This window comes from Scyliorhinus canicula, chromosome 4, assembly GCF_902713615.1.
Source record: "Scyliorhinus canicula chromosome 4, sScyCan1.1, whole genome shotgun sequence".
NCBI lineage: Eukaryota > Metazoa > Chordata > Chondrichthyes > Carcharhiniformes > Scyliorhinidae > Scyliorhinus > Scyliorhinus canicula.
The window spans coordinates 38,516,825-38,636,217 of NC_052149.1; the positions used below are offsets into that span (position 1 = coordinate 38,516,825).

A 119,393-nucleotide genomic window follows, 5' to 3' on the forward strand; every position below is an offset into this window, starting at 1 on the left:
AGAAATGACAGAATCGTCATTCCACTAACGCTCAGGTCAGATATGCTCCGCAGGATTCAAGGGGGACATCTTATAGAACATAGAACAGTACAGCACAGAACAGGCCCTTCGGCCCTCGATGTTGTGCCGAGCAATGATCACCCTACTTAAACCCACGTAACCCGTATACCCGTAACCCAACAATCGCTCCATTAACCTTACACTACGGGCAATTTAGCATGGCCAATCCACCTAACCCGCACATCTTTGGACTGTGGGAGGAAACCGGAGCACCCGGAGGAAACCCACGCACACACGGGGAGGACGTGCAGACTCCACACAGACAGTGACCCAGCCGGGAATCGAACCTGGGACCCTGGAGCTGTGAAGCATTGATGCTAACCACCATGCTACCGTGAGGCCCCTAATCGATCTTGGAATCGAAAAATACAAAAGAAGAGCAAGGCAATCCGTGTATTGACCTGGGATCAATGAGGACATTACAAACATGATACTCACATGTGACACATGTCAAAAACATCAACCGGCACAATGCAAGGAGCCACTCCAGCTGCATGAGATGACTACGTCAGCGTGGATCAAAGTTGGCATAGATTTATTTCATTCCATGGAACAAAACTATGCTCTTATCATTGACTAGTACTCCAACTTTCCAGAAATAATGAAACTCCCGGACTCCCTTCTGCATCTGTTATCAAAGCCTGCAAGGAACCATTCACGTGGCATGGTATTCCACAAACAGTCATGTCCGATAACGTCCTTGCTTCGCGAACTGGGAGTGGACGGAATTCTCCAATTAATTCAACTTTAACCATGTGACAATGGCAAAGTAGAGAAAGGTGTACACATTATCAAACAACTCATAAGCAAGGCCACTGACTCCGACATACACTTGGCTCTATTATCATACAGATCATCACCATTAAGCTCAGGGCTATCACCAGCTCAAATGCTCTTCAATCGAGGTGTGAGAACAACACTACCAGCATTACACTTCAGCAATCCGGATCACTCACAAGTGCTTGACAAACTACGACACCAACGTCACAAACAAAAGCAGCACTATGATCAGCATACAAACCGCTTCAACCATTAGCAGTCAATGGCATGGTTCGACTGCGACACCCAGGTGGAAGATGGTCCAATGAGGCAGCAGTGATACGACAAGCAGTGCCACGATCTTACATTGTAAAGTCCGACGAAGGTGTGCTGTTCAGACGCAATCGATGAGACCTGCTAAAGGTTCCACTTCCTGAACCTGTCTTTCTGACGTTAAATCTACATGACTCACTTAGTCAACAACACCTGACACCATCAGCCGGTGAACAGACAGACATTAAAACCTCAGTGTCTCCATGCGCACTCAGGAGATCAACTCGAATCAGATGTAAACCCAACCGTCTGAACCTGTGAACTTTGGACTGATGCTCTCATTGATTTCTGTAATACATTTGCACACAACACCAACTATGTTTGTTCCATTTTATTAAGAACACTGAAACTATGTAACAAAACAAAAAGGGGGGAGGATGTAGTGATGGGGATGTAGGATGTAGTGATTTATATGTGTATGTACATAAGGGGTTAATGGGAAATCGGATGATCAGTAGAGGGCAGCACTGGTGGGTATAAAAGCCAGGCGCAAGCAGCTCTCTCCCTCTCTAGGTGATTAGATTATGACAAGAGCAGGAGCATAGATTTAGCTAAGGGTGAATAGTGTGGTCAGACATAGCTACTGTATATAAACTTTGTAACCTTTCTACTGGTATTTATCTTAAAGTAAGGACTCACGCAGCTGTTAATTCTGTTGCTCAATAAACCTTTCAATACCTCTGGACGACTTTGAGCCTTCTTCATCAAGGTACAGAAAGCCTCTTCAACAACTGGATTGAGTAACGCATGTTACACATAGTACTGCTACCAAACACACTCCAGTAAGGTAACAAAAGATGGGCCACCAGAGACAGACTGTGGAATAGCTTCAGCACGCAAAGTTTGCCCGAAGTTCAGTTTTCCGACAACAGAACAGCATTCACCAGCCAGGAGGTTGCGTCGTTCATGACTGCAAACAGCATCCAGCATGTACGTACTGCCCCATACCACCAGCCTCAAACGGGTTGGCCGAACAAATGGTCCAAACCTTTAAACGGGCCATGAAAAAGATGCTTGCAGGATCCTGGGAGATGCGGTTGGCGCATTTTCTTTTCAGTTACCACACAATGCCGCATGCCACGACCGGGCTCGCGCCAGCGGAAATGGTCATGGGACAACAACTCAGGGCTCGCCTTAGTCGGATCCTCCCCATCATTGGGGCGTGGGTCCGTCAATGCCTGGACGACTCCAGAAGGAACTCACACCGGGACCCAAAGTTACGTACCTTCCAACGGGCGACTGGGTCTACTTTCAAAATTTCAGGGCGGGAGCCACATGGAACCCTGGCCTGGTCGACCGCCCAACAGGACCAGTATCCTACATGGTCCGGACCCAGACAAATGAAGCATACTACTACCTGGACCATATGCATCGACCGGATCAAGTGGCACCCTAGCAAAATCCGGAGACCTCACTCAGGATCTGGGCGTCGTCCCCCGTGCAGCCAAGGGGGATCTCTGAGGTGCCGCCGAGGTCAGACCCCCCACTCGCTATACCCGCCGGCCAGCGGAGTTCTGGAAGCCAACGTAAACGCCGCACTCACAGGTCCATTCAGCAACAACGCCGACGGTGATACTGGATTTGACCTGGAGACCAGGCCAGTGCCAATTGCACCATTAACCGACCGGACAATCCCAAATTCGTCGCTCTTGGCAGAAACGATGGTCGCCGGTGCGCTATAGGCCTCCCAGATCGGCTATGCCGCCTCTGGACCCCCATCCGAAACAACCGGCACCTGGGAGCAGGTTGGGGACGAGGCCTCTGAGGGGAGTGGAAATGAGAGTTATTGTACTGTGGAACATCAGAATAAATCTTGTTGTATCTTGTCCTTCTGACTGCGTGTGGAGTCCTTGCCTCGGGTTACAACACCAGACAAGGTACTTCTGAAAAATATGCAGAAGCCATCTCCATTGGAGACAAAGGGACATAATAGCCATTTTATCGAGAGATCTCCTGTGTAATGCCCAGATGGTTTTTATGGATTTGCCTTCCACTTGCAATAGGTTAAGAAACAGCTGAAAGCTGCCCCAGGTTGTCTATCAGTTTGTGTTCTGTGAGATATGCTGGAAGTTTGACACAAAAGTAAAAGCCAGCAACCACACTAAAAGTACCCCCGAAAATCGTCATTTTTGCAGGTATATTCTCGATCTCTGTCTGACTATAGATGTCAGCAAAAGATTGCAGCTGAAAGGAGAACCAGGTAACTTTTCTGCCAAACTATAGAACACTGGGATCGCAAAAGCGACTATTCGCCTGTTGGAGTCAATTGGACTGGATATCCAATCACAACAACCACAACACTCAATCATCCAATTCTCACGAGCCAAGTTCCATATACCTTTTCTAATATTTACTTACTTAGCACTCAATTCTCCCATCTAAAATGGATGAATGTACATGCAGGTGTTTTACTTTTTTCTTGCCTTTAGTCATTAATAAACTCACTCTATCTTTAGCTCAAGAAAGCATGGTTAAACTGGCTCCTTTCTAAACATAACTGTTTGTGTCTGAGGAAAGGGTATCCATGAACATGGGTCATTTCTAGATTACATTTTGTTGCGACCAGCGGAGGGGGCTGAATAAAGGCAGGGAGCCAGTTCATTCCCTCTCAACTGGGATTTGTAACAATTTGGGGGTGTCCCAGGAAGATGGTGACAAATTGAGGGGTCTTGCCCAGATCAAAAACTTTGGAGAATCTCACCTGGGGCGGATCATAACAGATTGGGGGCTCGTCATCCAGGATTGTTCCCACAGAACAAATTAGAATGGGGAAAGTAAATTGTTCTTTGGAACTGATTCTAGGAAATTGTAAAAAGACCTTCTGGAGTCTGTACTGTTGAACTGTGATGAAACAATGTCCGCTTTTGATGCCTGTACTTTTCTAGTAGAACCAGAAAATTTCACTTTTGAGGATTTAAAAGTACTGTACCTCGAACAATTGAAAGAGACAGTGAGGCATTTAGGATTAAAACAGGCTTGAGTCCAGGCTCAATCCAGTCCTAGAGCTGGATGTTTAATAAGGCTCGGGGAGTCCAGAGTAAGCAAAGGTAAACAACATTTATTTTACAACAATTATATACATGAGTACAAGTAGAACCTCACCAGGTACTCTCTCCTGGTGGTCGGCTCCGGACTGGCCGATATTTTATACAAGGGCTGTACTCCTCAAGGAGCACGGAGAAAACAATCATCCCCACACCATATATCCCATGCAGTTATTACAGGATGTACCCCTCAAAGCCCCTCTATGCGGCCTCCAGGACCAGTTTTCAAAATCCTGGTCAAACAAGTAAGTTTGAATGGAAGCTCCTCTACGGCGCTGCTCCTCCATTCTGTTGCTCGTTATGCTTTCCCTTAATTTGCTCTGTTTTAATTACCTTTGCTCAAGAGTCGCCAGGTATCTTTCTGATACCACCACAGGGTTCAAAGCCGAATATTGATCAATGACTCGATATACCAGTTAGTAAGTTTGAAATCAATGCACATTTATTTACACACACAGTCAATTATTACTCATGCACAAACTCTACTCACTAAACTACAACTACTACTAAAATCCTATACTTAGCTTCGAGTGGCCCACTCAGCCAGAGGAACAATGGTCGTTGTCCGGTTCTGATACTGCTGGCTTTGAACTGGTATAGAATAGTAGCTAGGAGCGCCTATCTCGTAGCGTGCGTTGATCTTAGGCTTACTTGGCTGGTGCTTGGCGGGCCTCTCGTCGCTGAGAGCCAAATGCCAAGGTGAAGATGGAGAAATAAGAGAGCGAACTGACCTCGGGGACTCTGCTTTATACCCCAAGGGGTTTCGCGCCCTTCTGGGCGGACCCTGGACTTGGTCCCAATTAATTGAACCATGTCCCAATCGTTTGTATCGATTCTCTCCAATAACTGGTCGTTCCCCGATCGCTGGGCGGGCTCTAGGTAACCGTTGCCCTGCCTTTGTTTTAGCCTCCACTGGCGCCGGGGAGTCTGTCCTGGTACCGATTGTTTCAATGTTTATTTTTGTCCCCGGAGATAGCTCATTACTATGCTAATGGCTTGTAGTTTCAGTTCTGTCTGGGTTCTGCAAGTTCCAATCCACAGGAAACCTTGTACCTGCTTGTTTTTCTAGTGCTGTCCATTTTTCCCTGCACTCTTTGCGAGTATCCATTTTGGAATCGGGACGTGGCCACCCCAGGTGGCTACAATTCACAGGCCATTTCTTTCCCACGTTTGTGAAGAGAAACAATCTGTGATTGGAGGAGCAGTGACCACCAGTAGCAGTGCGTTTGGTGCCCCAGGGGTCAGGGGTCAAGGGTTTTGGAGCTGGCCAACGGGGCCTGGGATGTGAAGGCCAGTGAGCAAGGCCAAGGGAACAACGATGTTAGGGTAAAGGGCACAGGGAGCAGAGGTGCCAGGGTACAGGGGCCGATGTGCAAGGCTCAGGCATCCGGAAGTCCGAATCTAGGCATCCAGAGCAAAGCTCAGGCATGCAGGAGCAGGGCCCAGTGACTGAGTGACTGGAGATTGTGGGAGAGAGAGATTGTGAAGGTGGGGGGAGAAAGAGAGAGAGTGTGTGAAGGAGGATAGAGACTGTGGGCAGGGAGTAGAGAGTGAGAATGAGTTAGAGAGTGTGAGGCACTTAAAACAGAAGTCGCTTCCGAAAACCTCCATGAAATAATTCTCCTTGACAAATACAGAATCCATACCCTTTCCAATAAGCCATGATGTGGAGATGCAGGCGTTGGACTGTGGTGAGCACAGTAAGAAGTCTTACAACACCAGGTTAAAGTCCAACAGGTTTGTTTCAAACACTAGCTTTCGGAGCACTGCTCCTTCCTCAGGTGAATGAAGAGTTATGTTCCAGAAACATATATAGACAAATTCAAAGATGCCAGGCAATGCTTAGAATGCGAGCATTATCAGGCGATTAAGTCGTTACAGATCCAGAGATAGGGGTAACCCCAGGTTAAAGAGGTGTGAATTGTCTCAAGCCAGGACAGTTGGTAGGATTTTGCAAGCCCAGGCTAGATGGTGAATGTAATGAGACATGAATCCCAGGTCCCGGTTGAGGCCGCACTCATGTGTGCGGAACTTGGCTATAAGTTTCTGCTCGGTGATTCTGTGTTGTCACGTGTCCTGAAGGCCGCCTTGGAGAACGCTTACCCGGAGATCAGAGGCTGAATGCCCTTGACTGCTGAAGTGTTCTCCGACTGGAAGGGAACATTCCTGCCTGGTGATTGTCGTGCGATGTCCGATCATTCGTTGTTGCAGCGTCTGCACGGTCTCGCCAATGTACCACGCTTCAGGACATCCTTCCCTGCGGCGTATGAGGTAGACAACGTTGGCCGAGTCGCACGAGTATGTCCCACGTACCTGGTGGGTGGTGTTCTCACGTGTAATGGTGGTATCCATGTCAATGATCTGGCATGTCTTGCAGAGATTGCCATAGCAGGGTTGTGTGGGGTTGTGGTCACTGTTCTGAAGGCTGGGTAGTTTGCTGCAAACAATAGTTTGTTTGAGGTTGCGCAGTTGTTTGAAGGCAAGTAGTGGGGGTGTGGGGATGCCCTTGGCAAGAAGTTCATCTTCATTGATGACGTGTTGAAGGCTGCGAAGAAGATGGCGTAGTTTTTCCGCTCCGGGAATGTACTGGACGACGAAGGATACTCTGTCGGTTGTGTCCCGTGTTTGTCTTCTGAGGAGGTTGGTGCGGTTGGAACTGTCGATCGATGAGTCGAGCGCTATATCCCGTTCGTACGAGGGCACCTTTCAGCATCTTTAGATGTCTGTTACGCTGTTGCAGCAATGCCGTCGTCATGGGGGAATGCTGGTGTAGAGTGCCAAGACATTCATTGTGACGAGGAAGGTTCCTAGTTCAACTGGTCCATGGTTGCTGAGTTTCTGTAGGAAGTCCGTCATGTCGCGACAGAAGCTGGTCGTACCTTGTACGATGGGTTTCAAGATACCCTCGATGTGGCCAGAGAGGTTGTCACACAGGGTCCCATTGCCTGAAACGATAGGACAGCCTGGTGTGTTGGTCTTGTGTATTTTCGGGAGGCAGTAGAGATATCCAATGCGGGGAGTACGTGGGATGAGAGCACGTAGGGTGCTCTGAAGGTCTGGATCCAAGGTCTTGATCAGTCTGTTGAGTTGGCGGATGTGTTCCTTGGTCGGATCTGCGGGTAATTGTCTGTAGTGTTCCTGGTTGTTGAGCTGTCGGTGTACGTCTTTGCAGTAGTCCGTTCTATTCAATATGACGGTGGCCCCTCCTTTGTTTGCTGGTTTGATGACGATGTTGCGGTTGGTCTTGAGAGCGCGGATGGCGTTGCGTTGTGCTTGGGTGACGTTCGGGGCTGTCTTGTGAATGTGACTGATGAATCTGGCATTGACGCGACTCCTGACGGCTTGAGCATACATGTCGAGTCTAGGGCAGCGGCCTTCCGCAGGAGTCCAATTCAACTCTTTTCTCTTCGGTTGCTGCACCGCAGATCTCTCGATCTGCTGTTCCGGTTCATTAGTAGTCTCCTTGGGTTTGCTGTTGGCCTCTTGGAGCCTCATTCGCCTGATGAATTCCTCTGTGTCTGCCGCGAGGCTGATGGGGTCCATTTTGGTGGTGGTGCAGAAATTGAACCCTCTGCTGAGGACTTTGATTTCGTCTGGTTGAAGGGTGTAGTCCGACAAGTTGACAATAGATTTCCCTGTCTTGTTTTCTACTGTGGTACCGGGGGTGGCTTGGTTGCTGCTGGTGGTGATGTGTTTCTCAAGCTTCCGTTCTTGGTGTGGATATAGGTGGCATAGTATCGTTATCTCATCTGTTTGGCGGTGTTCCGCAGCTAGTCTGCTGCGTCCTGAGCGCAAGTTGAGAATATGGCCTCTATCTTGGTTTCCAGGTCGAGTCGTCTGCTGTAGAGCTGGTGTACGAGGTGGTTGAGGAGTGTGAGAGAGGTGAGATGGCAGAGTCTCTCAGCGTAGTCTGTGTTGTAGGTCGACTTGAGTGGGTTTGTGATCTGTAGCCCTTTCGGGATCTTGTCTGCTTTCTTGCATCTTTGTAGAAACTTAATGTCAGTGTCTATATGCGTGATCTTCCTGGAGATCCTCTCCACTTTGAGCCGGCAGTTTGAGGTGTCAATAGTAGCCATGCTGTGGAGATGCCGGCGTTGGACTGGGGTGAGCACAGTAAGAAGTCTTACAACACAAGGTTAAAGTCCAACAGGTTTGTTTCAAACACTAGCTTTCTGAGCACTGTGCCTTCCTCAGGTGAATCATCTGAATCACGGCGAAGAATCACTGAAACGACTACACAATGACATCAATAAGTTCCATCCCACCATCAGACTTACCATGGACTACTCTCCAAAATCAGTTGCATTCTTGGACACACTAGTCTCCATCAAGGACGGTTACCTCAGCACTTCGCTTTACCGCAAGCCCACGGATAACCTCACGATGCTCCACTTCTCCAGCTTCCACCCTAAACACATTAAAGAAGCCATCCCCTATGGACAAGCCCTCCGTATACACAGGATCTGCTCAGACGAGGAGGAGCGTAACAAACATCTACAGACGCTGAAAGATGCCATCATATGAACGGGATATGGCGCTCGACTCATCGATCGACAGTTCAAACGCGCCACAATAAAAAAAACCGCACCGACCTCCTCAGGAGACAAACACGGGGCACAACCGACAGCGTACCCTTCGTCGTCCAGTACTTTTCCAGAGCGGAGAAACTACGACATCTTCTTCGCAGCCTTCAACACGTCATCGATGAAGATGAACATCTTGCCAAGGTCATCCCCACACCCAGTCAAGATGGCCTGTTCCCTTGTTGGCTCCTCTATGTATTGGTCCAGAAAACCATCCCGTATACGTTCCAGAAAATCCTCCTCTATTGTGTTGTGACTAATTTGACTCACACAATCTATATGCAGATTAAAGTCACCCATAATCAAAGGTGCTCCTTTATCATATGCATCTCTGATTTCCTGTCAAATGCTATTCCCAACATTACTACTGCTATTTTGTAGTCTGTACACCACCCCTACGAATATTGGGCGTGATTCTCCGATCCTACGACAGAGTCCCCTCGCCGTCGTGAACGCCTTCGAGTTTCACAACGGCGCGAAACGGCCCCGATCGATTCAGGCCCCGGAAATGGGCTAGGAGCGGGGCCGCGAGGAACACGGGGGGCGTGGCGCGAAAGCAGCGTCGTCAGCGCGCGACGCCCAAATGACGCCGCGCAGCGTCTTAAAGGGAGCGATTCGCGCACGGAAGGACACAGGAGGAGAAGAAGGAGGAGAGGTGGTTGAGCCCCGAAGAGCCGCCCCGAGGTTCCAGGACACGGACCTGGACACCTTCCTCGATGAGGTGGAGCTACGTAGGGCCATCCTCTGCCCAAGGTGTGGGCATCGCCAGCCGTCTAGCACAGGTCGACGCGCCTGGCGTGAGGTTGGCACCGCAGTGAGTGCTGGGGGCACACCCCCGGTCCAGGGAGCAGTGCAGAAAGAAGCTACACGACCTCACTAGGGCTGCCAGTGTAAGTGCCACGAGGGTGCCCCCGGGTCACAACCAACCCCATGTCCCTCATCAACCCCCCCACCACCCCCCTCTCCTCCCACCGGGCACGAGGGGGCGGGGGGGGGGGGCGAGGGGGAGGGTTGGGGGGTGAACAACGTTGTGCTCGACCCACATGAGCACCGCGACCCCCTGGAGAGATGCCATGGTGTGGCTCCAACTGTCCCCCCACCCAGCATTAATGTAGCCTATATCTGAACGCCCTGATGATACCCGCCTACTTGTGATGCTCTATCCATGCCCCCCCCCCCCACAACAGGACAAGACAGCTCACAACAACTGTGAGCGTATGAGAACCGGAGGGGGTTCACCTGTGCTGCACCCCCTAACCATGTACGAGCAGAGGGCACTGGACCTCGCTGGGGGATCCGCCACCCGGGAGGTCGCGCAATGCGAGGTTGGAGACGCAGAGGCAAGTGCAACAACCCTGCATGCCCCCCCCCCTCCCCCAGCCCGTCATCGCCCCCTTACACTCTGGACACTGCACCCACGGTCCCCTTCCTCCCTCACACCCTGGCCATTGCACACCCCCATCCCCTCCCCCTCACACTCTGGCCACTGCACCCCCCATCCCCTCCCCCCTCACACTCTCGCCACTGCACCCCCCATCCCCTCCCCCCTCACACTCTGGCCACTGCAGCCCCGATCCCCTCACACCCTGGCCATTGCACACCCCCATCCCCTCCCCCCTCACACTCTGGCCACTGCACCCCCGATCCGCTCCCCCCTCACACTCTGGCCACTGCACCCCCGATCCCCTCCCCCCTCACACTCTGGCCACTGCACCCCCCATCCCCTCCCCCCTCACACTCTGGCCACTGCACCCCCGATCCCCTCCCGCCTTACACTCTGGCCACTGCACCCCCCATCCCCTCCCCCCTCACACTCTGGCCACTGCACCCCCCCCCATCCCCTGCCCCATCACACTCTGGCCACTGCACCCCCCCCCCCCTCCCCTCCCCCCTCACACTCTGGCCACTGCACCCCCAATCCCCTCCCCCCTCACACCCTGGCCACTGCACCCCCCCCCATCCCCTCCCCCCTCACACTCTGGCCACTGTACCCCCGATCCCCTCACCCCTCACACTCTGGCCACTGCACCCCCGATCCCCTCACTCTGGCCACTGCACCCCCCATCCCCTCCCCCCTCACACTCTGGCCACTGCACCCCCGATCCCCTCCCCTCACACTCTGGCCACTGCACCCCCGATCCCCTCCCCCTCACACTCTGGCCACTGCACCCCCCATCCCCTCCCCCCTCACACTCTGGCCACTGCACCCCCATCCCCTCCCCCCTCACATTCTGGCCACTGCACCCCCCATCCCCTCCCCCCTCACACTCTGGCCACTGCACCCCCCATCCCTTCCCCCCTCACACTCTGGTCACTGCAACCCCCATCCCCTCCCCCCTCACACTCTGGCCACTGTACCTCCGATCCGCTTCCCCCTTCACACCCTGGCCACTGCACCCCGTATCCCCTCCCCCTCACACTCTGGCCACTGTACCCCCGATCCCCTTCCCCTCACACTCTGGCCACTGTACCCCCCATCCTCTCCCCCCTCACACTCTGTCCCCACCACCACCGTACACCCAGCGTGTCTAACGAACCCCGTATCATTGTGTTCCCCAGGGTCAGCCGCCAAACGTCCAGGGTCGTCTCGGCCAAGACACAGCCGACCATCTGCAACGTCAACCACACCCAGAGACGCATACCAGACGATGGCAGGAGGTCGGCCAGGAAGGCCATCCTCTCATTCCGGGATTCTGGAGGGAAACGCACAGAGGACGGACAGAGACAATACTGAGGCCCAAAGGACGGACAGTGACGATAGTGATGGCTGTGCATTGCCCGAAGGTAGGTCCATGAGCCACGACAGTGATGGGGTCAGGACGGGGACAGTGGATGTTGACGCACAGAGGACGGACACAGTCGGCGCAGTCACCTGGAGCGGAACATGACATGGGCCGCGTGCGCCCTGCGTCGGGCCATGAGGGGGGCGAGGACACACCGGACTTCCTAACAGACGATGACCTAGAGCTTGCAGCACTGCTGTCTCCCACACCATCCACCATCCCAGAGACACTCACCTCGGTTGGGCAAATAAGTGATGAGGCTCCTGGGTCACGGTCTGGTGTGCACCACACAGCCAAGCCAGTACAGCAGGTGGAGGTCGGAGCAGCCGAGGGCCTGGACGGTCGGAGGGCTGCCCAGGCCCAGCATCCAGCTGGCTCCCAGACGTTTCCCGGGTTCCTGAATTTACTTGACCCACCCGGACACCCAATGCATTTGGAAACCCAGGGACACAATGACAGGATGAGGGCCATCTTCCAGCAGCTGCAGACACAGGTGGAGGAGTCCATCCACGTCCAGGAGCAGGGAGTGGTGCCGCTCATCGCAGCCACCCAGGCCGACACCGCACAGGTGCGGTCCACGGTGGAGGCAATGGGTGAAACGGTTTCGGCCATTGGTCAGGTTCTGCAAGGCGTTGGGCTTCACGTGCACATATCATCCATGGCCCAGGAGGGGGCTGCCCTCTCACAGGCATCCATGCGCCAGAGCTAAAATAACATTGCCGCCGCGCTCTGGGCCCTGGCCGACTCTCACCGGGCCATGGCCCGGTCCCAGCAGGCCATGGCACAGTCCCAGCAGTCAGTCGTGGAGGGCATCGACCGCCTGATGCACGTGCTGGATGGCGTAGCGCACTCACAGGTTGAGGTCGCACAGCCCCTGGCAGGAATGTCGCCCTCCCTGGGCTCCGTCTCTGCAAATATTCGGACCCTGGTTGATACCGCTGCAGGCCTCCAGGACTGGCAGCGCCAGGTGTCGGAGGTGCGACGGGGCATGTCTCCGATCGCACCTCCGTCCCATGGTGAGGCCCGGGGGCCACCAGCCTCTCCGGGGAAGAGGAGGTTCTGGGGCCCGTCCCATTAACTCCATCACGGGGCGTCCCTGGACACTTGGCCTCCACCCGTTCCGTCCCTGGCACATCTGGTGGGCAGTGGGCCGAGCAGGGTGGCACTACGTCATCCAGCACGCCCGCCGAGCAGCCTGGCCCACCAAGGCCGGGTCGCCCCAGGAAACGCGTGCCGATGGGGAGCCATGTCGCAGGGCATGATTCTCAGCAGTCGCCTCCACTCCTGCTGTATCATCTGGGGAGACACCTAGACGTAGTGGTAGGACCCGTAAGGCAAAGAAGTTACACACATAGTAAGTTGGCATGGGTGCAGGGCACAGTTTAGTTGTTGGAGCTAGGGCATCTGTATGTTCATTTCACAATTAAACTCACTGTTTCACCTAACTTGTAAGACTCTGTGCTATGTCCGGTGCCATGGGGCTCGTGAGGGTGACCGAGTGTCATTGGGGTTGACGAGCGGTTCAACATCGGTGCCAGGTGTGCTGTCCCCCCCCCCCCCCCCCCCCCCCCACAGTAGGACACCGTAGTCCCCGGCACTCCGACGGCAGCTACCCAACACGGGCATGAGATGGAGTGTCCGTGACGAATACAGTGACCACCGAGGTGGAGGGTTCAGCTATTGCCATGAGTCAGACTTTGTCTAATGAATCTGAGCTCACAGCTCATCGCGGATCGGGCTGTCATCATTCAACATGGCACTGATCACACCCGCTTACACAATCATCAATGTAGTGCAATCCCGTAGTGCCGCAGTGGTAAGGTGATGCGAAACTGGCGCAGTGTGCGCTGTGCGGGGGTGCGGTGGGGGCTGTGTGGTGCCCATGTGCACTCCTGGCGATGCAAGTCGTAGTGTTCAGCAAACCCCTCCCACGCGGTGCGTGAACCTTGCAGCCACCAACGCGTTGGGTGCCCGCTGTCCTCAACGGTGCTGTCGTGAGCCTCCTGGACATAACCAGCACCCGGGTCGTGTCTGTGCCCGGCGCCCCTCGCCCCACCCTGCTGCATGCCATCCTCCTCCACCTCCTCCTCCTCTTCGTTTGCGTTAGCTCCGCTGCCATCGGGTTCTCCCTCCGACTCTTCCACCAGGGCATCTCCCCTCTGCGTGGCAATGTTGTGCAGCGCACAGCATACCACAACAATGCGACCGACCCTGTCGGGCCGGTACTGCAGGGCCCCTCAGGAGCGGTCCAGGCATCTGAATCTCATCTTCAGCAAGCCGAAGCACTGCTCCACCACACTCCTGGTTGCTGCATGGGCCTCGTTGTATAGGCTCTCCGCGTTGGACTGAGGCCTCTGTATTGACATCATCAGCCATGACCTCAACGGATAGCCCCTGTCGCCCAGCAACCAGCCCCTCAGCCGGAGGGGGGGGGGTCCCTCGAACATTGCAGGGATAAACGTCTGTGCCAGAATGTAGGTGTCATGCACACTCCCGGGGTACTGTGCGCACACGTGCATGATCCTCATGTGGGGGTGTCGCAGACCACCTGGATGTTCATGGAGTATGCGCCCTTCCTGTTCATGAACACTTCCGTTTTCTGCAGGCGGGCGCATGGGGACGTGCACACCATCGATTACACCCTGGACCATCAGTATCCCGGCCACCTTGGCGGATCCACGTGCCCGTGTATCCTGCTTTGGTTGGTTCTCGGTGAATTTAATGTGATAGCAAACAAGGCATCGGTCACGGCCCGGATGCACCTGTGGGCCGATGCCTGTGAGATCGCAGATAGGTCCCCGCTCGACGCCTGGAAGGAACCAGTAGCGTAGACGTTTAGGGCCACCGTCACCTTGATGGACACTGGTATAGCGTGTCCTCCTCCCGTTCCACATGGTGCGAGGTGCGCCACGAGGTGGCATGTTTGTGCGACCGTCTCCCTGCTGAACCGTAGTCTCCTCCTGCAGGTGATGTCCAGTAGGGCCTCGATCGACATTCGGTCACGGTACACCCTAGGCGTTGATGGTCACCTGTGGCGCCCTGGCTCCACCATCAGTGGCTCCTCCTCCCCCCCCCCTCCCCCGCCCCCCCATGCACTTCGATATCAGTGCCCGCATCCTGTGCCTTCCTCACCGTTTGGGGGTCAATTCCCCTCGGCATCCCCCTGGACATACCGGACATGAGCGCCTGCGGCCTGCGCGGTGATGACGGGCCACTCCGCGGCCATCCCCTCTGCTGCAGCAGCAGCCCCTGCATCTGCATCCAATGTGGGCTGTTGCAGCCGACGCTGCCGGATGGCCAACTGCAGTGCAGCGGCTCCAACCACTGCAGTGAATATCGCTGTCTGGTTGGCATACAGGGTGATCTACAGAAGGGTGGTGGGGGGCAGAGAAATGACATGTTACATGGAGGTTCTTTGACACCTCGGCAGCCGGGTGTCATGGAATACCTGTGTGCCCCGGTGGCCTGGTCACGCTGCAGACATGCAGCCAGCCTAACCCCTGGTCACTGTCTGCGTCCAATGGCCAGTTAACACCGTCCTCCTCACCGGTGTGCCAGTCGCCTCTGCCCATCAGCCAGTCGGTAACCTGCGGGCGTGTCCTCGTCACCGTCCTGCCATGGCAGGGCGGCTAACATGTGGCATCCATGGATAGACGACCCCCTCCACTCCCTCCCCCCCTCCTAACTCCCTCCCCCCTCCATTCCCTCCCTCCCCCTCCACTCCCTCCCTCCCACCTCCATTCCCTCCCTTCCCCTCCACTCCCTCCCACCTCGTCACTGTCCTGCCATGGCAGGGCGGCTAACATGTGGCATCCATGGATAGACGACCCCCTCCACTCCCTCCCCCCTCCATTCCCTCCCTCCCCCTCCCTCCCCCTCCCTCCCCCACCCCCCCTCCCACCCCACCCCCCCCCCCCACCCACCCCCCCCCTCCCTTCCCCCCCCCTCCCCTCCCCTCTCCTCCCCTCCCCCGGCCGCAGCATTCCCGACTGGCTGACGACTGTATTTAGCAGGTGTGAATGGCAACGGCGTGAACTGGGGTCACGCCGTCGGGACTTCTGCCCATCCGGGCTGGAGAATAGCGGGGTACCGGAGAATCGCCATTTTGGGTGTCTCGGGCGATTCTCCGGCTTCACGTGCGGAACCCGCGGGACCGATTTCGGCAGTTGGGAGAATTGCGGGAGCGCATCGGACCGGCGTTGCGTGGAAAACTGCCGCAGCCGGCGATTCTCCCAACCGGCGCGGCCTCGGAGAATCACGGCCATTTTTTGCCCATGGTGTTTCTTAACTCGGCCCATACAGATTCCACATCGTCTGTGCTAAGGGGCTGGTTTAGCTCACTCAGCTAAATCGCTGGCTTTTAAAGCAGACCAAGCAGGCCAGCAGCACGGTTCAATTCCTGTACCAGCCTCCCTGGACAGGTGCTGGAATGTGGCGGCTAGGGGCTTTTCACAGTAACTTCATTGAAGCCTACTCGTGACAATAAGTGATTTTCATTTTCATTTCATTAATATCTTTCCTCAATATTGTATCAATATTTTCTTTAATCAACTCCACCACCTTTTCCTTTCTGTCTGTCCTTCCTAAAAACTGAAACGCCCTCAATGTTCAGTCTCCATCATCCCTGGTCACCTTGTCTCCGTAATCCCAACTATATCATACCCCTTTACATCTATCTGCATCAGCATCCACAGTGATGGCTGCCATGGGTTTTCTAAATGAGAACTCAGCTCCCATTTCCCGCCTTCTGTGGCACAAATTCAGTCTGGGGCAAAATAAAAATCAAAATAGAAAATTCATTATAAATACAAATTCTTCTTTAATTAATCAATTACATTTTGGGCCACACAGTAGCATTGTGGATAGCACAATTGCTTCACAGCTCCAGGGTCCCAGGTTCGATTCCGGCTTGGGTCACTGTCTGCACATCCTCCCTGTGTGTGCGTGGGTTTCCTCCGGGTGCTCCGGTTTCCTCCCACAGTCCAAAGATGTGCGGGTTAGGTGGATTGGCCATGATAAAATTGCCCTTAGTGTCCAAAATTGCCCTTAGTGTTGGGTGGGGTTACTGAGTTATGGGGATAGGGTGGAGGTGTTGACCTTGGGTAGGGGGTCGGGTGCTCTTTGCAAGAGCTGGTGCAGACTCGATGGGCCGAATGGCCTCCTTCTGCACTGTAAATTCTATGAAACATAATTAATTCATTCTTGCATAAAATTGTAAAAGTGCATTTCAAACATAATGTATTCCACTGCATGCTTTTTACAATGTTAACCTTCACCTTGACCTCAGCAACTCCACAAATACAGAATGATGCCAAGGTCTCCTCTCAGGGGGGGTCAGTATTTGCTATAAAGAGCGCTCTTAAAGGGACCGCACCGGCTTCAGACACACCTCACGGGAACAGAAGTGCACCTTCTGCAAAACTGCCGAGCATTGCACCCTCCCCTTTAAATATGCCTTTATGGGGTTCCCATTAAGATGGGCGGGTTTAATGACGGCACTGTCACGCATGCTCCGTCTCTTTGGCTCGCCGCGCGCTGTTTTGAAAGTTTGTTCAGTTTGGCTGCTCGCTGCTGCCGACTGGTTTGTGCGAGTTTAACTCGGTCATTGCGAAAGAATGGCGCAACAGTTCGGGAGACTGAAAGTGGGGCTGATTGTTAAAATTCAACGTAGCAATGGTAAGGAATCAGCTTATTTTCAACCGAAGGAATATGACCATTGCAAAGCTAAACGGACTGTTCGTTTTTAAGCTGAGTTGACCGTCCTTCGTTACTATATCAGAATGGTGCTTTGCTGGTGGGGGTGGGAACTGTTTCTCATTTTTGGCGGGGTGCGGAAAAAGTAATTGATGTATTTATTTCTTTAAAAAGCGGTGTGGAGGATGTTACAGCGCACATGCGCGCTGAAGTCGTGGGTTTTTTTTTGAATTGCCCGCGCGTTGCGGACGTCACTGAACTGAGTCACGCCCGAATCTGAAAGCCCGGCGCTGATTGGATACCTAGTGCATTGTGACGTCGATGCCGGCAGGCGATTGGGCAGCGGTTGCCCACTGATTGACTCACGGCCGGTTTGAATCTGCGTGTCCAGAATAACGTGTGGCTGATGATGATAGCTGGAAAACTTGTTTTCCCCTCTCTCCCCCGTGATACTTGACCATTGAATTCATTAAAATCCGATAAAGTAAATTAGATTAGTGTTAACTAGAAGATACTCCGGAAAATACTGGCGATAAAAGCAAAATGCCTAGCATAGGTTATTTCCTACATTGCAACACTGACCACGCTTCCATCAGTTGTGAAGCACTTTTGAGACTTTTGGTGGTGAAAACCGTGTTGTAAATGCAATTAATTATTTTGGTGTGTAAATGGGCTACTTTTTTTCAGATGTATTTGGAATTCCTGCATCTTGGTATCATGTTGCCATTCGATAATATGATGGTTGATCTTTTTTTAAAAAATATTTTATAAAGGCATTTATAAATAAATATCAATCACAACCAAAACTATAATCAAAAGATAATAAACAGGAGATCAATTGTGGCTTAATAAGTAACCAACATTTCTCCCCCCCCCCTTCATCCTCTCTGCCTCTTAACTGTCCTGGACATGCCAAGCACTGCCAATTCTGGACTCAGAGCCACCCTCAGTACCTCTGACATCATGTCAGCGAACCCCTGCCAAAATCCCTCCTGTTGGCAAGCACAAAACATGTGAACATGATTTGTGGGCCCCCCTGCACACTGCCCACACCTATCCTCCACCCCCTCAAAGAACCTACTTGTTCTACCCATTGTCATGTGTGCTATGGGGCATCCTCCCAGTCCATCAATTCCTTTATATATCTCTGACACCCTGCCCTCTCCAACCTCTGTTTCCGACAGCACCTTGTCCTGCAACCCCAGGGGTGGCAGTTCAGGAAAGGACGGCACCTGTTTTCTCACATAATTCTGCACCTGTAAGTATCGGACCCTGTTTCCGCTGGGCAACTTGTACTCCTCTACCAGTCCTTCCAAGCTCGGGAAGCTGCCTCCACAAATAAATCCCTGAACCTCTTATTCACTGCCAATCATGAAACCCCAGTCGACTGTCCGTGTGGAGTTTGCACATTCTCCCCGTGTCTGCGTGGGTTTCGCCCCCACAACCCAAAAATGTGCAGAGTAGGTGGATTGGCCACGCTAAATTGCCCCTTAATTGGAAAAAATAATTGGGTAATCTAAATTTATAAAAAAAAAAAAAAAAAATGAAACCTCAGTCGAGTGCCCCTGGAACAAACCTGTATATCATGGCTGATCTGATTGTAACCTCAATCCCACAATTCTGCCTATCCCCGATAACGAGCACGGTAGCATGGTGGTTAGCATAAATGCTTCACAGCTCCAGGGTCCCATGTTCGATTCTGGGTGGGTCACTGTCTGCGGAGTCTGCACGTCCTCCCTGTGTGTGCGTGGGTTTCCTCCGGGTGCTCCGGTTTCCTCCCACAGTCCAAAGATGTGCAGGTTAGGTGGATTGGCCATGCTAAATTGCCCGTAGTGTCCTAAAAAGTAAGGTTAAGGGGGGGGGGGGGTTGTTGGGTTACGGGTATAGGGTGGATACGTGGGTTTGAGTAGGGTGATCATTGCTCGGCACAACATTGAAGGCCGAAGGGCCTGTTCTGTGCTGTACTGTTCTATGTTCTAACCTTCCACCCCTTGTTAATCAACAATCTACCTAGTTCTGTCTTGAAAATATTCGAAGACTCTGCTTCCACTGCCTTTTGAGGAAGAGTTCCAGAGAATCACAGCCCTTAGAAAAGAAATTCTCTTAAACTCGACGACCACTTATTCTTAAATGGTGACCCCTATTTCTACATTCTCCAGAAAGAGGCAACATCCAGTCCACATCCACCCTCCAGGACCCTAAAAGGTTTCAATCAAGGCACCCTTTACTATTCTAAACTCTGGGTACAAACCTAACCTCTCCAACCTTTTCTTGCAAGACACTCCACCTGCTCCTGGTATTAGTATGGTAAACCTTCTCTGAACTGCTTCTAATGCATTTACATTGTTCCTTTAAATAAGGTGACCAATACTGTACTCAATGCTCCAGATGTGGTCTCACCAATGCTCTTTACAACAGAAGCATAACCTCCTTGCTTTTGTAATCCGTTCTCGCAATTAATTATATTTCTATTGGCTTTTCTAATTATTTGCCACTAGGCTTTTGTACTTAATGCATTAGGACACCCAAATCCCTCTGCATCTCAGAGCTTTGCGATCTCTCCACATTTGAATTGTATGAATTTTTTATTCTTCCTGCCAAAATCGACAATTACACATGTGCCAGATTTTATCCAGTCACTTAACCTCTTGTCCCTTTGTAGCCTCTTTAAAAATGTTTTCTTTAATTTAGCCCTTGTCTGGGAGAGGAATAAGCTTTCATGGGATCTTAGTGATTGCATAGAAAGAAACCACTCGGCCCATTGTATTTGCACTGGCTAAAAAGGAGCGCCCCCCCCCCCCCCCCCCCCCCCCCCCCAGCCTAATCCCACTTTCAACATTTAATCCGTGGCCTTCAGGTTACAGCATTTGAGGTGCATATTCAGACACCTTTTTAGATGAGTTGAGGGATTCTTCCTCTACTGTCCTGTCAGGCAGTGAATTGAAGACCGCTACCACCCTCCAGGTGAAAAAATATTTCCTTCATCTCCCTTCTAATCTTTCTGCCAATCATTTTAAATCTACGACCCCCCCCCCCCCCCCCCCACACAGTCGCTCACCTCTTTGGTAATGTAAAAAAGTCCTACCCATCCACTCTTTCCTGGCCCCCACAATTTTGTACATCTCAACTACATCTCTTCAGCTTCTTTTTCAAGGCAAACACCCCCAGCCTATTCAGTCTTTCATCATAGCTGCATTTTCCAGTCCAGGCGAAATCCTCCTAAATCTTTGAACCTCCTCCAAAGCAATTGCATCCTTCTTATTGGACACGGCATGTGGAATGTTGAAATTAATCACATGGGATAATGTTTCACACAGTTAACATCTGAGTTGCCTTCAACTTGAAAGGGTTGGATCTTGATTTGGGCTAATAATTTTGGTGATTGAAAGTTGACACGGCAGTGTGGATAAGAGATGGCCAGGTAAATAGAAGTGACGGTTGAGTTATTTTTTTAAGCTTTGTTATGGGCCAGGGTTTAGAGAACCCCAAAGTGTATCATGGAATTCACCTGACCCACAACTTTTAATAGATTGTCGTATGGGGAGCACATGGCCCACTCTACAGGTGTGGTACAGCAGAAATGGAAAAGTATTTTTTTAAAGCAAAACAATGTTTATTCTATGAACTCAAGTTAACCTTTTTAAAACATACAGTGGACATCTTAGCAACCATTAATTCAAATGCAACCCCCAAAGAATACAACACTAAGTAATCCTTAATAACTTCCCAAACAACATCCAGAAGACAATCCGTACTGAGAAAAAGCACGGTTAATGTTTCGAGTCCTTGGAGGCAAAGTGGTCACTGAGCCGGGGGAGATGAGTACGGTATTTGAGGCTTTTTATTGGAAATTGTACAGGTCGGAGCCCCCAGCGAGGGATGAGGGTATGAGGCAGTTTCTGGATGGATTGGAATTCCAATGGGTGAGGAGGGAAAGTTGCAAGGCTTGATACTCCGATTGGGCTGAGGAAGGTAATGAGGTGTGTGGAGTCAATGCAGTCGGGGAAGGCCCCGGGCCCAGACAGGTTCCCGGCAAAGTTTTATCAGCAGTTTGGTTTGGAATTGGGCCCCTTAATATCTGAGATGTATAATGAATTAGTGCGGAAGGGAAAGCTTCCATCCACGTTGTCTCAGGCTTCCATTTTGTTCATTTTTTTTTTTTAAAAGGGACCAGGTCCCGGAGCAATGTGGATCGTAACCGCGCAATATCACTGTTGAATGTGGATTCAAAAGTATTGACGAAGCTGCTGGCAATGCATATAGATGACTGTGTGCCCAGAGTGATTGGGGAGGGCCAGACTGAGTTTGTGAATTGTTGGCTAATGTCTGGAGGTTACTAAATGTGATAATGATCCCCCCGGGAGGCTAGGAAACGGAGGTAATAGTGTCAGTGGATGGGGAAAAGGTGTTTGACCGGGTCAAGTGGCGTATCTATTCGAGGTGCTGGGATGGTTTGGGTTTGGACAAGGATTTGTAGATTGGGTTAGGTTGCTGCTCAAGGCAAGTGGCAGGACTAATAACTTTAGTTTCGGGTATTTTAGGTTACACTGGGGGATGAGACAGGGGAGTCCGCTCTCCCCACTGCTCTTCACTTTAGCGATTGAGCATTTGACTATGGCACTTAGGACTTTGGGGGAGTGGGGGATGTTGTGTTTGGTCTTCTATACCTTGCAAAAAGGACTCTACCAAACACCTTGATTCAAACCAGGATCTTTATTGAATCACGTGGGAAGGTAGCGATCTGTTACAGAGCAAATTATCATGGAGTTTCTTTGTACTCCTCTGGAACTACACCAAGCACAACTGTTAACTTGCTACCATTTCCTAAAACCATCTGGTGATGGCCGGATGTGTCTCTACTTATACGGGAGTCCTTGGTCACATGACTACGGTCTTGAAACCACATGGTGTGTCTGCACCACCACCTGCTGGTTGGAGGTCTCATACCATCTGTCTGATATTGCCTGCAGGCCTATCACCACAGAGGGTTATTACAGGGAGGGGTAGGGGGTGGGGATGGAGCATCGAGCCTCCCTGCATGCAGACAATCTTCCTGCTGTATATTTCAAACCCAGTGGAGAGGTTTGATTGGATATTGGGGGTGTTTAGTTTGTTTTTGGGGGATAAAGTCAACATGGCGGTGGGTGAGGTATTTCTGATCAATGTGTGGGGCCATGGTTGCCCTTTCAAATGGTGGGGGTGAGCTTTTGATGGCTGGGAATACAGATGGAGCAGAGCTGGACCCAGCTGCACAGGTTAAATTTGGCGAATGTGGTGGAGGGAATAAAGGATGATTTTTAAGAGTTGGGATGTGTTGTCGTTAGCTAGGAGTGTCCAAAAGTAAAGATGACTGTGTTGTCAACATTTTTATTCATCTTCTGGAACTTCCCAGTCTTCGCCCAAATCCCGGTCAGAAAGGTTAATAAAATTATCTGAGTGTCGGTGGATTAGGTGACCTCTGACTAGAAGGATGTACTTGGGAGGGAGAGAGATAGATGGAGGGGGCATTAGCGTCATTGAACTTGCAGAACTATTTCTGGTCAACAAACGTTGCAACATTTCAGAAGTGGGCGGTGGAGGAGAGGATGGTGTGGGGACCATCCATTCATGGAGGAGGCCACATGTAGAGGGTCGCGGTTGAGGGCGGTATTGCTGCCTTAGCCAGGTGCTCCATGAGCCCTGTAGTGGTATCAGTGTTGAGGGTGTGGAACCACTAGAAGGCATGTCAATATGGGCACTGATTTGTGGCAAGTGAAGGTTTGTCCAGGATGGACTGGACTCTAAATTCAGGGTGTGGGAGCAGGTGGGAATAGAATATCTCCAGGGATCTGTTTATAGGGGGGAGGTTTGGGAGTTGGAGGTGAAGCACCAGTTGCCAAAGGGCAATGGGTTTCACTAGCTGCAATTTTTTGAGAAAGGAGGTGGCCTCATTCCCGGAGTTGCCACCCCTGACGCTACAAAAGTTCTGTCGGAGGACGAGATGGGAAGAGTAATGTTTCGAACATATATTGGGGAGCTAATGGGGGGGGGGGGGGGGGTGGAAAGAGGGCAATCTTCAGTGGAGGAGGTAAGACAGAAGTCTGAAGAGGAGCTAGGAGGGTTGTTGAAGTTGGGGTATGGAGCTCTGCGAAGGGTAAACTCATCCTAGTCATGTGTGAGACTGAGCGTCTAGTTTAAAGTGCATAGGGTGCACATGATGGTGTCTTGGATGACTTGGCTCTTTCCCAGAGCAAAGGATATATGTGAGAGGTGTGCAGGGGGACCGGCATGTTGACATGTTCTGGGCATGTCCGAAGCTGGTGGGTTTTTGAAAACAAAAAATGTCTTCAGTTTCCAGGGGTAAAGCTGGCTCCAAGCCCGTGGGTGGCAATATTTGGAGTTGCAGATAATCTGGGGAGTGCAGTGGGGGAGAGGCTGTTGTGTTGGCCTTTGCCTCCCTGATAGCCCTGGGGCAGATATTGCTTGAATGACGAGACGCTGAGCCACCTAAAGCAGGTGTTTGGGTGAGCAATCTGACGGAGTTGCTGCACCTCACAAAAATAAAGTTTGCTGTTAGAGGTGCGGAAGAGGGGTTCCTCTTGAAGTGGAGGCCATTGCCTTTAAGGAGTAGTAAAGCAGTGGGAGGGGGGTTGGGTGAAGGGACTGGGCTAGGATGAGAGGATGGGCGGGGGGGGGGGGGAGGATTGTTGGGATGAGGTTACTGTTTCCGAGTATTGATGTTGCTGTTTTCTTTCTGTTATATTTGAAAATGCCTCTAATAAAAATATATTTTTTTAAACGTTTGAGTTGAGTTTTTTAAAAAAGTGCAACCAGTTTGGAGGTCTCTTTCAGTCATCCAACATCTTGGATTCATTAACTTTTATCTTTGGCTATGTCATATTCAGAGAAGTATGGACATGCATTTACAAATTGACCTTAATGGAATTAATCATCTTCCACTTTTTCATCATAAGGGTGCATTGGTCCAGGTTCTAGACAGTATGGCAGTTCTTGAAGCACCTTGTGTGAGGACCTGTGACTGGAGCAGTGAGCATGAGCAACAATCTGTGATTTGAGGAGTGGTCCTTGCCGATACTGTGTTTTCCCCATTTATCAAGAGTGACTTATCTCTCGTTATTCACCTACTGTTGGTGTAGTTTGAACATTGATCGGTATAACTGTCCCAGTGTCTCCAGGACGTCAGCGGAACCACCACCATCGGCTGAACCGACGTCACCTCCTCCACTGTGGTGGTCTGCCAGAACGTCACGGGCCACAAAAAGACTGATCGAATCGATCTAAATTTCAACAGCTCCATGGACTTTGTTGGGACTTTGTGTAATATTGCTTATTGTCTGTCTGGGCCAGTGGAAAGCCGCCAAATTTAATAAAATAAAGGAGAGAAAATTTTTGTCCTCCCGGCTGCTACTCATATCACCAGTTCTCTCTGCCCTCACCTGCCCCGGCTCTCGTTGATCCCCCCGGCTTCTTTCTCCGCAAGGGGTGAATGTGGTGATATGATTTGCATAGCTGCCTGCCATTGGTGCAGAACACCGGCTTACCATTGGTCCTGGTCGGTCATGTGCCTCCCGACCGATTGGTTGAGACTAGTCATATGACTGCTCTCCGATTGGTTGAGGCTGAGTTAACCACGCCTTCTTACCGAAGTATTAAATAGTCGAAGCGCCCGGCGGTCGTCCATTTTATTGTAGACAACCGCAGGGCTAAGTTCTAGCTTATTAAAGCCTAACTTTTGTAAAGCAACTCGTCTCTCGTGCAATTGATGGCTCATCAATTTAATAAGCTAGATTTTTGAAGATGGAGTTCCGGATCAAGCCCGAATGCCTCCGCAACAGCCCGCAAACTCCGAACTCTGCAGAACTTTTTCAACATTGGCTGACATGTCTCGAAGGATACCTGGAATCTGCAACCAGCCCCCCACCATGGCACAGAAGCTGCACATCCTCCACTCCAGCGTGGGTATCGAAGCCTATGCGATAATCAAGGAGGAGAAAGATTACGATGCAGCCATACTAAAGCTGAATGGACAATTCCTTAAACCAGTCAACAGGGTATTCGCCCGACATCTGCTGGCCACCAGACAACAGCTCACTGGTGAGTCACTAAACCAATTTTACCAGGCCCTCGCTATCCTGGGGAGGAATTGCTCCTGCCTCGCAGTTTCAGCTACGGAGCACATGGAACTACTGATCAGAGACGCTTACGTGGCTGGGATGCAGTCCCCCGCTATCCGCCAGCGGATGCTGGAGAGAGACGACCTCAGCTTAACTGAGGCACGGACTCTCTCCACCTCCCTGGAGGTCGCCGATCAAAACGCCCGCGCCTATGTCCCCAGCGGCGCGGCACCATCCTGGGCCTCCTGGCACGCTTCCCCACCGCCATCCGCCGCTCCCGACCTCCCTCAGGCCTGCGCCGCGGGACGCCCCAACAAGTCCACGGGGCCCCGCTGCTACTTTTTGAGGGTTCGCAAAACACCCTCGCCTGCGCTGCACAGCCCGCTCCGCACTCTGTAAGAGCTGCGGGAAGAAAGGCCACTTCTCCACTGTCTGCCAGGCCAAAACGGTCGCAGCGGTTCCTCTGGACGCCACACAACACTCTTTCCCCCCCCCCCCCGGGTACCGTGCGCCCGGCCTGTGCGCCTCACTCTCTCCTCCGGGTCCCCTCCTGAGCGCCGCACAACTGTTTCTCCCCGCCCCTGCGCCCGGCCTGCGCGCCTCTCTCTCTCCTCTGGGCCCTCACGGTCACCTCCTAGATGCCGCACAACTCTCTTTCTTTCCCCCCCTGCGCCCGACCTGCGTGCCTCTCTCTCCCCTCTGGGCCCTCCCGGTCCCCTCCTAGACGCCGCGCAACTCTCTCCCCCGGGCCCCCGCGCCTCTCTCTCTCCTCCGGGGGCCCCTCCTGCGCACCGCGCTCCTCTCAGCTCGCCTCGCCTGGCCTGCGCGCCTTGCTGCCCCCGCGCTCAGCCGCTCCAATCGGCCAGCCGGCACCGCTAACCCCACCCCCAGCAACCACGAGGGCCCGACGGACGGCGCCATCTTTGGGCGCCGACTCCACGTGCGGGTCCTGGGTGCCGCCATCTTGGGACCCGACTCCACGTGCGGGTCCTGGGCGCCGCCATCTTGGGGCCCCGACTCCACGTGCAGGTCCTGGGCGCCGCCATCTTGGGATCCCGACTCCACGTGCGGATCCTGGGGGGCACCACCTTCCGGGACTGGCACGCAAGGTTCTTCCAGCATCTGCTCGGACGACGAAGACGAATACGGATTTTCTCCACGGCTCGCAGCCATTCAGCTCGACCAGTCACGTCCACGCACGCTCGCCAAAACGACGACGCTCATCTACCTCAACAGCCACGAGACGGGCTGCCTGCTGAACTCCGGGAGCACGGAAAGCTTTGTTCACCCTGCCACGGTAAGACGCTGCGCGCTCCCTGTCCATCCTGTAAAACACAATCGGGTTAGCCTCCGGTTCGCACTCCATCCACATCACCGGGTGCTGCATCGCAGACCTCACGGTCCAAGGGAAGGTTTTTAAAAATTATAAACTCCTTGTCCTCCCTGACCTTTGTGCACCTGCACTCCTAGGACTGGACTTCCAATGCAACCTGCAGAGCTTGACCTTCCAATTCGGCGGCCCTATACCCACCTTCACTGTCTGCAGCCTTGCGTCCCTCAAAGTGGACCCCCCCTCCTTATTTGCTAATCTCGCCCCCGATTGCAAACCCGTCGCGACACGGAGCAGACGGTACAGCGCCCAGGACCGGTCCTTCATCAGGTCCGAGGTCCAGAGGCTGCTGACGGAAGGGGTCATCGAGGCCAGCAAGAGTCCCTGGCGAGCCCAAGTCCTGGTGGTCCGGACTGGGGAGAAAAACCGGATGGTCATTGACTATAGTCAGACCATCAACCGGTTTACGCAACTGGACGCGTATCCTCTTCCCCCGTATTTCCGCCATGGTAAACGATATCGCGAAATACAAGGTCTTCTCCACTGTGGACCTTAAGTCCGCTTACCACCAGCTCCCCCTCCGCGCGAGTGACCGCAAATACACTGCGTTTGAGGCAGATGGGCGCCTCTACCACTTCTTCCTTAGGGTTCCATTTGGTGTCACAAATGGGGTCTCGGTCTTCCAACGGGTGATGGACCGAATGGTCGACAAGTACGGATTACGGGCTACCTTCCCGTATCTTGATAATGTCACCATCTGTGGCCACGATCAGCAGGACCATGACGCCAACCTCCAGAAATTCCTCCAAACCGCAAAACTCCTTAACCTCGCATACAATAAGGATAAGTGCGTGTTTAGCACTGACCGTCTAGCCATCCTTGGCTACGTAGTGCGTAAAGGAGTGATCGGCCCCGACCCCAAACGCCCCCTAATGGAACTCCCTCTCCCCAATACCCTTAAATCCCTCAAACGCTGCCTGGGTTTCTTCGCATACTACGCCCAATGGGTTCCCAACTACGCTGACAAGGCCCGTCCCCTCATTCAAACCACGACCTTCCCGCCGTCGACAGAGGCCTGCCAGGCCTTTAGCCGCATCAAAGCGGACATCGCAAAGGCCACGATGGGCGCCATCGACTAGTCCCTCCCCTTCCAGGTCAAGAGCGACGCATCAGAAGTTGCTCTGGCGGCCACCCTGAACCAAGCGGGCAGACCCGTGGCCTTCTTCTCCAGGCTTCCGAACTCCGCCACCCCTCTGTGGAAAAGGAAGCCCAGGCCATAGTCGAAGCGGTGCGACATTGGAGGCACTATTTGGCCGGCAGGAGGTTGACCCTCCTCACAGACCAACGGTCAGTAGCCTTCATGTTTGATAATGCACAAAGGGGCAAGATCAAGAATGACAAGATCTTACGGTGGCGGATCGAGTTGTCCACGTACAACTATGAGATCTTGTATCGTCCTGGGAAGCTCAATGAGCCTCCTGATGCCCTGTCCCGCGGTACCTGTGCCAGCGTGCAGATAGACCGCCTCCGCTCCCTCCACGCGGACCTCTGCCATCCAGGAGTGACCCGCCTCTACCATTTCATTAAGGCCCGCAACCTGCCTTTCTCCATCGCGGAAGTCAGCACAGTAACCCGTGACTGCCACATCTGCGCCGAGTGCAAACCGCACTTCTACCGCCCCGAGCGCGCACACCTGATCAAAGCATCCCGCCCCTTCGAACGTCTCAGCATTGACTTCAAGGGCCCCTTCCCTCTAACAACCGCAACATTTACTTCCTGGTGGTAATTGACGAATTCTCCCACTTCCCCTTCGCCATTCCCTGCCCCGACATGACCACATCGGCCGTCATTAAGGCTCTCCTCTCAATCTTCTCCCTGTTCGGCTACCCCGCATACATACACAGCTATCGTGGGTCCTCCTTTATGAGCGACGAGCTGCGTCAATTCTTGCTCAACAGGGGCATTGCCTCTAGCAGGACGACCAGCTATAACCCCCGGGGTAACGGACAGGTCGAGCGGGAGAATGGTACCATCTGGAAGACCATTCTACTGGCCCTCTGGTCCAGAGATCTCCCTATTTCCCGATGGCAAGAGGTTATCCCCGATGCCCTACATTCTATCCGCTCACTCCTCTGTACCGCAACAAATCAGACACCTCATGAACGTCGTCTTGTTTTCCCCAGGAAGTCGTCCTCCGGATCCCCCCTCCCGACGTGGCTGGTCACCCCCAGACCCATCTTGCTCCGGAAGCATGTACGGGTGCACAAGTCCGACCCGTTGGTGGAACAAGTCCAGTTACTCCACGCTAACCCACAGTATGAGTACGTGGAGTACCCCGACGGTCGGCAGGACCTGGCACCCGCCGGCGTGCGGCCTTTCTTCCCCCCCCCCCCCCCCCCCCCCTCCTTTGTTTTTTTCCTCCCAGCGCCCCACTCGGGTCACCCCTTCCCCATCCATGGCGTCTCCACAGCCAGCTCGGGTGACGGAGACTATTCAAGGACCATCACTCCAGGACGTCAGCGGAACCACCACCATCGGCTGAACCGACGTCACCTCCTCCACTGCGGTGGTCTGCCAGAACGTCACGGGCCACAAAAAGACTGATCGAATCGATCTAAATTTCAACAGCTCCATGGACTTTGTTGGGACTTTGTGTAATATTGCTTATTGTCTGGGCCAGTGGAAAGCCGCCAAATTTAATAAAATAAAGGAGAGAAAATTTTTGTCCTCCCGGCTGCTACTCATATCACCAGTTCTCTCTGCCCGCCCCCGCCCCGGCTATCGTTGATCCCCCCCGGCTTCTTTCTCCGCAAGGGGTAAATGTGGTGATATGATTTGCATAGCTGCCTGCCATTGGTGCAGAACACCGGCTTACCATTGGTCCTGGTCGGTCATGTGCCTCCCGACCGATTGGTTGAGACTAGTCATATGACTGCTCTCCGATTGGTTGAGAGGCTGAGTTAACCACGCCTTCTTACCGAAGTATTAAATAGTCGAAGCGCCTGGCGGTCGTCCATTTTATTGTAGACAACCGCAGGGCTAAGTTCTAGCTTATTAAAGCTTAACTTTTGTAAAGCAACTCGTCTCTCGTGCAATTGATGGCTCATCACCCAGTCATTAACATTTTTATATTAAATTGAAGATTAAAAATCAACTTTTATAATAAACTGAACATTTGAGTCTTTTCTAGTTTGTATTCACAAGTATCACCTGAGTGGTGGTACGCTGTCTCTTCACCTCATGGATTTGGTATTCATTTGCTGTGAGTTGTCATGCTGTACTGACTATATCCATGTTGCTGATGTTGATACCTTTTGTTAATGCTATAGATGCTCCGTCTTCAAAGCATCTAACTCGGCTTGTTTATATTTGTGTGATCTTTCTTGCCTCAGATCAAAGAGTGCTTTTTGATCACTTAATCATAAGAGTGTACTCGGCCTTGTGATGCCTCCTATGTCTCGTGGTTTACTGCGATCAGCTACAACTGTTCACAACTGCTGAACTCTAGGTAGCAGGGCCATCTGTTTGCTGTTAATATTTCTACTTTGTGTCTCTCTGATTTTGGTGATGGCTGGCTGTTTAATCTCCGTCCCACCATATGCCATCAGCATGTTGCTACATCTCTCAAAGCATCATTCTTTGGATGCTTGTTTTCTTTCAAGCTTTCAGGAAAGATCTTCGTATAGTGTGACTGGGGTAATGGAATGTTGTGCTGGTATAAAGTTTCAGATTTGTGGTTTTGGACTTTGTTTCCCACTTTCTCGCTGATCTGACTGGCTGTGTAAATTTATATTCTCCAAGATCTGCCACATCCATGCATTTTGTGCAGTTGTATGATTCTTGTGTTTATTGTGTCCTCAAACTCTTCATCTTCCAGGATATGGATATTTTGCTTTTCTTTTCTCTGTTGTTGTGCCTCTGATAATTTGTTTAATCATCTTTCTTTATTCTGCTCATCTTTTTCCAGTGACTTTCCACAGCTCAGCAGTTTGACCTGCATACAGAGCATTTTTTTCTACCTATGAACCTAACATCCATAGCTTTTGAGCATCTTCTGTTTCTCCATGGTGTATATTTTTTTATTGCCGTTTCACTCCATGCACCTTGCTGCCTTTTCGTTGAAGATTAGTTGTTTGTGTAATCAGCATCTTCATCTGTTAGCTCATGGCTTCATGTGCTCTGGCAGTATCTGCAGCCTGAGGTGTTATTAGGTTGTCCTGTCCAATTGGACCTGGCACCTCCTGTGTGTGAACTGTGTTTATGTTTGCTGGTTACATTTCTCAATGTCTTCCAGGCTCAATACTTCCTACCTCGCATGAAATTCAGATCAGTGAATCTTACGGCTTGACTTTGGTTCGATGATCTAAATTTCTCACTTATCTGGGTTTTTGCCACACTCGCCACTGAATGCCAAGTCACACTTCATTAAAATTTCTGAAATGCCTCCACAGCATTTATCATGGGCAGCAACTGGGCATTCCTTGCAGCAGCAATTAGTGTGTGTGTGTGTTCCTAACTTTTTGGAATGATATACGGTCATGATCATTAAAATCTGCTTGGGGGCAGCACGGTGGCACAGTGGTTAGCACTGCTGCCTCATGGCACCAAGGTCCCAGGTTCAACCCCGGTTCGGGTCACTATCCGTGTGAAGTTTACAAATTCTCCCCGTGTTTGATTGGGTTTCGCCCCCACCATCCAAAGATGTGCAGGGTAGGTGGATTGGCCACACTAAAAATTGCCCCATAATTGGAAAAAATGACTTGGGTAGTCTTAAATTAATCTTTTTAAATTTTAAATCTGCTTGGGTTGCAGTCAAATGAATTGTTGTGAGCTTTGTTTCTTCTAATATTGTACCTAAAACTGGAAACATGGAAACCCGTGGGGCTTTTCACAGTAACTTCATTGAAGCGTACTTGTGACAATAAGGTATTATTATCCCAGTGCACTGCTTTTCTGAGGGAAATTGGATCATGTAACAGCAAGGCTGAATGTTCTAGAGAATGAGTCTTTTTTTTAACCAAAACCAGTGTTAGTTTTGACCTCCTGAGACAGCCTTCTTTGAGGCAAAAAAGGAAACCGCCTTCTTCGAGGCAAAGAAGGCTATGTCCAAAGTGGTGGGGATGAGGGTGGAGCCAAGCCTGAAAGTGGCAGTCTTCAGTGTATCAGACCAGCTAAATCTCTCCATGGGGAGGAGGGTGGACAGCCTTGCCTCCCTGATCGCCCACTGTAGAATCCTGCTCTGCAGACGGTCAGCAGTGTCACCTAAAGCTACAGACCGGCATCGGAATTTCTCCAAATGGAGAAAATCAAATTTGCCATCCAGGAGTCGGAAGATGGCTTCCTCAGAACATGGGAACCATCACCCAACTGTTCCAGGACCTGTTTGTGGCCAACGAGCATGCAAAAAAAATAATCAGTGGCAGTGACATGAGAAAAGAGCGAGATGGTGGGGGGGGGGGGGGGGGGGGGGGGGAACAGTGCAAGAGGGGTAGTCAAACACAGCTGAAAAGAAAGGGGAGCTGCAGAGAGGGGGAAAGGGGGGCAGGGAAGAAGGAAGGACAGGGGCAAAGAATTATAGAGGGGAGGCAAGACGAAGGAACGCAAACTGGAAGGAGAGCACGGGAAACGACCACAATAAACACTTCAGGACAATAGAGAGTAAGGAAGGAACGAAAGACGGCAGAGGCAAACACAACAGCGAAAATCGACCAGAAGAAGCAAGCAAGTAACATCAGGGGTGCTATCCAGGCACCCCACCCACCCTGTTTTGTTTTACTTATTCTGTAAGTATTTCTTCTTTTTTTAGAAACCGAAAAGGCCTCCCCTCCCCATGACAAGTATAACGTAATTGTCTTTCCGTTGCCATACACCTCCCCAGATTTTACTTTCCCACCCCTTTTTTATGTAGTGTTTTTGTTATCTCTTTTTGGTTTCTCTTATGTGTACATCTGTAAATATACCATGTATTTAAAAAATAAATATTCTTTTCAAAGTTTTGACCTCTTGATTCCAGAACCTAATTGTTGCTTCACTGAAGTGGTAAACTTGTTTTGAAGACTTCACCTGCTGAGATGCAGCTTGTACATCCTATTTGTTTGGGGACTTTAACCTGAAATGATAGTTGAGCTGTTTTATGATGTCACAATATCTTGCTTGTGATGGCATGAAGATTATGTGGGCTGTGTTGTCGGTCTGCATTTCTCACCCATCATCTAGCAAAGGCAAGCTCAATGTGTCTCCTTGGAATAGCTAAAGTGCTTTTGAAATCTTGGTAAGTAGTTCTCTAGAATGTCAAGTGAAGATGGTAAACTTTCAATGTCAAGATTGACAAATTTTAGTTAAAAATTCACTGATATTCAGATGCAGATATAGATATTATGTATCCTGTGGGTTGTGTTGCTGATGCAAAGCTCTCCGAAATAGGATATTCGATCAATATTTGTTACCAAATGTATGTAAACTTGAGTTTTAGTTGCATATGTATATATTGGAATAAGATTAAAAGCCTCATAGATTGCAGCTCGATTGAAGTCTTTATACATAGAAAACATCTATCACTTTTCAAAAGAAATATTGTTTTTAGTTGACAACTCTGGAACTCCAGGGACAGAGGATAGTCAGGGGGCAATCTGTGCTTGGAACCAGAGGACATTGCTAGGGTGTTGGACGAGTACTTCACATCTGCCTTTGAATTGTGATCCAGATTTTACTGCACATCTGTAGCAAAAGTCCTGCCAAGCAGTTCTATTCATCAATTTGTTGTTGCCCATAGCGAATGTGTATTTGTGGATAAGTTCATGTTTTTATGATGTTGCAGTGTGCATCTTAGAAACAGCCCACTCGTTTCAATTGCATACTTAAAGGCACCTTTTATAACCTGCACCTTGAGAAATAAATCAAAGAACATGTGAGAATGCCATTGGGAGAGGTGGCATTTTTATTTGATGTTGGGACAAGAGGTGTATTTAGCTTTTCCCCTGTAGCTCTTTTTAATTCACTTGGTTTATTTATTCACAGGGATGATACAAGATGCAAGTATAACTGAATTGTTTCCCGATAAATCTTCCGTAAGAGCCGAGTGGCTAGAAGACACCTTATGTAAGGCCAAGGAGGTAAGGGGATCTTCCCTTAGAAATGCGTATTTTGAGCTGCATTCTATTGAAAGATTGTGATAGTCTGGTCCATTTTTTTCTGAATAAATATCAAATTCTTGCTGTTTGATTTGAATCCCTGTTATGATATTAGAATGGAATGTTATTAGAATGGAAGTTGTCTGTCATTTGACTATTTGTGCTGGCGTTGCAGACCAACCTCTGGCCAAAGTTTCAGTCTGCTATTGAAACAGTCAAGCATTCCGCCCCCCCACTCTCCAAATACTCTCTCTTTGTAGAAAAAAAAGAGACCATACGGTGAAGTACGAACTGGAGTTGGGTTATTCTGGTTTGATTCTATATACACATAGATAAATGGCCACAACCGAGTGCTATTGCACTCCTCTAACCTTAATGAAGGGACATACTGTCATATGTGTTTCTTTTTAATTTATTTCCCAATCCAGCTAAGCACTGGTTTCCCATGGAGGATACCTTTTGTGACCCAAACATTCAGAACTTTGGGAAGGATCGGAGTGTGAGGACAGGTTTTTAATCCAACAAAGACTGATTTTTGACCTTCAGTTCAATTTTCTACTTCATTAAACATGCCTGTCTGACTCTAACTCTAGTTTCGGGCACCACTTGTGTTGAGTAACTATTAGTGCACTACTCTTCGTGGCTGCGTTAGTTTCCTCCGGGTGCTCCAGTTTCCTCCCAGAAATCCTGAAAGATGTGCGGTTAGGTAATTTGGATATTCTTCCTCGGTGTACCCAAACAGGTGCCAGATTGTGGCGACTAGAAGTAGCTTCATTGCAATATTAATGTAAGCCGACTTGTGACAAAGATTTTTTTTTAAACTATTCGCTTTACCCTACTATCCAATTCATCAGACTCATTTAATTCTTCCCAATTCTCTCTTCACCTCTGATGGTAATACATGATCTATATGTGATATGTTTGGTACTCTGGATCCGTGGAGACTGAGTTTACCTCAGCAGTAACACATACAGGCTACCAACACTTGAAATAGTACAACACTATTTTATTAAGCTAGAAACTGTTGAACATACTTTCACTGTGGGTCGACACTATGTTAGATCAAACTAAAGACCTATGCCTATCCTAGCCAGTCTATGCACTCAGTACATGGTGAAGATCTGTGCTGCAAGCTGTGAGCTCTGTCCTTCTAAGATGCTGCATCCCGAATGAGCGGGAAAACTGATGCCTTCTGTCTTTATAGTGAGTGTGCTCTAACTGGTGATTGGCTGCGGTGTTGTGTGCATTGATTGGTCTTGCTGTGTGTCAATCAGTGTGTGTCTGCACCATGATATACTGGTGTGTATATTATGACTATGTACAAACCTTATCTTTTTACGACCAATCATTTTGACCAATGTGCGAGAACCAGATTTTCACAACTTCTGGTGATCACTTCAGCTGCTTATGTTGATATTTTACTTTTCTGGTTCAACTTTACCCTTATCATGCCACTTTTCATTTGGTTCATTTGTCTTCTGTTAACTGCCAAATGTGGCTTTGGCGATGAAAACCTTGGTCTAAGCAGTCTTCTACGAAACAATCAAGCTGGCATTCTGCTGGTACAGGTTGAAAATCCCTTATCCAAAATTCTTGGGTGTGTGTATCCGATTTCAGAATATACTGCACGTGTGGTGCGTGTTGGGACCTGCGTATGTGCAGCGTATTCAAGTGCAGATCTCTGTTTTCAGGATTTCAGATAAGGGATGCTCAACTTGTAGTAACAACAAATGAGCATGCTTAATAATTTGTACTGTCTCTCCATTTAAAGTAGGGTTATTTGGTGGAATTCTAGTTGTCGGACACCATTTCCTCTGGGAACCCATAAGTAGCAAACCATCTATGACTTCGCTAGTTCAATTCGTCTGAACTCCCGCAATCCATTTCTATTTTTTTATTTTATTTTTTAAATTTAGAGTACCCAATTATTTTTTTCCAATTAAGAGGCAATTTGGTGTGGCCAAACATGTACATCTTTGGGTTGTGGGGTTGAAACCCACACAGACTCGAGGAGACTGTGCAAAGTCCGCACAGACAGTGACCCGGGGCTGGGATTGAACCGGGTCCTTGGCGCCGTAGGCAGCAGTGCTAATCACTGCATCACCATGCCGGCCCCTCAATCCATTTCCAATGACTGTCTCAATGAATTGCGACCTTCAAGTTCTGCAAATCTATGTACAGCAGTAGCCACGCTCTAACTGGTCATTTCCATGGTTGTAAAGGAACCAACGGTAACTTCTTTCCACTACTTGAGATAGAAGACACAGTTGTACACAGTGAAACAATGTAGAGTATGTTCCCTGCTGCCAAAGATAGCTTCTTCCTAGACTTTGTCAAGCTCATTCCTCCTAGGTGTTGATCATGAAGGTCACCTTGAAACTGTGATCAGTATTTTGTTAAGGAATTACAACTCTGACTCCTCACATTCTTGCACATTTATATGAAAAACAAATGGCCTGATTTTGAAATCCAGTACCACTGGCCACGCATATGAGATCTACATCCTTGCCAATACAATACAAAGTCCCTGCAAGTTTTATCGTCTAATGTCATCTGTTGTGACTGGCAAGTCAGGAAAAGTACATCTTCCCTGTTGGGCTCTACCCCCTGAGGGGATGGCAATCTAGATAACATACTGGTATTATAATAATCTTCTGGTCATTTGTACTTAATGTCATACTGATACGCAGACAAATTCAGAGCTCCTCTCTGCATTTGGGTTGCAGTTAGTGAGAACAAGAGACTTGGCTTATGATCCATTTTGATTGTGGGGGGAAAAAATGCCAATCTTCTTACTCCAAAAATAAAGACGCATTTTACTCCGCACTGGAAATTCCTGGCAGATAGTACACTAGAATGCTGACACCATCGTGGGTGTTTGGCAGGTTTTTATTGTGGTATTACAGGAGTCCTGATGTCAAAATTAAATTTTCACTCATCTCTTCTTTCAAATTCTGAAACTTCTTTCATTTTGCCAGTGCTTCTCTGCATATAACACATGGGCTTTGCCTCCTTATTTGCATTGTCATAATTGATAAAACCAGACCTCAAGAAATCATCTTTCTGCTTCTTCAGTTTTTTTTTTCCAGGGTTGTTAACCTGAGGCCCTGCCGCTCTACCCTGCCCTGAACTCTCCTGGGCAACCATCTCCAGATTCTGTGGTGAGATCCTCGAATAGGTGAACTGCCTATTTAAGTATCTGACCATTTCTTGCTTCATTGGTCTTCACAGTTCACTTGCCTTGATTGCCAGCAGCTGCAAAATCAAAGCAACTCTGCTCCGTTCTTTGGTGCCGAATATCCTTGGGTGGTGCTTCTTGTCAATTCACGTGACCTATTCTGCTGCTTCTGCATGGAAGACTGCACAAGCAGCCAAATCTTTATCTGCATTTAAAAGGTGGCAGCAGCCTCAATTCTCCATGTAAAAGCTGATGGTGGCTGTTCGGCCCTTCACCTGCGATTGGGACCACCCCGGGAACATGATGACAATCATGCCATCTTTCGTTTATGAATTTTGTTTCTATGCAAAAAAAAAAAAGCTCACTCCAATTCTGCTAATCAGCTTCTCCCCAACGAGGCTGGTTTTTCTCACCCATCACTCTTTTGGTAATTTTGCACATTCGTTCTTGTACATGACTGGAACCGACACTTCGCATTTGGGGGGGATTTCTCTCCTCTAACTTCTAATTTCTTCAGTTGATGCTGACATCTTTTTGATGGTGTGGTGATTTCTGGAATTGTGCTAACAGATGCACTGTGTTGACCTGTATATTTACCAGAGCTCCATCTAACCCTACGTGGGCTATAATGCCTTGCAAGTTTCCTTGTGCTTTGGATTTTATGGGTTTCGACCAATCCCTTGTCGACCATCTGCAGTGACCACTGTTTCTTCCAGCCAGTGTTTTCTCTGCTCACATTTGCTCAATATCCTGTGGCAAAATTAGCCCACCTTCACAAATGGACAATTCTGTGCCCAGTGTTGGCTTAAGTGCTGGTATTAGGGCCTTCTGCATACTGAGCTACAGCTTATCTAATTCAGCAAAGCACTGTCAGTGGTTAACTTTCTCTCATGCTGCCATGTCCATGGACAATTCTGTTTGGCAAGCTATGTCAAAAGTTAACTTTTGATAATGTCAGAAACTTGCTGTGAATGCACACTGGTCATGCAAAGCCCTTCAATTCTCAAAATTACAATGGATGGACAGCTTTTGCAAAATCACTATGATCTCTCCAATGTCCTCGGGCAACTAATTCCAAACTAATAGGCTTTCAGCGATCTCCAATGGCTTGGGGCTAGTGCTGCTAAAGATTACAACAGATGTGACTTCTGGTTTTACACTGGCAAATAAATTCTTGTGCTTCAGTCAGAAATATCCACCCGGTTTCTTTTTTTTGCCCATTGCCTGGTTAACGGGTTAAGTTTTATCAGGAAAGTCAAGAATATTAAGCAGTGAAATACATCTACCCACTCCACACATGCTAGAAGACATTAGACTATCCCTGTTGATGCAACTATCTTCAAAGGTCAGTCCACCCATGTGTACAAACAACCTTTCGACTAAGAGTGGATTTTTGACGCTATTCCTCAGTAAAAAGCTCCAGTTCTGCTACGCTAGGAGCTTCTCGTGGGACAAAAGAAATAAGGCAGGAGTCGGCCATTCAGCATTTTGAGCCTGCTCCACCACTCAAATAGATCACAACTGATCATCTACCTCTGCCATTTTTCCACACATCCATTTGATGGCATTAGTATCCATAAACCTTATCGCTTTCTGCCTTTTAATTTGCTCAATGATCGTAACTAGCCCCCTTGATTAGAGAATTCCAAAGATGCCCCTCACCCCTTGATTAGAGAATTCCAAAGATGCCCCTCACCTCTGTCTTTAAATGGCCTTCCCTGGTTCTAGACTCACTCGCCAGGGGAAACATCCTTTTCATATTGTTATTTAAAATATTTTTATTCTCCATAGTTTCTTCATTTTCACTTTACAAAAACAACCCCAACAATAAATAGAGACAATTTCTCTCCCTCTTTCCCCCCCCCCCCCTCCCCCCCCCCCCCCCCCCCCCAGCAGTCAACAGTAACCAACTCACAAAAGTGCATAACGAGCTGTACACCAAAACAGCACGGTAGCACAGTGGTTAACACTGTTGCTTCACAACTCCAGGGTCCCAGGTTCAATTCCCGTCTTTGGTCAATGTCTGTGCAGAGTCTGCACTCTCTCCCTGTGTCTGTGGGTTTCTTCCGGGTACTCCAGTTTTGTCCCACAGTCCAAAGAACATAAGAACTAGGAGCAGGAGTAGGCCATCTGACCCCTCGAGCCTGCTCAGCCATTCAATTAGATCATGGCTGATCTTTTGTGGACTCAGCTCCACTTTCCGGCCCGAACACCATAACCCTTAATCCCTTTATTCTTCAAAAAACTATCTATCTTTACCTTAAAAACATGTAATGAAGGAGCCTCAACTGCTTCACTGGGCAAGGAATTCCATAGATTCACAACTCTTTGGGTGAAGAAGTTCCTCCTAAACTCAGTCCTAAATCTACTTCCCCTTATTTTGAGGCTATGTCCCCTAGTTCTGCTTTCACCCGCCAGTGGAAACAACCTGCCTGCATCTATCCTATCTATTCCCTTCATAGTTTTCAATGTTTCTATAAGATCCCCCCTCATCCTTCTAAATTCCAACGAGTACAGTCCCAGTCTACTCAACCTCTCCTCATAATCCAACCCCTTCAGCTCTGGGATTAACCTAGTGAATCTCCTCTGCACACCCTCCAGCGCCAGTACGTCCTTTCTCAAGTAAGGAGACCAAAACTGAACACAATACTCCAGGTGTGGCCTCACTAACACCGTATACAATTGCAACATAACCTCCCTAGTCTTAAACTCCGTCCCTCTAGCAATGAAGGACAAAATTCCATTTGCCTTCTTAATCACCTGTTGCACCTGTAAACCAACCTTCTGTGACTCATGCACTAGCACACCCAAGTCTCTCTGCACAGCGGCATGCTTTAGTATTTTATCGTTTAAATAATAATCCCGTTTGCTGTTATTTCTACCAAAATGGATAACCTCACATTTGTCAACATTGTATTCCATCTGCCAGACCCTAGCCCATTCACTTAACCTATCCAAATCGCTCTGCAGACTTCCAGTATCCTCTGCACTTTTTGCTTTACCACCATCTTAGTGTCATCTGCAAACTTGGACACATTGCCCTTGGTCCCCAACTCCAAATCATCTATGTAAATTGTGAACAATTGTGGGCCCAACACGGATCCCTGAGGGACACCACTAGCTACTGATTGCCAACCAGAGAAACACCCATTAATCCCAACTCTTTGCTTTCTATTAATTAACCAATCCTCTATCCATGCTACTACTTTACCCTTAATGCCATGCATCTTTATCTTATGCAGCAACCTTTTGTGTGGCACCTTGTCAAAGGCTTTCTGGAAATCCAGATATACCACATCCATTGGCTCCCCGTTATCTACTGCACTGGTAATGTCCTCAAAAAATTCCACTAAATTAGTTAGGCATGACCTGCCCTTTATGAACCCATGCTGCGTCTGCCCAATGGGACAATTTCTATCCAGATGCCTCGCTATTTCTTCCTTGATGATCGATTCCAGCATCTTCCCTACTACCGAAGTTAAACTCACTGGCCTATAATTTCCTGCTTTCTGCCTACCTCCTTTTCTTTTTTATAAATTTTTTTTATTGAGTTTTCATATTTTATATATGACAAATTACAAGTTATTAGAGAGAGAGAGAAAAAAAAAAGGAAAACACAAATTTAACATGAATATTTACAGGTAAGCATCTTCATAACAATAATTGTGGCCGCCCCCTTTAGCCAGCATACATATTTTACATTCCCCAATATGGCCGAGGCACATGTTTATAGGCATTTATTTATAGTTTGGTTTTGGGCCTTGGCTTGCCATCAAACCCCCATACCGAGCCCCGATTCCCGTCCATTTTCCCCTGGTTCTTGGCCACCCGACTATTCTTCCTCATGTACGTTGGCCACAAACAGGTCCCGGAACAGTTGCATGAATGGCTCCCACGTTCTGTGGAAGCCGTCGTCCGACCCTCTGATGGCGAATTTGATTTTCTCCATTTGGAGAGATTCCGAGAGGTCGGACAGCCAGTCTGCAGCTCTGGGTGGTGCTGCTGACCGCCAGCCAAACAGGATTCTACGGCGGGCAATCAGGCAGGCAAAGGCAAGGGCGTCCGCCCTCCTCCCCAGGTATAGATCTGGCTGGTCTGAAACCCCGAAGACCGCCACTATCGGGCATGGCTCCACCCTCACCCCCACCACTTTGGACATAGCCTCGAAGAAGGCTGTCCAGTACTCCACAAGTCTGGGGCAAGACCAGAACATGTGGGCGTGGTTGGCCGGGCCTCTCTGGCACCGCTCACATTTGTCCTCCACCTCCGGGAAGAACCTACTCATACGGTTTCTCGTTAAGTGGGCTCTATGTACCACTTTTAGTTGCGTCAGGCTGAGCCTTGCGCACGTGGCGGTGGAGTTGACCCTATGCAGTGCTGCGCTCCAGAGTCCCCACCCTATCTCCATCCCCAGGTCGTCCTCCCATTTCCTTCTTGTTGCGTCCAGTACGGTGTCGTCCCTATCTACCAGTCGGTCATACATGTCACTACAGTTCCCTTTCTCTAGGATACTTGCGTCCAGTAGGTCTTCCAATAGTGTCTGTCGTGGCGGTTGTGGGTACGTCCTTGTCTCCTTTCGTAGGAAGTTTTTGAGCTGCAGGTACCGTAGCTCGTTCCCCCCAGCTAGCTGAAATTTCTCTGTCAGTTCGTCCAGTGTTGCGATCCTGTCGTCCGTGTATAGGTCCCTGACTGTCGGTGTCCCCCCGTCCTGCCTCCACCTTTTGAAGGTGGCGTCGGTCAGTGCTGGTTTGAATCTATGGTTGTTGCAGATGGGAGCCTTGTCCGACATTTTGTACAGGCCAAATTGCTGCCGCAGTTGGTTCCAGGATTGGAGGGTGGCTGTCACCACTGGGCTGGTGGAGTGTTTTTTGGGTGGGGATGGGAGTGCTGCCGTGGCGAGGGCCCGGAGGGAGGTTCCCATGCAGGAGGCCTCCTCCGCACGCACCCACTCGGCTTCTGGCTCCTGGATCCATCCCCTTACTCGCTCGGCTGTTGCCGCCCAGTGGTAGAATTGTAGATTCGGGAGGGCTAGCCCCCCCCTGGATTTTGTTTTTTGTATGACCTTCTTTGGGATCCTAGCATTTTTACCCCCCCATACGAACGCCATGATATGTTTGTCCAGCGCTTTGTAAAAGGCCTTGGGGATGTAGATCGGAATGGATCTAAACAGGAAAAGGAACCTGGGCAGTACGTTCATTTTGATCGTCTGGACTCTCCCCGCGAGGGAGAGCGGGAGTGTGTTCCATCTTTGCAGGTCCTTTTTAACTTCCTCCGTCAGGCTGGTGAGGTTCCATTTGTGGATCCCTTTCCAGTCATGGGCTATTTCGATCCCCAGGTAGCGGAATTTATTTCGGGCTTGTTTGAACGGCAGCCCCTTTAGTGCTGCCCCCCCCCCCCCCACCCCCCCCCCCCCCCCCCCTTGCGGGTGTACTGGGAAGATCTCACTTTTGCTCATGTTGAGTTTGTAGCCCGAGAAGGCTCCAAACTCTTTCAGGAGCGCTATGATTCCGTCCATGCTGCTTTGTGGGTCCGAGATATAGAGGAGCAGATCATCCGCATAGAGTGAGACTCTGTGCTCTCTACCTCCCCTTCGGATCCCCCTCCAATTTTTTGCTGCCCTGAGCGCGATTGCTAGCGGTTCGATTGCTAGTGCGAACAGCAGTGGGGACAGTGGGCATCCTTGTCTGGTGCCCCTGTGCAGCTGGAATTATTGGGACCTACCTCCTTTTTTAAACAGTGGTGTCACGTTTGCTAATTTCCAATCCACCGGGACCACCCCAGAGTCTAGTGAATTTCGGTAAATTATCACTAGTGCATCTGCAATTTCCCTAGCCATCTCTTTTAGCACTCTGGGATGCATTCCATCAGGGCCAGGAGACTTGTCTATCTTTAGCCCCATTAGCTTGCCCATCACTACCTCCTTAGTGATATAATACTCTCAAGGTCCTCACCTGTCATAGCCTCATTTCTATCAGTCGCTGGCATGTTATTTGTGTCTTCCACTGTGAAGACCGACCCAAAAAACCTGTTCAGTTCCTCAGCCATTTCCTCATTTCCCATTATTAAAACTCCCTTCTCATCCTCTAAAGGACCAATATTTACCTTAGCCACTCTTTTTTGTTTTATATATTTGTAAAAACTTTTACTGTCTGTTTTTATATTCTGAGCAAGTTTACTCTCATACTCTATCTTACTCTTTATAGCTTTTTTAGTAGCTTTCTGTTGCCCCCTAAAGATTTCCCAGTCCTCTAATCTCCCAGCAATCTTTGCCACTTTATATGCTTTTTCCTTCAATTTGATACTCTCCCTTATTTCCTTAGATATCCACGGTCGGTTTTCCCTCTTTCTACCGTCCTTCCTTTTTGTTGGTATAAACCTTTGCTGAGCACTGTGAAAAATCACTTGGAAGGTTCTCCACTGTTCCTCAACTGTTCCACCATAAAGTCTTTGCTCCCAGTCTACCTTAGCTAGTTCTTCTCTCATCCCCTTGTAATCTCCTTTGTTTAAACACAAAACACTAGTATTTGATTTTACTTTCTCACCCTCCATCTGTATTTTAAATTCCACCATATTGTGATCGCTCCTTCCGAGAGGATCCCTAACTATGAGATCATGAATCAATCCTGTCTCATTACACAGGACCAGATCTAGGACCGCTTGTTCCCTCGTAGGTACCATTACATACTGTTCTAGGAAACTATTGCGGATACATTCTATAAACTCCTCCTCAAGGTTGCCTTGACCGACCTGGTTAAACCAATCGACATGTAGATTAAAATCCCCCATGATAACTGCTGTACCATTTCTACATGCATCAGTTATTTCTTTGTTTATTGCCTGCCCCACCATAACGTTACTATTTGGTGGCCGATAGACTACTCCTATCAGTGACTTTTTCGCCTTACTATTCCTGATTTCCACCCAAATGGATTCAACCTTATCCTCCATAGCACCGATGTCATCCCTAACTATTGCCCGGATGTCATCCTTAAATAACAGAGCAACACCACCTCCCTTACCATCCACTCTGTCCTTCCGAATAGTTTGATACCCTCTGATATTTAACTCCCAGTCGTGACCATCCTTTAACCATGTTTCAGTAATGGCCACTAAATCATAGTCATTTACGATGATTTGTGCCATCAACTCATTTACTTTATTCCGAATACTACGAGCATTCAGGTAAAGTACACTTGTGTTGTGTTTTTTATGTGTGCAGTTAGGTGGATTGGCCATGTTAAATTGCCCTTGTAAAAATATTAGGTGGCTTTACTGGGATAGGGTGGAGGTGTGAGCATAAAGGGACCAGTGCAGACTCGATGGGCCAAATGGCCTCCTTCTGCACTGTGAATTCTATGAATTGTAGAAACCCTCCTTCGCCCCACCCCCAAAGCTCACACTTCACCTTCTCTGGGGTCAAATACTCCCCCCTCCCGCCATGCCGAGGCACAGTGTGGAGAGGCTGACCCAACGGGACCCTTTTACGAGCGATCAGTGAGGTGAAGGCTAAAACATTGGCTCCCGTCTGCAACTCAGGCTGGTCCGAATATGGCTTCCAAGGGACAATATGCAAGAACCCCAAGATTGTGCTGAATACCATCCTCCACAACATTTCCATTTTTGGACAGGACCAAACATATGAATGTGGTTCGCCTTTCTCTTTCTCTTTCTCCTTCCCCCCCCCCCAAGGTCCTCCTCCCACTTTGCCTTAATCCCCTCCATAGACACCCTATCCTCCAGGATAGATTGTCGAAACAACCCCTCCTCTCCAGCCCTCTGCTGACAGTGCTGGCGCTTTCAGGAAGGTCGGAAAACCTTTCTTGCAAAATCCGGAACATGAGGTGCCTAAACCTTTCTCCTGCGCCAACCCATATTTGTCTCCCAACTTCTCCAGGTTAGCAAATTGCCCACCAGAAACAAATCCTTAATTTCCTTGATCCCCTTCTTATCCCATCTCCAAAACCTTGCTTCTATCCTCCCCGGTTCAAACCCATTGCTCCCCCAACCCAGATCCCAGCTTAAAAGACAGGCAGGCACTTTAAATAAAAACAAGAATCACAGCAAAACATTCATTTTAACTGCCTGCCCCGCCAATGTCAGAGGGAGGTTACCCGCCTGAACAGATCAGCCTTCCCACCAAACTAGTAAAATTATATTTTCTGAGCCCTTCCCAATCCCAGGCCACCTGCACCCCTAAGTAACTAAAGGGGGTTGCTGGCAAACAGAATGGCAGTCCTCCACTCCCGGCTGGAAGACCCTCTCTCTTGCCTAAATTCAATTTATACCCTGATGTCCCAAATCTCCGGAGAAGCTCCAATGTACTTGCCACAGATGTGCTTGGTTCCGGGATATACAATAGCAGGTCATCCGTGTATAAGGACACCTTATACTCCAACAAACCCCCCCCCCCCTTCCCCTTTACTATCCCCTTCCACAGTTCCGAGCTCCTTAGCACGATGGCCAAGGGCTCTATACCCAATGCAAACAACAGGGGGTACATAGAGCACCCCTGCCTCGTACCTGGTGCACTGCAAAGTACCCAGAGTTCATGCTGTTAGTGCAAACACTCTGCATCAGTTCCTTGTACAACAGCCGCACCACGCCACCAGCCTTGACCCAATTCCAAATCTCTCCAATATCGTCATTAAACCCCACTCTACGTCAATCAAACGTCTTCTCTGTATCCAGTGCCACCACCACTCCGTCTCCTTTCCCTCTGCCAGAGAGACAGGACCACATTCCGTAATCTCCATGTTCGAGAACCGCTGCCTTCACAAACCCTGTATGATCCTTCACAAACCCTGTATGATCCTTCCCAATCACCTTTGAAGACATCGCTCCAGCCTTGATGCCACACCTTTGCTAATATCTTGGCATCTACATTCAATAGGGATAGGGACCTATATGACCCCTACTCCACTGGATTCTTATCCTTTAGCAGCAGCAAAATCAAAGCCTACCCATTGTCTGCTGCAGGACATCCCTGTCTATCGCATCCTCAAACATTCCCACCACAACCTTCAGAGCCAGCAAAACGGTCAACTGCAAAAATGTCCCCCGTGCAGTTAACCCCACATTCCTCGATCACCTTCTCAATCTTATCGCAAAAGCTCTGAACTCACCAGCAACCCCACGTCCATTCTCCACCCCGGCTTCTGGACCATCCCCTTCTCCAGCACCACATCAATCCAATGGGGAGCATGGTCCAAAATCACTATATTGCTGAGTACTCGGACCTCCTTACTCCAGCCAATAGCACCTTCCCCACCATGGGGGGAAAAAAGTCTATCCTGGAGTGCACCTTGTGTTGTGGGGAGAAAAATGAATGCTCCCGTTCCCTTGGGTGTAAGCCCCCCCCCCCCCCCATTAACACGTGGGTCCCCCCATTAACACGTGGGTCCCCCCATTAACACGTGGGTCCCCCCATTAACACGTGGGTCCCCCCATTAACACGTGGGTATCCAAATCAGGAATGGTACCCAACAACCTCTTCACAAACCCATGTCATCCCATTTGCTGTCATAAACACTCACCATTGCCACTAACCTCCAGTATAGTGCCCCTGTCATTATTACGTACCTGATCCCCTGGCCTGCATCTGAAGCCTCGCCCTCTTGCGCCTCGCCCTCTTGCGCCCCCCCCCCCCCCCCCAATACCACAACCACCGGAGCTCTGCTATCGAACCCCGAGTGGAAAACCTGCCTCACCTGGTCCTTCACCCTCTGTTGGGTCTCCTGTAACTTCATTACGTCTGCCTTTAAATTCTTTAGTGTGCTCAGTCGGCCTCGTGCCCTCCATCCCATCAGGCAGGCTTACAATTCGTACATTCTGCTGCCTCAACCTGTTCTCCAGGTCCTCCACCTTGGCTCCAAGTCCTTTGTTGGCCTCCACCACCCTTCCCAGCTCCTTGTCCATCGAGGTTAACTGTTCACTGTGCTGCTCCAGAGCTTCCTCTACCTCTTACAACTTCTCTGCTTGCTCTACCTCTTCGACATTGCCACCTTCACTGGGGCAATCGCCTCCTGCACCAACTCCTTCATAACAGCCATCGTCTTTTTCCGCAGCACCTTCACGTGCTGAGCAAACTGCCTCTAATTCCCCAACCATCCCCTCGGTCAGTTTCCACTGCGTGAGGTGTGTGGCTCCACCCAGCAATCTAGCTTCCGCCATCTTTCCTGCTGCCGGGCTGACCTGTTCACTCGACAGCGAACGTTCTCTCGCCCCCTTCTTCCCAGCAGCTTTCTTCTGGGTCTTGGACATTCCCCACCTTCCTTATGCTTTTAGCACCAGCTTGTTCAAAAAACTGCCCCTGAAGCCGGGCATTAAACTCTTAAAAACAGCTTCAAGCAGGAGCCCCCCAACGTGCAACTTCATCGGCGTGCCCCCACTGAAAGTCCATCCTTTCCATATATACCCAATCACTTTAAGAATAAGTTTCAATGAAATCACACCTCATTCTTTTGAAACTATAGGCCCAGTTTCCTCAACCTCTCCACTAACTCAAGGACTCGGTTAGTTAACCGCACACGTTTATGGAAAGTACATCCTTCGTTGATTCCATGTGTGGTCAAGGCTGTATACAATTGCAGCAAAACCACTTTGCACCTGAACTCAAATCCCCTTTTGCAAGGCAAACATAGCTTTTGCCTTCCTAACTGCTTGCTAGCTATTAGTGATTCATGAACAAGGCCACTCCGATACCTTTGGACATCAACACTCCTCATTTAAGAAATGCTTTGTCTTTTTGATTTTGGATACTTTGCATTATATTTCATCAGCCATGTTCTTTCCCAGTCACTTAGCCTGCCCAAATGCCCTTGAAGCCACCCCGCATCCTCCTCGACTTACATTCCCCCTAGTTTAATGTTATCAATAAATTTGGAAATATTGCAATTGGTCCGTTTTGTATAAATTATGGACAGCTGTAGTCCCAGCACTGACAGCTGCCATCCTGTGAATGATCTGTTCATTCCTGTTCATTCTGCCTGTTAACCAATTCGTAATCAAAATCAATATATTTTCCCCAATCCCATGTATTCTAATTTTGTTTTTTACTAACCTCCTGTGTGGAATCTCAAATTCTGAAATTCCAAATATACATCCACACTGGTTCTCATTTGTCTGTGCTACAAGTAAGATCCTCAAAGTCCAAAAGGTTTGTCAAACACAATCCCCTTTCATAAATCCATGTTGACTGTGTCTGTGCCCAATCAGTCATAATTTTTGAAGTGTTTAGCTGTCACGTGATTTTATAATAGATGTAGCATCGCCTACTAATGTTAAGTTAACAGGCCTGGAGTTCTCCATTCTCTCCTTCCCTCCTTTTTAACAGAGTACATTTGCTCCTTTCCAGTCTGCAGGAACCTATCTAGAACGTTAATCTTTTAGAAAATCTTTATTATTGTCACAAGTAGGCTTACATTAACACTGCAATGAAGCCACTGTGAAAATCCCATCGTCGCCACACTTCCGGTACACTAAGGGAGAATTCAGAATGTCCAATTCACCTAATAAGCACGTCTTATTGGACTTGTGGGAGGATAGACCTGGAAGCACATATGAACGAGGAACAGGAGTAGGTCATTCGACTCTTTGAACCTGCTCTGCCATTTGATAAGATCATGGCTGATCTGATTATGATCTCGACTCCACTTTCTTCTCTATCCCTATACCCTTGCATTCTTGACTAACAATCTAACTCGGCCTTAAAAAATTCAAATGACTTATCGCTACCCACCTCTGTGATATCTTTTTTTCAGCATCTACCCTGTCAAATCCACTTAGGATCTTTGTATGTTTCAGTAAGATCGTCTTTTGTTCTTCCAAACACTAATATAGGCCCAGCCTTTCCCCTCCTCTTGAATTTTGCTCCTCCTTCCCTTTCATTTCGGATTTACAATTATTTCTGGGATGTTATCTGCGTCTTCTACAGTGAAGACAGACACAAAATATCTGTTCATCTGCAATTTCCTTATTTTCCATTATTAATTCCCTAAATCCTTTTTCTCTCAAGATCAATCAATACTCACTTTTTTTTTTAAAAAAACACATTTGTAATTTTCAGTCCTTTGCTTTTTAAAAATATTCTGTCCAATCTTCTGGCCTGTAACTAATCTTTGCGGAGTTCAATTTTATGCTATCTTTAATTACTTTAGTTAACCATGGATGGTGCATCTTTCTCTGGAGATTTTTGTTCTCACTGGAATGTATTGTGAAATAACCCCTAATTGTCTGTCACTGCATCTCTACTTGCCTATCCCTTAACCTAATTTCCCAATTCACTTTAGCCAGTTTTGACTTCATAACCCTCAAAACACTAGTCTTAGTCTTTATCTTATCCACCTCAAGTGTCGAGTGTGTCGATAGGGGGAATATTGGAACTGCTTAGAGTTCGGGTCTTTCTTGGGGTACAAACTAAATCTAGACAAGAGTGAGCATTTTGTGGTGTCTCGGCCAGGGGGGGGCTGCCATTCTGTAGGGCAGAGACTCTCTACCTCTGGGTGCAAGTTGCACGGGGGTTGGCGGGGTGGGGCTCCGCAGGTACAACATTCCTAGTTTGGTGGGGAGAGTGAAAGTTGATACACTCTCCCGGGGAAATACTTGGAGTCCGGTAAGAATAGCTTCATTGAAAATTTGGAGGCAGTTTCGCCAATCTGGTTGGGGGAACAGGAATCGGGAGAAACACAGATTTGAGCCAGGGAAGTGGGATGGAAATTTTCGGAAATGGGAGGAGAAGGGGATTAAGACAGTAAAAGATTTGTTTCTTCGGGGTCGGTTTGCAGGATTGAAGGAGCTGGAAGTGAAGTATGGGCTGGAGCAGGGGAAAATGTTTAAATACATGCAGGCTCGAGATTTTGTCAGAAAGGAGATGGAGCTTCCTGGTGGAGCTGGCCTCCACATTGCTGGAGGAGGTGCTGACGACAGGAGGAATGGAGAAGGGGGTAGTGTTGGCGGTTTACAGAGCTATTTTGGAGAGAAGGCACCACTGGAAGGGATCAAAGCAAAGTGGGAGGAAGAGTTGATAGAGGATATGGAGGAGGGGTTCTAGTGTGAGATGTTCCAGAGAGTGCATGCTTCCACCTCGTGCGTGAGGTTGGGGCTGATACAGCTGAAGGTGGTATACAGAGCGCACCTCACGAGGGCAAGTATGAGCTGATTCTTTGAAGGAGTAGATGATGTGTGTGAATGCTGTGGGGGGGAGCCCCGCTAATCACATTGATATGTTTTTGTCCTGTCCAAAACTAGAGGATTACTGGAAGGAGGTTTTTAGGGTAATTTCTGAAGTGTTGCACGTGAAACTGGACCAGGGACCCTGGGAGGCCATACTCTGGGTGTCGGACCAGCCAGGGTTGGAAACAGATCGGAGGCAGATGTTGTAGCCTTCACCTTGTTGATTGCCTGAAGGTGGATCGTGATGGGTTGGAGAGCAACCTCTCCACCCTGTGTCCTGGCGTGGCGGGGGACTTGTTGGAATTCTTGACTCCTGGGAAGGTTAAGTTTGAACTGAGGGGAAGGATGGAGTGGTTCTGCAATTCATGGGCATTATTCATTATGCACTTTCAAGAACTGGATAACATCGAACATTAGTTTGGGGGTGGGGGGGGGGGGGTGGTAGGAGGGTTGGGGGTAGGGGTGATACTAAATTGTGCAGTCTGGAGGTAATCAGCAATCGAACACCAGATAACTTCAAAGAGCCGTTTATTTACCGCGGGGATGTAGCAAATTTCTCTTAGTTACAGTTGACTATATATTCTTACAAAACCCATCAAGCCTTTCAATCATGAGTCATACAATTAGCTCATTACGCCCCTCCTTTATGTAATTATTTTCTTCCCATCATTAGTAATACAGTTAGTTTCATAGCATAGTAATTCTTTATCAAAAGTCCTGAAGAGTGACTCTTCCCCCGGCTGTGTTTCGTTCCCACCACAGATTCTCTGATTTTTTAAACTTGACCAAACTCTCATTCCATTTCCCATTAAGCTCTGATTCTAACTTGAGCCAAACTCTCAGGGGGGCTGTGTGTGTTACTGGCGACTGTGGGTGATCACTAATTCCATTTTGTTTGTGTGAACATGTGGGCTAATGTTTGGGGTTTGGTGGGAGGATGGGATCGTTGTTATTGATATGGGAATTGACATATTTGTTACTGTTTATTGTTTATTGGTGGGTGTAAATTTATGAGAAAATGTGAAAAAGGAGGATGTAGTACCCTCAATAACGACGCAAGAGAGTAGAACGGTAAAGAAGGCTTTAATAAGCTAAGAACTGGCCTGATGCCGAGACGGATGCTTACTGGGTGCTGCTTACAGTGCGGCCCCTTATATATGACTCCCTGGTGGGCGGAGCCAGAGTCCCCCAGGATTCCAAGCCTGGTCTTAAAGGGGACATCACCTTGCATGATAAGGGCACAGTAACCATTCATCAGAGGAGAATAAAAAATATTTAATAAAAGATATCTAATATTGGTTTTGATCTAGAGATTGATCTTCTCAAGTGTGCTTCACTTACAAAGCAGCTGTTGGTCTGTTTTATTTTTCAGAAGCAATAACTTTTTTTGTAATGTCTGCCAAACAGTTTTGATGCATAATAATTCTGGATTTGTTTCTCTTGCCTTTAGATTGACATTGAAAGCTTACTATTGTTAAATCCTCAATTAGTAGAGAAGATGCCACCTTCACACCTGCCAAGAAGAAACTCTAGGGTAAGTTTTAAATCCATGTGTATTTATCCTTGGTTTACCAATAATTTCTCCAAAAAATGGAAATAAAATGCAAAAACTAATAGTGGGCAAATGCAAAAGTGTGAAGTTAATAGAAATACAAGTCTTTCCCACCTCCCCCAATCCCTCAGTATTGACACCACTGCTTTTCTTGATTGATGGATGTGCACGACACAATATAATTGTGAACAACCCTAAACTTGGAAATATTGTGAACTGTGAGGAGGATAGTGATTCTCTTCAAAAGGACATTGGCTGGGAATAGGCTGACGTGCACAGAAGTGTGAAGTGATTCATTTTCATCAGAAGAACAAGGGAAAGTTTTTTTTAAAATATAAAGGGTACAATTCAAAAGTGGGTGTCGGAACAGAGAGAACTGGCGGTATAAGCAGAAATTGCTGTGAAGATGGCAGAACAGGTTGGCATATGGGATCCTAGTCATTATGGGCATAAGATATAAAATCAAGGATGTTATGGTGAACCTCAATGAAACATTAATTTGGCCTCGACCAGAGTATAGTGCCAAATTCTGGGCACCCACACTTGAGGATGTGTTTGCATCAGTGATGGTGCAGTAAAGATTTAAACGTATTTTTCTGGACGTGAGAAATGAGTTAACAATGGATAGATTGGCGAAGCTCCGGATGCTTTCATTGGAGGAAAACAGTCCTGTACCAGGGATGCCTTTTTAAAGGGTGGTTGTGACCAACTTCCAGCTCATAGTTTGCCCCTGGGCATCATGCCTATCCTTCCCCAATTGGATAACTGCGCTCATTTCCTCTGCTGTTGGCTGCCTTCCTGGTGGGTAGCCATTAATTGGATAAAAGATGCATCATCAGGTGTCTTTCAAAAGCCGCAGTGGGAGTCAGGGCTGCAACCACACATCTCTGAGCAATGTAATATTCAATGTTATATATGTTGCTATTAGCTTCTGTCTTTCCATGTATGCCGTCTCGAGGCATAACTTTTCATTTCTTCCTGTGGAACAATAAGCTCTAGTCTTTTTCTCCTGCATGCAAAAAAATTTCACCTAAGATGTTAAGTATAGTCGAACTCTAGGTTTATCTTGCTTTTGGCCTGCTTCCTCTGGTCCCATACAGGGCATTGAGTTTATAATATATATTTTTTAATACTTAACTAGCCTGTGTGGGGGACATACCTCTGCCTGGATTTTTTTTTTAAATCTTGTTATTTCATCTAACTAAATATTTTGCATGGCTATATATTCAGCTGGGCCGAAAGCTCAAATAACACCCAGAAGGAACAACTTTGCTCAATTTCACTTTGCCAACGCTTCACTCACAATCATTCAAATTGAGTCTTTCCAAATTTTTTCTCTCTCTCTCTCTCTCTCTGCGAATCAGCTGCTGATTGTAAGCATAATCCTGACCTGGATTAATTTGCATTCTGCATGAAGAAGTAACTTAATCATGAGAAAGACATTGTTTAACCTATTTTGTGCTGAGAGTGAATGTGATTTCTAGTTTTGTACAAGTGCAGTATGGTTTTTCATTCAATTTTGCCTGCAAGCTATTGTTTTTTGATATGGAAAAACAAAAATGTTCACTGCCTTTCCCATTGCAAGATTCATAATGGATGCTGAGAAAATAATTCTCTTCTTCAGGTCCCAAGACGTGAATCAGCACTGCCAAGAAATGGAGTCGGAAAGGAAAGTGAGTTAAACTTTACAAGCAAATGCTGATGACTCCCAAAAGTAGTAATCAAGCAAAACATTCAACATTAGAATTTGTTCATGATTGAGAGTTATAGAATTTACAGTGCAGAAAGGTCATTCGGCCCATCAAGTCTACACTGGCCCTTGGAAAGAGCGCCCTATTTAAGCCCATGCCACCACTCTATCCCAGTAACCCCACCTAACCTCTTGGATACTAAGGCAATTTAGCATGGCCAATCCACCTAACCTGTACATCTTTGGACTGTGGGAGGGAACCAGAGCACCTGGAAGAAACCCCCACAGACGCTGGGAGAATGTGCAAACTCCACACAGTCACCCGAGCCCGGAATTGAATCTGGGTGCCTGGAGCTGTGACGCAGCAGTGCTAACCAGTGTGCCACGGCGATGCTCCAGTTAAAAAGAAAGTTGGCAGATTCTTTCCTCAATATTAAATGGATATTTTAATCACCTTTGATAGAACAGGCTGGATATGATCCATGGAAGGAATGTGCAAAATTGCTTAGTTCATTGAATATTTTTATTACCAACTGTAAAAGGAGTTGGGGATGGATGGCGGAAGGGAGAGAGAGCAGCCAACAGGGTTTTGAAACTTTCACAGGGCACTCTTCAGAACAATTCTTTGGTTTTGGTTAACAAAACAAAACGCTAAGCTATAATGTTTTGAACAATTATCACTTCTATTGAAAGAAAATTTTAATAATATTTTCCTACTAACTGTGCCTTTAAAACCAGATGAAATTGTGGGCAGATGAATGGCAGCTGAAATATAATATGGGCAATAAGTGCTGGCCTATCCAACATGTCAACATCCAAAAACTAAAGTTGACAATCCTTGGGGCTAGGATAGCTTGATTTGCTGGTGGCTGAAGGAGCTGATCTGCCACAGGTGCTTCATGTGAGCTGGTTGTTGTTTTCAGTATCTTGTTTTAAAACTGCTGTGGCCACTGGGAAAAGAAACCTTGTAGCAAAATTATTTTTTTTAAAAAGCTAATGAAAAGTCTATTATAATTGGAACCTGAGGGGATGCGGTTGTTATGACCAGCTGTAGAGCAGTCAAATACCTCTCCTCATTTTTCTACTCCTTCTAACCCCCTTGGTTGACCACAACAGGTTTTTGTTTGAAAAGGATATACTTGCTAATTTAGTGAGTACTTGACTGTTGTGTTTGCGCATTGATCACAAAAGAACCAATGTTTAATTGAATTTGACAAAGGCGTTTGACTCTTAGATTGGTTTAAAATAATATGGTCCAATTTTCACTCATCCAGTTCACAAGCACAAATATCGATTTTAAAGTCAGGAGGGTGTGGTGGCAAAATACCAAGTGATGTCCAAAAGATTAGGCAGGGTTACGTGGATAGAGGGGAGGCCTGACCCTAGTTGATCTGCCCTTTGGTTGGTGCAGACTTGATGGGCTGAATGGCCACATCCTGCACTGTAAGGATTCTGAGGGACCTCACTTCAGCCTTCTCTCAGTATCTCAGCCGCTTGTCACCATTTCTGCAGAGAGTGCAACTGCTTAAATATTGTGTCACATGACATCCTCTCTCCAGTTGCTCAGGGGATTCAAATAAGATCATTGTCAGTATTCCGAAGATTAGATTATATCTGGGAGATTCTCTTTGTCAGGGCCCACTGTTTAAGTGATTAGGCTTAATGTTTTTTTCCAACAGTTGAATACCTCAAATGATTGCCTTAATGCCTTGCTAATGGGGCAGGAGTTGAGGTTCCGTCACATTCCCCAAGAGGTTATTGTCTTTTGCGTTTTGCAGACCTGCTGTCTCCTTTCCCATGGATTGGAATATCAGTTGTATAGTTAAAAATTGGGATAGACTGCAAGCTCAAGTCCCTTTTTAGTACAGTAAGAAGTCTTACAACACCAGGTTAAAGTCCAACATGTTTGTTTCGGAGCACTGCTCCTTCCTCGGGTGAATCTTTTTGGTATGTTTTGAGTGTCTTTTCAAACAATTAATTCCAACAGATGGATTCAACGTTATTTGCTGCATGGAAGGACCAAGGGAGACATAGAGTGATTACACCGCCTGTTGAATTTCACACAGTCATTCATAACAATTAATTGGCTACTATTGGGCTGAACAGCACAAAATCAACTCAACTTGAACATTTATCACTTTTCTGTTAAGAAAATTCTTTGCAATGGAAAGGGATAGCGCGAGGGGAGGATAGAGCATGGGGTGTCCTTGTATGCCGATGATTTGTTATACGTGTCAGAACCGAGTGTGTCAATAGGGGGTGTGCCAATAGGGGGAATACTAGAGCTGCTTTGAGTGTTTGGGTCTTCCTCAGGATACAAATTAATTCTAGACAAGAGTGAATATTTTGTGGTGTCTCGGCCAGGGGTGGGGTGGGGCTGCCATTCCGTAGGGCACAAACTTACTTTAGATACCTGGGAGTGCGGGTTGCTTGGGATTGGGGGGGGGGGGGCGGGTGCTCCGTAGGTACAACATTTCTAGTTTGGTGGGGAAGGTGAAAACTGATCTGGCAAGGTGGGATGGTCTCCCTCTGTCACTGGTGGGTCGGGGACAGGCGGTTAATATGAACCCGTTGCTACAATTTCTGTTTATTTTCAAATGCCTGCCAATTTTTCTTGCCAAAGGCATTTGTTCGAGAGATTGAAGGAATGATTACCTCGTTCATATGGGGAGGGAAGGTGGCCAGAATTAGAAAGGTGCTACTACAGAGGGGAAGGCAGGCAGGGGGTTTGGGTCTTCCGAACCTGACGTATTATTACTGGGCAGCAAATGTGGAGAAGGTACGGAGCTAGGTTAGAGGGGTTGATTCCCAGTGGGTCAGAATGGAGGAGAGTTTGTGTAGGGGGTCGGGATTGAAGGCACTAGCAACAGCGCTGCTCCCGACAGTCCTGGGGCAATACTCTGAATCTGGTAGTAATAGCTTTGTTGAGTATTTGGAGGCAGTTTTGCCAGCACTTCGGGTTGGGGACAGGGGTCACGGGAAATGTTGATTCGGGGGGACCATAGATTTGGACTTTGTTTATTGTCACGTGTACCGAGGTATAGTGAAAAGTATTTTTCCGCGAGTGGCTCAACAGATCATTAAGTACATGAAAAAATAAATACATAATAGGGCAACACAAGGTACACAATGTAACTACACAAACACCAGCATCCGGTGAAGCATACAGGGGTGTAGTGTTAATCAGGTCAGTCCGTAAGAGGGTTGTTCAGGAGTCTGGTAACAGTGGGAAAGAGAATGTTTTTGAGTCTGTTTGTACGTGTTCTCAGACTTTTGTATCTCCTGTCCGATGGAAAAAGTTGGAAGAGCGGGTTGGAGGGATTTTTGATTATGCTGCCTGCTTTCACCAGGCAGCAGGAGGTGTAGATGGTGTCAGTGGATGGGAGGCAGGTTTGTGTGATGTACTGGGCTGTGTTCATGACTCTCTGAAGTTTCTTGCGGTCTTGGGCTGAGCAGTTGCCATACCAAGCTGTGATACAGCCAGATAGGATGCTTTCTGTTGTAAAAGTTGGTAAGAGCTAATGTGGACATGTCGAATTTCCTTAGTTTCCTGAGGAAGTATAGGTGCTGCTTTCTTGGTAGCGTTGATGTGGGTGGACCAGGGCAGACTTTTGGAGATGTGTGTCCCATGGAATTTGAAGCCGCTAACCATCTCCGCCTCGGCCCTGTTGATGCTGACAGGGGTGTGTCTGTGAATGCATCTCTAATTCACTTGTCTCTCAGTCCGGAGGAAACAATCTCGAACACGTTCATACTTCAGAATATTCTTTATTGCAATCGGGGCCGCTCTCTAGGTATTCCGGGGAACCACCTCAGAGAGTGCCAAAGTATTGCTCAAAACATCCTTTTTTTATATGCATTATTCGGGGGCTGTCCCTTACATTCACTTGAGCTCGCCCCCATTACAAAGCATAAATTTGTTATTGCCATAGTTCCAATACATGATTTTACAGACTTTTGAGGTTAGCTATTGGCACATGAGTATGTAGCAGTCTTAGCTTAATTAGCAGGTGTTAGCTATAGTTGCAAGCGGCTCCCACATTTCATATCCTGTCATCTGGCCATGCTCCTTGTTTCTCAAGGCTATTTGGCTTATAGTCATGAGTCGGCTCACAAATTCAAATATCAACTCCCTTATCTCAACAAGTTAATTCTCCTTCAATGGCTTCAATAACAAGCTCCTCCACTTGTGATTTTCCACTAATGTATCCCATTCATTCTGGCTCTTAACCCTTGCTTCACATCCTCATGTCCAGTACTTTACTTCCTGAAGTCGATGACCAGCTCTTCCATTTTGCTGGCATTGAGGGATAGATTGTTGATGCTGCACCACTCCACTAGGTTCTCTATCTCCCTCCTGTGTTCCGACTCGTCGTTATTCGAGATTCGGCCCACTGTGGTCATATCGTCAGCAAACTTGTAAATGGAGTTGGAACCAAATTTTACCACGCAGTCATGTGTGTACAGGAAGTACAGTAGGGGGCTAAGTTTACAGCCTTGTGAGATCCCGGCATTTAGGACTCTTGTGGAGGAGGTATTGTTTATTCTTATTGATTGTGGTCTATGGGTCAGGAAATCTAGGATCCAGTTGCAGAGTGAGGAGCTAAGTCCTAGGTTTTGGAGATTTGATATGAGCTTGGCTGGGATTATGGTGTTGAAAGCGGAGCTGTAGTCAATAAATAGGAGTCCTTGTTGTTGAGATGCTCTGGGGATGTGTAGGGCCAGGGAGATGGCGTCTACTGTGGACTGGTTGCAGCGGTATGCGAATTGCAGTGGATCAAGGCGTTTTGGGAGTAGAGGTGATGTGTTTCATGACCAACCACTCAACACTTCATTACGACTGAAGTCAGGATCATCAGACGGTAGTCATTGAGGCACGTTGCCTGGTTCTTCTTTGGCACTGGTTTGATGGTGGTCTTCTTGAAGCAGGCGGGGATCTCAGAGCGGAGTAGGGACAAGTTAAAGATGTCCACTAACAAATCTGCCAGCTGGTCTGTGCAGGTTCTTGAGTGCATGACCAGGGATCGCTTCTGGACTTGTCGCCTTCTGAGGGTTCACTTTCAGGAAGGCCGATCTGACTTTGGAAGCTGTGATGGTGGGTATGGGTGTGTTTGGGCTGCTGGGGCATTCTACAGCGGATCGTTGGTTTCCTGCTCGAACCGAGCATAGAATGCATTGAGTTAATCGGGGAGAGGTGCGCTGCTGCTGGAGATGCTGCTCGTCTTCGCTTTGAAGCCCGTTATGTTGTTTAGGCCTTGCCACGACCGCCAAGAGTCTGTAATGCTAGTCTGTGACTCTAGCTTGGTCTGATATTCTCTCTTGGCATCTCGGATGGCTTTACGGAGGTCGTTCTGAATTTCTTGTATAGGTCAGGGTCGCCTGACTTGAACGTCTCAGACCTGTCCTTCAGTAGGGATTCAATCTCTTGCTTGAGTCATGTTTCCGGTTGGGGAACGTATGTACTGCTTTCTTTGACAAGCAGTCGTCCACACATTTGCTGATGAAGTCTATGACAGTGGTGGCATACTCATTTAAGTTGGTCGCTGAGTTCTTAAATATGGACCAGTTCACTGTCTCTAAGCAGTCACGTAGGAGCTCATCTATTTCCTTGGACCAGCCATGCATGACCTTCGCTTGCAGGGAAGTGGGATGGAAATTTTCGGAGATGGGAGGAGAAAGGAATTAGTACACTAAAACATTTGTTTCTTGGGGGTCGGTTTGCAGGATTGAAGAAGCATGAGAGCGAAGTATGGGCTGGAGCAGGGGGAAATATTTAGATACATGCAGGTTCGAGACTTTGCCAGAAAGGAGATGCAGAGCTTCCTGGGAGAGTCGTCCTCCACAAACCAGGGGCTGGTTTAGCTCACTCGGCAAAATCGCTGACTTTAAAGCAGGCCAGCAGCACGGTTCAATTCCCGTACCAGCCTACCCGGACAGGCGCCGGAATGTGGCGACTAGGGGCTTTTCATAGTAACTTCATTGAAGCCTACTCGTGACAATAAGCGATTTTCAAATTTCATTTCATTGCTGGAGGAGGTGCTGATGACAGGGGAACTGGAGATGGGGGTAGTGTCGGCGGTTTACGGGGCTGTTTTGGAAGAGAAGGCACAGCTGGAAGATATTGAGGCAAAGTGGGAGGAAGAGTTGGGAGAGGATATGGAGATGGGGTTCTGGTGTGAGGTGATCCGGAGGGTGAACGCCTCCGCCTCATGCAGGAGATTGGGGCTGATATAGCTGAAGGTGGTATATACGGTGGGGGGGGGAGGGGGGGGGGGGGGGGGTGGGTGGGGCGGACACAAACCATGTTGATATGTTGAAAACTGGAGGATTACTGAAAGGAGGTTTTTGGGGTAATCTCTAAAGTGGTGCACGTGAAACTGGATCCAGCCCCTCAGGAGGCCATATTCGGGTGTCAGGCCAGCTGTTGGAAGCTGGTGCGCAGGCAGATATCGTAGCTTTTGCCTCGTAGATCACCCGGATGCCCTGGCGTGGCAGGGGGACCTGCTGGAATTCTTGACGCTTGAGAAGGTCAAGATTGAATTGAGGGGAAGGATGGAGGGGTTCTACAATTCATGGGCATAATTCCTTATGCACTTTCGAGAATTGGATTACGTCGAACATTCAGGGGTGGATTGGGGGGGGAGGGAGGAGCGTTAATGGTGACTCTGGGTGATTCCTGTTACCTCGTTGTTATTTGTTTGTTAACAGGGGGTTGATAGTTTGGTGGGAGCATGGGATTGTTGTTGATATGGGGATTGACATTGCAATCGTTACTGATTATTGTTTATTGTTGGTGCGTGTAAATTTGGGCGAAAATGTAAAAAAAGGAGAATAAAAATATTTATTAAAAAAAGAAAATTCTTTGCAAAAACTTAAACCCCTCCTTGTCCATGGATGGTATAATACTGAAATCCCTAGTCAGAGAAGGGAATTTTGCTAAACTGGGGCCTTTTTTGAGGGGGAGAAGTCACTTTCCAAGCAGAAGTGGTTTTGCTGTTTACCATAGAAAATGTATGCACAGATGAAAGGCATTTGGCCCGTCATGTTAGTTTTGACTGGGGAATAAGAAATGCTATCCAGCTTAGTCCCACCTGATGTGTAGGCTTGAGAGATTTCATAGAATTTACAGTGCAGAAGGAGGCCATTTGGCCCGAGTCTGCACCGGCTCTTGGAAAGAGCACCCTGACCAAGTCCACAGCTCCACCCTATCCCCATAACCCAGTAACCCCACCCAATACTAAGGGCAATTTTGGACATTCTGGGCAATTTAGCATGGCCAATCCACCTAACCTGCACATCTTTGGACTGTGGGAGGAAACCGGAGCACCCGGAAGAAACCCATTCACACACGGGGAGAACGTGCAGACTCCGCACAGACAGTGACCCAAGCCGGGAATCGAACCTGGGACTCTGGAGCTGTGAAGCAGTTGTGCTAACCACTATATGCTTCCGTGCTGCCCATGAAGATGAACAGACACTTCCAACACTGATGAAGGTTCAACTCTATTTTATTAGCTACTTCTAACTAACTCACACACGATGACTGTGGGTCTAAATGATGCTAACTTGAACTAGAGACCTAAGCCTTGTCCGAACCAGTTGATTCTCTCAGCGCGTGTTGTGAGTCTGTGCTGGGCATAATGAGTTCCTGTTACACTCGGGCAACACCCAGAATGAGCAGGAACCGTGGTGCCCTCTGCCTTTATAATGTGTGTATTCTAACTGATGATTGGCTGCGGTGTTTGTACATGTTGATTGGTACCAGTGTGTCCATCAGTGTGTGTCTGCACCATGATATATTGGTGTATATTGTGACACCACTTTTCAGCTCGTGTACCATAGTCCTGTAGGTTACATCACTTGTGTGTATCCAAGTACTTTTAGATATAATGAGACTTTTTGGTCTTTCGCTTTCACTCTTTTTCAGTGAGTTCCAGATCACTGTTATTGCCTTGGATGAAAAAAATAGCTACTCCTGCCAGTTCAGTTTTAAAATCTATGCTGCCTAGTTATCGAACTCTCTGCTAATGAGAATAGGCGCTTATGGGGGCGAGGAAGTTGGATGATCGGGGTTTGGTGTGGATGAAGGCAGTGGGTATGCTCTAAACTTGTTGAAATCGTGTTGAGTCCACAAATGTCTGGTGTTGTCAATGATATGGTGCTGTTCCTACAATTTTGCATAGTTTTATTGGAACACTAATGGTGTTTCATATTGAGGTGATGTGTAATTTGAAATTTGTGTTATGTATGCAACCCAAAAGGTCTTGTGCCTTAACTGTCGATCTTTTACCCCTCTGCTCTCCTGCCAGATGGCTACAATTACTTTACAGATTCTGATCCTGAATTCTATCTCTCCTCTTACATGAGGTGTTTAGTAGATCTGCAGCAGCTACTGGGGTTACAATGCCAGTATCTCCAAACCGATATTGGATCTTTACTGCCTTTGTAAATATATTTTAATTGTACATGCGAAGCAACTTCAAATGATGAGATTTCCTAAAGGAAACTACATCCCAAATGAAAATAAATCAAGTTTGCCTATAAGCAAATAATCAGTTGGGGTTTCAATTTTGAGACAGGTGGTGAAGTCTTGTTGTATGGAATCTAATGGAGCCTGTTTTGTCTTTTTTATTTGACGCTGATATTCCAGAACCTGTACTTGATTCTGATGACATTGCAGGTAACATTGTCTGTCACCATTTAGTAACTGGTATTTGGTCTCTTAATTCTGCATCCAGATCACTCTCTTGGTCACCAGCACTTTCAAACATGCAAACTACAATGCTTGAAGTATTTTTGATTTTGCTAATGCTTTTAAAATGTTACGCTATGTTAAGTTGGCATGAGTAGAACAATGATTCTGAGCAAATGTGATATATCTGGTTGTTTTAATGAGCTTCTTTCCTCATTAAATTAATTTGGGATTTCAAAGAAGTTACAAATGTCTGGTAGACAGAAGATTTTATCAAGGATCTGGACTGTGAGATATGCTAACCAGCCCCTACGAACCTAGACTTTAAAGGTACAGTCTTCCTCCACTCCAATTTCTTCCCAGGGTAAAGATTCATTGGAGTTGACTGCTTCCTTTAGCTGTAGCTAATTCTGCTCTTTGCTAGAAAGGTAGAACTGATGCAGCCTGCTGAAATGCAGTGTCAATATCTCTAAACCTCATTAGAAATTACTTATTTTAGTCCAATTCATCAGCGACTTACTTTGCTACAGCATTCTGATATGGGTTAAATCTCTTCTGTTGAGAGGTGATCGGATGACATGCAAACAGCACCAATCTCCCATTGTGGGGGAGCTTTTTGAAACCATACAATGTTTTGGACTCGACTATTTCCTTTGGTATCAAAACATAGAAAATATCATCTAGAAACACAGAAAAAATGAGAGGAATGGGTCACTTTGGTGCAGTTCTGCAGGTTGAGAATAAAATGGAATTTAACTCCACTTCAAGTAAAAGGGGTACTCCAGTCTAGAGAAACTGTTTTATCTTGCAGATGTTGACAGACAATATAAAGAATTGCTATCACATTAAAATGTTGGATCACTTTTTTAAATCCTTTGCATACCAAGCAAAACACAAATTGAATATTTTGGGATACCTGGTTAGAATCTTCTTTAAATGCAGCCAGTGTCACATATGTCATCAAATTCCACCACCATGTTCCTGTAATCTGGTAGTAATTCTGGTTGACACTTGTGGGTGCATGCTGTTCTTTTTTTTCACGATAGATTAAATGTGTGCTCACTGAGTGATTTGACTTGTAAGATTAAAAATTTTACAGAAGGGAAATTGGGAGAGATGTACATTTAACATTTTATCCTTTTTTTTTAAGTACCACGTACAAATCGTTCAAGAACACAAGCTACATTGGAGATGCAGATTGTGTCCAATTCAAAAACGCCAGAGGTAGAACCTGTAAGCTGCAAGAACATTTCCACAGGTAAAAGACACATCATGGGCTTGATTTTAAAGAAAATAACACTTCGAGACCAATTCAGTTGGTTTGTAATGATGAGTAGAATATTTAATTTTTTGAAGCGCACCTGCTTGCCATATAGTATTTTCAACTGCAAACATTTTGATAAATACTTGGGGGGAAGGGGAAATCATTATGTTCTCCCAGTAAGTTCTGCACTTTTTTTTAGCTTATCTTTGCTTTTCTGGATCTTGAATATGCTATGGCCGAAGGAATAGGTGGTAAATTAGTCTTGATTGCATTGCACTGACATTGTGATAAAAGTCATGTTAAGCTGGTCAATTGATTGCAGAAGATGGCTGATGGGTTACTCATTGACACATGTTTTTGTTATGGATTATCTCTTTCAATAAAAGCACTGTGTTCCATCAATCTTGAACCAAATGGAATTTCCAGAGTATTGCTTTCTACAAATAAAACCCAGCTAGGTGAATTGAAATGTTAAACCAAACATAGCTATTGGAACAAACGTGCAGAGCAAATTAATTGCTTTTGGGTCCAGAGGCTAGTTGGGTATTCTATCTAACTGCCAAAGTCAGATGCATTGACATTTTGTGTCGGGTACGATTAAACGCCGAGTGATGTTGGACTCTTATGGGAGGGGATGAGATTTGCCTATGATTGGTACTGGTAAAATTGTGTTGCTGATGTCAACTGAACATTTCTGGCAGCTTTAGGGCACTGGTAATCTATCATCTAGCAGTGAACAGACTTTGAATTATATTGCAGGAAGAAAGTCAATCTGTGTACGCGAAACTGAAAGGCTGAAGAAGCAGCGTGAAGATAGGCGAACTCAGCTACAGGAAATACGTGAAAGACGTGGACAGGTAGGCAACTTTCGCACAAATGATGGTACTTATTGCACGTTCCGTCTAGATTGGTTATAAATAAATAGTTTTAGCAGCCAAAATGAAGTACAGGATTTAATAGTGTTTTTAATTTGTTGCAGGATTATGAAACTGGCAATCCAAACTGGGAATTCATGAAAATGATTGCAGACCTAAGAGCTACTTTAGACTCGTATCAACATCTGTCTACTTTAGATTCTGTAAGTAATAATCCTGTATAATTTACGTTGTGCTCTGGAGGGGGAGAGTACTGCTGTCCCCCTTTGGGAAATTAATGGGCTAATATGGTGGACTTGGACAGTTTTGATGAATGAAGCCTATTCAGATATGGATGGGAGAGTGCTAACGTGGAGGTAAAATAACAAACCCAATGTAGTGAACCCAGATGCTCATTAAGCTCTTAACATCTTTTATTTTTGGATCTTAGTGGACTTTCTGCTCTCTTAGCTCTATTAAGAATTCTCTGTGTAATGTTGTAATTTTGCTGCTCTCTGTTTCTTTCTCTACTTCATGTGCTCTTCCACTCATTCTAAAACTACCCACCTACCCAATTTGCTCTTTTTGATTTTGGGTCACTGGTCATTAACCATCAATGGAATTAACCATTCAGTGGCATTAACTGAAGTTTCAAAAGTATTTAGCAATCAATTTTGTTTCTTTACCAAAAAACCCCAAAAATGTTTGGAAAATCTCTGAATAACACATTACTTGGATTTTCAAACTATTTCTGCATTTGTGCTTTTGTTCCTACGCTTGTCTTTCATAAGGTCATAAATAGGAGTAGGTCATTTGGCCAATGAACCTGCTTCACTGTTAAATAAGATCACATCTGCCCTCAGCCGCCCCCCCTGCTGGTTGCACTCACGATTGAGCCGTTGGCCATCGCGTTAAGAGGTTCGGCGGTATGGAAAGGGATAGTGCGGGGGGTGGGGTAGAGAATAGGGTGTCCTTGAATGCTGGGGACTCGCTGTTATACGTGTCAGAACCGAGTGTGTCGATAGGGGGAATATTGGAGCTGCTTCGGGTGTTTGGGTCTTTCTCAGGGTATAAATTAAATTTAGACAAGAGTGAGTATTTTGTGGTGTCTCGGCTGAGAGTGGGGGGGCTGCCATTCTGTCAGACAGGGCGTCACTTTAGGTATCTAGCGGTGCAGGTTTCCTGGGAGTGGGGGGAGGGGGGGAAGCTCCGTAGGTACAACGTTTCTAGTTGGATGGGGAGTGTGAAAGCTGATCTGGCAAGGTGGGATGGTCTCCCTCTGTCACTGGCGGGTCGGGTACAGGCGGTTAAAATGAACGTGGTGCCGGGATTTCTGTTTTTATTTTCCAATGCCTGCCGATTTTCCTGCCAATGGCTTTTTCCAGAGAGATTGAGGGAACGATTACTTTGTTCATATGTGGAGGGAAGGCGGCCAGAGTTAGAAAGGTGCTGCTACAAAGGGGAAGGCAGGCAGGGGGTTTGGGTCTTCCGAACCTGATGTATTACTACTGGGCGGCGAATGTGGAGAGGGGGCGGAGCTGGGTCAGAGGGTTTGATTCCCAGTGGGCCAGAATGGAGGAGGAGAGTTTGTGCAGGGGATCGGGATTGAAAGCCCTGTTAACCACGTTCATAAATTTTGGTCCTGTCCAATTACTGGAAGGAAGTTTTTCGGGTAATTTCTAAAATGGTGCACGTGAAACTGGACCCTAGCCCCCGGGTGGCCATATTTGGGGTGTCGGACCAGCCAGATTTGGAAACTGGTGCGGAGACAGATGTAGCCTTCGCCTCGTTGATCACCCGAAGGCGGATCCTGATGGGTTGGAGAGCAATCTCTCCACCCTGTGCCCTGGCGTGGCGGGGGGACTTGTTGGAATTCTTGACTCTTGAGAAGGTTAAGTTTGAACTGAGGGGAAGGATGGAGGGGTTCTACAATTCATGGGCATTATTCATTATGCACTTTCAAGAACTGGATAACATCAAACATTATTTGGGGGGGTGGGCTGTGTGTCTTAATGGTGACAATGGGTGATTCCTGATTCCTTTTGTCACTTTATGTGAACATGCGGGCTGATGTTTGGTGGGAGAATGGGATCGTTGTTATTGATATGGGGATTGACATTTGTTACTGATTGGTTGTTTAGTGTTGATGGGTTTTTAATTTGGGAGAAAATGTAAAAAAGGAGAATAAAAATATTTTTTAGAAAAAAGATCACATCTGCCCTGATTGTAGCCATAACTCCACTTTCCTGCCTGTCCCTCATCTGTGCACAATACTTCTAAGTGTGCTCAATGCTGTCTACTGTTGACCAACATTCATTTGCCTTCCTAATAAATTGGTGTACCGACATGTTAACTTGTTATGATTCATGTACATGGACACCCAGATCCTTCTGTACTGTGGTATTCTACAATCTCTCAATTTAACTCGTACACTGCTTTCCTATTCTTCCTGCCAAAGCAGACAACCTCACATATTTTCCAACGTTATACTGCTTCTGCCAAATTTCTGTCCACCCACTTTATCTATCTATATTCCTTTGCAGACTCTTGTATCTTTTTAATTTGTAAAATCACAGGTCATCTTGTTTGAATTCTGTCATAAAGGTAGATAAATAGGCAGCATAGTGATGCAGTGGTTAGCACTGGTGCAGAGGACCCGGGTTTGATCCTGGCCCCGGATCACTGTCCGTGTGGTGTTTGCACTCACTCAGTGTCTGGGTGGGTCTCACCCCCACATCCCAAAAATGTGCAGGGTAGGTGGATTGGCCATGCTAAATTGCCCCTTAATTGGAAAAAAATAATGGGGTACTCTTTTTCTTTAAAGAAATTTTTTTTAACAGTAGATGAATAAGAATGGGTAAACTGCGTGCACACCTTGAAACTTTTTTTTGAGTTGGCTATCATCTGGGTTTTGTTTAAGTAATTTGACCAAACAATATTCTACAGCTCACGAGTAAATTTAAGCGCAGCTTGATCAGGATAGACTGTGGCTTAGTTTACCAAAAAGTAGTTTGTTTCTTGAAATCAGAATTCTGCACTAATTTAAAATTTGGCTAGTGGTGTTGCAAGCAAACCTAGGGAGTTCTCATGCACGGAAAGACTAATGTTTTGGTGGTGCTTTTTTTTTTGTTGCCTTGTTAGTTAATTAAAACTTTCCAGAAATTACACAGTGCCACCTTAGTGGCTTGTACAGTATTAGGAGCTGGCCTTGCTAGAGTGACTGCAGCTCAAAGTGGATTTAGCATGTGGTACAAACTGCTGTGTTGCTTCATTATACTGGCTCCGTGTTGGCTCCATATAATCAAGATATTGCTACACTAGCTTAACAGTGGAATTGATTTGTCATTAAATTAACCTTTCAACTCTTTCAGATTGAGCTACACAAAATATGTGTCTGTGTCCGAAAACGACCTGTCAGCAAAAAAGGTGTGTTGTCAGACATTATAATTGCTAGATTGTAGCATTTTTCTTCCATCTTTGGCATGTGGAGGTTCAAAGTGCTCAATATGTATCAGTGTTCAGTTCAGGGGTTGAGTGGAATTAAAACCATTTTTTAGCCTATTAGCTCGTTCAGCAATTTATAGTAAAAGCAGAAACCAAAATTTCAATCAAAGGACATTTAAAGAAGTATTGAGCAGAACTAAAGGATGTCTACAATCTGTCTAAGCACCTCTGAGTGATAGAAAACTATTTTCTGCAGTACTGAGCAGCATCAGGTCTTCAAAAGATTCAAATCTCCAAATATTTGTTTCTTTCCTTTATGCAGCAGGTCTGATAACAGACAACGTTCTCTTAAAAGTCATAGTGTGCAGGATTCTACTGTAGATTTTAATTCCATTAAGACTTTTTAAAATCTACTACACTACTCTTATCAAGCAGGCAATTTCAAATTGCAGTATAGAATAATTCAACGTAGAAGGATGTCCTTCGGCTTGTCATGTGCATGTTGATGCTCCTCAAAAGATTTTTCTTTGTAGCCCTGTAATTATTTTCTGAAGTAGTTATCCCATTCTCCTTTGGTTGAACATGCTTCTACCACAGTCACAGTGCACCCCTGATAACCACTGTGCATAAAAAGCTTTTGCTCATACTGCCTTTGATTATTTTGCCAATTGCGTTAAAGTGATGTCCTCTGGTTCTTGACCCTTTCAGATCTGTAGGTACAGTTTCTCCCTATCTACACTGTCCAAATCCCTCTCCCCTTAAGGAAGTTGGCAGGTGGGATAGTCTATTGTATGCCGTAGATGATGCACCACTAATATTAATCATGTGTTAGACTCTCTCTCTCTCTCTCTCTCTCTCTCTCTGTCTCTCTGCGAGAGAGAGATTGGAAGTAGGACATATAAAGAAGTATTGAGCAGAACTAAAGGATGTCTGCAATCTGTCTAAGTACCTAGGAATGATGGGGGAACTTTTTTTCTGCAGTACTGAGCAGCATCAAGCCTTCAAAAGATTCAAATCTCCAAATTTTGTTTCTTTCCTTTGTGCAGCAGGTCTGATAACAGACGCCATTCTCTTAAAAGTCATAGTGTGCAGGATTCTACTGTAAATTTTAATTCCATTCAGACCTTTTTTAAATCTACTACAATACTCTTTATCAAGCAGGCAGTTAGTTTCATGCACAAAGTGGGCCCCAGCGAGTGCCAAACCAGGTTATAGTTCTCTGACAAGTGGGGGGATGTTAAAAGTGAAATAGCTAGAGTTCAGGGTCTACATGTACCTGAAGGGCAAGACTGGCAGGAGTATGGAACACTGGATGACAAAACTTATTTGAGGTTTTGGCCAGTAAAAAGGAGGCATGGCTCGGGTACAAGCAGCTGGAATCAAGGGATTCCCTGGAGGTGTACAGGGGTATACTCGAGAAAGAAATAAAGAGGGTAAAAAGGGGTCCTAAGGTAGCTTTGGCTGAGCGAATTGAGGTGAATCCAAAGGGATTCTATAAGTATATTAAAGGAAAACGAATAACTAGAGAGAGGACCAAAGTGGACACGTGTGGAACCGCAAGAGATGGGAGAGGTTCTCGATTAATATTTCTCCTGTGTTTACCATGGAGAAAGTTTTGGAGACTTGGGGACCGTTTGCATTACAGTAGAGGAGGTAATGGATGTATTAAAATGTATGAAGGTGGGTATTTCTCCTGACCAGGTATACCCAAGAATACTGTGTGAGGCTAGAGAAGAAATTGGGGGAGCCCTGGTTATGATATTTGCATCATCATTAGCCAAGGGTGAGGTACCAGCTGACTGGAGGGCAGCAAATGTTATACCCATATTTAAGACGGGTTGCAAAGAAAAACCTGGGAATTATAGACCGGTAACCCTAAAATCTGTGGTGGGTAAATTACCAGAGAGGATTCTGAGGGATAAGATGTACATGCATTTAAAAATACAAGGTTTGATTAGGAGTAGTCGGCATGGCTTTGTGCATGGGAGATCATGCATTTCATTGTTCAGAGTTCTTTGAAGTGACCAGAAAGGTTGATGAGGGCCGGGCGGTAGATGCAAGTCTGTAAGGCCTTTGATAAAGTTCCACATGGTAGGCTGCTCTGGAAGGCTATATCACATGGAATCCAGGGAGAGCTGGCAAATTACATATATAATTGGCTTGATGGTAGGAAGCAGAGGGTTATGGTGGAAGGATGCTTGTCGGACTGGAGGCCTGTGACTAATGATGTGCCTCGGGGGTCAGTGCTGGGCTTCCTCTGAGGAAGATTATCAAAAATTGCAGCAGGATCTTGATCAGCTGGGGAAGTGAACGGAGGAATAGCAAATGGAGTTTGTAGTGATTTTTGAGTATTATGGAGATATATAATGGGTTAATGACGAACAAGACAAACACTAGATGGCGGCGCTAGATTCATGCATAAATATGTGAACTCAAAGGATCTTGGGTCTCTTCGAACCATGAGTGACTAGACAGCTGTGTATTGGATAGATAATAGCATAGTTAGCACGTGTAGTTAAATATAGTTAATACTTTATTCTGAATTACTTATTAACTAGTTATAGTTCTGTAAGAGTGAACAAACGCAACATTATTCAATTCCTTATTCATTGGTTAAAGATTGATGTTTTTTTGAGAATCCTACCATCAGACCATTCTGGAAATATAAAGCAAAGAGTTGCAACATATTATTAACAAGTAATATAACAGTTCAATACAGATAAGTGTGATGTATTGCATTTTGGAAGGTCAAATCAATGATTGGACCTTGGAGTATTGTGGAATAGGGGGACCTTTGAGTTCAGATGCATTGGTCTCTAAAGGTCGAGTCACAGGTAGATAGGGCAGCGAAGGTTTTTCGCATATTGGCCTTCATCTGTCAGGATATTTGAGTATAGAAGTTGGGAAGTTATGTTGCAGTTGCACAGGGCGTTGGTGAGGCCGCACCTGGAGTTTTGTGTTCAGTTTTAGTCCCTTTGCTATAGGAAAGATGTTATTAAACTGGAGAGTGCGCAGAAAAGATTTACAAGGATGCTGCCAGGACTTGAGGGGCTGAGTTATAGGGAGAGATTGGACGGGCTATGACTTTCTTCTTTGGAGTATAATCTTAGAGGTGTATAAGATCATGAGAGGTATGGATAGGGTGAACGCACTCTGTCTTTTTCCCAGGTTTGGGGAATCGAGAACTAGAGGGCATAGGTTTAAGTTAATGGAAATAATTAATGTTTACACAGAGGGTGGTATGTATGTGGATTGAGCTGCCGGAGAAAGTGGTTGAGGCAGGGACATTGAAGGCATTTGGACAGATGCCTGGCTAGGGTTTAGAGGAATATGGGCCAAATGCAGGCAATGTGCTTAGCTTACATGGTCTTTTTGGCTGGCATGGACCAGTTTGGGCCAAAGGGCCTGTCTCTGTGCTGTAGATTCTATGAATTGAAGGAAGTGAGACTAAATGGCGAATGCTGTCCTTTGGTGATTAATCTAGATTGAATTTATCCATCTGGCATTCATAAGTAAAATGTCACCATTGAGTAAAAAGACCTGTCTACTGAACAAAAATACCTGGTCAAGACATCTTGCAGAGTTGAAGAAAAGAAAATTTAATGGGATGTGGTTGGAAAGTTTCAAAACTGAAGTTGCATAGTATCTAGCAGTAAGTAACACATTTTATCCCTGGTCAGTTACTCAATACTGCAGAATTTTAATAGGCTATTGTTTGGTGCAATTCTGACAATTAGCTCACGTTTAGTTTTAGATCTGATTTCCAAAGTGAAACTATTGAAGTTTAACTTTATTTCTATATTTGGCTCCCACAGAAAAGGCAAAAAAGGAGATTGACGTAATTACAGTTACTAGCAAAAATGTAATTCTGGTACATGAGCCAAAGATGAAGGTTGATCTCACCAAGTACCTGGATAACCAACCCTTCAGATTTGACTATGCCTTTGATGATTTTGTTTCCAATGAAGAGGTATACAGGTACTCAAATTTAAATTGATTTTGGAATTGGTGTTTAAATATTACTAATGCTCAAAATATTATTCAAAGCTTTCTCAGTGGGGAAGTAAAAAAAATACAGGATTTTTATTCCACAAAAACAGCTTGTATTTATGTAGCACCTTTAAAAATAATAAAACATCCCATGCCATTTCAAAATGCAAACATTTTGAAAGAAAGTATGATATTGAACCATGTATAGAGATATTGGGTCAAAGGACAAAGCATTTGTCCAAGGTGGTAGGTTTTAAGAAGCCTCAAGGTGAGGCAAAAGAGGTATAGGGTGGAGTTTGGAGGCCCAAGCAGCTGAAGGCACAACCACAAACCATGGAACAAATAAAATCGGTGGTGCACAAGAGGCCAGAATTAGAGGATTATAATATCTTGAGGATGGAGGCAATTACCATGATGGGTAGAAGTGAGACAATGGAGGAATTTGTCTCATTGTCAGGCAACATCTTGTTTTATGTGTAGTTCGGTGATGGATGCAGGACTTGCTGAATGTTTTAAGACGTTGGCAACAGAGTTTTGGGTAACCTCCTGTTTATCGAAATAATGTCTGGATGTAACAAAGGCATGAATGAGGTGAGTGGAAACTGATTAAGTTGGCTGATACAGAAGTGATAGCACAACTTTTGAGGTTTGAAGCTCATCTTTATATCAAATGTGACCAAGGTTTTGAACAGACTGGCTTAACTTCTGACCATTGTCATGGAGAGGGATGGAGTCAGTAGCTGGGGAACAAAGTTTTTGAGTGGTGACTGAATACAATGGCTTCGGTCTTCCCAATATTTAATTTGAGGCAATTTCTGCTCATCCAGTACTGAATGCCAGGTGTACAGTCTGATAATTTAGCAATAGAGGAGAATTCAAGGGAGATGGTGGTGAGTGAAAGCTGGGTGTTGTCAGTGTTCACGTGCAAATTAGCACTCTGCTTTCAGATATATGACTGGTGGACAGCATGTAAATGATAAATAGAAGTGGGCCACGGAAAGATCCTTGAGGGAAATGAAAGTTAAACTTATGGGAGCAGGGGCGGCATGTGGGGCAGTGGTTAGCACTGGACTGCGGCGCTGAGGACCTGGGTTCGAATTCCGGCCCTGGGTCACTGTCCGTATGGAGTTTGCACATTTTCCCCATGTCTGTGTGGGTTTCACCCCCACAACCCAAAGATGTGCAGGTTAGGTGGATTGGCCATGCGAAATTCCCCCTTAATTGGAAAATAAATTAATAATTAGGTATTCTAAAGTTATTTTTTTTTTTAATATAGGAGCAGGAAGAGAAGCCATGATGAGGATTTTAATAACCATGTATGTTTCAGATGAGTTATTTCATGAAGTAGTGATTTTTAAAAAAGCGTGCCAGTTGAACTTGGGCTGGAGTTGCTAAAACTTGTAGTGTACAAATTGCATTTGAACTTGTTTCATAAATCAAGTTGAAGTTACTCTTTTAGGTGGTTGCCTCAGTTGCTTTGCTGGAATAACTTGTTGAATGCATTTGTTTGGGGTCTGTTTTAGAAACCTATTCATCTTTGTTGTGCTATTCCTATTCATCACAAAATGGAACTTGAGATCAAGCCTCTGATTTGTATTCTAACAAGTCAACAATTGGCATATAGATCCTGAAGGCAATTGTAACACTTAATCTGGGTGCTTAAAAATTGAACATGTAGAAGAAATAAGTTTCTATCTTGCCAAATTAGTTTCTCTGTATAAATTAAGTGGTGCATTTTGGGTAGGAAGAATAAGGAGGCCACCTAACACTTAGAAAATAGTCTAAAGTGAGATAATGCTCAAAGGAATCTCTAAGCATAGATACACAATTATTAAATGTAGTAACATGGGGTAACAATGCCATAAAAGGGCGGCACAGTGGTTCGTACTGCTGCCTCGCTGCACAGAGGACCCGGGTTCGGTTCCGGCCCCTGGTCACTGTCCGTGTGGAATTTGCATATTCTTTCTGTGTCTATGTGCGTCTCACTCCCACAACCCAAAGGTGTGCAGGGTCGATTGATTGGCCACGCTGAATTACTCCTTGGTTGGGGAAAAAAATAATTGGGTACTCTAAATTCGGCATTCTGGGTGGCACAGTAGCACAGTGGTTAGCACAGTTGACTTCACAGCACCAGTGCTCCAGGTTCGATTTCTGGCTTGAGTCACTGTCTGTGTAGAGTCTGCATGTTCTCCCATGTCTGTGGGATTCCTCCAGCCTCTCCGCTTTCCTCCCACAAGTTGTGAAAGATGTGCTTGTTAGGTAATTTGGACATTCTGAATTCTCCCAACGTGTGCCCGGAACAGGTGTCTTGAGTGTGGCGACTAGGGAATTTTCACAGTAACTTCGTTGTAGTGTTAATGTAAGCCTACTTGTGACACTAATAAAGATTATTGTTACTATTATTAATTTTTTTTTAAAAACAAAGCCATAAAGTGTGTAAACCAAATACTGGTCAGTTTCTAGATGACTTCAAATCAAAAGCAGAAAGGTTTTTCAAAAATCTAACCTAATGAGACCGCTGGAACTATAAGTGGTACTTGAAGAATTGAATAGCACTAGAGAAGGTTGTACCCTCAGGAAATGCTGGGATGTTTTTCCTGGAAAGAAAAAATCTTGGTGTGTGACTTGAAAGTGTAGTTGTGAAAAAGATACTTCTCGTGAAAGAGTCCAAAATTGAGGTCTGTAAATATAGCCCAATGACTAATAAATTCAATAAAGTATTTGAGGTGGAGGGCAAGTGGAGAAAATGTGTTACTTGTGATTGCGGTTATATTAAACAGTAGGTGCATTAAGGGGTAGTTCAATAAGTGCATGAGGAAGAAAGGAATAGAAGTAGGCATTGCTCAAGTGAAATTAAGAGGACCGGGTAAAGCTCCTATTGAGAATAGGTGCTGGCATAGACTAGTTGAGCCACATGGTCTGTTTGTGTGATTTGTAAAGTTTGGGATGGTGCAACCTATTTTGCTATCAACATTTTAAAATTTGTGACTTGTCCTGGAAAAATGCTTCAGGGAATAAGTTATGGCATTGCCAAATAATTTAGTTCTGTGTAAAATCATTTTGTTCTTGTTTGGCAGCTAGCCTTTGTGTTTGGAAAAGTAAGTGCTAATAAAGGGATGCTGCTGAGGTTTTATGACCATTTTTAATCTGTTAGGTTTACAGCAAAGCCTTTAGTACGGACGATCTTCGAGAGAGGAATGGCTACCTGCTTTGCCTATGGACAGACTGGAAGTGGTAAAACTCATGTATGTTACTGTATAGTTAATTACAACATCTATTGCTCTTGTAATTGTTTTACTTCATCATCTGTTAAAATGGGAGGCTGTTGATGCACTATCTCAAAATTGCTTAATTAAATTAACAGAATTCTTTCGCTGAATTAAGTGGTTTAGGGTATTAAAGTTGTTCATACAAATATTTGCAAATTTGTGTCAAGTCACTTCACCACCTTAATGCACTAGCCCATCAGAATCTGGGGGCCATGTTCCATGTCTCGGTGAATGCAGAAACACTTGACCGCCTCTAAATATTTTATGTTGTTTAGATGAATAATCTTGACTGGAAGAGTAACTGACCCATCGGACAAGTTTGTCATCCCAAGTGCTTACTTTGGTTTCCTTGACAAATGACAAAGACTTCAACTAGCAAATGGGTCAATACAGTTCCAAAACCAAGTGATAAGGTGGAGAGTAAATAAATAGTCAGGGACCTAACTTCAGGAACTGCAGCTAATGACAAAACTACAAGAAGTATACTGGTTAAACCAAAAGTGAAAACTAATAAGCAAGCAAATAAAACATCAGTGCTGAGAGACCGGTCAGGGGGAGTAGCCCAATTAAGAATTCTGTACACAAATGCACGGAGTGTAGGAATAAACTAGATGAGCTGCAGGCGCCAGTGCAAGTTGAGGATTATGATATACAGTAGTTACTATTATAGAGACATGGCTGCAGGATGGGTGGAACTGGGAACTAAACATAACCTGGTTATAAAGTTTCCAGGAAGGACAGGGAAGATGGCAGAGGGGGTGGAGTAGCCTGACTGATTCACTTCAATGGTGTGGGAGGATATAATGAGGGGAAAGGATCCAGTGAAAACCATATGGATGGAACTGAGGAACAAAAAAGGATCTAAAACTGTAATGGGTGTTTTTTATCGACCCCCTGGTAGCAGACCCCCTACCAACCAAACTCTCAACTGTTTCCCCTCCACCCCCCAACATACAAAACAAATAAACATCCAGAAACAAGAAATGAGGCTGTGTACAGCATTTCACCCCTCTTACTTCAGTCCAGAACCAAACCCCAGTCGCATCTCTCATTTTAACCCCAGTCCTTCAGCCTTCACAAATGCCTCCCCCACCATCTCAAAGTAGAAGTCCCTTGAGTTGTTGCCAGGTCAACCACTCCAAACCTCTCACCATTATTGTAGAGTGCCACCTTCACCCAACCATAGGCTGCCCGTCTTCTTGCCAGCTCCACAGAAATGCCTTGGTATATGCGAATACCATATCCTTCCCACTGCACTTCACACCTTTGTTTTAACCAACTCGGGACATTCTCCTTGATGTGGAATTTGTGGAAACAAATTGTGACCATCCTTAGCAGGTAGTTTGTCTTTGGCATGGGCCTGAGAGACAAATAAGGCCTGCCCAGTTCTTGCAAAGTACTCAGTAGGCCTCAGGCCTTCCGTCCCCTCAGGCATGCTCAACATTCTTAAATTCTGCTCCTCACTCATCGAGGTGAACTAGTCACTATGTTGCGACAGAGCTTCCTCTGCTCCGTTCAACCTCTCTCCTTGCTCCGTACTTCAGCCGATGTCTTCAACACAGCCTCCACCACCAGCTCCATCATCCCCTTGTACATCACCTCCATGTGCTTTGTGAACAATGCCTCTCAAACTCCAGCCATAACCTCGGTCAAAGTCTCTACTGTGAAGGGGACAGCCCCAGCCTCCGCCATCTTTTCTGCTGCCGGGCTGACCCGTTCGCTCGGCGGCTAACTTGCACTTGCCCCCTTCTTCCCTGCAGCTTTTTTCTGGACCTTCAACATTCCCCTGTCTTCCTGCACCAGCTTATCCAAAAACTGTCCCTGGAACCAGGCATTAAACTCCAAAAACCAGAGCCTCGAGCAGGAGCCACCCAACGTGCAACTTCCACCTACATGCCGCCACCAGAAGTCCATGTGGAGAATATTTAAAGAAACATTAATGAGATGCAGAGCAAGTATATACCCATGAGAGGAAACGGCTCCGCTTCACAAAAAAAGCAGTCATGGATAACCGGTTAGGCATAGCATGAAAGTAAAAGAAAGGGCTTACAAAAATGCAAGAAATAGCACCTATCCAAATGAATGGGATAGATACAAAGACCATCAAAGGGTCACAAACCAGGTTGTAAGAATGACTGAAGGGTATTATGGAAAGAAACTGGCAAGGCACACCAAAATCAATAAGAAACTCTACAGTTGGGGGCGGCATGGAGGCGCAGTGGCTAGCACTGCTGCCTCAGTGCCGAAGACCCGGGTTCAATCCCAGCTCCAGGTCACTGTCCATGTGGAGTTTGCACACTCTCCCTGTGTCTGCATGGATCTCACCACCACAAACCCAAAGATGTGCAGCGTAGGTGGATTGCCCATGCTAAATTGGACTGTGGGAGGAAACTGGAGCACTCTAGGAAACCCATGCAGACACTGGGAGAAAGTGCAAACTCCACACTCGCCTGAAGCCGGAACTGAACCTGGGTCCTTGGCGCTGTGAGGCAGCAGTGCTAACCACTGCCACCATGCCACCCACTTTGAAACGGAGGATAACATGCTGGAAGTTCTGGAAAAAAATGAATCGATAAACCGGGACTTAATACCATTAACATATGTGCAGCATCACTAGAAATTAATGGAACTGAAGAGTGACAATTCCCCAGGACTTTACTGTTTTCATCCAATGGTGTTAAATGAAGTAGGGGAGCACATTGTAGATGCCCTAACAATAACCTTCCAGAATTCCTTGGATTCAGGAGTAGTCTCCCTGGATTGGAAAATTGCACATAAGAACTAGGAGCAGGAGTAGGCCATCTGACCCCTCGAGCCTGCTCCGCCATTCAATTAGATCATGGCTGATCTTTTGTGGACTCAGCTCCACTTTCCGGCCCGAACACCATAACCCTTAATCCCTTTATTCTTCAAAAAACTATCTATCTTTACCTTAAAAACATGTAATGAAGGAGCCTCAACTGCTTCACTGGGCAAGGAATTCCATAGATTCACAACCCTTTGGGTGAAGAAGTCCTAAAATTTCTAAAATGTTATAGCTTAAAGTGTCGCTCCACCTTTTAAGAAGGAGGAAACCAGGGAATTACAGACCCAATCATAGAATTTACAGTGCAGAAGGAGGCCATTAACCTAACCTCCTAACCTAAGATGTTAGCCTAACATCTGTGGTGGGGAAATTGCTGGAGTCTATAATCAAGGATGGGATAACTCAGCATCTTGAAAAATTGTGGTTGATCAGGGAGAGCTAGAATAGGTTTGTGAAGAAAAGGTCATGCCTGACTAATTAGAGGGGTGACTAAATTGTGAACCAGATGGGTTTTTAGACAATCAACAGTGGTCATCATTAGACTTTTAATTCCAGATTTTTATCTGCCCTAGTGGGATTCGAACTCGGGTCCCCAGAGCATTACCCTGCGTCGCAGGATTATTAGTCCAGTGACAATACCACTGTGTCTCTGCCTCTCTGTCTGCTATCATGAGGCTTTTCAATTATTTACAATGCTGATTCTTGGTGCTTCAGTGTTCTCTGTGCAGTGGACAGCCATTATATATTGTTGATGCTAATTTCTCTCTTTTTATACAGACTATGGGTGGTAACTTCTCTGGGAAAAACCAAGATTGTTCAAAAGGAATCTATGCTTTTGCAAGTAAGCAGAAATGCCTGTGAAATATCTTTTGCAAGCTTCAACTACTTCAGCAGCTCTGCTGGTTCCTGTTCCCCTAGAGTCCATGCCTCCTTCCAATCCTACTCCTTTATTGTACCTTTATTATACTTTCCTATTCCTGTCCTCAATAGTTCTCAACTTCACCCCCTTGCACCTCCAATTCAGTGAACCGTTGAGCTCAGAACAGTGCAGAACTCTTCTTCCATCTCTACGCCCATTTATTCGGCCAGGAGGCTTCCCATTGGCTCTCCTTCCGGCTCCTTGCGCTCAATATTTTTCTTTGGAATCTGCTGGCATGACAGTATCATCTTTATTCTGTACTGCTCACTTCCTCTCTATACCCATCTCCTTTTTTGAACTTGCAGAACTCCATTATCAGGATATGCCCCAACATTTTCTTAATACCACCTATATTTGGCAAAAGTTACACACTATTAAGTAAATTCTGCCTCTCCCTGAACTATGACCTGACCATTGACCATGAAGCTGAGACATCATACATTCCCACGGCTTACACCCATTCAGTTATACAGGTGGCAGAATAAGATGATAGCTTAAGGATTTTACAGTACACACAAGATGAAACAAAGGTGTATACAGTTAACTGTTCTTTAGCTGGTCTCTATTTGGTGATTCCAAATTGCAGTCGTTTTATTCAGTTTTCCTACATGTGTGGAGCAGATTCCTGCTTTTTACGACCAAAATATCTGTTTGTAGTAGATTTCTTTTCTCTGGAAGAGTACTTTGCAAATCCGGGCACAATAATTTGAGAGAGCAAACGGCTTTTGCAGCCTCTTAAGTACCCTGCTGGCTTTATATTTTAGTGGAATTCTATTTGTCTATGTCTGCTGCAGTCGTGTCTAGAACAAGTAATTGCATTTTAATGTTGCATCTCAGAAATGTTTCAGGTTAGTGTAAAGTCAACTGTGGGACTTTCATGTTCTCCAGGGGGTTGAGTGTCTGTTCTATTTCACCCCACTTGCTGGGATGCAAGCTTGTATATTGTCGCTGTCTGGCAGCCTTTAGACACAACATCCTCTTAACACAACGCCTCTATGCTGCCAGAATGACCTGAGGACCCTCTGCTTCTTCCTTAAACTTGGGTCCAACCAGTCAATACTTGGCAAAACCTGCTCTTGCATTTACTTACTTCCTCCAAATGCAAGTATGAGAATCTGAATGGGCCTTGAATTTGCCTGTTCTTTTGGGAATATGTATAAAATGTTTTGTTCCATATCCCCTCCATTACAATTGTTTTCCAGTATATTGGTTTGTTAGTGCTGGTTCCTGCTCTCACTCCAAACTAGAAAATGTAATTTTCTTTCTGATTTTCACCCTTTCCTTACCTTTGCATGGCCTTACCTTTGCACGGCCTATCATTGACTCTTCCCTTCCCTGACTTCTATTCATTTAAAGATAGACTATATCCATTATACTGACTCCCAAAATTACCCTGATTTGTACATCCTCCATCAAACTCTTTACCCCCAAGTTTCTCCTTTTCATGTTCTGAGTATGCCACCTTTGTACCATTTTTGATAGGTGTTCCTCGATTGAAAACTTTTCTCCACTATAGTATACAAGGCTCTGCGCTGCCAGTTTCATTCCTGGTATCTCTGTTCGCTTGCGCTCACCTTCCTTCCCAGAACCACAATAAAATTCCCTTTACTCTCACCTTCCACTCTACCAACCTGCACATTCAATAAATTTATTGTGCCATTCGAGCATATCCTTCCCTCCTCTTCAAGCATTCCCTCCGAGACACATTGTTCCATTCTGCAATTACACTGGCTTTCCTATGCAAGAGATACTTCTGATCTCTCCCAGTCCAAATTTGAAATGTTCTATCCAGGTGGAGTACAAGTAAATCACTCTTTCAGCTGTCACAATGCAGTCTCTTGTTTGGTGGGAAGAGCTAATACAAAATGAGTGTTTGCCTTGCAGCACACCTTGATTCAATCCTTAAGCAATCATCTGTCTTTTTAATGCGTTGTCATCATTTTGACTTCTCTGGTCTTTGCCTCGTACTCCAAGCTAGCCCAAGGATTAACACCATTATCTTTTGATTATGAACTTTACAGCCTTCTGGACTCGTATTGAGCTCAACAGTTTCAGATCATAGCCACTGCTCCTGTTTCATAGAACAGCAATTGTTGCTAATGATCCTGCTTTTTGTTAAATACAGATACTCTAGACCTTTTTCTTTACGTACCCTTTTGCCTTGCACCATTCTTCTGTCATTTAATGTTTCCAGCCTTCCATCCTATCACAGACCTGTTTTGTTCTCTTCCATACACCACCATCCCTTTTCCCGCCACCTCTGTATCTGTACTTAAAATTTATTATATATCTAATTAATTATTTTGGTTCTCATGAAACAGGCATAGATGCAAAATGTTAATTTTTCTTCTCTTTCCACAAAAACTGTCTGACCTGCTGAGAATTTCCAGCATTTTCTGTTTTATTTCTTCAACCCAGCATCAACAAGATTTTTCATATGTATTGTTATTGTATGACAGGCAAAATAACATTCTGCTTTATTTTTCACTTCAGCTCAGGACGTGTTTTTGCTGCTTGAACAGCCCCGGTACAAGGATCTTAACCTGAAAGTATCCGTAAGCTTTTTTGAAATCTACAGTGGTAAGGTACGTTCACACTTCATGAATAAAATAATTTGAATGAAACAAATGTAAGAGCTGCGTGCTACATGAAAACAATAAATATGTGGAAAGTATGTTGGGGAGTTTAGAAAGGTAAGGATAAAGATGAAAATTAGCTTTGAAAAAGACTAATGTTAATTTAAAAATAGTTGCAACTATGGCTGCTCAGCAGAAGAGAGTATGGCAGTTTTTGGAAAGAATCTGTGCTTCCATACGAAAACAGATTTCTTTTGTCAACTTTTCTCATTTATAATTGTTGACAATTGTATAATGACAACTGCCTATATGAATTTATCCAGCAGGCGTGCAGTGGTTAGCATTGCTGTCTCTCTGTGTTGAGGGCCTGGATTTGATCTGGCTCCGGATCACTGTCCGTATGGTGTTTGCACATTCTGTTTGTGTCTGGGTGGGTCTCACTTCCACAACCCAAAGATGTGCAGGGTAGGTGAATTGGCCATGCTAAATTGCCCCTTGATTACAAGGGAAAAGGAGAATTGGGCACTTTTTTTTTTGAAAAGAAAATGTTTAAAACATTTTTGAATGAATTTATCCAGCAGTAATTGCACCTTCCTAGGTCCTATGTTTTTCATGTATGAAACAATCTGCCTGGACTGCATGGAGAACAATACTTTTCAATGTACCTCGGTAAACCTCGACAAATCTAATCTTACGGTGTACATTCCCCAGTTTATCCATCTATACTAGTTTCTGAAGTCGAATGATCACCTGCCATCCAACTCAATGATGGTGTTAGTGAGAACATTAGTTTACTACAAGGTGCAGAGCAAACATAGCTGCGGGAAGAATTGGTTCTGAACGAATTAGCTGAACTCTTAAACGGCATTCGTCCTACACAATCGAACTGCAGAGGCTTGTGACCATCATTTCTTTTTGGATCTCCAGATATATGTTGTTTGTGTTGCGGGCTACAAAGAAGCCAATATAATATGCCAATACGTGAAAGGAGTAGAATAAATTAAATGGCTATAGTTTCTCTAATATAGGTTATAGGTAAATGTACAATTCTGACTCAATGGATAGATGTGAAGTGAATTGATTTTCAGAAGGTGTTCTATAAGAAGTATACAAAAGTTAGGTAGTTCTGAAGGATTGCATTATTAAGGTTGCCAATGATGCAGAGTTAAAGATATAAAAAGCCAGGAGTGCATAAAAAAGAGATTCACTAGAGTGATGCCAGGGCAAGGAACCAAAAAGTTGTGAAGTTTTCTCTGCAGCAAAGAGTAAGTGGTAGTAGATTTTTAAAATGTAGTGAATAAGGAAAAAATATTTCTTTGGTTGTAGACTCCATGAAGAAGGGTCATTCACTTAAAATTGTAACTGAGGAAAGGGGCTCAAAGTTTCTTTACATGAACTGAATTTCAGTGTGGCCTTTAAGGAGGAAATAGATAAATATTTGAAATGTAAGATATGTGGCTATGGGGAAGGTGAGGAACATGGTGGAATTTGTTTTGATTTACAAAGGATGTTTTGATTGACAAAGAATGCCTAGGTTTGTCAACTTTTATCTTTTCTATTGTCACTCCCTATCTTTCATACTTCAGAGAAGACTTTAGCCCCCCCCCCCCCCCCCCCCCCCCCCCCCCGTCTCCCAACCTAATCCACTTGCCATGAAGAAAAAGATCAGCTGGTAGGTCTACAATCACAATTGACTTTATTGAGCGTGAGAGAAAGACTTGCCCCTATTGGATTGTTTTCCTGTTGTCCAATTCTAGGTGAGCAGATTTAGTCCTCTGACACCAAAATATAAATGTTACCAGTGAATGTTATGTCTGAGATCCCAGCTGTTGAGGTTACTGCAACTCTTTTAAAATTCTGATTAAAACCGGTGAAGCAGCGGTCATTTCTACGGTGCCAAGACTCTTCTCAAAATTTCAGTTGAATTTTGTATCAGATGGTAACTGGGTTTTCTTTGTTTGAAGTCATGGAAGTAAAAACTGGGTTCTGAACAGTGACTAAAGCCAAATGATTGACCTCATTCTTATTTTGCAACTTGTTTTGCAGGTATTTGATCTCTTGAATAAGAAAACTAAGCTACGTATAATGGAAGACAATAAACAACAAGTACAGATTGTAGGACTCTTGGAGCAGACCGTCTACTGTGTCGACGATGTGATCATGAATATCGATATGGGGAACAATTACAGGTAATCCACTCTAGCAGTTTTCTATTGTTTTTTTTTAAGGAACTTGCCTTTAGTTTCTCCCCCCCGCGCCCCAGATTCTCTTGCCTCAGAAAAGAAACATGACGAGTTTTAAAACTGACTTAATTTTCTCCATGTATTGGCATTTTTCTTGAACACGTGCCTGTGGATGGCATGGCAGCACAGTGGGTAGCACTGTTGCTTCACAGCTCCAGGGTCCCTGGTTCAATTCCCAGTTGAGTCACTGTCCATGCGGAGTCTGCACTTTCTCTCTGTGTCTGGGTGGGTTTCCTCCACAGTCCAACGATGTGCAGGTTAGATGGATTGGCCATGCTAAATTGCCCTTAATGTTGGGTGGGGTTACGAGGATAGGATGGAGGTGAGCGCTTAAGTAGGGTGCTCTTTCCAAGGGCCGGTGCAGACTCGATGGGCCGAATGGCCGCCTTCTGCACTGTAAACTCTATGAAATTACAGGCACATACTGAATTAGCTCTAGCTCATCATAGGCTGTCTTAGAGTTGTTGTGGTATTTATGCAATGCATTGTGTACAGTATTTCACTCCTGACGTTGCATAATTTAGAATGTATAATATATTGTGAGACGGTGGCAGGTTACAATTCTGGCAGCTCGAGGATGCAAAGTCTCACTCGGTGTCCATGCGAAAAGTAGAACCTGAATCTTGGAGGGACCATGGTAGCAAAATGTGCTGGCATTGCATTCTGAGATGCAAAGAGTGAGCACTCCAGTCGCTGAAACATCTTCTGCATGAGATGAATTTCAAGATTATAAAAATTGAATATTTTAAACTCAATTAATTGAACAAATAGTACCTGCTTGCTGTTTTGTAGTACACTGTTAAGAGATTACAGGTGTTTTTTTTTTTCATTTTTGTAGAACATCAGGACAAACCTCTGCAAATAGCAACTCCTCCAGATCTCATGCAGTATTCCAGATTATTCTTCGGCGAAATGATAAGCTTTATGGACAGTTTTCCCTCATTGATCTGGCTGGAAATGAGCGGGGTGCTGATACCAGCAGTGCAGATCGACAAACTCGAATGGAAGGTGCAGAGATTAATAAAAGCCTACTTGCCTTGAAAGTAAGTGTATCCTGGACATGAAAAAGTACTGATCTATCTCAAAACTTTTGCATGCACTTCCTTGTGAGTTCCTCTTATCCATTCGCTAATGTTCCCAGGAAGGAGCTGATCCAGTTTTCCTTTTTGAAAAATCTTCTTCCACCATCTTTCCTTCACAAGTAATACATTCCAAAGTTCACTCCTCATCTCTGCGTCTCAAATTATTTTTGCCTTAATCTATGTCTTTGGGTTATTGACCCAAGCTGTCATTGTGAACAGGTTTCCTCTTATTCATTCTATCAAACCCCTTGTAATTCAAATTCTTCTATTGGCATCTTTGCTTTAAGGAGAACGATACCTGGTTTTCTGGCCTCTCCAAGCAAATACCTTTGTCTTGCACTATACCTGTATTAAAACCAATTATTTGGACTTTTACAAGGGAAAGCTTTGCCGAATTTGTATTAGCTTGTGGAGTGTGAAAGCCCAAATAAGTCGGGAGGGGGGGGGGGGGGGAAGAAGAGAGAGAAAGAGTGTGGACACAACATTAGCTCTGACTAGAAATAGTGGTGGAGCGATGGATATTATTTCAGAGTTGGAAGTGGTTTGTAGTTGATGTTCCAGTTTCACTTTTCTTTTTATAGAAGACCTGGACTGAGGTTTAAGGAGCAGCATTACAAAATTTGCAGATGATACCAAACTTTAGACAGTAATGATGGATGAATTGGGCAGAAGCAAGGCAGAAGGAGTGCAATGCAAGAAATGTGATGCAGTTTGAGAACACCATTGGAAAAACTGTATAATATAAATGTTACAATTTGGAACATTTTAGGTGAACAGCAAGATCTATGTCCATTTTACACACATCCTTAGATATGGCCATTAGTTTTTTTTTCCAAGCATTTATAAATGGAAGAATAGAATGTAAAAGCAAACTGATCATGGTGGAACGAAAGAGAAAATGCTGGAAAATCACAGCAGGTCTGGCAGTATCTAGGGAGAGAAAAGAGCAAACGTTTCGAGTCTAGTGACTTTTTGTCAAAGCTAACAGATAGAGAAAGTGGGAAATATTTATACTGTGGAGTGAGAATGAAAGATGATCTTTCCTTCTCACTCCACAGTGGGAGCTGCACGTGGAGATTTTCCAGCATTTTCTCTTTCGTTTCAGATTCCAGCATCCGCAGTAATTTGTCTGATCATGTTGGAACTTTAAATCACCGGTTAGGACTCTGCTTAGAGTATTGTGGACATTTATGGACATAACACTTCAGGAAAGATGTACAGACCTTCAGAGTACAGAGGTGGTTTATCAGGATGTTGACTTTCAGTCTCCAGGAACAGAAGCGGTTATGAGATTGCGTATTAAGAGGTTTCATAATAGATTTTGATCATTGTTCCCTTATTAAACATTGCAAATGAACAGTACATTTAAAGTAATTATGATCTTTAATCTCAGTATCAAAATATGTTTCTCCAATGCTAATCAAGTGGTTCAATAACCAGAGGTCATAAATTTTAAAATCATTGACAGGATCTAGAAAAAAGATGTGGAGAATTTGAGTTTCCAGAATTTGAAATGCTCTACCCGAAAGGTGGTGGATGCCAATTTCATTAAAGGTTTTCTTTTAATGAACAGTATGAGATCAAGTCTATCTTGTTCTAAAGAGCCAGCATGAGTGGCCTCCTTCAGTGGTATGATTCTTGCTCCATAGGGATTCGAGACTTTGTCTCTTCTTAACAAATGTAAATTCACAGGGGAAATCTGGTATTATGGGGTTGTGTAATTCTATGTTTGTGTAATATCCATGAATATTACATGTTTTATTTATGCATTGTATGTTTATAGCATGAATATTTTTTATGTATTACTCCTCTCATGATTAAATTTTAGTCTGTGTTTTAGTAAGAGATTTTGAAATTGCCTATCGCAGGACCAGTTTTGGTGTAATTGCTCAACTTTTTTGTTTTGGAATATTTGACCGCTCTCTAATCTTATAGCCCTTTTAACTTTTATAATGCCTGTGAATGCGTATTTTTCAAAAGCACTTGTTATAAGACGGAGATTGGTTACTACTAGAGTTTTATTTGTTCACTCAGCGAACATTGTCTAGTATGTGAAATCTTCCGGCCATTCGCGCCAGGGAGTCCTGCTGACGCCATGGGATTTTCCAGCGGCGAGAACTGTATTCAATGGGAAGCCCTGTTGACAACAGGACCAGAGGATCCTGCTGCTGGCTAGTGTTGAAACTCAGCAGGCTCTGTGGAAAATTCCGTCCCCTGATTTTCAGTGCTTTGCCTGCCTTCTGTGGCCTCTGGACTAATGCTGGTTGATTGCTGTAACTAAGATAACCATTTTCCATGCATGAGATACACTCCATTCCAGTCAGTGGAAACTATTGGATTATAAGTGGGGGTAAAAAGAACCAGCAGTGGTGATGGAACCATCAATTTACTAGACACTTGCTTTAAGATATGAACAGTGGTTTTAATCTACTTACTACAGAGCCAGCCTGTTACCTGTTGAACTCTCGATGAACTGCAGGCTGGCTCTGGACAAGGGTATTTATACAGCAGTCTAGGGGGAGGAGTCGTGGGCGGAGCCAAGGGTGGAACCCAGTACAAACTCCTGAGCATTCCCAGAGCTACTCCCCTAGTGATCGGATAACGCTACTGCGCTTACAATGGTATTTGTAAATGCAGTGTGAATTACTAAGTTACATTCACCCCCTGCAAAAAAAATCAAGTCCGGTGGGGGTGGTGGTCTACCAAGTAAGTCTGTCCGGTGGTCGAACTGTCCGCTGTGATCTGCGGAGCACCGGGGTTGCAGCCTCTTGCGGTGTCTGGATGGGTGTTGTGTGCTGGGGTACGATGGCGGACTCTGGGGAGGGCTGTGTCCGAGCTTCATACTCTTCTGGTTCGACTGGGGGCTAGCCGGCGCGGGTGCACGGAACTGGTGGAGTGGGCTCGGGAGCGTGAGGGGGCGGCAGCATGGGGTGTAGGGTGAGTGGTCCTTCTGTGGAGGTAGAGGGGGCGCTGGATCTGGCGGGTGATCCCGGAGGGATACTGTGTCCTGACGGCCGTCGGGGAACTCGACAAAGGCGTACTGGGGGTTGGAGTGGAGCAGGCGCACCTTCTCAACAAGGGGGTCGGTTTTGTGTGCCCTGACGTGTTTCCTCAGCAGTACCGGGCCCGGTGTCCTCAGCCATGCCGGAAGTGAGACCCCCGTGGTAGTGCCCCTGGAAAAAATGAAGAGCCTCTCGTGAGGGGTCTGATTGGTCGCTGTGTATAGGAGGGACCTAATAGCGTGGAGCGTGTCTGGGAGGACTTCCTGCCACTGGGAGACTTGGAGCTTTCTAGACCGGAGGGTCAGTAGGACGGTCTTCCAGACCGTCGCGTTCTCCCTCTCCACCTGCCCGTTCCCCCTGGGGTTGTAACTGGTAGTTCTGCTCAAGGCAATGCCCTTGTCGAGCAGGTACTGACGCAGCTCGTCGCTCATGAAGGACGAAGCCCGGTCGCTGTGCACGTAGCTAGGGAAACCAAACAGGGTGAAGATGCTATGCAGGACCCTAATGACTGTGTGGGAGGTCATGTCGGGGCACGGGATAGCAAATGGGAAACGGGAGAACTCATCTACGACGTTTAGAAAGTAAACGTTCTTGTTAGTTTAGGGGAGTGGTCCTTTGAAATCAATTGCGAGGCGTTCAAAGGGCCTAGATTAAATTTGTGGAACCATCAATTCACTAGGCACGTGCTTTAAGATATGAACAGTGGTTTTAATCTACTTACTACAGAGCCAGTCTATTACCCGTTGAACTCTCGCAGGCTGGCTCTGGACAAGGGTATTTATACAGCAGTCTAGGGGTCATGGGCGGAGCCAAGGGTGGAGCCCGGTACAAACTCCTGCACATTCCCAGAGCTACTCCCCCTAGTGGTCGGATAACGCTACTGCGCTTACAATGGTATTGGTAAATACAGTGAATTACTAAGTTAAATTCACCACAAGTGGCGATCGCGAACGGAGCTGCCGCAGCAAAGACGCTCCCGCACACCCACAAAATCGCTGTTTTTTTCGGGGGGTTTCCCGGTGAGGTTTTTATTTTTAAAAATATTAATTTAATGACCCGCGAAACTGGCCCTGCCCAGGCGCCAAAGCTCCATCCCACGGAGCTGAAGAGGGGAGAGAAAAAAAGAGGAGAGACTGGTTCCGGTGAGCTGCACGTGGAGGAGGAGTGGGGATTGCTCAGAAACTGCCTGAAAGTCAGAGCACGGAGAGGATAACACAAAAACAAAACAACTTCTTTTTTATTCAACCTTTCTTGTTCCCCTCCTGAAATTTTTTTTTAAAACTTTCAAAACGAAAAGAAATTGTCTTTAAAAGGAGAAAAAAACCCTTGAGGGGGGGGGACAAAAAAATAATTTATTTTTCTCACCAAAACCCAGGGGGGGGAGAAAGAGAAAGGCACATAACAGAAATATGCCTGCAAACAATAAATCGGGGGGGGATAGCGAGATGTAAGAAGGAGCAGCAGCGAGGGTGATGGTGAAGGAAAAAAGCAGGAGGTGCGGCCGCGCAGGCAGAAACCCCCACCGGGCGACGTGGAGGTTCAGGCGTATCGGAAGCGGAAAAGCTGGCGAGCCGAGCAGGAACAGGACACGGCGACCGCCTGCCCCCTGCACAGGGGGAGGAATGGAGAAGCGTGCTGAAAACGGAAATAAAGGAGATAAAAACTGAGATAAGCGCCATGAGGGCAGCACTTGGGACGGAGCTCCACACAATGACGAGGGGGATGCTGCCGGAGACAGCGGATAACATGCGGCGAAACATTAACGGCTGGAAAGGAAAGAAAGGCCGGAGAAAACTATTCAAACCCTGAAGGTGGTGGCACAGTCAATGGGTGATGTTGCACAGTCCCAGATGGAGATGGTCCACTCCCTGTGCTCCATGGCCACGAGCATGCAGACCCTGGTCGAGACCAGAGCAGGCCTCCAGGACTGGTGGAGTGAGGTGGCGGGGGTACCTCTGAGGATAGCTCCACTCGCACTCCAGTCTCATGAAGTAGCCCTGGTCCACCGGACATCCTGAGGGAGGAGGAGGTGATGGGGCCCGTGATGTTGACTCCCGCAGGGGAGGTGCCGGAGCACCGCAGCACCTTGGACTCCCCACCCTCCTGTCCCAGGTGCATCTGGTGGGCAGCGGGCAGAACAGGGATGCCCGAGCAGCCGCTGAGCCCATCAGGCCCGATCGCCATTGAAGATAGTTGTCAACAGGAACCCAGATCGCAGGGCTGATATCACAGCAGGCCGCCTCCACTCCTGCTGTACCATCTGGGAAACCGCCTAGGCGTAGTGTTAGGGCCCGCAAGGCCAGAAAATTAGACACTAGTTAAGTTGCCACTGGTGCGGTGGACTTCCGGTGGCGATCGCGAACTGTGCGGCAGCAGCAAAGGCGCTCCCGCACATCCACAAAATTGCGGCTTTTTTCGGGGGGTTTCCCAGTGAGTTTTTTTTTTTAAATTTAAAGTCCCGCACAGGGGGAGAAATGGAGAAGCGTGCTAAAAACTGAAATAAATGCCATAAAGGAGATAAAAAAGGAGATAAACGCCATGAGGGAGGCACTCAGGACGGAGCTCCACAGAATGATGAAGGAGATGCTGGCGGAGACAATGGACAAAATGCAGTGAATCATTAACGGCCTGGAAAGGAAGGTGGAGGCGCAGGAGAAAATTATTCAGGAGTTGGAGAGGGCCGCCTCGGACCAGAACGACAGGATGGTAACTCCGGAAACCGAGGTAAAAAGGCTGGTAACGACCCAGGGGAGCCGAAGAGGGAAAGTGGAGGACCAGAAAAATGGGTCCAGGCGGCAGTATGTTAAAATAGTGGGTCTGCCAGAGGGGATTGAGGGCAGAGACCCAATAGGCTTCATCACCTAAATGCTGGGCAAGCTAGTGGGAAGGGAGAAATTTCCAAACCCCCTGAAATCGACAGGGCGCACAGGTCGCTCCGACCCAGGCCCAAAGCCGGGGAGCAGCCCAGAGCGATTATCATGAAGCTGCACAGGTTCCAAGACGAGGAAAGAAATCCTAAAGTGGGCCCGGCAGATGAAATCGAGCACGTGGGAAGGGAAGACCAAAAGGGTGTACCAGGACATTGGGGTGGACCTGGCCAAAAGAAGGGCTGAATTCAACAGGGCCAAATCAGCACTCTATGAAAGTAATGTGAAATTTGGGATGCTATGCCCGGCCAAACTCTGGGTAACATTTGAGGGGAAGGAGCGGTTTTTTACCACCCCAGCGGCAGCTGAGGAGTTCGTTAGAGCAAACAAACTGGGGGAGGGACAGCCGGAACGGCCATCATGAAAGCGACGGGGGATGGAAAAGAAAGGAAGAATAGGAACAAAGAGCAGAGGGCAGACCGCAAACAGACAATACAATCACGAACTGTACACACGTGTTTGGTACACTGTGCGGGACTGTGCTAACTCGTTCCCGGGCTCGTTCCATCTCTCAATGCAATGGGGGGGTGGAGCGAAGCAAGGTGAATGAGGGTGAGAACGGTGGACAGGAGGGCGAGACCAGGGCTAGCAAAAGGAAGGTAAAACAGGACCAGAGCAGGGCAAGTACTGGGAAGGGGGGCCACTGTGCTAGCGAGGAGGGCAAACACGGGAGGGCCGCGGTAGGGAAAGTAGGGCCGCGACTCACTACTCGAGGGAGAGGGAGCGCCTGGCACAGAGATGGGGGGGGGGGCAGGGCTGAAGGGGGGGGGGGGGGAGAACACAGGGGGTGGACAGAGGAACAGGGACGAAAGAGAGTCGGTGGGAGAGCGCAGAACAAAAGAGAAGCAAAGACAAGGGTGAGGTAGATGAGCAGCACGAACACAGGCCTCAGCAGGCATGGAGCAGGGCGAGGAACCAAGATGGTGCCGCAAACAGCCACTCAGCAGGGCGAAGGGAGACCCTGGAGTGCAGGGGCGCAGCCACGTGGCATACACATAGCTGGTGGCCATGTTGGGTGGCCCCTGTATAAAAGAAAACCCAGGAGCCCTGGGGTCCGACCTGGCGAGGAGTGGCGACCTTGGCCATTTTGGGAGGCTCCCTATCCCCGGGAAACCCTGGAAGTGCAGCGGTGCGTCCACCAGGTAAGTATGGGTGAGCCAGCAGGACCGGGGGTTCGAAAACTCCCACCAGGATTGTTACCTGGAACGCAAGGGGACTCTACGGCCCGGTGAAAAGATCCAGAATCTTCACCCACCTAAGAAGCCTAAAAGCAGACATAATCTACATACAAGAGACGTACCTGAGGGAGAAGGACCGACTGCTGTTAAGAAAGGGCTGGGTGGGACAGACATACCACTCTTGCTACAGGACGAGGGCTAGGGGGTAGCAATATTAATCAGCATGGGGACGGGGTTTACGTAAACCAAGACAGTTACGGACCCAGGGGGATGGTATGTCATGGTCAGCGGTGTCCTGGAAGGGGCACCGGTCATACTGATACATGTGTGCGCTCCCAACTGGGACGACAGAGAATTTATAAAGAAGACCATGGCAGAAATCCTACACCTTGACACACACCGACTGATCATGGCGGGGCGACTTCAACTGTGTACAGGACCCACTGACCGACCGATCAAACCCCAGAGCAGGGAAAAAGACTGGCATGGCTCGGGAACCAGGAGCATTTATGGAGCAGATGGGGCGGTGGACCCATGGAGGCTCCCTTACCGTCCCCCTGGGTCCGTAACTGTCTAGGTTTCTGTAAACCACGTCCTCTTGCTAATTAATATTGCTACCTCCTCTTCCCCCCCCCACCCCACATCCTGTAGCATGCACCCGGGAGAAGAGGAATTTTCATACTTCTCAAGTACACAAGATATATACCCGTATCGACGACTTTGCAGTGGGGAAATCGGTGCTTTCAGGGATCACGGGAACGGAATACTCCACGATTGTTATCTCTGACCACGCTATACACAGTATGGATGTTAGGTTGGAGACCGGCCGGGGCCAGCGCCCCACATGGAGGCTGGGCACAGACCTCCTGGCCGACAAGGCCTTCTGTCAGAAAACATCGCGGGCCATAGGCGACTACGTTACTAACAACCAAAACGGGGAGGTCTCACCCTCTACGTTCTGGGAGGCACTGAAGGCTGTGATTAGAGGGGAGATCATAGCCTAAAAGGCAAGCAGAGAGGGTGGCCAGGCAACAACTGGTGGACTCCATCCTGGAAGTCGACAGAAGATACTTCGAGGCCCTGACTTTAGAGCTGCTGGCAGAGAGACAAAAGCTGCAAATGGACTTTAACCTGCTATTCACTAGGAAAGCAGTGTACCAACTCCACCAGACACGGGGGACCTTCTACGAAAACGGAGACAAGGTTGGCCGCCTATTGGCTCACCAGCTGAAAAAGCAGGCAGCCACAAAGGAAATAGTGCAGGTAAAGGATAGCGGAGGCAGACTGGTAACAGAACCAAAGGAGGTCAATTGGGCATTTGAGACCTTCTACCGGGGTCTGTACGCCTCTGAGCCCCCCAACGGGGACGCGAGGATGAAACCGTTCCTAGACAGACTGGAACTACCAGTTGTGGGGGAAGACAGACGGCGGGAGCTGGACGCACCAATAGACCAGGGAGCAATCATGGAGAGCATCAGCTCCATGCAGACGGGGAAGGCACTTGGACCCGACGGGTTCCCGGCGGACTTCTACAAAGAATTTGCACCAGTCATGGCCCCACACTTAAGGGACATGTTCGCGGACTCACTGGCAAGGGGCACTCTGCCCCCCACGCTAGCGCAGGCCACAATTTCACTGATACACAAAAAAGATAAAGACCTGACGGAATGTGGATCATGCAGACCCATTTCACTGCTGAACGTGGATGTGAAAATACTCGCAAAGATCCTGGCCAAAAGGCTGGAGGGCTGCGTACCGGAGGTGGTCGCAGAGGACCTAAGGGCTTTGTCAATGGTAGGCAGCTCACAGTGAACATCAGGCGGCTGCTGAACGTAATAATGACCCCCTCTGGGGAGAGAACACCAGAGGTGATCGTCTCCCTGGACGCAGAAAAGGCCTTTGAGAGTTTTTTATTTTTTTAAATTTAGATTACCACCTACTCTGCACAGCACATTTTTGGGTTGTGGGGGCGAAACCCACGCAGACACTGGGAGAACGTGCAAACTCCACACGGACAGTGACCCAGAGCCGGGATCATACCTGGGACCTCAGCGCCTGTGAGGCGGTTGTGCTAACCACTAGGCCACCGTGCTGCCCAGCCTTTGACAGAGTTGAATGGAAATACCTCCTCGAAGTACTGGAACGGTTTGGGCTAGGAGTGGGCTTCACTGCCTGGGTGAGGCTCCTGTACAATGCTCCCAAAGCAAGCGTCTGAACTAACACCACCAGCTCTGAATACTTCCAGCTGCAGAGAGGAGCAAAACCGGTCTGCCCCCTGTCCCCACTCTTGTTTGCACAAGCGATCGAACCCCTGGTGATAGCCCTGCGGGACACGAAAGGCTGGAAGGGAATCCGGAGAGGAGGCAGAGAGCACAGAGTCTCACTCTATGCAGATGACCTGCTTCTCTATGTCTCGAAGCCACAGGAGGGACTGATGGCAATACTGCAAATACTGAAAGAGTTTGGAACCTTCTCAGGCTACAAACTTAACCTGGGCAAAAGCGAGGCATTCCCAGTGAACCCAAATGGGGGAGGGAGAGAGCTGTTCAAAACAGCCCAGAACCGATTCTGCTACCAGGGGATCCAGATAGCCAGAGACTGGACACAGATCCACAAGTGGATCCTGACCAGGCTGGTGGAGGAAGTAAGAAGAGGCCTTCAAAAGTGCGGCTCACTCCCACTCTCTGGCGGGGAAAGTGCAGACGATCAAGGTGAACGTACTGCCAAGGTTCCTCTTCCTGTTTAGATCCATTCCGATCTTCATCCCCAAGGCCGTTTTCCAAAACGTAGACTGTGTAATCATGGCGTTTGTGTGGGGGCTAAGAACACTAGAATTCCCAAACAGACACTGCAAAGAAGGAAAGTCAAAGGGGGCTTTGCCTTACCAAACCTACAATACTACCACTGGGCAGCAAGGGCAGAAAGAGTGAGGGGGTGGGTACAAAAATCCGACTCGGAGTGGGTACAAATGGAGGAGGCATCCTGTAAAGGAACGACCCTCCGGGCCCTGGCCACAGCAGCACTCCCATCCTCCTCCACAAGATACACAATGAGCCCAGTGGTAGTGGCCACGCTGAGAATGTGGACCCGGTTGAGACAGCACTTCGGGATAACCAAAATGTCCCTCGTGGCCCCTATCTGCAGCAATCACAGAGTCCCCCCAGCCATGCTGGATACCACCTTCAAAAGATTGAGGCCGGACTGGGGCACTGACGGTCGGGGACTGCTACGTAGGGTACAGACTGGTGACACTAGATGAACTGACGAGGAAGTGGAGGCTAGCAAAAGGGAGCATTGTGGAGGGCAGCACGGTAGCATTGTGGATAGCATAATTGCTTCACAGTTCCAGGGTCCCAGGTTCGATTCCGGCTTGGGTCACTGTCTGTGCGGAGTCTGCACATTTTCCCCGTGTGTGCATGGGTTTGCTCCGGGTGCTCCGGTTTCCTCCCACAGTCCAACGGTGTGCAGGTTAGGTGGATTGGCCAGGATAAATTGCCCTTAGTGTTCAAAATTGCTCTTTGTGTTGGGTGGGGTTACTGGGTTATGGGGATAGGGTGGAGGTGTTGACCTTGGGTAGGATGCTCTTTCCAAGAGCCAATGCAGACTCGATGGGCCGAATGGCCTCCTTCTGCACTGTAAATTCTATGGTAAAAGGACAGAAAATGAAACGCCTCCAAATAAAACACTTCCTCTGCAAAGAGACAGTGGGGCACCCCGGGGCCCCAGAAACCATACTATTAGAGGACCTGATGGGCACAAGGGGGGCTATGTGGGAAAATATAAGGGCAGCTACTGGACAGAGCCCAGACTCCATTGGACGTGAGCAGACAAAAATGGGAGGACGAACTGGGGACAGAGATAGGATGGGAACTCTGGAGTGAAGTACTGAGCAGGGTGAACTCCACCTCCTGCGCAAGGCTAAGCCTATTGCAGCTCAAAGTGGTGCACAGAGTGCACCTGACCAGAACCGGAATGAGCAGATTCTTCCCGGAGGTGGAGGACCAATGTGAGTGGTGCCAGAGCGGCCCGGCCAACCATACCCACATGTTTTGGGCTTGCCCCAAGCTTGCTGGGTTCTGGACAGCCTTCTCCGAGGCAATGTCCAAGGTTGAGGGGGTGAGGGTGAATCCATGCCCAATAGTGGCAATCTTCGGGGTATCGGAGCAGCCAGAGTTGCACATGGGGAAGGGGGCCAACGCCCTCACTTCCGGTTCCCTAATCGCACGCCGGAGAATCCGGCTCAGCTGGCGATCGGCAGCACCGCCCACAGCTGCAGACTGGCTCACTTTCGGAATTTCTCCGCCCGGAGAAGATTAAGTACACCATCCGAGGGTCAGACGAAGGCTTCCTGGATACTTGGGGGCAGTTTGTCGGCCTGTTCCAAAACCTGTTCGAGGCCAGCAACGCGGAGTAACCAAATAAGAATTTTTTAAAACACCAAGATAGATGAGGTACCAAAAGACTGCGAACCGGGGGGGAGGCGGGGAAACCACGAGAGATTATTCCATTCTGTCCGGAAAATAAAAGAAATGCACTGCCGGGGGTGGGGGGGGGGGGGGGGAAGCAACGGGGAAGGAACCATAGACCGATCCAGAGGGCAATGTAATGCACGTAGGTTCAGTTAAACGAAGGACAAACTAAACCTCTCTGTATAATAAAGGAAATTAGCGCGTGCGAGAAAAATGTGATGTGTATATGTACAACTGCTTATAAATATGGGAAATACCAATAAAAAGATTTTTTTTTAAATAAAAAGTGGGAAAAGAGCCATGTTTAGAAAAACTTAACCACGCTAAAATTTGGAGGGTTTTGTTTTAATTTATTTTTGGGATGTTGGTGTTGCTAGATTAGGCCAGGTTTTATTATCCATCCCTAATGGTCCTTGAGGAAGTGGTGGGCTTCCTTGAACCGCTGTGGTCTATGTGGTGATACTTGTTGCTTTAATGAAATAGTAGTTTGGAAGGAGTTGAGGAATTGTCTGCTCCATTTAAAAATGTGTATTCCTTGTACTTTGTGGTAATAGTTTTTTGTATTCCAGGAGTGCATTCGGTCACTGGGGAGGAACAATATCTATACGCCATTTCGAGCAAGCAAGTTGACCCTGGTACTGAGAGATTCATTTATTGGTGAAAACTCTAGGACTTGCATGGTAGGTTTTCTGTGCTGCAGTTTATGATTGGTTTATTTAAAAAGATGTATATCTTTGTTAAAATTTTCAATGTTTTAACATTTTTACAAAGAATAAGCACAGACCTGCCCCGCCCCCCAGGACCCAAACTCTTTGACGGAAGCCATAGCCCATGCCCAAAGTGTAAGATAAACAATCCCCATCTCTCGTGGAACCCCTCATCTGCTCCGCTCAGAGCAAATTTCACCATCTCCAAGTACAGGAGCTCCATTAGATCCTCCAGCCACGAGGCATGGGGAGGGGAAGCTGACCTTCACCCCAACAGGATCTGCCTGTGAGCGATCAACAAGACGAAGACATCTGCCCCTGCGCTCATCTGCAACTCCGGCAGGTCTGACACCCTGAATGTGGCGTCCAGGGGACCAGGCTCCAGTTCTACCACTGTGGGACCTCTGACATGTTGCCAAAAGCACCCCCCAAAATTTCTCCAACTTTGGGCAAGACCAGAACATATGAACATGATTGGCTGGGCCACTCTCGCACCAGTCACAGCTATCCTCTGCCCCGTCAAAATAGTCGGCTCATCCTTGCCTTCGATAAGTGTGATCTGTGCATCACTTGAAATAGACCCCAGCCTCATGACAAGGTTGAGGCATTAACCCTCTACAGAACCTTGCACCATAATCCCTCCATGCCCAGCTCCTTCTCTCACTTGGGCTTAATCCCTTCCACGGGCACCTTATCCTTCTCCATGATCCTACGTAAATCACCAAAACGACTCCAGCCCCATTACCGACAGCACCTCCTCCAGCAACAAAGAGAATGATGCCGTCGGAAAACCTTTCTCGCGAAGTTCTGCACCTGTATGTATCTGAAGCTGTCTTCACGCTGGAGCCCAAACTTCACCCCTCCAACTCCTCCAAGCTTGCAGACCATCCCTCCAAAAACAAATCCTTCATCTCTCTCTCTCTCTCTCTCTCTCTCTCTCTCTCTCTCTCTCTCTCACTTTCTGCACTCACTCTCTCTTCTCTCTCTCTCTCTCTCTCTCTCTCTCTCTCTCTCTCTCTCTCTCTCTCTCTCTCTCTCTCTTTCTCTCTCTCACTCTCAAACTCTCAAACTCTCAATCTCTCTCTCTCAAACACTCTCTCTCTCAAACTCTCTCTCTCTCAAACTCTCTCTCTCTCTCTCTCTCAAACTCTCTCAATCTCTCTCTCTCTCTCTCTCTCAAACTCTCTCTCTCTCAAACTCTCTCTCTCTCAAACTCTCTCTCTCTCAAACTCTCTCTCTCTCAAACTCTCTCTCTCTCAAACTCTCTCTAACTCACACACACACACACATACACTTATTCCCACCCCTACACCTGGAGAAGACCCCACAAAATACTCTTTTCCCTCAACTCAATTTCTACCTCAAACACCTCTAATCTCCTCAGCAACCTCATTATATCCCTCACCAAAGAGCTCGGCTCCGAGATGTACAATAGTGGATTGTCTGCGTACAGAGGCATCCTATGCTTTATGATTGGTCTCTAACTATTTTTGTGAAGTTTTGCAAATTTTTACAAATTTAATTCTTTTAAATGTGCAAACTACCATTGGTCTGCCCAAGCAAGGACAATACGAATATACAAATAAGAGCAGAAATATTCAGCACCTCTAGCCTGCTCACCATTCATTCAGATCCTGGCTGATCTGTTTGTTTCTAATTCCACATTTCCATCTACTCCCCAAAATTTTAGATTCTTACTAGGCAAGACAATGGAGCTTAAAAATGTTCAATGACCCCGCCTTTGAATGCAGAGACTCCAAGGAGAACAAACTTTTATCATATGGCAGTCCCTCCATACCTGGAATTATCCTTTTATAAACATCCTCTGTACTACCTCCAATTATATATTTTTCCTTTAGAAGAGGACCAAAACTGTGCACAGTATTCTAAATGTGGCCTCACTAGTACCTTGTACAGTTGCAGCAACTTAGACTTAGAACAGTACAGCACAGAACAGGCCCTTCGGCCCTCGATGTTGTGCCGAGCAATGATCACCCTACTTAAACCCACATACCCGTAATCCAACAATCCCCCCCCATTAACCTTTCACTACGGGCAATTTAGCATGGCCAATCCACCTAACCAGCACATCTTTGGACTGTGGGAGGAAACCGGAGCACCCGGAGGAAACCCACGCACACACAGGGAGGACGTGCAGACTCCACACAGACAGTGACCCAGCCGGGAATCGAACCTGGGACCCTGGAGCTGTAAGCATTGATGCTAACCACCATGCTACCGTGAGGCTGTAAACTCCTCTTTAACTTTTTATACTCTAGCTGCCCTGAAATAAAAGCCAGCATTCCATTTATCTTCCTATTTTTCTTCCACACCTCAGGCTAGCTTTTCGAGTTTAATGCATAAGGACCCCTAGGTGTGCGTGCGTGTCCTTCTCATTCGTTCTTCCAAAATGAACAATCTCACATTTTCCCACATGAAATTCACTTGCCAATTTCCTGCCCACTCGCCTAACCTGTCGTGCCGTAGTGTGGCGACCCGGGGAATTTTCACAGTAACTTCATTGCAGTTTTAATGTAGCCTACTTGTAATACTAATAAACGCTCTGAGAAAAGATTTTGCCTCACCTTTTAAATGAGAGTGACCCACAGTGACCCCCTAATTCTAGATTCTCCCACACGGAAACATCCTCTCCATGTCCATCCTGTCAAGACCTCTTGGAACCGTACCTGTTTCAAGTTGTGTCTTACTCTTCTCTAAACTCCAGTGAATACAAGCTTAGCCTGTCCAACCTTGCCTCGTAAGACAACCCATCCATTCCAGGTGTTAGTCTAGTTCCCTGAACAGCTTCCAACACAACATCCTTCCTTAAAGGTGACCAATACTGTATACAGTACTCCAAACACTGTTTTCATATTATCCTGTACAACTGAAGCATCACCATGCTACTTTGGATTCAATTCCCCTTACAATAAATTATAACATTCTTTTAGTTTTCCTGATTACTTGCTGTACCTGTACACTAGCCTTTTATGATTTCATGCACTAGGACACCCAGATCCCTCTGCACTTCAGAGCTCTGTAGTCTCTTGTTAGGTAATGTGCTTTTTTTTATTCGTCCTGCCAAAATGAACAATTTCAAGTTTTACAACATTTATACTCCATTGTAAATAACTTGTAGTGCTACTACTGATGCCCCAGCCAAACACATAATCAAATCAGCTTGTCTTGAATAACATGCACAGCATCTTTGTTTTCTTATTTCAAATAGCCAACTTGGGCAAATTGAGTGCAGACTGACAAGTATCTTAGATTTCAGACTAGTTTGGTTTGTCACTGATGCTTAATCTGTTCATTTACTGCCATTTTGTTTTGTGTGAGATTGGTAAAGGGTTGTGAAATGTCTGTTCACTGTCTTATAAGTCATGTTCGAGAAGGAGCTATGACTTGTTCTGCATGCAGCATGAAAACAACCAACATATTTTGTGACATTGCAATTGAGTCAATCCATAAGAAGGTTTTATTGATCTTGCTGAAACTGATTTCCTTTTCTTCCAGATTGCAATGATTTCACCAGGATTGAATTCCTGTGAACACACACTAAATACTTTGAGATATGCTGACAGGTAACAGTTTTAAGTTATACAAGCTGAATGCCAAATGTTTTATAAATAAGGCAAACATAGTGTCATTGTGCTTCATTGGTTCTTTGATTCAAGTATTGGTTCCTTCTATTAAAGCTCCAGTGTCCATACCAAAAACCATGTGCTAATGCTATTTAATACCTTGTCATGGATTTGCCTAGTACCAGCAGTAACACTAATTTAACAAGACGTAATAGGATGCGATATGCTTAGCATCAGCAGTAGCCAGCCTACAGAAGGCATAATGGGATGTGTGTTTCCCAATAATGATTAGCAAATAGGGGATGAATCCCCCATCAGTAGAAATACATCAACTAAAAGATTGGGAGATCAATGAAGAATGCACATGCTAATGTCTAAAATAAAATAATTGTGAGGGGCTGACAGTCAAATAATCAGAAGGCAGCATCAAAGTGGAACAAAGATATAATTGCCAGGATCCTTTGAAGTAAGAGAGGCCACTTGACATCCAGCAGCCTCCGAAGCAGGCCAGCCAGCTGGCAGCCTGGAGGCCAGATTTTATATCGGACAGCCTCTTAAGGCTTCAAGCCAAGGCAATGCAGAAAACCTTTGTTAAGGCAGTTTACACGTCTTCAGCTGGACCAGGACATTATAAATGTCCCATTCCCACTGTATTGTGTGGTAACAATCTGCATTTTGACTTCTAAATCTATTTAATTTGCATGTTGTTTGGGGGGGGGGGGGTAGTCTTGAGGAGTTAGGGGGTCGTAGATATATTTTGGAACAAGGGGTATGTACTACATAAACTATATGTGTAGTAATTCATTATATTTAATTGCTTAGCATAATATAGTCCAGTTTGTGTGTATTTGTCTTCATTTTAATAAGCAGTCTTTACCAGAAATCCGACTGCTTATTTTCACTGGAGTTTCACTTGACTCTACTATACACCCCCACGAACCTGTGTTCCAAGTTGAGATACCCTTGCAACTTACATCACTGTGTTTCGTGACAATTGAAATTATCCTCTTAATCCAGAATTAAATGTTTTTATTCTTTCATGAGATGTGGGCAATGCTGGCAATGGCAGCACTTTTCCCCATCCCTAATTGCCCTTGAACTGAGTGGCTTGCGAGGCCATTTTAGAGTGCAGTTGAGTCCACTACGTTGCTGTGGTTTTGCAGTCACATGTGGGCCAGATCAGGTAAAGATGGCAGATTTCCTTTCCTAAAGAACATTGGTGAACCAGATGGTTTTATTACAATCTATGCTAGTGCCATGTTCACTACTGCTAGCTTTAATATTCAGATTTTTTAATTTAAATTCCACCAGCTGTTTTGGTGGGATTTGAACACATGTTCTTGGAACATTAGCCTGGGCTTCTGGATTACTAGTTCAGTGTGATTCTCACTTTACCGCCATCTTACCTAACATATGCCATTCACTTACCACCCAGTAGAATAATTGATTTGTGAAGACCTCTGATGTGGTCTTTATTGAGTGTCGTCGTCTTCTGATTTGTTGAGGTCCATATGAGGTGATGGACTTTCATCTTTTTTGCAAAATATATTTTCTATTGCTTCCTACCTCATTCCCATAAGAGCTTGGAGTTGCTTTCTCAGCATTGTTTGTGTCCAGTGGGAAAATGTCTTCGGGGATTAGATTGTGGAGTCAATGTCAAAACCAATCTGAATAGCCCGCCAACATTTTAGAGTATTGACAATCAACACCTGATGCCTATTAAATCTTGCCCCAGCATGAATCACTATTTTGAGAAGGGAAATGGCAACGGCGATCTATTTGATTTAGTCTTAAAATTATTAAATACGAATAACTGCAAAAAAAGTCTAATTTTTGAATTGCTGTTGGGTAATCTGGATCACGGGATAGTCGAAGTTATTGACTAATAAATGCTGTAAGTGCAAATTTTAAATTGCAAGTATTTGTCTTTTGTTTCAGTGACACTTTCCCAGTTAATTTAAATTGAGCAATTCCCACGATGTATAACTAGGTGTAATGCAGGAACCTAACCTGTGACAGTTGAGGTGCTCTATTTATTTATTTATTTATTTATTTATTTATTGCTGCTTGCCTGGTAACTGCAGAAAGATTGAAATTTATTAATGTCTGCCCAAGGGTAAAAGAACTCGGTGTTGAGGAAGTTTCAAATGAGCCAGAATGTTCCACAATATCGAAAGAGCAAAGATTCAACGAGTCCTTGGAGTCTGACATTCGGTTGCTCTGTGATAAAAATGTAAGTACAGTTTGAAGTGAGTTTAGAAATGTCTGAAAATATTACTGGACTCCCAATATACATTTTCACTAAGCCAAACTACACCAAATAGCAATTTAATGTGATGGCGTTAAATAACTATCACATATGCTAGATTCACAGGAGTATGCCCTCTCACTTCATTATTTATGTCGCTTGGTCCTTCTATTCTGTGAAATAAAAGTCTGTCATTGGTATTTGAGTGATACCAGTTTGAAATAATAGGCTAAACTCAAAATTGTTTTAGTTTTACAAGGTATACTCGAGGTTTTTTATACTTTTTTTTTTTTCTAATTCACTGAACCAAATACTGGCAGTTGTACCCATCAGCTCTGGAAAAATAAGCACCGTGTTCTAACACATTTTCCCAGCATCATCTATTGTAATCTCAAACCTATTTTCTAGTTAAACCTGAGTTTACTAGTTTCAAACATGAACCTTCTAGTTTTCTGGCTCCCATTTTCTCACTTTCTTTTCTCACTCCCTTGAAAGAAAAGGGATATGTAATAATAATCTTTATTTTCACAAGTAGGCATACATTAACCCTGCAAAGAAGTTGATGTGAAAAGCCCCTAGTCGCCACGTTATGGCTCCAGTTCGGGTACACCGAGGGAGAATTCAGAATGTCCAAATTACCAAACGTCACGTTTTTCGTGACTTGTGGGAGGAAACTGGAGCACCCAGAGGAAACCCACGCAGACACTGGGAGAACGTACAGACGGTGATCCGACCCAGGCCAGGAATCCAATCTGGGACCCTGAAGCTGTGAAGCAACAGTGCTATCCACTGTGCTGCTGTGTGTGAATAGTTTCATGGTTTTCACCTATTTTTTTCCACCTATTAACTTGACCGATCTGATGCATCATTCAAACTAATAACCTGTTTATACATTCTTCCCCTTACATAAGAACTAGGAGCAGGAGTAGGCTATCTGGCCCCTTGAGCCTGTTCCGCCATTCAATGAGATAATGGCTGATCTTTTGTGGACTCAGCTCCACTTTCCGGCCCGAACACCATAACCCTTAATCCCTTTATTCTTCAACAAATTATCTATCTTTATCTTAAAAAATATTTAATGAAGGAGCCTCAACTGTTGGGGCTGGGCAGGAATTCCATAGATTCACAACCCTTTGGGTGAAGATGTTCCTCCTAAGATCAGTCCTAAATCTACTCTCCCTTATTTTGAGGCTATGCCCCCTCGTTCTGCTTTGCCCCTGTCAGTGGAAACAACCTGCCTGCATCTCTCCTATCTATTCCCTTCATAATTTTATATGTTTCTATAAGATCCTCCCGCCCCACGTTCTTCTAAATTCCAACGAGTACAGTCCCAGTCTACTCAACCTCTCCTCGTAATCCAACCCCTTCAGCTCTAGGATTAACCTAGTGAATCTCCTCTGCACACCCTCCAGCGCCAGTACGTCCTTTCTTGGGTAAGGAGCCCAAAACTGAACACAATACTCCAGGTGTGGCCTCACTAACACCATATACAATTGCAGCATAACCTCCCTAGTCTTGAACTCCATCCCTCTAGCAATGAAGGACAAAACTCCATTTGCCGCCTTAATCACCTGTTGCACCTGTAAACCAACTTTTTGTGACTCGTGCATTAGCACACCCAGGTCTCTCTGCACAGCAGCATGTTTTAATATTTTATCATTTAAATAATAATCCCTTTTGCTGTTGTTCCTACCAAAATGGTCAACTTCCCATTTGTCAACATTGTATTCCATCTGCCAGACCCTAGCCCATTCGCTTAACCTATCCAAATCCCTCTGCAGACTTCCAGTTTCCTCTTTTTGCTTTACCACTTAGTGTCGTTTGCAAACTTGGACACATTGCACTTGGTCCTCACCTCCAATGCTGGTTGCTTCTCGGGTTAGCTTCATAGTTTCTTACTGGCCTTCCCAAAACTCGGGGCTGATCAGATTTCACTGGTGGGGACAAGGGCGTGACTGAATTTTGAAATTTACATTGTTTTTAAACCCACTTGGTTCCCAACTTCTTTCCTATCCTAGTATGGTTCTGTCTCTTCCAAAAGAAGGTTGCATACATTTGAATAATGTCAATTAAAACTGGGCATTGGCTATGATTTAGAAATGACTGGGATACCATCATCTTATCATGGTTGCTTTAAACCAACATTCACACTGGGTAGAGATGGTGGTAATGTGCTTTCTGTCGTGCTTTTGGGGGTTCATTTCAATAGAAAGGGGCTTTGTAACAAACTTGCTAGCAGCTTTGCTGGTCATTTCAACCCTGCCCAAAATATTGTAAATTAGATCTATTGAATATCCTGAGTTTTGAGGAGGTAGTATGCATCTTTATTTAGTTGTAACATTAAAATTTATCAGTTAATAACTTGCATGTTCATTTCCTGTGACATGAATCAAATTTACTATTACATGTCTCATTTCAACGAATCGCAATTTAGTCTACCTTCTGATGAGATTTAGTAAAAGGAATTTGCAATCTAACTTCTATTACCTTAACTAAATAGCAGAATGGCTTTTGAGCGCAAAGAATAACACTGCATGTTCTTTAAAACTTGTTGATTAGAATCTTTAGCTTCATGCATGTATGCCAACAGTGTCTGTTGCCATTTATTGTTTCCAAGTCTTGGTTGAATAATCCGTCTAAATTTACTTAGAAAATAGACCATTTCGAACAAAAAGGTCCATTTTAACGTTACCAAGAATTGGAAACAATACTTTCTGTTTTAGTTTCTGTGGCTACTGGATGTAATCTAACCTCTTTATGGTAACTCGTGTACTGCACATAATACTTCTCTCACCCTCCTCTGGTATTGTCTTTAAAGCTTGTTGGACTTCAAAGTGAGAATCAGAAAATGATTACAGCGCATGGTGATTTGACTTTGGATGCTTCTCAGGTTAGGTTCATAGTTTCTTACTGGCCTTCCCAAAACTCAGGGCTGATCAGATTTCACTGGTGGGGACAAGGGCATGACTGAATTTTGAAATTTACACTGTTTTAAACCCATCTAGCTTTAATTTTCGTGGACATGCTACCAACAACCTTTCCCTTTTGATTTCCCTTGTGCTCAGTCACTTATTACACCTTTATCTCCAGGTTCTATTAAAAAGGTCACATTTTCTTCTAAGTTATTGCAATGCGGTGGGAAGGGTGAGACATTGGGTTCAAAGAAGGTTATTGGAATAAAAATTTGATCTATCGTTAATGTTCCAGCTTATTTGAACTTCCTTTCTTTGATTTTTTTTACACTGGATATTTGTTTGTATATATGCTCATTTGTACGTGCTCTCTTTCTGCAATGGATTTCAAACTGTAACAGAAGTAGCATCTTGATAATGATAATAATCGCTTTTTGTCACAAGTAGGCTTAATGAAGTTACTGTGAAAAGCACAAAAGAGCGTGAGGAGAAAAGGCTGATAGACTTCTTCCAGCCTTGTTTGTTTAACAGCTGCTGTGTTCAAAATGGCTTCTGGTCACCATGATCTCACCCCCAGTAATTTTGGATGATAATTGATTAGGTCCTGTCCACACAGACCCATGACTGCTGTTTTATGGCCTAGCTAATTCTGTAATATCACAACCATAACTCTTTATGATCCAACTTGATGAGATCGGAGGAACGCACTTGTATAATCAAATCATTGCACAATGGAAATGGGCTATCTTGGACTTTACATCAACTTTGAGGCAATCATGAAAGCAAAGCAAACATGGACAAATATCCACTTCTTTCAATTTAAGAATTATCATACTCCACAATCTTCATGAAGCTCGACATGTGACTAAGCTACCTTTGTAAGAGTTTGTGCTGCTAATGGGTTCTTCTCGGAAGTAGATGGTGGCTACGAGCGATGTTCTGGAGGATCCGGTGCACCCTACGCGCATGTTCTGGTCTTGTTCTAAGCTAAGGCCTCTCAACAGCCGGCGGGGGATAGAGGAGCAGATAGGTAGACAGATTTTGGAAAAGAGTAAAAACAACAGGGTTGTTGTGATGGGAGACTTCAACTTCCCCAATATTTACTGAGACTCACTTAGTGCTAGGGTCATGGACGGGGCAGAGTTTGTAAGGAGCATCCAGGAGGGCTTCTTAAAACAATATGTAAATAGTCCAACTAGGGAAGGGGCTATACTGGACCTGGTATTGGGGAATGAGCCCGGCCATGTGGCAGAAGTTTCAGTAGGGGAGCATTTTGGGAACAGTGACCACAATTCAGTAAGTTTTAAAGTGCTGGTGGACAAGGATAAGAGTGGTCCTAGGGTGAATGTGCTAAATTGGGGGAAGGCTAATTATAACAATATTAGGCGGGAACTGAAGAACCTAGATTGGGGGCGGATGTTTGAGGGTAAATCAACATCTGACATGTGGGAGGCTTTCAAATGTCAGTTGAAAGGAGTTCAGGACCGGCATCTTCCTGTGAGGAAGAAGGATAAATACGACAAATTTCGGGAACCTTGGATAACGAGAGATATTGTAGGCCTTGTCAAAAAGAAAAAGGAGGCATTTGTCAGGGCTAGAAGGCTGGGAACAGACGAAGCCTGTGTGGAATATAAGGAAAGGAGGAAGGAACTTGAGCAAGGAGTCAGGAGGGCTAAAAGGGGTCATGAAAAGTCATTGGCAAATAGGGTTAAGGAAAATCTCAAGGCTTTCTACACGTACATAAAAAGCAAGAGGGTAGCCAGGGAAAGGGTTGGCCCACTGAAGGATAGGCAAGGGAATCTGTGTGGAGCCAGAGGAAATGGGTGAGGTACTAAATGAATACTTTGCATCAGCATTCACCAAAGAGAAGGAATTGGTGGGTGTTGAGTCTGGAGAAGAGTGTGTAGATAGCCTGGGTCACATTGAGATCTAAAAAGACGAGGTGTTGGGCGTCTTGAAAAATATTACGGTAGATAAGTCCCCAGGGCCTGATGGGATCTACTCCAGAACACTGAAGGAGGCTAGAGAGGAAATTGCTGAGGCCTTGACAGAAATCTTTGGATCCTCCGTGTCTTCAGATGATGTCCCGGAGGACTGGAGAATAGCCAATGTTGTTCCTTGTTTAAGAAGGATAGCAAGGATAATCCAGGGAACTACAGGCTGGTGAGTCTTATGGCAGTGGTAGGGAAATTACTGGAGAGAATTCTTCAAGACAGGACCTATTCCCATTTGGAAGCAAATGGATGTATTAGTGAGAGGCAGCATGGTTTTGTGAAGGGGAGGTCGTGTCTCACTAACTTGATAGAGTTTTTCGAAGAGGTCACAAAGATGATTGATGCAGGTAGGGCAGTGGATGTTGTCTATATGGACTTCAGTAAGGCCTTTGACAAGGTCCCTCATGGTAGACTGGTACAAAAGGTGAAGTCACACGGGATCACTGGTGAGCTGGCAAGGTGGATACAGAACTGGCTAGGTCATAGAAGGCAGAGAGTAGCAATGGAAGGGTGCTTTTCTAATTGGAGGGCTGTGACTAGTAGTGTTCCGCAGTGATCAGTGCTAGGACCTTTGCTGTTTGTAGTATATATAAATGATTTGGAGGAAAATGTAACTGGTCTGATTAGTAAGTTTGCAGACGACACAAAGGTTGCTGGAATTGCGGACAGCGATGAGGACTGTCAGAGGATACAGCAGGATTTAGATTGGAGACTTGGGCGGAGAGATGGCAGATGGAGTTTAATCCGGACAAATGTGAGGTAATACATTTTGGAAGGTCTAATGCAGGTAGAGAATATACAGTGAATGGTAGAACCTTCAAGAGTATTGAAAGTCAGAGAGATCTAGGTGTACAGGTCACTGAAAGGGGTAACACAAGTGGAGAAGCTAGTCAAGAAGGCATACGGCATGCTTGCCTTCATTGGCCGGGGCATTGAGTATAAGAATTGGTAAGTCATGTTGCAACTGTATAGAACCTTGGTTAGGCCACATTTGGAGTATAGTGTTCAATTCTGGTTGCCACACTACCAGAAGGATGTGGAGGCTTTAGAAGGGTGTTGCCTGGTATGAAGGGCATTAGCTATGAAGAGAGGTTGAATAAACGCTGTTTGTTCTCACTGGAACGATGGCGGTTGAGGGGCGACCTGATAGAGGTCTACAAAATTATGAGGGGCATAGACAGAATGGATAGTCAGAGGCTTTTCCCCAGGGTAGAGGTGTCAATTACTAGGGGCAATAGGTTTAAGATGCGAGGGGCAAGGTTTAGACGAGATGTACGAGGCAGGTTTTTTTACATGGGGTAGTGGGTGCCTGGAACACTCTGCCGGAGGAGATGGTGGAAGCAGGGACAATAGTGACATTAAGGGGCATCTCGACAAATACATGAATAGGATGGGAATAGAGGGATACAGACCCAGGAAGTGTAGAAGATTTTAGTTTAGTCGGGCAGCATGGTCAGCACGGGCTTGGAAGGCCGAAGGGCCTTTTCCTGTGCTGTGCTTTTCTTTGTTCTTTGTTCTAATGAGCTTTTGGGCCTCCTTCAGCACCATGTTGGGAATTCTTGGAATTGAGTTGGTTCCTTGCCATTTGGCCGGCTATCTTTGGGGTTTCAGATTTACCAGAGCTGCAGACAGGAACAAAGGCAGATGCCCTGGCCTTCTCCTCGCTAATAGCCCAAAGGGGAGTACTGTTTGGGTGGAAGCCTTTGGTGCAGCCCAATACTGCCGTGGCATGGTTAATTGACCTGATGATCTTACAGTTAGGAAAAAATCCAATAAGAGGGTTGACAGAAGGGTTCTACCTGTGGTGACAGCCGTTCACTTCCTACTTCAGGAGTAATCCAGAGATTACAACCTTTAAGGTCCTGCTTTAACTATCATTCTTCCTTCCTTCCTCCACTCCTGTACAGTCAGGCTGCTTCTAGTGTCAGAAGCTTGGCTCTGACTGCCACTGCCTTGAAGAGCCAGCTCTCCCATCAGCTTCCAAAGTGGAAACCTAATTGAGAGTAGGAGACTCCTACAATACCTGCTGGTTTCTCATGGACTGCCTGGTGGTCACTCTTCTTTCCTCCAGTCCCTGGAGTTGCAGTGTGGTCACCTCTCTAAATGTGCTATCCACGTAACTCAGCTTTGTGGATGCATCAGTGTCACCAGCTGCCGCTGTAGTTCCAAAACCCCAAGCTCGGTTTTTGAAGTTGGGGGCAGTTCCTGCACACGTGATCATCTAGGATGCCTTCCCACAGAGGACCGGTCACTCATTCCACTCTGCTGACCTCACCTGCCATGTCTTAAACGTAAACTTTTCAAATTACTTGGTCTTAAAAAGATGTTCCCCTTACCTTAACTTTAACCCCTTGTCTAATTCTTCTTTGGTCTGCTAATCCTTGTATTACTTATAGTTTCTCTTTATTATGCTGGCTCTGACTTTTACTTATCCCTCATGCTTCTCAGTGAATTTTTGTTCAACTAGAACTGACTGCATGACTCTGTTCCCAGACTGCTTCACTACGATGCTAACTGCAGGACACTGTTGTCTCTGCCTTTTTCTATGTTTCAACTACCTGAAAAATGAAAATGAAAATCACTTATTGTCACGAGTAGGTGACAATGAAGTTGCTGTGAAAAGCCCCTAGTGGCCACATTCCGGCGCCTGTCCGGGGAGGCTGATACGGGAATCGAACCGTGCTGCTGGCCTGCTTGGACTGCTTTAAAAGCCAGCGATTTTAGCCAAGTGAGCTAAACCAGCCCACCTGCAACCTTTGATATTTTAGCAATCCAGATCAAGTGATCTTTTGAGGTTTAGCTTTGAAGCAAAATATCAGCTTTGCAATTGTTTGTGTTAGCACTTACTCTCACCCAATTTCTTGTTGACAAATATTTTTAAAGAGCACTTCTGCTTTCCATCTTCCATCCACATGTAAATAAAAAGGCAAGCAGCTTTCTGTTTTTCATTACCCTCAAGGTGGTCAAACAGGCCTCCTGATCAGTTCTTGCAAGTTTTTATTTAATTACCTAAAATTAATCACCAACGGTGGCGCAGTGGTAGCACTGCAGTCTCACGGCATTGAGGTCCCAGGTTCGATCCCGGCTCTGGGTCACTGTCCGTGTGGAGTTTGCACATTCTCCCCCATGTTTGCGTGGGTTTCGCCCCACAACCCAAAGATGTGGAAGGTAGATGGATTGAACACACTAAATTGCCCATTAATTGGAAAAAATGAATTGGGTAAAAATACAAAAGTAATCACCAACAGTAAATGGAAAGGGTAGTGATACTGGTTGGTTTCCTAGACGGGAAACTTCAAAAATCTAAAATTAGCAGCTCTGGGGGCAGCACGGTGGTGCAGTGGTTAGCTCAGCCTCACGGTGCCGAGGACCCGTTTGTCTGCGTGGGTCTCACTCCCACAAACCAAAAAAGATGTGCAGGGTAGGTGGTTTGGCCATGCTAAATTGCCCCTTAATTGGACAAAAATAATTGGGTACTCTAAATTCAATAAATAAATCTATAGTATTGACCTTCATCTGCTATGTGCACATTATTTAAAAAGGGACTTGAATTTGAGCTTTATAGATATGTTGTCTTGATTGTCCTTCTATTTTAAGGAGGCACCATCAAAGATTTGTGACTTGCATGTAGACGTTTCTAGAATTCTTGAACTGGAAGAACAAGTGGTGGATGAACATCGAGAAATTCAACAGGTATGATTTGAATTTTATTTTCCCTGAAAGTCAAAATATAGACTAATTCTTTAGGCTTTCAAAGACTATATTTTGCAGGTGACTAGCAGCCATTTATGCAACGAAGAACCCAGGTTTGATCACCAGTATATTAGCTCATCATAATCGGGGCATCGTACGCTAATATACACAAATATCTGATGAAGACTAGATTGAGCATGGTTGACATCCCCCTGCTTTCTTGTCAGGGCACCACATTTCAATCTTCCTTATTGGAATAGCCAACCATTCGCTAGGCTGTTTAGAACGTTAATTTGTTAAACTGAAAATTACAAATGCTTCAACAAAATGATTTCTTTAAAAAAAAAAGGAATAGCCAACCATTACTCAGTCAGGGTTGTGAAAACAGACAAGTTACCATAAAGCAACAAGCACTCATTTAATGAGCTCAAAGTGATGGGAAGACCAAATGTGCAATATCATGTCAAAACTTTATATCTACTACCTGCCTTAAAAGGAAAAGTGTCCCTTGAACAGGAGGGGTTTGTAAGAGTTACAACTAAATGTTATCATCTGGCTGTGCTAGATATAAGAACACTTAAATGTTTGCTGGTATAGAAATGGAAGTGCCATAGATAACCATGGATCATTTTTACATGTATAGAATTTGTTTTTACAGAAGCTACTACTGTGGAGTGATGCAGATGACAAACTCCTGAAGATGACTCAGCTACCTGACTATAATGTTGAGAATTACACCAACATATTACAAACTTACATTGATGAAAGGATGGAAATATTTCAAGATCTTGACAGTACATTTTTTTAGATTATCATATTCTATTGGATAAAGGAGAGTGATGATGAATTGGAGCTGATTTATAAAGACTGATTACGAGGGTTGAATATTTGTTATTTCTAGTGCTGCCCTAGTGATGTTCACTCTCTCCAATATTCTCTTCCATAAATTACCTTGATCCCAGGTAAAGCTAGTATAGAGACCTTGGGTGAAATTGGCCATGGGCTCTGCCATTTTACACCACATCTGAGAGAAGAAAATTGGGCATAGAATAAGAGGTAGATGTTTTGGTGCTATTGTTAAAGATGAGTTTCACCCACCTCACCCCCTCCCAAAACTTGATGAACAAAAATACAGAATTCTATATCCATCTTTAATTCAAACTGAATCTATATGTTAAATATGCAATAGTATGATGTCTTGGTTCATTTTAAATCTTTAACATTTGTGATGACCAGTCTACTCACCATATCAGCTTTAGTTGATCCAAGAACTATGTCAAATTTTTTGTTCACAATAAAACATGGTATTCAAGTGACGTCAATTAAGCAGAGAATTGATGAGCTGCTAAATAAGTTATACTTTAATTTTCCTTTATCTACATTCTATACTCAAATTTATACTTTACCCCATTTGCTATTGCATATAATACATATTCATTTTGTTCAAGATCATTAGTGATCGTGGTCAAATTAAATTCAACAAGGACGTACTGAGTTAATATAATACACTATACTGTAGTGTTGCCTAATATGATCTTAGTGTCCTTGCATAAATCTTACTAGTACTTAATCCTTCCAGATGTCACTATGGTGAATAAGCTGCTTAAATGTTTTTAATTACGGGCAGCACGGTGGTGCAGTGGGTTAGCCCTGCTGCATCATGGCGCCGAGGTCCCAGGTTCGATCCCGGCTCTGGGTCACTGTCCATGTGGTGTTTGCACATTCTCCCCACATTTGCGTGGGTTTTGCCCTCGCAACCCAAAGATGTGCAGGGTAGGTGGATTGGCCACACTAAATTGCCCCTTAATTAGTAAAAATTAATTGGGTACTCTAAATTTAAAATTATAATAAATTCTAAATACAATCATACTTGCGTCATGGGCAGAGTCGATACTTGCTTGCAATTTATTCATGTTGCACAGTTCCATGAAATGAATTGTGTATTTCTCAGCTGGGTATTAGATTAGTTTGTCTATATATTAATATTTGTCTGTCTCTTACAGAAAACCTGAAGGCGTTGAGACAAGCCTTGCAGCAAGAGGAACAAGCTGCCAATGTTCAAGGCTGAGAAGTCATCGGCATCAATTTGTGAATCTGAAATGTGTGTCAAAGCACTTGCATTGTAACTGTCATGGCCACTGAATTCAGCTGTCATTCATGCAAGGGCCACAAACTGTGCATGTGTTCCTCTTTACTGTTCCTGTCCTTGCAGTCCTCCTTCTAAAAGTTTGTCTATATGCATTTTCTTATGTTTTCTTTCGAAAATTGTACAGATTTATATCTAGTATATAATATGCTTGAACTGACTGACACAACTAAAGTGGAAGTATGCATACATAGTGCAGATTTGATTAGTTTTTCAGGGTGCATTGATTTCTCTACCCATTCCTCAGTTGATTGTGAAGAAATGACCTTGTTTAAAGACAACTCTTACTAAGTAGAAGAATGGAATTACTGTGTCCTTTGTAGTCTTTCCCTGGCCCAAAAAGTTCCATAGGGCCAATTTTAATATGCTGGTATTGTGGAACTCTATTTAATATAAACAAGATTTTCTAAATTCCACAACATTTTTTTAAATAATTGTTCCAATAGGATACACTACCATACCTTTTGGTATCTGGGTTTCATGAACAGTGGTTTTTGCATCCTCCAGTAATTGGTATTCACACCAGCCAATTTTATCAAGCTAAACACATTTTGAACTTGATTTACCTTTTGTTAAATTGCTGAAACATTTTCTGAATTCTTGGTGGTCTTTTTTGGATTTGTAAATCAGCTAAAGGATGTCGGAACACTTGCCTTTACAGTAGAGGCAAAAATCAAGCTCATGCTTGTCTGCAAGAGCTGATGTGCACATGGCAATCTGATACTTTTGAATTGTTCTACTGAGAGAAAAATGAGAAACTGCATAAGTAAAAGCATTTCATACATTTGTATATTTTTTAATCCTGTCTAGTAGGAAGAGAGAAATCAGTAGAGTTTTGATTCTCAAATGACCTGGTTTTTTTTTAATGGAAAATGAGCTGTCGAAGAACTGAATTAAGGTTTTCTTAGTCTGTCCCTAAATAATTGCAGTACTGAAGATGAAAAGTCAAATGTGAATTATTTTATGGTTCACATCCAATCCCAGAATGCATGGGCCATTGGAATACTTTGAATTAGAGAATCATCATTATACTGTAATGTTTCATATTCAATAAAGTAATTAAATACCATGCAAAATGGTTACAGTTGCTTTTTGCAATTTGTATATCACATTGAGCATACTTCCAAACACAAGTGAAATTTGTAGAAAAATTTATCAAACTGTTTTTGTGTATTAAATCTGTTGAAGACGTGAATATTAAATTAACTTCAAATAAGAAACGAGGTGAGAGCCCATTTTCATTTCTGTGTCTCCTTTTTATCTTGCTCCAGTTTGGCAAGAAAGTCGCTGATATCTGAGGAAGCTAGCCTGTCGTGTATCATGTGACATGCCATGTGCCCTACATATCCTCATCTGGGAAGATAAGCCTAAGCAGTGAAACTGTTGCTTTCCCTGTTCTTGCACACCAGTTTCTGGCCAGTTATATTATTCTATAATCCTATGCAGGCAGATGTGTATCCTGTACCTAGTAATACATCTCACACCTGTAGCATTTGTGGAAGTGTCCGTGCTTCATCCAGCATGCAGAGTAACCAAAATCTCATGGTAATTGTTCAATCCAAGAAGCCGATCACAAAATGATTGCATCTGGCACCTCCAGGCCATTAGGCAGTAGGAACATCTCAACTATTCCCTAAAAGTTTGATTTGGTTTTTGCTACAGATTCCATTACTCTGCATAAGCTATATTACTCACGGTAGCATAGTGGGTAGCACAATTGCTTCACCGCTCCAGGGTCCCAGGTTCAATTCCCGGTTTGGGTCACTGTGTGCAGAGTCTGCTCATTCTCCCAGTGTTTGCGTGGATTTCCAATGGGTGCTCCGGTTTCCTCCCAAAGATGTGCAGGTTAGGTGGATTGGCCATGCTAAATTGCCCTGAGTATCCAAAAAGGTTAGATGAGGTTACAGGGATTGGGTGGAGGAGTGGGCTTAGGTAGGGTGCCTTAATGGGAAGTAATGGCACGGTAGCACAGTGGTTAACACTGTTGCTTCATAGTGCCAGGGATCCGGTTTGATTCCCGGCTTGGGTCACTGTCTGATCCCAAAAGTTGTGCTTGTTAAATGAATTGGATATCCTGAATTCTCCCTCAGTGTACCCGTACAGGTGCCATAGTGTGGCAACTATGGACTTCAAGACATGGGCAGGTTGGCACAAAAGAGTTACAAGTGGCAGATGAAATTTAATGGGGAGAACTGTGACACAAGACCGTTTTCCATTTTTATGACAAATACAACACATAGAATCCCCACAGTGCAGAAGGAAGCCATTCAGCTCATTGAGTCTGCACTGGCCCTCGGAAAGAGCACCATTAACCCCACCTAACCTTTTAGACACTTAAGGAATGGTGATATGCATCACTATAAATACACATGGGGTTAATGTAAATACACTACAACTAAGTAACCGCTAGAGGGAGCATCAAAGGCATCATGACATGCAGACATACAGCTAATGAACGCATAGAATAGGATACGACCAATGGGCAGTCAAGACACCCAGAGGTGACACTACCACGAGGCGGCATTACACAACCTATATATAAGGATGGCACACATGCTTTCTCCACAGGTGATGCTTAAGAGAGTAAGACGGGGGCAGATCAGAAGCATCACACCCACCACGTGGCTTAGAGCAGACTGGCTAGAAGTGCAGAAGGAGGCTATTCGGCCCTACGAGTCTGCGCCGACCCAATTAAGCCTTCACTTCCACCCTATTCCCGTAAACCAATAACCCCTCCTAATATTTTTGGTAACTAAGGGCAATTTATCGTGGCCAATCCACCTAACCTGCACAACTTTGGATTGTGGGAGGAAACCCACGCATATACGGGGAGAATGTGCAGACTCCGCACAGACAGTGACCCAGCAGTTACTTTGACTGAGTTACTATAACAAGATTAGCAGGAGAGTTGAACTCCTAGAAAACTGTGCTAATGGTTCAATAAATCACATTGCACTTCAAAGTCTGGAGTATCTTTTGGTTAAAGTTGCAGCCTGTGTTATCCCAGAGTACATAACACAACATGGTACCAGCAGTGCCTGTTGAATCTATATAGTTCAACTCCACAAGATCCATGACGACCAGCAACAGCACCCAGGCAAGATGATCAAGATTCCGGTTCCTCAGCAGCTTGGATACCACGGCAATGCATTTAAGCAGAGATTTGAGATTTACATGGCAGCATCCAACCTAGATGGTGTGGCCGATTGTTGAGAAGATAGATCTTCTACTCACCATTGCAGGTGAAAAAGAAATCTTCAACTCCTTCAAGTACTCCAAAGGGCAGGACAAGAGAAACTTCCAGACAGTCCTGGACAAGTTTGAAAACTACTGTGAGGTGAACACTACAGAAATTGGTAAAACTGGCACCTATACTCGCTACGAGGCAAAGGTAGGCTTACAACAGAAGCAAAGAGCAATTTTGATTGGCAGCTATCTTGCGCAAGGAGCCGCAATCCATTTCTACACTCTACATCACAAGCGTCATGACATCAGAGGCCCTGGACCACGCCTACTTAAAGGGGAAATATCCGAAAATAGTGAAAAAGATTTTTAATTCCAGAAAACACTTCTTTCACTTGGAACGACAGCACAATGCCTGCACTTAGACCAGTATCTGAAAGTAAACTCTGCAGAACCCTGCAACAAGCAGTTAGCACCCCCCAAGAGATGATTTAATCCTTGAAGACTACGACTCGGACTATGATTTAATCATTGGACGTGGCGACCTCAGTACCAAATCCGAACCACAACGAGATGTATTATACATTGAAGCATCCGACACAGTCATGGACGAGTTCTTTGAATTTGAGGATCCTCAGCCTAGCATAGACGACATCCTGACCCAGGATTCTGCTGCGGCCTGACGCCAAGAGAGTGGCCCACGCACCATGAAGAGTCCCCGACTGCACAGAAAGAGATGACAGACTCCACAGTGAGACCACTGCACGACTCCGTTGAGAGCGCACAGATCGACTCCACAGCGAGACTACTCCATGACTCCACACAGGGAACGATGCCAGACTCCACAGAGAGAGTGATACAAGCCTCCACAGCGAGCTCGTTGACAGACTCCACGATGGAAGCAACACAAGACTCCAGAGCGCAGTCTTCTACTGGTGGCTCAAGTAATCCGGGTAGACTCAGTGTTTTTGTTGTTCATGGTAGACTGTTATCGTCGTCTTGCTGTGCACTTGAGCGTGGCAGACTTGCATGAACAAAACCATGAAGGTCTAGCAACCTTGTCTGAGCAACCAGCAGCAGACGATGCAAGTCTGCCATGCTCAAGTGCACAGCAAGACGACTATGACTGTCTACCATGCTCACGTGAATAACAAAACGACTGTGACAGTGTACCCAGCTAATCTAACCAACAAGCCCACGTTCAGGTCTATTTGTGAAATAGTTTCACCCAACAATCACTAACACACTGTTCTGCCAAAAAGACAAGTTCATGACTTCCTGGAGACATTCATGATCAAAGCACTGGCACATGATCAACTTTGTCATTGTCCCATCCTGCGACCCAAAAGAATGCTCTATCACCAAAACGAAGACCAGTGCAGGTGACTTGCTGGACAGACCACTAGCTTGTCCACCCCTCTATAACCATAGAACAGTACAGCACAGAACAGGCCCTTCGGCCCTCAATGTTGTGCCGAGCCATGATCACCCTACTCAAACCCACGTATCCACCCTATACCCGTAACCCAACAACCCTCGCCTTAACCTTACTTATTATTAGGACACTACGGGCAATTTAGCATGGCCAATCCACCTAACCCAACCCTCTAACACCTAATCAAACTCCACTGGAGGTAACGGAAGCTGAAGAAACAGCTCAGAAAAATGATCAACATTAAGCAGCTTCAAGAAGGAAGCATGCTCGTGAACTTCCAACAATGTCATCTCCAAAATCTCCAAAGTGCATTCTAATGGAGTGGATGAAAACTGGAAAGAGCTGAAGGTAGCCATCATCTCAGGCTGCGAAGAAACAATCGGCTACAAGACCAGGAAACACCAAGGCTGGTTCAACAAGAATGACCACACAATCCATGGCCTCATCTCCACGCCTGGCAAAATGACATAACCAGCATAGGCAAAGTGGAGAGCTCATTAATTAGCCACGGTGGAGGTACAAGGAAGAACTAGGGAAGTCTGGAAGCAATGGTGGACTGAGAAAGCTAAGGAGCTTCAACTCTTCACTGACAAGCATGACACCATGGCAATATATGGACCTCAAACCGATGTGGAGTACGAACAGAACCCTCTTGAGAAACAGAGAAAACATTAGTCTTCGATGGGGAGAACACTTCAAAGAACTGAACCATGATACTATCATAGACGAGGATATGTTTGAGGAAATCCCCCAACTCCCCATCAAAGATGATCTTGGACACCCACCAAGTGTGGATGAGGTCATAGCTGCCATTAAACACGTGAAGAATGAAAAAGCCACAGGAGTTGACAGTTTCCCAGCGGATATTTTCAAACTTGGAGAAGAGATCACCCGTCATCACCATCAGCCATTGCTGAAAATCTGGAACTTCCGAGATGCCATTATCGACATCACCTTCAAGAAATGAGACAAAATGGACTGCGGGAACTACCGAGGAATCTCCCTACTCTCCATCGGCAGGTAAGCCATTTCCTGAATCCTCATTAGCCGCCTACTCCCAGTCTCTGAAGAAATTCTTCCAGACAGCCAGTGTGGCCTCCAACCAAACTGTGGAATAGCAGACATGATTTTCACTTCTGGGAAACTTCAAGAGAAATGCCAGGAGCAACATCAATCACTCTACATAGACCATAAGACATAGAAGCAGAATAAGGCCACTTGGCCCATCGAGTCTGCTCCGCCATTCAATCATAGCTGATATTTTGCTGATCCCCATTCTCATGGCTGAAGAAATTCCTCCTCATCTCTGTTTTAAAGGATCGTCCCTTTTAGTCTGAGATTGCATCCACTGCTAGT

At 46.1% G+C, this 119,393-nt stretch overlaps 1 protein-coding gene across 3 annotated transcripts; it reads left to right on the top strand.

Moving 5' to 3' along the window:
* The first annotated feature begins 17,061 nt into the window (after positions 1-17,061).
* On the top strand, positions 17,062-114,639 carry kif2c (kinesin family member 2C). Of its 3 annotated transcripts, XM_038794068.1 has the most exons (22): positions 17,062-17,238; positions 33,718-33,812; positions 51,629-51,712; positions 53,355-53,403; positions 62,071-62,100; positions 63,263-63,370; positions 64,136-64,233; positions 64,356-64,454; positions 67,602-67,656; positions 71,490-71,652; positions 74,819-74,909; positions 78,517-78,580; positions 81,152-81,243; positions 83,281-83,423; positions 84,316-84,520; positions 96,705-96,815; positions 100,359-100,426; positions 102,542-102,659; positions 105,493-105,564; positions 111,178-111,273; positions 111,932-112,067; positions 113,277-114,639. In XM_038794068.1, the coding sequence occupies exons 1-22, from the start codon at positions 17,178-17,180 to the stop codon at positions 113,339-113,341; spliced, it is 2,103 nt and encodes a 700-aa protein (XP_038649996.1). In that variant the 5' UTR covers positions 17,062-17,177; the 3' UTR covers positions 113,342-114,639. The 3 variants fall into 3 exon arrangements, with proteins under 3 accessions (XP_038649996.1, XP_038649998.1, XP_038649997.1); XM_038794070.1 differs by lacking the exon at positions 105,493-105,564; XM_038794069.1 differs by lacking the exon at positions 62,071-62,100.
* Positions 114,640-119,393: the final 4,754 nt, after the last annotated feature.

What these genes read in the sequence shown, in the direction of transcription:
- kif2c (XM_038794068.1), top strand. Translation starts at nt 17,178, where the DNA reads ATGGCGCAACAGTTCGGGAGACTGAAAGTGGGGCTGATTGTTAAAATT. An exon ending in TAAAATTCAACGTAGCAATG is followed by an intron (nt 17,239 to 33,717) that starts GTAAGGAATCAG and finishes ATTTATTCACAG; the next exon opens with GGATGATACAAGATGCAAGT. An exon ending in TCCAATGAAGAGGTATACAG is followed by an intron (nt 71,653 to 74,818) that starts GTACTCAAATTT and finishes TTAATCTGTTAG; the next exon opens with GTTTACAGCAAAGCCTTTAG.